Here is a 144179-nt window from a genome sequence, read left to right as displayed (position 1 = left end):
GTTTGAAGGGCAACCATCTATGAGAAGATTTCACCCATCAGGCACGTGCACAGGTAGGAGCTCAACCTGTGCAGAGCATGCACTTTGCCCGCTGCACTCCGAGGGTGCCGCTTTTTTTGGTGGTTTTTTTTTTTTTTTTTAATCAATGCTATTGTGGTCACCCTTTACGTCTGCATGCTGTCTGTTTACAAATATTTAGCGCAAATGAAAGTTCTTAAAACTTGCTTGTGTAAATCTTATTCGATCCTCAAGCTGTCAAGTAAGCTGATACTCCGCCCCTCTATATTCATTGAATCAACTGAAATTCCCACAGCAGCTGCACAGGTGAGAACAACAGCTAGAGCTGAACAAAGGTTTTACCAAAGGAGTAAATAAATATCTTGTTGTTTGAATAGAGTACTACTAAGCACTATGTCTATAAAGGCTCATATTTTATTTATTTGATGTCTGCACGGCTGACTCACTGACTGAAGAGACTTGTGTGGGGATGTCATGCAGAGAGAGAGGGGCTAGCATTTGCCTGCATCTGAAAGTCATAGTAATACATAGCCAACACTTAAATAGCCTGTGTGCATACAGTAGCATTTCATCTTTGCAAAATCGATTTTGGCCAGTACGTTTTTAAAGGGAAAACTCCGTCTGCCCTTGGCTTCTAGTTTGTAACCTGTAGATGATGAAAATGTAATGTGGCCATCGCGTTTAATATGGACAAAAAAACTAGAATTCACATTTGCACATTGGCTGATCAAAGAAAACTATAGTAAGTAATGACAACATATAATTTTTTTTTACCATCCGGGAGAAATCGCCTTAACAGATTAAGCCCCAGCGCTGATACTGGAACTTACACAAGCGGCAGTGATCTTTCGTCACCTCCCAATAGCGTACATATATAAGAAATTTCTTCTTTGATTTATTATGATTGCTGATACATTACATTTAATTTATTAACATTTAGGCTAATCATGTTATGGTATTACTCTCCACTCGTCCCTCACATGTATCAAAATGTAGTAAAGAAACATGGGTTTTACTACAGTAATGTAGTAGTAACTAAAAAAATTACAGAAGATCACTGTGAAATCTTTATATTTATCATGGAGAAATGTAATCTTCATGATTCATTCCAATGCGATTCATTTATTGTGACAACCAAAAATACAAGGCAACAAAACAGTAATATTGTGTTATATTTTTATAAATCTTTAAATAACTGTTTTTCTATTTGAATATATTTAAAAAATGTAATTTATTTTTTGTGTGATCAAAGCTGAATTTTCAGCATCATTACTCCAGTTCAGTACTCTTCAGTGTGTCACATGATCCTTCAGAAATGCTTTTCAATGCAACTGTACTTTTCACACTAATTTTTTTTATTTATTTTTTTTTTTTTCATTGCTAGGCTTATTTTAGGGAAAGTGTAGTGAATAAGAACCCTTCAAGAGACCAACATCCCTGGTCCACCACAGTAGTATCAAATTTTTGTGGGCGCCATTGTAGGGCGGAGATACATGTTGTATATTATATATTAAACGGGATGGGCTATAGTTTTCTATAATCCGGCATCTGAGTTGGTAACATAGTTACTTAAATTGCATTTCAAAAAATTTTTGTCAAAATAATTTTTGACTCCATTGCGCACCTTACCCCCTCTTCTCAATGTCCATTGGGAGTTCATATATCATAGAACTAAATAATACAAATTAGCTTATAAAAACAAACAGAGAAACTAAAGAAAGAGAATATATGGTAGCATTTCCTCAGCATGTGGAACAGCAGTGAAGTCATACTAAACATCGTCTAAGCAGCACATGGCTCACAAAGATGCTGCTGCTGCTGTAATTAGGTTTAAAGGTAGTCCTCGTAAAAAACCCTGTTAATCCAATATTATCTAATTATCCTCACTTTATTGGCCATGGTTGTTTAAAGAATGCATGAATAAATCTGAAGCTTTTGAACACTATTATTTTGTGGTTTCTTTGCCTTTGTCATGAAGATGTGTCTACTACTTCTTCCTTTTCATGCAGTAGGCTACTACATAATCTTTGATAAATAACCACCCAAGGGAGGGTGGTGCCCTGTTTTTTTCAGTTTCAGCACATGCCAGCCCTCAAAGGTCTGGGCACGTGGCCCTTGCCTTATATAAGCAAAAAGTTGCTCCGTGTCGATCTATAGTAAGATACCTGCAAAGGTGTGAAATCCTTTTGAGTTATCTCCTGTCGTCTCATAGCGCCTGCCCTCTTCTTCCCTCTTGTAGTGCCGAACCCATCCCATCCTTCTCTGCGCTTTGCGATTTCGGCGCCGGCTCCCCCGGAAAACCCACGCCATTTCCAACTAAACACCCGGACAAACAGTCGTTCATGTGGTTTTGGCCATACTCCCGTTTTATAAATAACAAACGTCCTCTTTGAGGGCGCTGAAAACCACCTTCTTGCACCAGATGAACCTATTCTCTACCAGCGCACCGTATAGGCATGCTTGCAAATTGCTTGCACCCCGGGACATTCCCGGAGCTACTGGCCACTGGCATGCTCTTATCCCGCATTTGTAGTTCCCGTTAAGTTATCCGTGTGAACGAGCGGTGGGGCAAAACTTTTCAAAAAACGACCAAGAAAAATGGTTTTCCCAGTTTTTGTATTACATGATCCTGGCAAACGTACCCTACAACACATAGACAATTATAGAATTTCTGAAGCAAAGACCCATTCCCGTACTGCTCACCGCGTATCTCCATCTACTAGTCTCCCACTGTTCATCATTTGCAAAGAGATACCAAGCTTACAATCTCAATATTGACCCAATAGAATTCTCAGTAGTGTTTCACAAATCCTAACTGGTCTGATATATGGCTCTACAGGTGTGCCTCATTTATTGTCTAATTTAGTTGTTCCCCCCTACAGGAGGGAGATTTGGGAGAAACATCTGAGAGGGCGAAAGGGGATTAACTGCCACATCAGTGAGAACTCCCTGTAAAATCTCCTGGACTGTTACACAACGTAAAACTGTCCTCAGGGGGCTGTTTCTTATTGTGTGGTGGTCCCCTCTTCCCCCATCCCCCCACCTCTACTTTCTGTTGTGTCCCGTGGTGTGGTTGTGTTGTCATTATGGCTCCCCGCTCTTGACTTATACATGTTCTCCCCACCACCCACTTCAGGGAGGTGTATCTGGGTCTCTTTGTTCCGTCCCATTCTCCACGCTTCTGAATAAGTCCCACAAGCCTCTTCCGTGTCGTTCTTATGCAATTGGTTTATGGAGCACCACCTAACCTGCGGCCCTGTTCCATTTTCACCCCCCCATTCTCCCTGACAAGCTCTGCTGGCGTGTCCGGTCTGGTCGCAGGTCTCTCGCCCCCCGACTTCCGTGTCCCCCTGCGTTTCTCCGGCAGCAAGTCCACCCTCCCACCCCATGCTTCCGCGCGTCACTCCTGGATTCCACCCACCTAAACTTATCTGCGATTTGCACTTTCCTGGAGACAACAAATGCAATGTGTTGAGTTTAAGTTAGCTTAGTATTGCTTTCCATTTTTGTCGTTTAGGATACACTATGCCACGAGATAAAACAATCTAACTACTACTTTTTAATTTTCTTATATTGTTCTAGTCTAGAAAAGCCCAATTCATCAAATAAAGAAAACATATAACATAATAAACTTCTTACAACGAACGATTTTAGAAATTCAGTATGCAAATACTGTAATATGAAATTAAATAAGATGAACTTGCAATTCAAAATGCTGATATTGCAATGATGTAATGCCACTATGGTTCATTCTGAATACTGCAATTAATGCATGTTATTAAGGCCAATGGAGATTTAAAATGTTAATCTAAAATGTTTTTTTTCTCTGTGTCCCAGTTTTAAAGTCCTAGTGAAATTATCAGCACTGTATATATATAATATATATATAATAATATATATAATATATAAAAATTATTAATTATCCCTATCCATTTTAAAAATTTTTACGCATATCCAAATGCACTCCTGAATTACAGTACTTACGGCTCATAAATAAGGTTTTTTTTTTTTTTTTTTTTTTTTATATATTATTGGCATCTATTTAACATCTAATGACACTTCTCATTGCACAAAAGATACTTATAGTGGAAAAAAATATTCTTTAGATATTAAAATCTTCACACCAATAGAAATTGGTTCTTTTAAGAACTGTTCACTAAAAAGGGTTCTTTGGGGAACCCAAAATGATTCTTCTATGGCATTAACTGCGAAAACCCTCTTTTGGAAACTTTTTTTTATAATAGCATACAAATGATTCATTTAATAATATTATTATAAAAGCACAAATCAAATTTCTTCAGTTGCATGCAATTTTTCAACACAGAAGGCATGTAGCAGCTGACATTGCGGGCATCCAGCAGACTCATTCCTGTGCACCGCAAACTGTGCTGGTTTTTCCGAAATAGGCTGGTGTACCTGAGGGGCTGCTCTTTGGCATGAATTAATTTGTATGTTGACTGAATTAATGGGGTAGAAAAACATGCATATATTCTGCTAATACATGAGAAGGACGGTGTATGTGGATGCCACGAATGTGAGCGCGTGTTTGCCTGAAAGCGTTGGTTCTGGAAAAGCCAGCGCGCAGAGCAGAGGGGAGATGCCGCACGCTGCCCTCTGCTTGCACTAAAGGCTTGTGTCTTGACCAATCAAGAGTGAGACCGAGCATTGTGTTACGGAACCTTGCGGCTTGATGTAAGGACTCTGCCAGCTTTCCAGCTCAGGCAATGTGTGCAACCTCGCTGCAGCCCTGTGCAAGTTTAAATGAATAAAGTATTTGATGCGGATTCCCCAAGGGTTGTAGCGCTCACCCCTCCTAAACTAAGCAGTTATTACAGCCATAGATTATTTCCACGCAGCCTACACTGCTGAGGTTCGACTTCACTGACTGGCAGACTTCATTTTATACAGCCCGGGAGCCTCTAAGTCAACATGTGCCCGAACTGTCATTGTTTGGTGTAGTGTGGAAATTCTTACAGAGGCACGTCAATAATTCGAGACCCCATCAGTCTGTGAAAAATGTATCCTGCTTCATTTACAAAGTGTGGTGCTTTTTTTTTTTTCTTTTTTTGTTTTCTGCAGCTGAAACCATTTAACCCCTTACGGGCGGCAAAGAGTCCCACCACCCTCTTCTCTCCTCTGCGGCCTCGTCAAGTTATTCTCTTTCTTCTGCCTCACAGGTGCTTAACTGGCGGTGCTTTGTAACCCAGGGGGTTCAGAGCCAGGAAAATGAATGCTAATCCGCAGAACGTTTCTGTTTTATGATGGAATCATCCCTTGCCGCCGATCTGTTTGTTGAGGAGCGATGCTTGGGCTCCCATAAGATCTTGTTGCAACGTCAAGTGCGTCAAGTTTAAAGAACACAAATCATTCCAGACATCAAACACTGTGTCCAGCAGGTGATATTGGACATTCGAAGAGGCGAAACGTGTTTCAAGACCCTCGGAAACACACACGCTTGTTGCGCAGTCCATTAGGCATCTGTAAAGGAAAAATGTACATTCTGTCAATCATGTCAATTACGACTTCTTCATTTATTTTCTTTCTTCTGGGAAACACAACAAAAATCTGAGCTGCTCAGTTTCACTTGGAAAGTAGTGCTTTATGCTTGACCTGGAACAAAAATGTAGCGTACAACAGTGTTTCCAGACACCTCGGTCCTGTTGAACCCTAACAGTACGTTTCTGGTGTGTCTTTCTTATCTGACACCTTTTTTAGGTGGTATAATCTCTAACAAACCTTAATGAGTTGAATCATCATGAGCTTGATAAAGGGAAATATACAAAAGTGCAGTGTGTGGGGGGTAACACAGGAGCAAGGCCGTAAGCTCAATTGTGCACTATATCACAAGTTTCAGAAGTTATACAATAACCGATCATATGAAACAGATTACAATTAATGGTAATCGCTCAAATCTCATTTGCACTTGAATGTTTTGAATTATGTAGCAAATGGTCATGCGACACCCAAGAAGCATTGGTGTTTGGATGCAAAATATATATTCAAACCTTATACTGTAAAACCTATTACTATACAGTTTTAAAAGTTTGGGGTGGGTAAGACTAATGAGTTTGGAAGAACGTCTTATGTGCATTTTAATTGCATCAAAATAGAGTAAAACTGGTAGTAATACTTGTGAAATATAATTACAATTTAAAATACATTTTCTATTTGACTATATATGTTATGTCCAAAGCCTGGAATTCTTCAGCAGTCTTAAAGTCACAAGAATCATTTGGAAATTATTTATAATGTGGTTTACTGTTCAACATTGTCTTAGATTATCACTATTAAAAACGCTAGCTGTTGCTGCTTGGAAACTATGATGTAAAGAAGTCATTGATGATTTGAAAGTTGAAAAGAACAACATTTATTCAAAATTAAAATCGTTGGTAACAATAGAAATGTCTTTAACTGTCACTTTTGATATAACTAATATATAAATTATTTTGGATAATAATATCATTAAAAAAAACGTTGCCTCAAATACTTATATGGTGTTGTTTTATTTTTTATGTTTTTTTATTTTTTGTTTGGATCTTGTCAGCATAAATCACCATTTTGGACTTGTGGATAGAACATAGACGTTTCTGACATTCTGCTTAACAATCTCTTTGTGTTTCACAGATGGAAGAAAAATAAAATACAGGGTTGTAAACACAGAAGGTTGAGTCAAAGCTCTGTTTTAAAACATCCAAACAATTTAACATTTCAGTGCAAACAGAGTTTGAAACAGAGTAAAACCTCGAAAACCAAAATAAATGAACAAATACAAATTCTCTTCATTACAGCTTTTATGTTAAAAAGCACAATACTTATATACTGGTCAAACCTCCACTGTGCAGGCTATTGATCTAATTCCACACTTGCTAAGTGCTAACTAGGCTAAGATGACTGCTGCTCGCTAGCAAGATGGCTATTTTTCTGGTGTCTGAATAAGTAAACAAAACAGATGTTCTTGTCGTGTTCAGTAAATCTGCATGAAATCCAAAATTGCCACTTTGTAAGGCAGCATCGTGCAATGTACGACTTGTTGACCGACTTCATCGTCAGCCGGGCACTTTAGCTGTCAAGTCACATCAGAGCAGTGAAGAGCATCAGCCGTCAACGTGATATCTGCGGCTCTGTCACTCCCGGCCACTTCCCCCCTCTGATTCCTGACCGTCTGTGTGTCTGCTTAATAAATAACCAGCCTCGGAAAAAGGCAGAGACACTCCGAGTTAACAGAGACCATCTCAATGCGTCCCCCCCCATCACCACCACCACGGCAACACTTAGAGATAACCAAGCAAGATTTGGCACAGCTGGAGAGAGGAAGACTCTTTCGATCCTGTTGGCTGACTTTCTATCATTCCCTCTTGCCATGGCTGACTGCCCTGTCCAGCCTGTTTGTGTCATTTTTCTCTACCCACCCCCCTTCATTCAAGCCTTCATTTTTTTTGCGAATGCTCTTTTCTTTCTCTCGCGTTTTCTCCATGAGCCGTTGACTGTTGTCTACACTGTCCGTACCCCCTCCAGTGCATATAAAAGTGCGGCAGTGGGGCGGTAGAGATGGACGAAGCGATGGACGGGACGAAGAGATGGATGGGGTGGATGGACAGATAGTGAGGGAGGCGGATGCATGTGTCCCCCGTTTGTGATGGTAGAAGCCTTCCCTCCACTCTAACACTCATTACTTACCTCGCCTCCCACAGGCCCACCGCGCGAGACGCCACCATGTTCCTCAAACCAGCCATAATGTGTGTGCGCCAGCGGTTATATACACTCAGCACTATTAAAGTCTTCTTCGGCAGGTACAATAGCTGCCACTTTATTTATATAAAACCACCAAACCACCTTTTTTTTAACACCGCCCACTGTGGTTTCACAAAGATGAGCTCTCACAACACTATCTGAAGACGTTAAATAATACAACTTCATGTTTTGCAATTTTGTTATCTGTCATCTGAATTTTTTTTCTTTTTATTTGTGAACGTAATGCAAACATTATCACTCTTTTTGTTGTGTGGACTTCCCTATTCTCTACTATTATTAAAACTTTAGAGTTATAGTTATTGTCCTTGGATGAATAAAATTAATATATGTGGGGCGGGACTTAACTGTATCCACTGGGATTTGATTGGATTGTTAGGTTAGGCTGTCGTATTATTGGCTGATGTTATTTTTTACTTTGCCTACACAGACTTGGTTGCATCAGCAAAAAAGAAACCTTGTTTCAGAAGTGCAGCATGTTATTACATTAAAAAAGATTATGAAGATATCTTAATATAATATGTGCATGTCACTGGTCGTTTGCCATAATGGCCACTGACACTTGTTGGAAATCACCAACTCTCACCAATTACCATTTTTCAATATACTTTGTATTCAATACTTGAATATAATCTACAAATATTATTGGCATATTGCACTGACAATTCTGATTTAGTTCATTCTTAAATTTAGTTCCACTGTAAGGTAATGCAATGCTGATACATGCAGGCTTCAACTTAGGCTAAAAATGCAACAGCAAAATGGGATACTCATCCAAAAATATGCATGGATGCTCGTGTTTTGATTTAAAAATCAGGAACAAAGCAACTTTTAAACAAAGAAATCAACTCTCTAAGCTATTTGCCGATGCCCTAATTGAATGATACCACTAGAGTATAGGACAGTCATTAGAATGACTTCTTCTGCTGCGTGGAACCTGGAGTTGGTGATGTGTAGTTTTTTTTTTTTTTTCATCTTGAGTTGTAGAACTCCCACAGACTCCAACTGAGCTCAGAGATTCACATAACAAGGTAAGCCTTTAAAAACTGCTGATGCCGAACATAAAACAGGACACGGAGAAAGTGAAAATAAATCCACACAATGAGACTCTCGCACACACATGCACACAGGGCACAGCCAGAGAAAAGCGTTTTTTAAAGCTTCGTTATTATTTGCCCGTCTCTCACTGAATTATAACTTTAAAATATGTCCAGTTACAGAAACGAGGATGTTTTAATGGCAAGCGGGACCTTTGATGTAATGAATGATTTAATCAATATAAATGATGAAGGAAAAAATGATGGAGATCTGTTTTTTGAATGTGCAAACAGGGCGTCACTGAGGAGTTTTGTTAATGCAAATTTCATGCCAGCAATGAAAATGATGATTTAACAAAGGTCTGTCACCACCCTCCGATTTAACATGCCATGCAAAGAAACTTAAACACGAGTAATTTGTCAAAAATATTTTGACAGATGCTGTTATCTGGGTACTAAGGAAAGATAAAAGACAATACATTTTTAATTTAAATAAATATATATTACAATAGAATATAATAAAATAATAATTTATTATATTCAATACAATATTTTTCAGAAAACATTTTTTAAATATATTAAATATACATATTTACTTTGTGCAAATTAATTTATTTTTTTATACATTTATGACTGCTCACTTAAATACTGGATGTAAACTGGATGTACAGTCCAGCTTGTCAAATAATAAACCACAAGTATGAAATATTGCATTTAAGCTTGTCGTCCTGTGAGGCTTTATACAATTCAGGAAAAAAAAGAGCCATGTGGCGGTACCTGATTCCAGCTTAATGCACAAAAACCACTTCCACACAAGTGACAGACCACATTACCCCCATCACTTCCATTAGCTTTGATTTCTGGATGTCTGTCGAGAGCAGTTACACGTTTCCTCGAGCGAGCACCTCAGCAAGAGCAAGTGTGCAAGGGAGAGATAGAGACAGAAAAAAGGAGTCACTAAAAATGCAGGGAATCAGATAGGTCAGTGATTCTGAGTGCCATGTCAAGCCGTTTACTTTGGGGAATTTAATAATGGCTGTTTGGCCTCTATAGCTATTTGTTCTGCTATTACGAGCCACTGAAATGCTTATGAATCCAGAAAATGTGAGGTAAGAGAGTACTCTACATTTCCTAATGCTTAACCAGAGACTTAAATATGCATGAAGCTCCGCAGGGAATTCATACGGATAGGCCACACGCAAACACACACACACACACACACACACACACACACACACACACACACACACACACACACACACACACACACACACACACACACACACACACACACACTACACCTACAATATAAACACTGTACACAAACATACTCTAGGGCTGGGTGGCATGGTATTATATACCATGTGACAGTAGAAATGTGTCAACCAGAAGTTGACATTTTGCTATACTGTTGAGCAACGTCACACCTTGCTTCACAATTACAAAAATTCAATAATGTGCATCACAGCTGTGTATATATATATCCTTTTTTATAATGGGGCTCACCCAATCAGCTTTTAGAGTCAGAAACATCAATTTTATTAAATTAGCAGTACTGATTCAAGAGTTTTGGTGTTAACTCTAATAGTCTAAATCTAATGTCAGACAGACAAAAACGATTATATCCTAGGACTTGCATAAATGTCTCCAGTACACACATATACTGTACATTAAAATATTAATTTAATATTAATAAATATATTTTTTACACATGAGCAAAGCATGCACATTTAAATATGCATGGACTTGTATGCACTCATGCATAGATGAATGAAAAATCATATTGTCTTTTTGCAAACATAAAACACACATCAAGGCATTTTTAAAAACACATTTTCTTTTTTTTTAGGGCGCTGGAACACGGCTACTACTGCGCAGTCAGGAGAAGACAATAGAACAGCTTCAACCTAAAACTGAAAGCTCCATGAGTCTTTAAAGTTTCGGAGAAACGTGTCACACCTCTGGTCCAGGGGGACGGCGAGCACGAAACACTGAGACTGCAGCAGATGCAAACCTTCCAAGCTGAAGGGTTTCAACAAAAACAGCAGGTAGAGTGCTGTCGACCGGCAGCAAGTGACAAAATTCCCTCCCCGTTTCCTCTGAGAGCTACATGCCGCAATTACCCCCTCAGAGAAACGGTAAGAGAGCTAGAAAGCCAGACACGGCAGGCGAGCACCAGAGATTTTATATTCCTCTAATCTTTCTTGCTCTTGTAAAGCTCTTTACAGTAATGGCTTGTTTAGTACATCTATTGATAGATGAAAACACTACAAACTCTGCATAGTCATCATAAATAACAACACACCAGCTTGCATCGGTTCTCCCCCTGGTCTCTGCAGGTCTGGGCTCTGCATACGAGCACGTTGGATGCTCGCGCTTGCCCTCAGGAGCCGGCTGGTTTTTATGTACGATTCTTACAGCATTCGACATGGGAATTTTTGGAGTAAACCTGTTTCAGTCCGAGCCAACATTATCAGTTACATGATTTTTTCCCCCTGATTTTCCACTCAATAGACTGTGCTTTCTACTCAGTGAATCAAGGCAGAGCAAACAGAAAAGGAGCAAAAGAAAGAAAGAAAGAAAGAGGAAATAGCTGCTGTTTATTAGATCAAGATCTACAGGAAGGACGGTTTATTTAAAGCATCCTCTTATTATGGCCCCCCCCAAAAAGTATATTGATACTTAAGCCACACATAAACATGTATGAATGTCAATGCCTTAGACAAGAAAATATCAAACCATGTGGCATATATTTTCAAGTAAGATATATAAATTGGTAACCTGCAATTGTTATATTAATCGGCTATTCCTACCTTATTTTACTTTTTTTTTTATATATATAAAATATATTAATTTAGATGTTACCACATGAAGTACCATTTTTTTCATTGCATGGATAATATATTGCATATTCAAACTATATTACATTAATCAATGTCATGAATATTAATATTATTATAATGAACTTAAAATTTAACCATTAATTTTCTAAAGACTTCGTGCAATAATACAGAGATGTTTTAAATAGCATAAAAGAAACTAGCAATAATGGCATTAGAGCAACATTATAATTCAATATGTTTCAGTGAATAAGTTCAAATTTATTCACTTTATAATTAGATTTATTTACATTATATTTATTTACAACTGTGAGATGTTCACAGAAGTTTCCACAAGGCATTTTCCTATATTAAAATGTCTCATTAAAAATATACAGAAATAATATACATATAGGTGAATGTGAGAAATTGTTAAACTAGATTTATACAAATATATAAAATACAGCATACTGTATTTCACTGCTTGCATTAAAACATTTTGTTTGTAATTGGCATAAGTGTTTCGTTAAAATGAGGAGCAAATATATTTTTTTACAAACAAAGTTTGTGAGCAACAGATAAACAGTTAAAATTTACTACAGTTCAGACTGATGCCATACATTCACTAAAAATCATCAAAACACTAGCTGTTTAAAAGCCAGCAATGATAAAGAAATGTATAGTTAGTTTGTTTGCAGATGCCATATACTTTTATAGTACACAGGCGGTGCCACTGTACATGCAAACCCAGAAGAAAAGCCCTGCATTACGGACTCTAACTACGTGAGAATTAATACTCTTTAAATAATTTAGTACATGCTTCTGTTTGTCGGGGCTTTGGGGATATCGAACAGGCTTAAATCAGGCCTTTGTTTCTGGTTTTTGTTTTAGTGAGAGGTGACACATTGATACAGTGGGTGACAATCCATCTCTCTCACCGTCTCTCTCGCTCTCTTTGTGTCCTCCAGCATGGAATTAAAAGCTCTAATTCACAGTGACACCAAAGGTAGATCAGGTCTAATCTGGTGCTTTAAAACCTAACAACCCTCAAAACTTTATAAATTTTGCATTAGGGGATGTTCAACCCTGTCCATTTCAATCTCACTCACTCTCTTTCCCTTTCCGAGTCGGATGGCATTGTTGTTGTTAAGTGCTGTTTCGGTGACAGCCGGCACACATCAGTCAGAACTTACTAGCGAGCTGGATCCAAAGGCCTGGATGGTGATCAGGTCACAGCAGTGGGACCTGTTCTACTATCCCCTGAGATGACCTGGCCACTGACTCCAACAGAAAACAGCCAAGTTCAGTCACTTGAAGTAATCCTTTAGTGACTAAAATGACTGGAATGACAAAATAGAAGAACGTGATTTACACTTTCCGACATCAATAAAAGCGGATATCGAGGGAAGGAATGGAAAAAAGGCTTGGAAAGTGCCTTGCTGTTGAAGGAGAGACAGAAGAACACCGGATGGATGGAAAGGCAGAGAGCGTGAAAACTGCACTTTTCATTGTTAGACTCTCTAACAGGATATGGTCACATGATCTGTTAATTTAGCATTTTCTGAAGCAACCAGGGACCCATAATGGAGCTTCTGTTTAAACTGTAGTCTATACTACATGAAATATCAATATCAAATTTTGACATACTGTACAATGTGACCTGCTATTCATTTTTATTATTATTATAATTATTATTATTATTATTATGAATGCAGAGTTTATGATTTAAAAGAATAGGACACAACACATATTTTGTTACACCACAGGACCATTTAAAATTAACTTGTAATTTCTAAGTTTCTAAAATGGTTTATTTCAGAAGCTGTTGATAAATTAATATTGCAAATATCAGTGTCTATGCACTCGTTTAAATAAATACTGTGTGCTAAAACTAGTGAACAAAAAGTAATAAAAAAAAATGGTGACTAATCAGCAAAACTAAAATATACCCTTTCACATGTATATATTTATAAAAAATTACTTTTGTCTTTAAAATTTCAAATACACAAACATTTGTTTTCCAGAAGTTGTTTATATTGTACATTAATATTTCACATATTACTTTCTATCCAAATGTAAATAAATGTACAGGTATGTGTGCTAAAACTACACAATCAATTTGCACTTTATTTACAGTCCTCTTCCACATGTACATACTGTGTACTTGTTATAGTAATTACTAGGTACTAACCCTGAACCTAATCCTAACCCATGTTTTTACCTCATATTATCCAGTACTTTCTTAGTTAAGTACACTGTAAATACAGATAAGTGCACATACTGTAAAATAGTGCAACTCTATAAACTATAAAAACTTCCAAAGTCACGTTGAAGTAAAATTGAGTTTCACAGAGGAAAGCTTTTCAAATTTTTTATTTAGTTTGCCAGTGATGTGTGGGTGTATTTATGCATCTTGGAAAATGAGCACCATATGATGAACGTGCACACTATACAGTGACAAACAGTAGATGTCTGCCAATGTCATGACTCACCATGAAACACATCACTTGCATTCCCATGCATTCAGAACAATTATGAATCGGTGAGTGATTCTGAGACAATGACACTATGTGCATGAAACATCTGCTCCAGGCGTGACACATCGTATCACAACAAACAGGAAACAGACGGCTGCAGTCATCTATATAGTGGAGGTTTGGGTTAGTTGTCACATTTTACTCCAGTGAATGTTTCTCAGGGTGGGTTCAATTTTCAAGGTCAATTTTTCTAAAGAAACAAACCTTTAATTCTTCGTTATTACTCAGAAAAAAATGGAAACAGTTAATTTAATGTAATTTTGCTTTTCTGTGTGACAACTTGCCCCGATCTCTCTTAAGCTTACAAATGAAAAATAACTTATTTTTTATTTCTCTCTTCATTTTATTTACTTATTAATCACTCTCTGAAAAAATCATGTTAAACACGCATACTGGAAATAAAACCTCATACGGCAGTAGAAGAAAATGTTGTTTATCCTGCGAAAGAATGAATTTTCATAATGTTCCAAATGATGCTTATCACTTTCATTGCGAGAATCTGAAGCAACAATTTAACTGAAAGCCTGAAATTACTTTCACCATAAAAGACTGAAACACAAAGTCCTTAAATTGAATTATAGGTTCATTTCAAAAGGCCTACCTGGAGTATCAGACAACGGCAAAAATTACTAGCCATAATTTGAAAATATTTAGACGCTTTAAATGAATTGTTTTTTATGCATGACTTTACCGGCAGCGAAAGAAAAATTGTACTTCCTTACACAGTATGTTCATTTAAGTGAAAATATTGAGGTCAAAATCTCTGCAGACTGCAGTTTGCAGAGCAAGATGAAACAGCGGTCCCCTGACGATAAAAGGTGGAAACTATGATAAATAAAATATTATGGAGATGGCTGTCTAATATTGCATTGTCACAATCAATTTCCTATTACCCTTCTCAATTTTGATATGGAGAGTATTATTTGCTGCTGAAATTCACTTTATAAAGCCAGAGACTCCAGTTTACATATAAACTGCTCCTGTTCCTTCTCGGGGCCCAGAGAATGAAAAGCCCATGGCTATGAGGAATGAATTGCGCATTTGAGATGCAATTAGGTTAGCATGTATACGGCAAAGCACAATCCTTCTCGCTGCCGCTCTTTCTGCCGCCGCAGCGCTTGTCACAGGAAGTGAACTACAGCCGGAACCAAATTGAATCAAATCAGCTATAGCGGCCCCCCGATTAAACGAGCGAAAGCCAACAAAATGATTGTCATATTTTTCCAGAGCGGCTCGCGGATCTAAAAAGAGATCATTTTTAATAACGGCAAATCGTGGGGTGTGTATTAGTATGTTAAACAGCGAAACGTGTTGGCATTGAGATGAACTGTTTCCACTTACAAGACGTGACACGCTGTAAACTCTTAGCGGGTTTATCTCACACTCTTCCCTTCCTGAATGACATCATTAGCGTGAGGAGAGAGACCCTGTTAGGACGAACGCTGACAGGAAGTGTGCGCACACCGATGTGACGGCAGTTAATTACTCTGTTGGCACCTCTTTCTCGGAGCGAAAAATGAGGGAAATGGGGGTCACGTTTTTCACAAACGGAGAAGAGCGGTGTTTAATGACGTGACACCTGGTTTAATGTAGTATGCAAGAAGGTGACAGAGAGAGAGAGTCAGAGGTAAAGTGAGGTTGCAGATGGATTCAGAAATGTACAGCACGTGCAAATGAAGTCGCGGAAAAGACCGGAAAAGAGGGTGTCGTGGAGAAACTGGGAATCGACACTAAAGGTGCAAAAAAGAAAGAGATATGAGGATACGAACCACACACACACACACACACACACACACACACACACACACACACACACACACACACACACACACACACACACAAGTTCACTCGATGCTTTGGTTTGGTAAAGTACAAATTAAGTGACAAACATCAGACGGGTCAGATACATGGTGTAAAAAAAGCTAAATCTACATCTGATAGTCTTAAGGTGACAAAGAAGAGTAGAACAGAATTGAAATCTTTAAAAGTACCGCTCTGTGATTTGACAGTAACTTGCATTATATAAATTCACAATTAATTCTATGTGCAATATGAAAAATTATAAATAGATTAGTAGTTGGACGCGTAACCTGCCCATGAACTTTTTCTACGAATTAGTATTATATTTTAACCTTCACTGCAAGTATTATAAGGACAGAAAATCTGCATGCATAATAAAAAGAATAATCAAAATGCATTTGAGATGTGAATCATGTCTGATTTGCAGGATGTCAACTTTCCAAAAGTATTTAACGACCCAGATAAAGAAAAACAAGACAGATACCTTTAAATGCAGAGCATTTGTTAGAATAAAGAATGCCTTAAACGTAATTTAAGATCAGATAGTGTTCAATTGACACACCAAGTCACTAAAATATATGAAAGTTTTTATATCACTGTGAAACAACTTGGAACATTTGCTGAAGCATATTCATTATCTATATATGTTCAGACGAGTATTTTATTTTTCTGCATCTGTCAGTACAAGCCGCCTTATCAGTGCCGTAGATCTAACATATATCCTTTACCCACAATTCCTCCTCGCTGTGGGTCATTTGACTTCAGGGCTGGAAAAGAAAACAAAATGTGAGTCATTGCAAAAAAAAAGAAACAAAGAGCAGGGCGGTTTATATTTTGTGACAGGCCCTTTCCACATGAAGTGCTGGGGTTGTGCGGAGGAATTATGACAGACTGGTTTTCACAGCTCCACCAAAGCCCAAAGAGTCCTGCAAAGTGCTAAGAGCTGCCAGCAACGGTGACCTTTTAATTCGACACAAAGACCACGGCACACAGGGTCAGCTTTCCACGGATATAGCAAGGGGAAGGATAGAGGACGAGAAGGGGGGGGGGGAGGGAGAGAGAGAGAGAGAGATTGGGATTTAGTGGGCTTTTTTTATGTTCTTTTTATATGACGTTTATAAAAAGGCCTTTATTTTATGCTAAAGGAAAAACTAATAGGAAATGAATTTTAAAATGTCATGTTTCACTAGGATTTGTGTTTAAAATGGTGGCTGGCCAGTGGCTTGATCAGTTGGTAGCGAATGTAGTCAGTTAACTTCCTCTTCAAGAGGAAACTAGATATATCTGAACTCATTCAGGGATTTGGGGAGGTTTTGTTTGTGTGTTTGTGTGTGTGTTTTAACGGTTACCGGTGTGTGTGTGTGTGTGTGTGTACTGCATGTGTAAGAAACAGCTAGTAGGGGGTTGTCACAATTCTTCTACTTCTGACTGTATGTGTAACCACTCGCTGTGACCAACCTCTTTCTTGCTCTTTCTGTCTGTCTCCCTCTGTATCCAATTAGAATGCTGTCATACACTCATTTTACAAAGAATGCCAAAATCCACCATGCGAAAGCCAAGTCACCAGGCCAGTTTTCATATTATAGGCGACTCAGTGCTGCTAAAACATCAGCCTTAATCAAGGCTCTGACAAACTAAAGGTAAGAGCTCAGACCCAACACATTCACGCATACTATCCAAATGGGGTTTTCCAGTTGAATTGCATTGTATGTAGAACTTCACATTGCAGATCATCCATTTATAAAATTAACACACACACAGAGTAAAACAATCACAATAGAATTAAATGGGGGACTTCAAGGGGTTAAAACACACAAAACTCTACCACTAGGAACGTAAATTAAATGAGATGCAAAGTTACCCAAATCACCATTTTTGCTACTAAATTGATTGAACAAAGGTATTTCTCACCTGTCTAGATTTCTCAATGTAAAATTCAATTTCTTGTATTCTTGTGAAAGTTTATCATGAAAAACTTGAATATTGTATATAACCAATTCAATGTCTTGCAACTATATAGTTTCAAAACACTTTGGTGTTTATTTTTCCAGACTTAACAATTAGCATCAATTAAAAAATGAATATTAATAAAACTAAATTATATATATATATACATATATATATATATATATATATATATATATATATATATATATAACTGTGTGTACGTGTGTGTCTGTGTGTGTGTGTGTGTGTGTGTGTTTATTTATGTTAATTATTATTATTATTGATGTTATTAATGTCATTATTATTAATGTTGCAATTTTATTAGATACTAATATACTATCCCTACCCATAGCTGCCCAAAAATACAGCTTTTGGCTGTTTAAGAAGTGTACAAATTCATTATTTAGTTGATATTGTTTCGTTTATAAGCCACTTTTCCTTGTTAATATATGAACAGACATTTCAGAAATATCCACACATGTATTGCTAAACCTGAATCAAATACACACACAATCTGAAAACCTTTTTAGTTGGTTTTGTTTAGATTTAATGAATGTTTTCTATGATTTTCCGATTTGCATCATCTATTGTGAAGGTGCTGAGATTGTAAAATGAATGTGTGATGTGGGACACACAGTTGGACTGTTACGTCAGAGGAGAGCAGGTGGCTTGTGTCTGTTTAGCATAAGCACCCAGCTAGCATACACACACACACACACACACACACATGATTCTCTGTCAGTGTGGGCCCCTGAGGCACGTGTGGCCCCACATGCAGACGCCTTAAAAAAAAAATGGCCCCAAAATCAAATGTTGCTGCTCCACGGCTGTCACTCCTGACATCGCTTGTCAGAAGTTCTCCTTCACTGGTCATGGACAACATGGGGGTCAAAAGAGCAAGTACAATGGGCCAAACCATCCTTCTTTTTTCCTTCTCCTCTCAGCAGACACTGAACTCAGAAATGACAGGAGAGGCTGGGTTAAAACTAGCTGCCAGAAAAACAAACGCTGCAGAACGAGTGAAGGGAAGGAGAAAAAGTACCTCACGTCCATTCTATCTCATTTCTTTAGCGGGGGATGTCAGGGACACTGGGATTGTACTCTGACAGCCAGGGAAGCAAAAGGCCAAAAGTGTCCCCAACACCACACCGAGGTGGGAACGAATGCTAAACTTTGGCTTTGTAAGCAAAAGTCACATTTATCCTGAATAAATTAAAACAGTCGTTCTTCAGGATATTTTACATTGGACATCAAGTCCAGGCAACCCAACACAGCACCAGAATTGTTTTTTGTGTGAAATTGAATTTCAAGGTTTTCATGCCCTCAGCACCCAGTAATTCACCGCACAAAACTCATTGTGGTCAATACAATGTAATTTCAATGTAGTTTTTAACGTAGTCTGTTTTCTTTTTACCTTGCATGGTTTTCTACATGTTTTTTTTCGAGGATGAGGGCACATCTCCCCATGCTGTCACCTGTCTGATTTGACTAATTTGCTTCTACCAAGTGCCGGATCGAAATAAAGTTTAATTGGATGCACAACCTTTGACAACAAAATATATGACAAGCAGATTCATCAGCTGAGAACAACCACAATATATAAATGCCTTTAAAAGCACAAAGAGCTATGCATTTTAAAGTGAAAAGCCATAAACCTGCCCATGTTTTATTTTAAATCTGTGATGTCGATGTTTTCACATTTGTGCACAGAGTGACTGATTCAATGATTAAAGAAAGAAAGAAAGGAGGAAGGAAGGAAAGAAAGAAACACTCATCTCCATCTGCTGGCACAACTATGTACACTGCAGAAAGAGTCACTGAATGAATAAATGAATATAGACTCAAATGATTCCAATCACTGGAATGAATCAAAATCCCCAATCTGTGCTCTTCTTCGCTGGTCATGACAGCTCAAGAGCGGCCTCTGGGTATGTGTATGAATGATCATAAGAGAGTTTCAAACAAGGAAGGACCTCTAAAATACACCAAACACTAACATCGGCTAACACTAACAGTGACACTAACTATATATATATATATATATATATATATATATATATATATATATATATATATATATATATATATATATATATATATATATATATATATATATATATATAATTATTTTATTATTTTTTTCTCGGATGAAAAGCATTTTTTTTTTTTTTTTTTTTTAAAGAGTGGCTTGCATGATTGCCTGATTGAAGAGGTATGTGCATAAATGTTTCGATATAAAACCCTTTTTGATTTTGCGCACTTGAAGTACATATGTTACAAATTAATATATTAGCCTACTATTTTTTTGCCATAAAAGTGATTTAGAAGCTGAAGCCTTATACTCAGTCAGTGATGTATAGTTTGTAAGGATTCATTATTTTTGACTGTAAAATAGGCAGTAAACAGAAAGAATCAGAACTCATTACTGGTGACGTCACAGATAATGCAAGCTTTTGGTTAATGTTAACATAGGAATTGTAAGCAAACACAATCCAATCAATTTCTAGTGGATAAGTCTTGACATACATTTTATTAACATCTTTCGTTTCACTCTAAAATTTGATGTATTTGAGAATAAAATGATTTGCAAATGCTAATTAATGTTGAATTGAAAAACAACATGGATTACAAACACATATAACTTCTGTAAAATGTGTGATAAAAACATATTAGGCATTTTGAGAGTTTATTAGATATTAATTTGCCAGTGTGTGTGGCCTTGGTTGGCAGAAAAAAAAATAATAAAATAAAAAATCAAAGATGGATAAAGTTATATGAAAGACTGTGAGTGATAAATTTGATTTGATGAATCATGGCTAATATCATGTTGATCATACCAAGTTTGATTTCATGTTATCTGTAAACATTCTTTGAGTTATGCTGTCAGTGTGACACTTTCACATTTAGAGTCCCTATTCTATTTGCTTTTTACAATCATATTTAGGATTTTCCTCTTTCTCTCGTATGTCAAGATTGATTAGCTTGCACTTTTTGCTGCTTATGTGGGATAAAGTCACACCCCGAGCAGTTGACCCCAGATCTCAACGTGTTGACACCTCTGTTCTATTCATGAGCTTCAATTAGATTCAAGCACTCCACAGGCCTGGCAAACAAGGGGCCGGTCGGAGGAGACGGGCCCCATATCAAACATGCTCCTCAGGCTGAAGAGTGGGTAAATGTCAGAGGGGAAAGTGTTCCCGGATAACCTGCACGCACATTCGCCAGTCTAATTAACCCAGAGCCGTAGAATGAGGGGGAGGTGGAAGGATATGACAAAAGAGCCGTGATGACTTACATCAGCGGTACATCTGCTACTCTACACATTTGCCTTCTAGGGACGCTGGTAATGTCAAACTCAAATAGCAAAAAAGATAGAGGGGTGTTCCAGAAAGAGACCCAACAGGATTCAAACATAACCATGTATTTGTATATTTTCATTAAAACTGGCAAATAAATTGCTGATCAATTTCCATGAATAATATAACTTAAATTAATTCTGACTTTTGGACAAAAAAATCCCTTTTTTTCGTGTTGTTGAGCTAAATTATATAATTATTGTCAGATTTTATTGCTGATTTGGAATATAATACAGATCTTGTAAAATCATGTAGGCTCATTTTCCAGTCTTTATCTGGAAATTATCTAAACTTTATGTGCAGTTGTCACAAATGTTTTATTGGACATCAACTCTATTGCATGTCTGCAAATATAATAACTCATCCAACATATTTAATTTGTGCTGCAAAACTTGTCAGTTAATTGTCTAGTGCCACCAAAATGAAATGTTTTATGATCATGTGAGTCACACTGGACCTTTTTGTTGCCGCTGACTGTCAGTTTGTCTAGCTGGATGTTGTTTTATATCACTCTGGGCTTCTTAGATACAGATTTCAACAGCAGGTAAAGGTTTACAGGAAAAAAGTCAGTACTAGTACACAGAAAAACAATTGATTTTGTAGCATGCAAACAGTATGTCTGACAGAGTTTGATAATTTGCATGTGATAAAGTTGTGAAGAATCAACTCATCAGTTTTGATCAGTTAGCCATGTGCATTTAGTAAATGTGCAAATTGTGGACAGCTGTTCTTACTCTTTTGCAAACATGTGCCAAAACGTGCAGTTTGCTTAAATTAATAAGAAATTGTGAACAAGAAAGAGATCTCAACTTACTTTTAAGAACTTAATCTCATTCAAGAATTGAGCCAAAGTGATCTGAGTGCATTTCCGAGATGGCCACCTTAAAAGGAATTTGGCTCATTCAAATAGCTTGTTTTGAAAACATGCTATTGTAAAAACATGTTCATCACTAGTTTAAAGGTATGCATGAAAGTTTCTCCTGTTGTAGCTTTGGAGAGAATCCGTTCTAGTTCCTGTTAGAGGCTGAATAAACTGTCCAGAGCAACTGCATGACTCACAGATTAATAAACATCCAGTAGTTTCTTAAGCGGCCACTGTATGCATTTCTCTGAGGTGCTGAGGGATTCGACGGGGCAGCACTGACACTCCGTCGTTCATTCTCTCTTTCCATCATAGCTGTGAACTCCACCTCTCGCTCGCACATCTAGTTTTTTATATTAGATTCATGATAGTTGTCAGGCCTATTCTGAGTGTAGCTTTTTTTCTTTGTAATATATATATATATATATATATATAAGGTTATGTGACATCACCACTCTTGATATATTAGATTTTCTTTTGATCGTTTCGGGTGGAGGTGTGTCAGGTTTTTTTGCCGCCCGCCGCTTGACACACTTTGTGCAGGGGGCAGAAGGATCGGCACTCGCTCTCCTTTTGCACTTGTCCATCGGAAAAAAAGAAGAGGGGGCAAATTAAACTGTCAAAAATGGAATTGTTCTGTCATCAGCATACCTTCAGCCTCATTCCTGTTGCAGCATCAAGCATGTTTCTAATTCTGCATCTTCTGCACTTGCAATTTCAGAGGAAGGTGAGCAATGTATGTGTGATGGACTGTATCATGTTTGTTTCCTGGCATCAGTGATGGACTGATGCCAAGAAAGAGTCAGACATGAAGATCGCTGAATGACAGCCACGGGTCACGACCCTTGGCACCAGGTCAACACAATGATTCTTTTCAAGACTCTTCCTGTGGGAAGAATCCGGTTTGGTTAATCATTTAAAGACGTTAAAAAGGTTTGCCAGGCCTTTGAGCTAAAACGTATGAAATGTAGTTCTGTTGATCAAAGAAAAATCGCATTCTCATTTACTTTCTTTAGTGGCTCAAATTCTCTGGTCAGGTCAGACAAATATGAAATATTTTATTATTATTATAAAAAAATGGGAAAAAATATAAAAGATTTGTCTTGACAATTATTATAAAAAATATTAAATTATATTATAAATATATATTTCTTTCTCTTTCTCTATTGTGTTATTTCTTGGGAAAACAAAGACTATCTATCCTTTCATAACATAACATTCCATAACATTTTTTTATATTGTAATATTGAAACATTAAAACTTGTTTGTTTGTAACCTGACAGTTTTTCAAATGAATTTAGAAAAAAAAAAAAAATGTCATTGTGTGTATTTTGTTTAAACACATCATTCTGTTTTAAAAATGAATGAGTAATGTGAGGAAAATATTAATTGTTATTTTTGTGAGAATGTTAATTTTATTTTTGTGATAATGAACATGTTATAATATTATAATATGACAAATGTAATAAAGACACGTCCTTCCCTTGTACCTCAGCAGCTGACCTGGACAGTGAGCGTGTCCTCTCAGGGCCTCCCGTCCATGTGCTAACAGACAGCGTTAATGACACTAGATTTGTGGGGTGCAATAAAGAACATTGTGAATAAGGAGGAAGCCAGGCATGGTGCTTTAAGTCTTGCCAGTGTCAGCAGCACAATTGCTTTACAAATCCCACCATGAAGACCTCCGTATTACACTCTCCATACAGCCCACCCCACAGACTCACACCTTGATTACTCTTAAGGGAAGGTGATCTTCAACATACACAAATACCAGCAGTCGAACCCAAAGCTAAGACCCGCAATCACGAACACACTCACAGTTGACGGGAAATTACTGTAATGCCCCCCCTGAGTTTTGGGTGCAAAGATAGTTCCCCCTCCTTTCCTAAAGCTGCTCTCCAAATCCATGTTTAGTGGCTGCTGCAGATAAGCACTAAGCGCAGACTGACACTATAATAGACGCGTATCCTTCTTCAGTTGAAGGATATCGGAGAAAAGCATTATCCAGCTCTATTAGTGTTTTGTTTTAGTGGAAACTGTTATCCTGCCTCACCGCAGTAAACACAGCACCCATCATCCTGGGAAAGAAAACTTTCAAATGTGTTTTCATTGATTATGTAATGCTTGATTTGTAAAAAAAAAAAAAAAAAATATTAGAAGCAAAACTAAAAAAGAAGTAAAATGAGTATAAGCTAAAGTACTAAAATTACTAAAAGAAAAACATTTTAACAAAAATCGTAAACTGAAATAAAGGTGAGGTAAAATAAAAGATAAATATTAGATGAAAATCAAAGCTGGAATTAAAAACAAATTGATGAAAAACTTAAACTTATAATGAAAATTTTAAATTAAATAAGTGTAAGTTAAAGTACCAAGATTACTAAAAAGTACTTAAATAAAAAAAATATAAATATTAGATGAAAAACGTATCAAATGAAATAAAAAAATGTAATTTTATTTCATTTCTAATTTTCATTATACATTTATACAAACTAAAATTACAAAACCAAAATAATTCTGAATAGCAATATTAAAAAATAATAAAATGAAAAACACACATAACAAAATTACTAAAACTTTAGATTAATTTATTGAGTTAATACTAAAAACATATAATTTATTAATTTAATAATTAATAAAATTAAAATTAAAACTGGAAACAAAAATAAAAGCTAATTCAAAATATTTATTGAATGAAAAATATAGTAAGTATATTTATAGACAACACATATCTGCAAAAAAAAAAAAAAAAAAAACAATGCACTCTGGGATTACCTTACATACAATGCTGCCTTAGAATGTGTCCAAAATCTTAGTAGATAGCAAAATATTGCTTATTATAAGGCTTCCCACACTCACTGAAAACCTGAAAATATGATTTTCAATCATGGAAAAGCTGAAAGGCATGTACTTTTCTAGTGTAGTGTGACTACAAGATTTTTATTTATTTATTTATTATTATTATTATTATTATTATTATTATTATTATTATTATTATTATTATAGTTGCTAAAAATTATCCTTAAGTAATCATTTAACAAAATATGTGGGAACTCTGCCTACCTTTTACAAAAGCCTTTGAGTGCCTTAAAAAAATGCTTTGTAGGTGGGCAGTATGCTAGGTTTTGGTGCCGAGCTAATGAGTGTGATGACAGTCATGTGGAAAAAGTCGAGCGCAGACTCAGAATTAAAATACATCTTGGCAGTCAGAAAAATGGTGTTTCTTTAAGGCCTCTGCATTGCATCATAGGTCAGGCCCACACTGCAGGCAATATCATCCCTGAGAGTGGCTGCATTTCAGGCTTCCCTCTGGATGATTGTGAGGTCCTGTAAAATCCGTGCAAGTCTCAAGCGGCCAGAGAAAAAGAGAGAGAGAAAGAGGAGGACGGTGGCGGTTTATTCAGCATACGGGCAAATGAAATCTCCAGCACGCATAGGTGAGCTCCCGCAAGACTGCGCTTGAAATTCATAGACACTGTGCATATGAGAACTCTGAAACAGAGAGGAGAGCCGGGTCGCCCGAGTCAAGAGTGTTTGGAGCCGCGGAGAGTGCTTTATTAAAGATGAATCGAAGACAAATAAAATGAATGGCAGCACACATGTTCAATTACAGGCATTTGCCACGGTGCATTGAAGTCGAGTGGGTGCTAATCACACTAATCGATATGCAAATTTAAAGTACACCAAACGGCACGGCCTCCTGTGACCATACGCCTATGTTTAAGCTACATTAAAGTCATTAAACACAGGTTTCTCTCACATGCTGGAATGCAAGTTGTGACATTTATTTGAACTTACCAGAATAGAAAGACATGAGGAGAGGAGAATAAATAAAAGTGACATTTTCACCTGGCTTGCAATATACTGAAGTTTTAATGAATCAGGAGGGTTTGTAGGTTTTGTAGACAGGCAGAAGGTCTTTGGGAGCTCGCATTAATATTATGGGATGTTGTTTCCTGACTGATGCATCGTCATGTCTCAGGAATAAACAGGAGAGGAAGAGTTTCCTTTAGAGGCCAACCAATTGGCTGCTGTTTATGATTTATTTTATATTTTTTAATTGTCCAATAACTGATACATGGAAACATTTCATATATTATTATTATTATTATCAATGCCACCATCTTTTTCAGAAGGAGACATTGTATCTTAAGTATGTTGTTCACAAGTAAGATTTATCCTGGAGAATTAAGTGCCATGCTTGGTAGATCTTTGGTGCTCTGGGACATGTAACCCCCCCCCCCCCCCCTCTTTTTTATTCAAAATTGAGAATGGTGACTTGTGAGTTGCATGTTCGTCCCTTTAACATGACAAGCGTCTTACTGTGAGCTTTGGTAAATCATGCAAACAAGAGCGGATAGGGACATGGGCCTCCCCTCTGCCTTCCACTGTGTTCCAAAAATTGATTTACAAACCGCAAAGGTCCCCAAAATGAACCTGCGATACGTCAGAGAAAACATGAGGAAGCTGCCTTATGAATGTGAAGTCACATTGAGCGCTTGAGTCTTTATGACCAAACTAACGAGAATTCTACCCGCAATTAACCTGTCTAATTCAGAGAAAAGATCCAAATTCTGTAGAACTTAAGCTTTTTATACATCATACTGTATGTGACATGCTGTTACATGGCATTACCACAGAAAATAGTTTGTTCATTTGTCAAAATATATGGGGCAAACATAGTATATGGTTTAAAAATAAGTATGCTTGTATTGTTGTTAAAGTTTGTATTAATTCTGTCTTATTTGAGTTGTAATTTTATTTAGTTTTTTAGGTATGACTACTTTTTTAGGTGGATGAACCAGTCTGTTTTGTCCTAGGAATTACATGGTTCTGACGGGAATTGAAAACACAGACACAGACAAGGTCCCTAGAGATTTTATCACGATAGTCTCATGTACAGTGTTTAATTCTTGTGGTTATTCCTTTGCATTGCCTTGCCTGATACACTTCCATTGTATGTAGTGATGACTGAACTTGCTAATTAAAGGGTTAGTTCACCCAAAAATGAAAATTAGGTTGCATTTTACTCACCCCCCAGGCATCCTAGGCGTATATGACTTTCTTCTTTCAGATGATTTCAGTCCGAGTTATTTTAATAAATGTCTTTGATCTTTCAAGCTCTATCATTGCAGTCAGCAGGTGTTGCATTCATTCAGTCCAAAAGAAGTCAAATAAAAAAAAAGTGTCTCACACAGCTCCGGGGGGTGAACAAAGGCCTCCTGTAGCGGCTCAATGCGTTTTTGTAAGAAAAATATCCATATTCAAAATGTAATAAACACGTTAATCTAGCTTGCGCTCACTGTTGTAAACTAAGCATGATGTATGGGTGCATGCACAAAGCTGACCTCATACGGAATTCCCCCGGAACTGCTTTCGCTTACAACAGTGAGCGCAAGCTTGATTCAAGTGATTATTACGTTTTGAATATGGATATTTTTCTTACAAAAACACATCGAGTCACTAAAGGAGGCCTTTGTTCAACAACCACCCCCACCCCCGCCCTTCTCGCAGTCGTGTGAGACACTTTTTTTTGTGGAAGGGTGCTTTTTATTTCACATCTTTTGGACTGAATAAATGCAACACCTGCTGACTTCAATGAAAGATTCAAGACAATTTTTAATATAACTCGTCTGAAAGAAGAAATTCATATACACCTCGGGGGTGAGTAAAACGCAGCCTAATTTTCATTTTTGAGTGAACTAACCCTTTAAACAATATAGTTTCCATTAATAATTTTGTTCTTCAATTTTTTTTTTGACCTAATATTTTTGGTTGCCAAAATTTCAACACATCACTTATTGTAAGTGCATTACTGTAGGTTATATACATGTACATTGTTATTCTACAAGCGTGTCCTAAATGCTGTCAATAGAGCTTAACATGCTTTGAACTTGTAAATAAGCAGTCTTTTTTTGTAAGAGCAGAAAGTTAGAAGGAAAGAAACTTGACATGATAACGAAGCCAATCCCAGCTATGTGACACTAACAAAGGTTCACATCATTGATATGCTTGAACATATTTACATTGGTAAAACACATTTGATATGCGCTGCTCCTATGTTAGTTGCATTTTAAGACATCTTTTGTACGTGTCTTCCTTACAAAGCTGCCAGAGCGCCTCTCTCCACCAACAAAAGCAGTTAAAATCAGTGATTGCTTTCAGAAACTTTAATTATGACTGGAAAATGGCATTCTTCCATATAATAGATTCCGATTATTTCAGCATTATCTACCATGCAAATAAAATCTACTGTATTCCACAAAATTCCCAGGATTAATCACTCTCCAAATTCTAATATGCTCTTGAAATGGTGAATAAAAAGCTGTCGCTGTTGTTGATGTGATGGAAGCTGTGTGTTTTTCTTTCTTTCGCTCCCGTCTCTCTCGCACACGCACACACTTTGAGCTATTATTATGCATATCCAGGTAGAAAGTTAATTAACCCAAAGCTTAAGCTAATTATGATAGCAGAATGCTATCAACCAAACACTTTCAGTCAGACAGCTGTCCAGAATTTCATTTGCTAATCATTTGTCTTTTGGCGGAGCATATGGTAGGTTTTCATGCTATCAGAGGCACAACAAGCAGCTGAGAATCATTAACTAAAAACAATGTGAATAAAATCAGGGGTAGCTTTAGCCAGACAAAAAGCCGAATCCTTAGCCTATAAAGAAAATAATCATTGTTTGTCAGCCCTTGCCACTTAGAAATTTAAGCTGATAGCACAGTGTATGTGTGACTGGAATCCTGATACGCCAATGAATTGTTTATATTTATATGCAAATGAGGGGGCATGTTTATTGTTTATGCGTGCTATGTTAATAAGACAAGGGCCTATGCTGGAATATTTAAGCCTGGTTGTATCAAAACACATTTTTCTATTAATCAATTAAATGCATTTTTTTTTTCTTCTTCACAGAACATTTTCATATTTGATGGTTGTAAGGTCATGTTTGTTTTAAAAGAAACACTTGAAAGTCTAATTAGTTTTTCACATGTGTTACAGGAGATGACACAGATGGACTGAATTAATTTGGTTCCCTCCATTTCCCGGAGACAGGAAAGCACAAACAGGCGCACACAGGGAACAACACCACATCACGGCTGTCCTCCTGCAACCGCGCGCTTGTGTTTTCTGTCCTGAGGACAAATGATGCAAGGTCATGTTTGCCTTTAATCTTGTCGGCTTATGTGTGATGACATCTGAATTCAGTTCCTTAATGTGTGTATATCCATAAAGTTATGGCAATTAGTGAAACTGTAGATTTTAACCTCTTAAATAAGTCTGGTTTGTGCCAAACTAGCCACATTACCATAAGATTTAAAGGGATAGTTCGGTTTTTGATGAATTTGTTTTTTTTTTTTTCTTATTTAAGTGATAGTTCACCCAAAAATTAACATTTGTGTGTGTGTGGGTGGGTGGGTGGGTGTGTGTGTTTGTGTGTGTGTGTGTGTGTGTGTGTGTGTGTGTGTGTGTGTATTGGCTATTTGGATTCAAACTTGGCTTGTCAAGTTTTATATCTGGACCCCCTTAGTGTAAATCATGACTAAAAGGGGATTTTTGAAATTGTAACTGCAAACGTGACAATTTCAATTAAGAAAATTTTAGGTATAATCTCATATTTTTAGGTATAGTTTAATATAAAATTTTTTTATAGTTGTATCAGTGTTTTTTTTAAAACCGTCTCAGTGTTTTTTTTGGTCCGTATAAGGGCTGTTTGGACTCTAACATTCTCCAAAATGGCTTGTTTTGTGTTTTGAAGAAGGAAAGTCATATGTTTGGAATGACATGAGGGTAAATACTCTCTCTCTATTTTTGCGTGGACTAACCTTTTGAGGCATGTGTCATGTAATCTGATGATGCCAGGCACTTCTGTCAAAGAAGTTCTTGTATACATACAGTATGAATTTGTTATGTGTTTTCATCTGATTTCTTTTTAAAGCTGCATGTAACCGGAAACTATCTCTTGTTTTTGTGCAGTGCCGTAGGACAGGTGGGTAGGTGGTTGTAGGAAGGTTGATAGAAAGAAGTAGGCAAAGTAGAAAGCAGGAAGCCAGAATTACCAGAAGTCCACATAATAAACATACAGAAAATTGACATGTTCATGCGTGTTATAAAATGCACATATGCATAATTTAACCCCTCTGCGCTTCACCGAACCCTTTAAAAATTCTATCCAAATTAGAAAATGTGCTGGAAATAAGTGACTTTAGCTGGTAGTGAGCCTTAGTGATTGATTTCAGGATCTCTTCCCAACACTCCTTTAGCATGTGACATGGAGCTCTAAAAAACATCTCCGCCTTGGGACCCTCACCGGCGAAATTGCCTCTGTTGGCGCCTTCACTCGCCAGCATTGGATGACAGATAAATTGATCGAAATATTGGAAAATAATATCCTGCCCAAACTCGTTGAACTCTGATTTCCAGTGAATTTTTCATACGGGAACAAAATGAAAAACGGTTTTGATGTGTTTTTCCTTTTTCCCTTTCCTACACAATTATGTAGTGCTCATTTGCAATAAGGTCGGCCCATACATCAAACGCTGTGTGCGCTGTAAACAAAATGTGGTGTTTTTTTATTTTATTTTATTTTTTCAATGGTCCCAAATCATTGTAAGCACAGGAAGTCAAGTAGGGAGTCTATTGGCCTGAAAATAATGTTGCCGAGCTTCAATAAATCTATAAATCTGACACTGCCCTTCAGGGCCTCATTAGACACAGAAATCTTTATTATAGTTAGTGTTGCTGGTATCAGTTAAAAGAAATCATCTTTTGAAGCTTGTCAGAGGCATTGAATTAGAAGCAGATGTCAGATGAAGAAGGCAGAATAATTTTGAAGATCCTCTTTAAGCTGATAAAGAATTGGACACTTTTCAGGCTGCTTGTGAAATTTGGCCCTTATTTAACTAGACAGATTAAATTGGACAATGCTGTTACTTTTTTTTTTTTTTCAATATTTGAAGTGAATCTGATGGTAAGGTAGCAAGATATTGTCAGCCTCCCTCAATAATGTGCTCTTTAATTTGGGCTTGACTAATTTCAATCTGAAATGCAGCCTTGTTGTCTACAGCCTACATAGGCAGCATCTTAACCGAAATGGATCCTCACAAGTGACTGATTAGGAGCGCGCTATATAGGCATTAGGGAATTAGGAAAACTCAAATAATTGAATTCAATAGCGTTTGACTGTTAACTAAGCTCGCACAATACACACTCTTTATTATGCAAAATATTAAATTTTTACTTAAGCTGAGCTCTTTTTTTTTTTTTTTGGTCAGTAATTTGCTATAATATAAATTCCAATGTGATTTGTTTTATGTGTTCTGTACTGAAAAACAATGACAGATATAAGATAATATATTATATTATATTATATAAAGCACAGATATTAATTAAATATTAATGACAATAAAAAATCTAAAATAATATTATTGTACAGCTTAATTAAAAATTGACGTGTCTGTAAGTGTACACACACACACACACACACACACACACACACGTGCACATTAATAATTGATACATTTATCAACATTTTTACACTGTGCTTGATGCAGTGCATTCTGGGATTCCTTCTGTATTTAGGATACATGTGATGCTACATTCAAATTAGTGGGGAAAAATAATAAAATAAATAAAAACTTAGACATGAGTGGTCTGTAACCCTTTTAAAATTTTGTTTACTGTATGTAGTCTGCTCACTAGGTTTTGTAACAGAGCCTCTGCACGTCTCTCTCTCTCATCTCCATCTGCGAAGTGAAGTTTCAGTGACGGATGTTTTGTGGCAGGAAAGACCTCTGTCACAGGAAAATGAGGTGATCTATCATTTTAAGATATGGTCTTCATATACTGTTTACTCGGAGATATCACTTGCCTCAAGCCAATTTTGACTGGGGACATTTTGTGATATAGCGGTGATTTGTATGGTATCACAGCAACAATAAAAGCAACCCCTGAACTGAAAACAACAACATACACACTAATACACCCTTTAGATTCTGGTCTCCCGCCGTGTTCGTACAATTTCAAGAAGTCCTGCTTATATGCCGAAACAAATCGCATCCTGGCTGCATTTTTTCTGTTGCTTCTAGGTGAATTTCCAACACATCCAAACTGATTTCCCTTATAAGGACCCTTCCTATTCAGTGAGCAATATAAATGGTCTGTGCTAGAAGCCACCAAGCAGTCTTGATAAAGGCAGAGATCCTAGTGACAATGTAAAGTGCAGGGTTTCTCTTTTTGCTTTTTTGCTACAGCGGCCAGATATGTGTAATGACTGTGATAGTGTTGAACCATGCACATTCCCACCCCCCATCTATCACACAAACACACACACACACACACTTGTGTGCCTGTATATCCTCAGCCCCAACATCATCTTCTCTCAGCAGTTTTATTTGTCCCTGGACGCTGGGAATAGTGAGAGGCCTCTAATATACTGTAGGTGTGCTGGTGATACTACAAACTTATTGTAGTCGCTGTACAGCTTTATGATTGGTGTGGCATCAGACTAGACAGATGCATCTGGTGTAAATCTAATTCAGCCTCCTGCTTTGTTCTTTTTGATGATTAGGAGTTCTTCTGGCTGCACGTTTGACCTGTGGGTGGACTTACATGGGATCTGTGTAGAAAACCACAGAAAACTCATTTCTGCATACCATTCAGAGGGTTCTTTACATCTCCCTGCATGTGTATTATGTATTTCATCTAATTTGACAATGCTTTCATCTAAAAAAAAAATAAAAAAATAATAATTGAAGAACACGGCCAGGTCTTAACTCGCACCAGAATAAAAAAGAAAAACACATGAGAAAATTATATCTTGCATTATATGAAAATATAGAACAATGAATTTAAGCTGGTCTGGATTTAATTTAATTTAATTTAATTTGTTTACCTCTTACATTATATATATATAAATTATGAGTTATTATTATTATGTAAATCATTTATTATGTAAATAATTTATTTTTGAATCTTTTGCCTGTTACGGGTATACGTCACTGGGTAACACATTTGCAGAATCCTAACAGAATCTGACCTGCCCGCAAACACTTCTGCTAGTTAGTGTGTTTACATGATGTTTAAGAAGACTGTGTTCAGGGATAACACAGAAATACAATTCCAACCTTTTGTTGTGTGCATGTCATTGTATCAAGGACTGATTCTCTAATCTTGGCTTTTATCTTTGTTGGCTTCTAATCTTCTTAATTTGGACTAACAAGCTCTCCGAACCACAACCTGTATGTACAATTGATACATTGTGTACATTTTCAATTGAGTGCTCAAAAAAAGTTTTTGTGCTAATATGTGATTTAGGCTACACCTAGTGCAGCTTTAGCTTTCCAGTTAAAGCACAATATTACTGTCTTACTGAAGTAGTTCTGATAATTCGCTGCGAACCCGCTATTTCCTAAGAATGTGTTGATTATTGTAGACTGATGTTGATCTAATGACTTTGTTTAATAGTTAAAGAATGTAGTGTAGCACACAGACTTTATAACCATTATGAAATGTCTGTTTATTGTGCTGTACTGGCAGTTATAGGGTTAATGCGGGAGATATGAGCGAGTTATCAGGCAGCTGCGCCTGTGATACAGCTGTTCTGCATTCTGATTAAAAGTTAAGACAGAGCGTCTTTTGTCTGTCAGTCTTCAAACATTACAGTAGACTTATTTTGGTTTACAAACTGTATTGCTTCATCAGTTAGTCACGTTAGCACTCGGCTAACATATCCACCAAGTGTTCACAGTTTAGCAGCTAAACTTTAGCTGTGGGCATGATTCGCTTGCATAAGTGTTTTTGTATTTTATTTCATTATTATAAGAACAGATTGGAGCACTATATTACTGTTTTTATGTAATATATATATATATATATATATATATATATATATATATATATATATGTATAAACAGCAATCCCATTCCGAGGTGGTACATACTGTGAGTTCTTATAGTGTCAGACGTGTGTTTGCTTTCATAAGTTACGTATGGCTTACTGGTGCCATGTGGCATTTCATATGTCCGCCAGAACTACGTACCATCTGTGGAAGTGTTTCCAGAATCAACTGTTTTTCTTCCATATTTCAGCTATAACGCTTCATGGCTCTGGGGTCGGAAGCAGGCCTTTCCATTACCGCCTTCCTGATGTCTGTCAACATAAGCTTTTCCAGAGTTAATGATCCAAACTAATGTAACAAACTCAAGAAGGGTGTTGCATTGCATTTTAATCAGTATTATTTCAGTTTAATTATAAAAGGGCAGTATGATGTTTGTTAAGCAATCCATACCCTAAGTCAATGTAGCAAAAAACAGACATTAAGTATGCATTACGCTGTGGTTAATAAAAATTACATGGCTGATGTATCATGCTTACTTGGCATATTTCCTATAATATTTGATTTGCTAATGGAGCCATGTCACAATGAACAGTAAATACATTACAAAATAGTGCTTAAAATGAAATCTTCATATCTGGATGTTTGCAGACCCTTTGTGATTTTGAGTGCCAAAAAGGTCATTAGCAGATTTTGTGCTGTCAGTCTGTAGACTTGGTCCAAATGATTTCTCCAGATTCATTTCAGTAGGGAGCCCCGGGTTGGGCCTCAGTAGCTCGTTAACTCGCTGCACTGTGACAGTTTCACAATGATTAATTAAAACACCTTTAGCCACATAATGTCACATGGAGTCTATTTTAACAACTGACCTTTCTGCACCCAAAACAGAGTGCTTTACCATACATTGAATGACTCTAGATATATTTGAAAAAAAAAAAAAAGTAAGCCAAATATATCCTGACCTTGCTTTTTGTGATATTTAATTATAAAATAATTTAATGATAATTTTAAATATTTATAAAGAAGTATCTCATGCTCACCAAGGTTGCATTTATTGGATCAAAAATGCAGTTAATACAGTAATATTGTGAAATATTATTAAAATTTTAAATAACTGTAATATTTTATAAAATGTAATTTATTCCTGTTATGTAAATCTGAATTTTTGGCATCATAACTCCAGTCTTTAGTGTCACACGATCCTTCAGAAATCATTCTAATATTGAAAACAGTTTTGCTGCTTAATATTTTGTGGTAACCATGATTTTTATTTATTTATTTATTTATTTAATTTTTTTTTTGGATTCTTTGAGTAATAGGTAAGAACAGCATTTATTTGAAATATACATAGTGTACTATGTTCTGTTTGTAGCTCAACAGCTTCTGTTATGTGAAAGAACTGTATGAATGTTCAACCAAACTTCTCTTTTTGTGTTCCAAGGAATAGAGTCACATGGATTTGGAAAAACATAAATGATGAAAGAATTATTGGGTGGTATTTTTTTAAGCAAACTGCAATTGTGAGCACACTCCCAGTAACAATATCTCATAAAAAGTGTAGATGGAGTGGATTTTTACAATTTAGCTCTAAGCTGAAGAAAATTGCATTAAACGGTGGTGGATGCTTTATAAGCTGTGGTAGCATGGAGTAACCTACGTGTGGAATGATTGGATCATTGGGGACCTATTGTGTAATTTCTTCCTCATTTTAGTCCGTGCTAATATGGCATATGCGATTAGGTCTGTCTTTGGGAGCTAGCAAAGGCCTCCAAATCAAATTTGGGTTCTTGACCAGAATACCAAAGCATATTAAACCCAGAAATGATCTAGTGATGCAAAATCATTAAACACATTTGCATTTGCTTACTGAAGCCTATCGCAGAAATTAAACTCCTGAACAGAGAGCGAAAGAGTGTGGGGGAGAGAGAAAGAAAAAAGTGTAAGGTGAGAATAAGGTAGATCAGAAAATGTGTCTTTGTTCTTCAACATTTCTGTTCATTTTAAAGAAAATGACAGGCCTATATCATTGCACTCATTCTGAGACATCATGAGTCATGAACAAATTAAGATATGAATTAATTTATTTCACAGGGAATACTTTTTGTTCTTTTACTGATCTTAAGTTAATAATTCACGAGTGATCTTGCAACCCCTTTGACAGACATTGAGAGTCTATTCCAAATCCTAGTGAGATGCCTTGCTGTCTACACCCTACAAAAGGCAACTACCTTCTAAGGCTGCATCCAAACTGGAATGGAATTACATAAGGGCCTGTTTTGTATCATTCTACATAGACATCAACTTTCCATGCACACTAATAGATCCATGCACAATGGATTCCAATAGAGTTGGGTGTTAGCATGCTGTTACAAATACAGTTCTCTAGTATGCATATAAATACTTGAACACACATACATATACTGTCTGTGTAAAGCATGTAAGAGAATTACTAAATTTATATACAGTATAGCCATAACCAACCAACACCAGTAGGTATTTGGCGAAAAACAAATGATAAAGACAAACCGAACACTTTTGAAAACATATCACGTAACAGTTGGCTAATAATCATCCTGTGGCCTCTTAAAGTTTTATCAATTATGTAGTGATTTAAATTAGTCACAAATTGTAATTCGGCCACAACCGTTATGAGCAGAAAGTTCCATCAGTTCCCCATATTGAGCGAATCTGGCTAATAAACTGTTACGATTCACCACGCTTGAGTATCTGCCCTCCAGCCATTGTCCGCAAGGCTTACAGGAGGCTGACATTGAAGAGAAGGGTGATCTGGAATGATTAGCTTTTCAGCATCTCAACGTGTTGTCAATTACAGCAATAGATTTCCGACATCACAAAATCTGACAACGCTGGGCACACTTGTCAGATCTGCGTAATCCAGCTACTAGGTGGCTGCAGGGTGGCTGGGGTATCTGAGAGTTAAGGGTCCCGACTGCTGCTGCTCCCTCTTCCAAATATAAATAAATATACCTGCCTGAACAATTTGGAATTACAATAAGGATCCTCAAGGTCTTTTATGGAGACTGAGCTTGCATACAAACTAATGATCATTTGGAGATTTGTGTGCAAGTGTGGGCACATTGATTTCTCTGACAGTTTCTCATCTCATGTGTGTGTTTTCTCTCTCTCTCTCTTTCTCCCTAGACTAATCTATATCTACTCTATAGGCCATGCCATGTCTAGACTACTAGTTTTAGGGGATTAAGCTTTGGGTGTTGAATAGTTCAACAAACATTTATTCAACAGGTTGTGGATTTGGTGCTTTCGATATGATTCTTTGATTAAAAGAAATTTCAAAAGAACCGCATTTATTTAAAATATTATTATTATTATATTATTATAAATGCAAAAAAAAAAAAAAAAAAAAACCTACTTTGACTAAGGTCTATAACCTCAAGATGGCCTCCAGATTCATCTGATTGTGCCACTGCTTTATAACTGACATTGATCTTACGTTTTATGTCAAAAATCAATGATTATGGCATGAAATGCTGAAAAAAAAAAATGCAGAATACCTCCATTATAAGGATTTTACTGTAACTGAGTAAAGTGGTGTTCTTAGGCAGAAGTATCTTCAAATGCTGAAAATATAAGCTTAAACAAATAACATATTTGCTTAAAGGCAAAATGTGAAGTATTTCTGGCACCAAACTGAATGTAAATCTATGTTAGCCTCTTGACCAGGCCAGACGTTAACAATTGCCTCAGCCAGTGGTGTGAGTTGGGAGGTGAATTTCTTCTACTGGTGGTGCAGAAATTACACTCTTAACCTTTACCTTAATACCTTCAACTAACTGTGGTTTTCACCCTTTAAAGGATGAAAAACTAAAGTAAAATGACTATGAAATGGCAGTATGTTTGAAATTATTGGGGGAAAAAGAGTTTAAACCAGAACAGAGTGGTGTGAAAATGGGTTAATGTTGCTGCTGCGTTTAATTGTTTTAGATTCTTCATCAATTTATGAGAGTGCTGCACAGGGGAGTAGTTGGCACTGTGAAAAGAAAAAAAGTCAGTCTGAAGCATTTTAAATTATCCAAAAATGAATGGAGGTATTCAATCTACTCTCAGATGTTAAAATTAGGTTTGTGACGCTCACCGCGCGTGCCATCAAATTTCTCATTTTGAGCTCAAGTCTGTGTTCCTCAGAGCTCGTATTTGCGCAGATGGAACTTTGCCGAGCCACGGTTCTTCTGGGATCTGAGAATTTTCACAGTTTGATGAGAAATGTTCCACTCCATCACATCTATAGATTATTTTCTGCCTGTAAATTTCTGACTTTATTAATCAAATCATTGCTGTACCCCTCCCCACCCCCCCGCCAGCCGAGCGGTGGAGGTGTGCTGGAGTGTCCTGGTTTGAATTGGGTGTTGTGCTCACAGCATCTTCACCCATGGGAGAGAGTCAGAAAGGTGAGAGCTTTAAAGAGCTGGCCAGTGTTTGTGCCACAGTCTTTCTCTCTGAAGATATCCAGTGGGATCTCCTTCATACTGTATGTAAAGTATGGTTCCGTGATTGAATGTTACAATAGAAATGACTTGAACCCATATAATGTGTTGATTATTTTAACTGTATTTAATGAAATATGGTTGTATGCACATTCAATTCTTTACTTTTCAGATGTTTTCATAATGAATGACTGCCAGTGCTGGTAGATTACTTACAAATTGTAGTCTGTTACTGATTCCAAATTACATGACAAAAATTGTAGTTAGCAACATAATCCATTACATTACATTTTAGGTAATATAATCAGACTACTTTTAGATTACTTTCAATCTAACTTGTTTATTACATTGATTTAAATAAGATAACCTTGAACCATATTGATATAAAAATACAAAGAGAGAGAACATGTTCCTTTCGTAGTTAGTAACAACATGAAGTGCTTTAAACATTTCATTACATTAAGGTTTCCGTACTGAGGTTTGCGAAGGAAATGCAGGGTATATAACAATCAATGTGTTCATCAGTAGTTGATGGAATGTTGAAATGTTTCTAAACGTATATAAGCGGTAGCCTATTTTAGAAGGGAACATTTAAAAGATGAAAAATAATATTTAGGGAGAACCAATAAAATATGAATAACATGTAATCATGTAATCAATAGAAAGTAACTGTTGTCTGGTTACAAGTATTTTATATTGTAATGTAATCTAATTACAAGTACTTCCTAATTACAAGTAATCCAGATTACATATAACCGGTTAATACCCAGCAATAACAACTGCATACTCTGTGATATCTAATTACCAACTTCAATCAGAGGTGCTTACAATATGTTTTTAATACCACAGCTAAAGTAAACACTCAAGAATGAATTTACGCAACCAAAAGATGTTGAAGAATTTCCCGCCACAGACAAATTGCTGACTTAAGTAGTTATTTCGCTGAATTCGCTCAGTCTAGCCAAATCCTTGGTGTACAAAATTGGGAGCACATCGCATTTTTTTTAAAATTCCTTTCTTTGTATGCGGCTCAAGTGCAGGAAAGAGACACAAACACAGAGGGAGGGAGGAGGAAGTGCGTATTGGTCGTGCTTATGTGCTAACTGAAGTCCCACTTGGGATGGGATTATATTCAATACGTCATTCAGAGAGAATGCATGAACTGTTTTCTTCGCGCTGAATGCTTTCCTAGGGGTGTAAATCTTAAGGGAGTGGGATTCGGTTCTTAACAACTACAATTATTTACTTTCTTTGATGACCAAAATAGATGTTGAAAATAATCTGACTACACACATTGTGTGCTGTTTACACACAGGAGACTTTCACATAGTAAAATTTAAGTAAACTTTTCTCTTCAATATAAATATCCTCTAGAAGTTATCATATTTATCTTTTGAGGATATGCTTGTACTTTTTGCCTCAGGAAAATAGTAGTTGTTTCAGTTGACAGGTAATACAGCCTGCAGTAGACGCAAGTTGATGTTTTTACATCTTGGAGATGGTTGGTTTGGTGGAAGGCTTAGAACTCTACTACACATCCCTATGTTGTAAATGATGGGAAAAACAGTTCTTGAACCATGTTTCTGGAATAAAGTTGGCAGTCGCTGTTCCAAATCGCTTAAAATATTACATTTACAACAGTCAATAAATGCCCAAGTAGAGAAACTTTAGCAGAGCCAGTTTCAGGTACATGCACCTCAGGAAGTAAAACATGGTGCAGTGGCCTTTTTTTAACCACCCGTTCTTGGCAGGACAACGGAGCGGTAAAGTGAGTAGATGCCAACACAAGATTATCCACTGCACTTTGCTCTGAGCCAAACTATGACATTTTCCCAATCTGAAGTGCTTGAACCATGGACGACAGCGGCAGAGCCCTGTCACACTTCCACGCGCCGTCATTGTCGAGGAAAGCCCGGTTCTGTCTCTCACATCAAGAGGGCGCCTTAAAAACAATACGACTCCAGTGCAGCATAGCGATTACATGGGTCAGCTCTCTGTGAAGGCATCGAGTAGCAGGCCTGATTTAATGCTCTGGAAATTTCAGCCTGTCTATCTGAGGTCAACAGACTTTCTTTCAGAGAAAAGGAAAGAATGAGCAGAGGAGGCTTTACAGCGTGATGGCATGATGCCTGGGCTGCTAAACAGAATCACAGCGAGCAGTGGAGAACGGCTGGCAGAACCCCATGCCGCTTTCCCATGAAGCCGCTGGCAGAGTCAAAGCGACAGCATGTAAACCACTCTGCACCCAACACAATCGCTCTTTGTATGAAGTCGAACACCGTTGAGTGGAGGGTACTTCAATGGAGCGCCGATACGCCTGAGTGAACTTGACTGTCAAGTGACAAGGTGCTTTGAACGACAATTACTGTTGCTTATAGCTTAACTGGATGATTCTAATCTGAACATGCTCAGTGGATGTACTGGGGTGAGCCGTCATTTTGGCATATTTGCAAATGGAGCCTTAAATAAGATGTAAATTAATTTGTGCATGTTTAGATAAGCTCCCATGGATGGTTTTATTACTGGAAATATCATGCAGCATGTGTCAAAACAAACCTAGTGTCGAATGCTTTCAAGGCATGATAGATGCATTTACATTCACTGTGCTCTAATACAGTTACTTTTAACTGGATTTTGCAATCGGAGAACAGATCTTAATGAAGCGTAGTTGACCCTAGTTGTCGATTTAGCTCATAAGTTATGTACACGGGGTAAAGATTTGGCTAGTTTTTTTTCTAGTGTAGCAGTTACTGGGGCAAAAAGCATCTTGCTCCACTGATGGTCATTCAAAAGTATATCCTGACTAGGGCTGCCAAAAAAAATGTAAACGATCAATTAATGATGTAATGATCAATTAAACAAATGTCATTTATTAATAGTTTTGCAATTAAAACAGTGTTTTGGCAGACAATTAAATCATAGAATAGACATTACAAAAAAGTTGCTTTAGAAGGCAATACATTGTTTATAACTACATAATTCAATATAATCTTTTTTTGTTTGTTTGTTTTGTATATATTTAATATACAATTAACAAAAACATGTTTATCGGATAAAATACATACACCACATGTGTAAGTATAAATTTAAGATTTATGTATTTGAATTGCATATAAAATTTGAATCCATGTGGATTTTACAGTTTTAACAAACTAATAAAATATGATGCCTATTTGTCAGTCAAAGCAATGGAACGGGTCAGATTTTTATAATAGTGCTAAACTGAATGTGTTTTAAAAACACAATAACAATTGTCAATATTTTAACCTTAAGAAATTTGAATACATTTATTTTGAAAATATGTTATTTAAATCTAAATAGATTCACATCGTTAATAATAAACTATGGCATGATTTACAATTCATGAGTGACTGACATATGCATTACGTTACATTTATTAGGTTTTTATGTTAAAAATGTTGAATGCAATTGCATGGCAATTTTATATACAATTCAAATACATAAATCTTACATTTATGCATATTTTTAAGTATATAAACCTCAAAATGTCTTATATATAATTCACAAATATTTTGTTATATTACAATTGCTACAAAGTGGATTTTTGCAGGGCTCTTACCAGCGTGTAATAGGCTGTCTGCTGGTACAGCTTGATCACCAACAGTTGGTTTTCTCCCTCAATATATTAAAACTTGATTATTTAAACAACAAAACTACCCAAACAATACGACTCACTTCTAAGTATCATGTATCACTAACATCCTCCAGTCGATTTTTAGGACAACAAACACAGTTATTGCTTTTGAGGTGGTGTGTTGTGGGTTTTAAATAAATTATGTTGTTTTACTGATGGCCGTTATGGCATTGTTATCAGCTACGTTGTCCGGTATTATTAACATTTGCAGTTTTAATAGTTAATTTCATCATGTGCCTTGCATATGTTTGTATTTTCTCAGAGAGAAGACGAGCGAGCTGCCCAACACCGCAGACCACCTCTGAGGCGTCCTCGTCCTAATGAAATCATTAAAAGTAATAAACAAAATTGCTTATCAGGAGAAAATATTATTTTCTGGAGGTAAACAGGTCCGCAATAATAAACCTTTATAATAAACCTATAACAACCTCCTCAAAGGTGACATCCAGGTGCACTCGGCCGCGAGTAATGTAATTGGCAAAAATACAATAAAACATATTGCATTGGATTATTACACAATAATACCGGATTCATTGCGGCCTAATTTTAAAAACAGAAGTGCGCTATACAAGTAAACCCTTAAATATCAAATAACATTACATTACAGCACAATTTCACCTCACAGCGATAACAGGGCTATTCGTAGATTATTACCACAGTTTATATGGAAGAGCTGTGTATTTGCAGCATAATGCCTGACAATTAATGGGACAAATTAAGTTTATAATGATGGCGGTAATGTGGAGGGTGGTGTTATTGTATTAGTTTTATTGTTTTTATTATTGTTGTTTCTATTAGTAGCAGTAATAAAGGACGCTGCAGCAGGAGATGTGTCATTATCACAGAAGCCTTTGAACGAGGGAAATAGTGAATCATTCACCCCCACCCTCTCCTGCCCAGAAGTCCCCCTTTTCACTCCCTGATCATCCATCACTCCGTTCTTGCCTAAGCACTTCACCTCGACAGCAATCCAAAGCAGAAGCCAGTGCTAGAAGTCTAACGGCATTAATGAAGGGTGAGAACATTGGCTGGAACTGCTCTCTGTCATGTTTGCCGCTGACGTTGGCTTTGAGCAGTTGGGTCAGTCCTTATATGCAGGGACATTTAGCTGGACAAAATATTAAACTGACAATTTTTGAAGGATAAAAATCATATTAGTTTATTTTTAGCACAATATAACAGTTAAATGAACAGTATTGAGAGGATGTTGCCGTATCTGCCATGTCCTCAAATGTTGCTTCTGATATAAAAAATAAATAAATAAATAAATAAATCTGGAATTAATTTTTAAATAAATTTTTTAACTATTTTCAAAGTTTTTAAATTCCTTGTTTTTTATTGTTGTGATTATTTTTATATCATTATTATATTTTATTTTATGTAAAGCACTTTGTATTAACATTGTGTGTGAGATATTCTATATAAATAAACTTGCCTTGCTTTGGAAAGTTATTAAGAATTAAAAATAATAATAGTAATAATTTTATTATAATGTTATTTTAATAATAATAATAATAATAATAATAATAATAATAATAATAATTATTATTATTATTATTATTATTATTATTATTATTATTATTATTTATTTTCTCAAAAAAAAACATTGCATGTTTTATTTTTTCTTTTGTTATTATTTTGTTATTGAATCTAGCAGTCTATTTCTGTTGGTTTACAGCACTTTCCTCTGGATTTGCATTGTCTAAAAAAATGTTTCATGTTGATTTTTTTTTTCTTTGTCAAATTTTCCATTGTTAATGAATGTCTTTCTAAGTTTTAAAGCATAAACCTCGAGTTTTGTGGAGTGATAATGAAAAGCATTAAAAATCTCTATGAAGCAAGAAAACATGGCACATATAGGCACATTGCAACTCAGTTATAGGCCCCTGGGCCCTGAGTCTTTGATAATTTTTTGTTGGGATGCACTTCTCTCTGTAGCAGCAGCAATGGCACAGATATTCTAATACCTTTTAAAAAGGCATCCATGAAACTTGTATTCTCTTATTAATTGCTGGAAGAATGAAACCTTATAACCAATTAGAATTCCTTTTTTTTATGCAGATTTCAGCTTACACGCAGTGCTATGAGGCATTCCCTCCCAAAAACAAAACAAAAGCAAACAACAAAACAAACAAATAAAAACTGCTTGCACAGAGTTTAATGAACATGTTGTGGAGCTAAAAAGGATGCATGTTTAACAAGCTTTGTGATTGTTCTCTTTTGTTTCAAGATCATGCCGCATCTCTTCAAACTGTTCTTACCAGCTTTCTCAGGATTTTCTCTCCAGACATTGATAATTATATCTGCAGAAAGCATACAACAAACATTGCCAGACTTTTTTATTTATTTATTTATTTATTTAAGCCATGGCAAATAAGATTTATTTTATTTTATTTACAAAAAAGAGAGATTTAAAAATATTATATTAAAAATCTACATATTTGGATTTAAAATCTGTAGTGAACAGATGTAATTTATTATTTTATTTATGCATAAATGCATACAAATATACAACATAACTTTGTGCATATGCAGGTATGTTTGCATATATATAAACCCACAAAAGAGCCAAACTACATCGCCTTTTCTTGTCTGGTGTAGACTAGACCATTTGCACATGAATTCAGCCCACAGGCCATTAGAGTCCGTCTGTGGGCCATGTCTGTCCATCGCCACGGTGCACTGGGTCTCAAAGATATCTAATTATTTACCAGAGGTCAGGGAGCAAGTGCCCTCAACAAATCCAAGAATAGGATTCTCTCCTATTAATCTCCATTCTGCCGATGATAGATACGAGAAAGGGAAGGAGTCACTCATGCCCGCTCCTGATTTACAGAGAAGCATCAATCTTGTCATCCATTCGGCAAACAATAACTGTCAGAGGCGAGGAGGAGTGCGAAGGGGGGTTCAGCCTGACTACTGTATGTGTGAACTCATCTGTAATGTTGCCTTTCCTCATTTCTTCATGATGGAATTGTTGGGGACACATCGCTTTTCCCACAATCCATTTGCGCACCGGGTGACAGAAATAGGGTGAAGGTGGATAAAAGTGAACCAAATTGCCCGCATTTAGCCGAAGTCGACTTCCAGTCGCCGGACGAGTGAGGGAAATAAAGCGGATGGTGATAGAGTTACAAAATATTTGTCTGGGGTTGACTTTGGAAAATGAGCCGTTGGATATCTGATATGTTTATCAGACGTAAACAGGACATTTTAAGTGCCGGTTGTCCTCGAAATGATCTGCATAGGATGCGTTTGGTTTGTTATGAGGTGGATGGTTTCCATACTCTCAAACAAGAGGCCATGTAACCTTTCTGAATGGGGCAGGATATACAAATGTCTTTCCTTCCTCACTATGTTGAAAGAGTTGTCTTTGTGTACTTGGAACATTTATTTGTGGGCACTGTAAGCCATAAAATAGTCCAATCCGGTCTTTATGTTGTGGAAGGAGCTGCTTTGAAGACTAGTGACAGGCATTTCCACCTCCGAGTTTCTATTAAATTCGGGAATTTTCTTTAGTGCATTGAGCGTTGGCCGTAAATGAACAAACTACCGAGAACCCCCTGACCTCCTGAAAAGAATTCATCATTTGATTCTATTGTTTGGAGACCGACTTGGTTGGGAAGTAGAAAGAAAGTGAGCAGATTTGTTTGGTTGCGCCAAAAACATTGTATATCTCTGTCTCTATAAGTATACCCGAGACATTTGGGAAGACTGAATTATCGGACATAGTCATTGTATTTTACCCAGTTATTTTAATGCAATTCTATCATTGTCAAGTCTCAGAAGGGGTTACATCTGAGACACTATACAGTGAGTTTGTATGACATGATCTGTGTAAACTCTGTCAACAATAACCTCAGAGTTACAGTATCAATCTTTTTCTCGTTTCAATAAGAACATTACCAAGGCCTTGATGTCTGCTCCTCAGGATGAAATATAACTCCAGCTTGGCATGTCATGTGCACAGGCATATGTTATTGTAAATTGACATATTTATAAAATAAGCGCTCAACTTTTATTTTATTTCTCATCATGTTTTTACAGAGGCAGACGAGGTGTTGAGTGTCATACATGTAGCCTCACATTTTCCAAATTAGACGTGTTTGTTAAACCTCATACAGGGTTGGGGATTTAAACAAACTCCTAAAAGAAACTCCTAAAAGCTCAAACTCCTGAGCTTCTGTTCATGACTCATCCTGTGAATGATACCTCAAATTGTGTGGCTCTTTGAGCAACTGGATTTAGGTTTTAGTCCTTGCAAACAATAAAACTGTCAAAAAATCCCTTACATTGAAGGCTGGACTTGAGTCATATGTAGAGTCTGTAGTATCATAGAGACTTTGGGTTGGATTACACTGCAAAAAAAAAAAAAAAAAACCCTGTCACCCGCATAGCAACTCCCTAGCAATGCAAAGTGTCAGAATACATTGCAAAATGTAAACACACACACACACACACACACACACACACACACAAAACCCACTTTATTTAGCTGTGCATGTGGCAAATGTGTACAATTGCAATTTAAATCACACCCATCTTCATAATCAATGCGGTGCCTAATGACTGTCTAAGCAGGGTTACATTGCCCTCATCTACATCACTAAGAGAGGATCAAAGAGTCCCAATCTTGTTTTCTATATAAATAAGGAGCTGGATTTGAGCACAAACACCCCTGTTTTCCAAGATATTGATGGTGGGTTGAATTAATGTGTCCTATAAGACAACACACCAAATCCCTGCAAAGCCTGGAACAGTCCACCCTCTTAGGCACTTGACATTTGTTTTTCATCATGAACTTAAAGGTCACTAGCTGCCGGAGTGCCTGCCATCCTGTTTTGGTTTGCATTTGCATGAATTTTATTACCATCGCACTCTCTGGAAACTCCAATTGTTTGACTTTTTTATTAATCTGATGTTGCACATTTCCAAACAAACAAGATATTTAAAGAAGAATGAAAAGCATACTTCCTGAAAAAAAGCAGAAATTGCTGCTTAATTGTAAAACCTCCTAATTTGAATTAGTATATGCAATAGTTGTGTGTATAGTTGTTGACATGTTATATATATAAATAAAAAGTAATATTAAGAAAATAACTTGTTTGTGCTGTAGGTATCTGTTATACAAAGGTAGGCCAAATTACTTTCTCTTCAAGCTGCAAAATGTGAGTAATTTCCCATGAACCCCTGTGGCCAAATTCATTAACCCGCCTTTTGACTGGGCCAGTCAGATCTGGGTTCCAGTCATTAATATTCGTGACTCTTTTAATGAGGCTTAACAACCCTCCACGCCTCTCCTTTGAGCGACTCAGTGATCTTCAGAGGCCGTGTGTCTGTGCTCAGGATATTCCCCATCTCCTCACTCAGAGCCTGCTCTTAAATTCAGGTAGAATAATGACCTAAATACCAGGTTAAACTCTGCTAGATTGACATAATTACATGGTTTCTAATCCAGATTAATATTTAAAGATATTCTGAGGCTTTTCAGAAGGGCCTGTGAGATATGTATTAAACTAGTGAGAGTAAAAAGGAGTGGGAAGGATGAATTAATCATTCAGAGTGGATTTCTCTTTCTCGCAGCATTTGTGTACATTTGTTGTTGTAAAGATAATTTTAGTGTATTAATTCCCCCGGTATGACCACAAATAGACTAGTTGGCCTAATTTGTTTGCATTACAGCATTCATGTTACACATAATATATGTAGATAGTAAGAACGTGGTTAGTTGTCACATCTTTTACTCAAGGGCCAGTAAGATTATTATTATTATTATTTAGTTTTTTTGGAAAACAAGGTATATTTGTATTTAGCAAGGAAACATTTGTTCTTTTGAACTTTATATTCATCAAAGAATCCTGCAAAATAAATAAATAAATAAGTACATACATACATACATAAAATATGTAATAATAATAATAATTTTAAGCAGCAAAACAGCATATTAGAATTTCTGAAGGCTAATGCGATTTATTTCTTTGCCATCAATACATTCAAACATATATACAAATATTGGTTTTGATGTTTTCTTGTGTTCACTTTTGACTAAAACCTCATTGTTCCAGAGATGTATCCCTTCAACAAGTCCTCGACTGTGAGGGAACGTTGATAGCCAGTGAGTTTGGAATAGTGGCCACGGAGAGGATGCACAAACGGAATGACCACCTGCATTGATTTCCTCTCAGCGGAGGGAACGTGACATAAATAATTCAGTTCCGAAATTGTAAATGATGGCAGGTAGTGCCTCGGAGGTCAGCAGGTACTGGAGAAATGAGCTGGGCCGATTCGAAGGACTCGCTAGCTGTCAGTTCATCCACCCCCACAGTGATTTTGTTATTAATTCCCACTTGTGACCGTGCATGGCGCTGTGACCGCCGAACACACAAACTGTTTATACAGGTTAAGGAGATCAATTAGATACCGGCCCACCAACTATGCCCTGCCATCCGAAGAGTCCATGCTTGAAGTGCAGAAGATGAAGAAAAAGACGTATTCTTCCACGAACAAATCTTTCTGTGCTGTATATTTACGAGTGATGGTGTTAAGACCCAAAGGGATCCGAGCTGCAAAGGTCAACAAGTCAAAAGCAGTGGGGTCATATATTCACAAAAAGTTTGATCAAACAATTCGGAAAAAAAGTAGCCAAGCTTAATATTTGCTTTCTTATCTCTCAAGCAACTTCCTGCAAGCTGTGGAGACGTCGACTAAAGTTTGCTGACTTTTAGAGTCAATATCCAGAACTCCGAGCATGACAGATAAGCCCACACTTTTGAGGGTTTTGGGTTATGTTGTGTCAGGCCATCTGTTATAACTGTGTTTTCCGCCTTATTGCTGAAGTGGTCAAGTCCAGCAGTGAATCATGCCGGTCTGCTGGGACATAAACTCACGTAATTTGTCATGTTTTATGTTCCTTGAGCATTCTTGGTCAATCTGACTCTGCTATATGAGCATTTAATTTGACAAATCCATATTATGATTGATACACATAATGAGAACAAATATGTTTATAATGTTTAGCCCAAAATTTCAGAAGATTGCTGTCATTATGGGGAAAGCTGTGGTTTTCGTCACAGTTCTGAAAGACTTTCCACGTTCTGAAAGTTAATTTAATATATATATATATATATATATATATGAAGTCTAATTTATATTGTTGTAATTACAGTGGATAGCTGTGCACATTCATTTGTTGATGCTATAAAGCAATCCGCCCTTTTCGCAGAGTTTTCCAAACTGACCAAACTTGCATACTCTCAAAGCTGAAGTTTAAGTATATAACTTTATTTTCAGAATGGCATTTGTCCCTACAAAAGATGCTGTGCTGTAGATGGTTGCTAACCTGTTTATATTTTATATTTAACCAAGTGTTCTGTGCGGTTGCAAAAGAATTCTGGGTAGTTGTTAGTTGTTTACTTATTATAGCACAAGAAAAAAATAAAATCTGATATTCTGGTCTCTAGATATGAATCAGGTCTGATATGTGTAAGTCTGTGGGATTTTTTTGTGCATTCAAAAATAGCAGTACATTTCTTATCAAGCCAGATAATCTGAGGACTTCTTCATGTACTGTACATTGCACAAATGGTATGGGATGAGTTTATTTTACTCTATCAATATAGTAGTAATGCCTGCCTTAGCAAAGACTACTAATAAATAAAACATGTAAAATCTATCTGGTTTGTTGTGTGTGCTGTGTTTTTGCTAGTTTTTCTCTGTTTTTATCCCTGACCCTAGAACTCACCTGAATAAATGCAGCCTTCCAGCACTGTGGAGTCCAGGAGCCTCAGGAGCCCTGCAGAAGAGCGAGAAAGAAACCTTCTGGAAATCAGACCTTCATACATTTAAAATGATTCTCAAAACTTCAAAATCATGTACCTTTAGCTAATATTTTGCTCACAATCTCCAAGTAATAAAAGATTTGGGAAAGTTACATAGAAAATGGAGTTTGCCAAATTGCAAGTTACAAATCATTTGAAGTAGTTAAACATCAGTCGATCTACTCTTTACAATATAGTTGTGTACATTAAACTAAATTATTATTACTGAAGAAATTTAAGATATATATATTATACACACACACTCACATTTATGTATACGCACAGTATTTTGTAAGTATAATGAAAATATATAGCCACTTTATAATAGATTCAAAATAATTCATATATAGGTACATGCATTATACTAAATTATTATTAGTATTGAAAATATTTCTGGTGTGTGTGTATATAATGCTGTATTTATTTAATTAGATATGATACTTTGTTACTATATATATATATATATATATATATATATATATATATATATATATAGATATATATATATATATATATATATATATATATATATATATATATATATTGTTTTGCTTTGTGTTTGAACCATGTAATTCATATAAACTGTGAACAACAAATGAACACAAATATTTTTTTTCTTCTTTTTAATGCTACTAATAAGAGTGAACAGAACTGATTAGCTTTAGTTTCCTGATCAACAAAAGCTATAATGCTTAGTCATTCTTTAGTGGATAAGATATGCTTTTTTGAAGACAGCCAAGCTTCTTTCACACTACTGAAAAAAATGTAGTTAGCAGCATCGCTATTCTTATTTAGTTTCTTCCCAACACTGGGATGCAAAACTCTTCTTACTGCATTACGATAAACAACGGCTGTTGATGTGGCACATTTAGTTAAATAGCAGTTGGCAGTGCTGATTGAATGTGGACTTCCTCCAGTGATACAGTGATATTTGCCTTCCTAGCAGAGACAATGTCTGTACTAATCGTCTTCAGCACTGATCTCCATACCAACTAGCAGAATACATTTCAGTGCTCATAAATCAGCATTTCCAACAGCTCTTTAGTATGAGCATATTCCCACTCAGACGGTGACACTTTGCAGAGAGAGCGAGAGAGAGAGAAACTCTGGGCTCTGGCAAACCGCACCATGTCAGTGACGGGCAGGGAAGCACGCTGCCACCCTCTCTAAGATCTTTTTAAACTCCGCACGGATTCTCTTGCCATCTGGACGGGCTGTGAGTGGCCCAGATCGGGGAGGTTGCCAGCAGGCCTCCATAGCGCAATATGGCCCTCCCTTTAATGAACTGCTAACTGTCCTCTCTTTAAATCGAAGTGACACTTTACCCTTTATCGCTGGCATTTCTGAAGGCCTACGCACTGTCCCCTCATTTGCATTCCTTTACCTAGGAGAAATGTATACTGGTTTTAACAGTCGTCAGTTTGCATCTTTATGGTGTGTATGATGCTTTTTCATGTTTAATGCATGTCTGTTTTGACAAGCACATTGATTCACTTGGTTTGTGATGCACATGTTATTCAGGATGCATTGACCTTGTGTATGTAGCCATATCACACAGTTCAGCCTAAATCACTATATATCTTCTTTTCCTGTGTTCCACAGGAAAAAAAAAAGAAGTAGTTACCAGTTTGGGATGAAACAATGGTGAGTAATTGATGACAGAATTGACTTAGGTGAGGTATCCTTACTAGGGAAGTGAGTACTGTATGATATAGTCTGTGCATGTGTGAATTGTGTTTTTGCAGCTGATGCCAATTCAGACAGGGTGTATGTAATGAAGGATCATGCTGAGTATAAAGGAGCAGCTCAGGTCAAAATTCCCATGTCTCGACTTTGACATATCTGAGGATCACATGGCCATATGGACACACAAACCGTCTCCTTTACATGCAAATCGCCCAAAACCAAGACAAAGTGAGATTGATAGAGTAGTTGTTTTAGTGTCAAATCTTTGTAAACTTTAAATATGCTATTGTAAGATTTAAGATTGTCAATTGAAGTGACCTTAAAAATTAGAAATATGATATAACAAAATATCAAACCAGCTGCCATTTCAAATTAAAATATGAAAATACTTTTCAAGCACAACAAAACAAACAAACAAAAAAGATGGTTAAAATCTTTGTATATTTAACCCGAACAAACAAAAAAATACACTTTGTTTACCTTAAATTCCACTTGAAATACTAAAAAAAATTTAGTATTTTATACAAATATAAATTATTAATGTATGAATAATTTATGTATTGTATGAATATGAATTGTAGAAAATTGTTTATTAAGTATTGTAGTATGGAAATATTTAATACTTATTTTTATTGTTATTATTAATAATTTACAGATAGAAAAATAAAATAAGGAAATATGTTTTTATATTAATATATTATATATTAATATTAATTTAAATAATTATAATAATATTAATAGAATACATTTTATAACATATATTTATGACATAAATACAATTTATGATATTTTCTAGTTGTCAAACCATAGACATTTAACATCAAACATGCACATTAGAAAATACCATGGGACCACCTTTTGTTTTGATCTGCTTTGGAATTAAGATTTTTGCATAAATCTCTTAAATTCCGTCCTGAAGCCATTAAAATATAAAACATGAAAATTAAAGCTGTGTAAATGATATTTAATCTCTCGCACAATATAATATTTGCACGTTCTGTCCGACATTAGGACTCAAGAGGACAATTGAAGATAAATTCCATTGTGATATTCATCTCATAACACGGCTCTCTGTGAGGATTCACCCTTGGGCTACCGTCCTATTTACAGGCCATGGTAAAGAGGGATTATATAAATATCATTAAAGCATACCGTAATAAAACTAGCTCGGATTTATTCATGAGAAACAGCATGGAAATGTATAAAATTCTTTGACCGCAACAAAAGCCACTTGCTTAAACGCTTGAACATAAGGGTTTTAGACTGAAAGGGTGAGGAAAAAATATGAAGGAAGAGAGAAAAAAAAAATAATAATAATAATAAAAAAAGGAGAATTGATGCTCCGTAAAGCCGTGTGATAATTGGTGGAAGTGTATTTTTTATTTTTTATTTTTTTTGGAAAGCTGATTCTGAATACTTCATAAAAGAGATGAAAAGAGAAAGTGTGTTTTCATAGCCTAATAAGTGTGTGAGTTTGTTTGTGGGCATTTATGAGTGTCTGTTGGAGGGTGTAAGATGAAGCTGGTGTCCCTGTTGAATTGACAAGCCGTTGCAAGAGGATTTGGTGGTTTAGCACTTTGGAGGATCTGATCGGAGTTTGAATCTTCCATAGGGGATGGAGACAGACTTCCACAGGCTGAGAATCTCCCTTCATTAATCACCATCATTATTATTGATTTAGAGCGAGGAGCCCCCTCTACTGGGGTAATAAGAGCACGTTCTCACACACCCTGCTCTTCTGCAGTCACAAATTGAGATTTTTTTCTTCTCTATACTATCTCACCTTAGAGGGAAGCGTTTGTTTGTGGATTGGCGTGAAATCGGAGTGAAATTTTCCATCGTGGACTAGCTCGCCGCTCTTCCCATGATTCCGGGTGTCTGACAGACCGCAAAGCATCAGAAACAACAGGAAATGTCCTTTAGGACACTGAGGTGTAAAATTAGTGGTGTTCTTGGACTTTATGTGCAAAGCTTCCAGATCCTATTGTTTTTTTTTTTTTTATGCTCAGTGGATGATTCCATCTCATTGTGTATTCCAGCGGCCCTTCCGTTTATTGTGCGATTGGTATTTTATTGTGTGCGGTGTGGTCCTCTGTCTGGTTTGTTATTCTCATTGTGTTTTCCTCTTGTGTGTTTGGTTAAAGCGCTGACAGACTTACCGAACTCGACTTCCTCCTCGGCTCCAGATGTTTAGGATGCCCTCCTGTGATATGACCTAGCCAGGTTTCAATATAAAGAACCGACTGACAATGAATGTTTACTGCTAGTTTTACTCCCAAAATAAGGTTTTCTATAGCATTTTTCACTGATAATGAATTTGAATCCTTTGTATTAACACTTTACTTTAAGCTTTTAAATATAATGCATTCTAAAAGGATTATTAATGCATTCATTTTGCATTAATTATGATTTTGTGAATAATTGTAACCAGTTATAATGCTTATCTATTAATCGTTGCACCATTAGAAACAGTATAACCATTGAAACATGGCAAACAAACAATTTTGGACATGGAACCTGCAAATATTATAATGCATTTCAATTTTAGTTACAATTATTTATGAAAATAAATAATGCATTGCATCATTGCTTCAAGTAAAGTGTTACCAAATTTTCTCAAATAATAATGCAGTGTTACAGTGACTGCAAATAACATTGTTGGCAAAGGCAACAATTTTCATTTACTCCGCCCACTGCTCAGATATTTTACATTTACTGTAGTACAAATAATACATTGTTTCAATTTACATTTGCATTATGTGTAAATAAGATGTGATGCTATCTTTACTTGCTGCTAACAGTATCTAAGACTAAGCATCATTTTACATCACTGCCTATAACAAAACCTTTCAGAAATGATATATATGCTTTTATATATATATATATATATATATATATATATATATATATATATATATATATATATATATATATATATATATATATATATATATATATAGAAGCATTTTATGTCCTAAACAGCAACAAGCATTATAAGATGTTCTGTGCTGTTCTATGTAATACAAAATAAATAAAATAAATAAAAAATAAAACATTTAATTAAAATAAATGTAATTTCTAAAATCTTATGGCTCATAATGTATATGTATAATATTTATCTTTATTATTTTTTATTCATACAATTTTATTTTATTTTTATTAATTTATTTATTTATTTTTTGCATTCAGCATACTAATTATTTGATACTCAAAATTAAAGGCTTTTTTTATGTTTTAAATGTCTTTCTAACTTAACAGGCTGGATGGATGTCATTGCGTTTCGCTGTTTTTTTTTTCAGCACCTTGTGCCATGAGTGTTGCGTTTATACTATAAAAAGCTCATGGATTCAGTTTTATTGAGCATCTTGTGTAAATGGCCCCTTTTTTGTGATTTATTTAAAATGTATGCATTCATGTGAAATTAATGTTTTGTTTTGTTTTTTATTTGTGAGACTGTCTGGTTTTTAAAGTAAACAAAACATTTGATTTAAAAGAACGTTAGAAGATGATAAATGGGCACGTTATTGTATATAGATGTGTGATTGCATTAATTCTAAAGGGAGTTAAAGGGAAAATGTGATGCTGCTCTTTTCATCAACGCTTTTGACTAGTGCCTTATTGTATCTGTGACATGCGACTACACTCTTCGAAACACAGTTTATCCCTCCAACAGCAGCAAAACAAATGTAATATCCTGAAATTTGAGAGAATGAGAGACAGGGCGAGCGCGTGCATGTGTGCAAGTGAGAGAGAATAAATAAACACAGTGTTTTATAGGAAAGGATATATGAGATTTCTGACAGGAATATTACGGAGGACTAGACGGAAACTCCCCGACATGCCAGCCGTAATTTGTGTCGATCAAATTACATTTACCATCGCTTTGCGTTCCTGGAGCCGCCATAATTTCTCATATTCTTTCATTTCTCTCGCTTCAGATGCACAAAATCCATCATATCTGGGAAAATGGATAAGTGCTGTGTAACAATCATATTGCCTGCGCTCTCCATTATGCCGTGTGTCATCTGATCTGTAGGTGGAAAAGTTTGAAAAAACATGTCAGCCTCCTTATGGAGTCTTTATGGGTTTCAGGGGCTTTTGATATGACAAGAAGACAAAACGCTGCTTTTGAGGTTTGTTTATTTGTTTTGTGTCAATGAAAATTGTCATCCATTGTTTGTTCTGTTGTTCTGAGCAGATTTGGTGAATCTCACTGTTAAATATTGATATGTCCCTCCCTCCTTTCAGATTCTAATCGGCTGTCTGTATTTATTTTGCAGCATCTGATTGGCTGCAATCCAAGTGGCCACTGATTGGTTTGGAATATTTATTCGTTCATCAGTCACTTTTATTGAATGACTTATAAATTGTTTGTTGCTTCTCAGTCCTTATATCATCAAAAGGGCTGGAAATAGGCCCCTCCCTCTTCTTCATTTTCCTAGCTTCTGATTGGCTGCAGTCAGAGCAGCCTTCAAATGTTTGTATGTTTGTTACATTTATTCGTTCAGCAGATGTTGTTTGTTTGTTTCTTATTCTTTAGTTCTTTCTTATACTTTATTCTTTGATTTTTATTATTTAGTATATCATCAAAAGCACTTTTTTTCTTTCTTTGACACTTTTGTTTGTTTTTGTTTTGATTTCTTTTTTTCATCTTTCTTTTTTATCTATCACTTTAGTCCTTATATCTTCAAAATAACTGTAAATTGCCCCCACCCTCTTAATGTTTAAATTAATTTTCTCTGAATATTAATTTTTCTGTTTTTTTTTTTTTTTTTTTTTTTTTTTTTAGGTAACATCTGATTGGCTGCAACCCCAGTGACCTCCAGTTTGTTTGTTCTACACATTATCCAAAGTCACATACAACTTTCTTTCTTTTTTTCTTTCTTTCTTTCTTTCTTTCTTTCTTTCTTTCTTTCTTTCTTTCTTTCTTTCACTTTAATTTTAACCCATCAAAAGCACTGTAAACACCCTCCTCCCTCCTCTCAGCTTTTAACTGGCTCTTAATATCAATTGTTCCTCCCTTTCTGCAGCATCTGATTGGCTGTAACCTCAGCGGCCTTCAGTTTGTATTTAACATTTCCTACATCCTCCTCCGTTCTCTCTCTCTTGGCCTTCGAGATCCAGTCCTCTGATATGCCTTTTTATTCATCTTTCTTTCCTGTTGACTCAATTTGTCCCAGGCGTCGGAGAGCGGAGGCAAATTAAGAGGCGTGAACTACTGTATGACAGTCCGTGACACCGCCTCAGTCCACGCTCTCCACGCCGCATAATGATTACATTACAATCCTGTGATATTATTCAAAACGACTGCTGATAAATGAATGATAAACTGGGGGGTTAGGTCTCCTTTATTACCGAGGTTGATAAGGCAGCTAATCAGTGGGCAAGCAAATGTCATTTCATAAATTATGAGTCTGACTTTGATATATATTTCCCGGGTGTTCGCTGCAGACGTCTGTCATCCGCAGCGGCCCTCTCTCTGTGCTCCGCTTACACGGGTGGCTGAAGAAGAAAGAGAAAATATTTATTCTGTCTCATTACTTTCCTGCCTACGCTGGGGTCCGTAATTGCTCTTGTGAATGCAAAGGGCATGTGGCAACCAATATATTAATGTCTCTTGGAGTGACTGAAATATTAGTTTTTCAACAACTGCTTCAATTTGTGGGAATATTTAAAATTCAGTGACTGGGGATTTAATAAGCATTGACAGTGGCATGTAGGCAGTTTACAACGTTTGTTCGGGTTGATTAAAAAGGCTTGAAATTTTGCTGACTCAACGCATGGGCCATTACCACTGCAGAGGCCTTAATTATTCTATTACACACCCCGTCTCATGTGTCTACAGATGATTCGCTTGCCTCGCTTGTCTCTCCTCTAACTTTTTAATATTAAAGTCAACATGAAGTCTGAACTGACCCATTTTGCTTCCTTAAACTTGTCTTATTGTGAGTGATTCATTAGTGCACGTTATTTGAAAGAAATCACTTTTCTCTTCATAATCATTTGCCAAAGTGTATTAACTTTCTCCTCCCCTCTCTATTTTCAGTTGTGTCACAAATCCCTTTTATTTTTATCTTTTCTTCTTCATCTTTTCTCCGTCATATAGGTACATTTTCTAGGGCTTTAAATTACTAAAATGTTAAATAAATTATAAATAACTGAATTAATTACATAATCTGATCATTTTGTGTACACATGCAGATGGGTGTCTGTGGCTGTTTTTCAGCATCTTCCTGCACAACTGCTACATTTTAAAAAAAAACTTGTCAAGTTTAAAAGTAGATCAACTGAAGGTAAGTGGACATGATTAATCACATACACTTCCTGTATAAAAAAAGTATAATAATCTCTCTCTCTCTCTCTCTCTCTATGTGTGTTAATATCTCTCTCTCTCTCTCTCTATATATATATATATATATATATATATATATATAGTATATATATATATATATATAATTTATGTAATCAATTATTTATATAAATTAAATTAATAAGCTCACCATATTAACATTATAAATTAAAGGAATAGCTCATCCAAAAAAAATATTTATTTATTTATTTATTTATTTATTTAAATTTTTTCCCCACATCATCCCCTATTTGAATGACTGACCTTTTTCTATGGAACACAATATAATATTTGTTTATTTACTTGTTTGTTTGTTGTCCATGCAGTGAAATTCACTGGAAGAGAGAAAGTCAAACAGTTTTGGAGTCACATGAGGGTGAGCAAATAATGACAGAATTTTCTCTCTCTCTTTTTTTTTTTTTTTTTTTTTCGTGAACTAACACAGCCAATTTAGTTTTTTGTTGCAAATCTCCTGTGAAAATGTGTGCTTTCAGAATGTTGACTTTTAAAATCCCTTCTTTTTGTTCATCTTTGCCTTTGGAATTCTAGCGCACACTGATGACATCACTTGTTTTGGAATCTCTGTGTCAACTTGTGTGACATCACAAAGCTGGTCTCTGTAGTAAGACCTTGACCGTAAGGTGAGTGTGTGTGTGTGTGTGTGTGTGTGTGTGTGTGTGTGTGTGTGTGTGTGTGTGTGTGTGTGTGTGTGTGTGTGTATTTGTGTGTCCGTGTGTGTGTGTGTGTGTGTGTGTGTGTGTGTGTGTGTGTGTGTGTGTGTGTGTGTGTCCATGTGTGTGTGAGTGTGTGTGTTGGTGCTGTAGTGTTTTTGGCCCCGGGCGAACCTGAGGGTGCTGAGAGTGACTGCATTTGATGACATTACAGCATGAGAAACTCACACACTTCATGGTACATTTTGCAAAATACAACTCAAATATGTTTATCTTGCCTTTGTTTATTAAAAATTAAATAATGTACAAACATTGATGCAATATCGGTAGTTCAAATAGTTAAAATAAAAACAACAAAAACTTTCTCTCTCAAAAAAAGCAAAAGTTTCAATGCAATTATCGTTTTACTTACAAGCATCCATGAAGCATATTTTCATGCCTTGAGGAGGAAGCGAGTGCCAGCTCTCTCTTCTGCCTCCTCTCATTATGTAAGAGCATCAGAGCACATCTGTAGAAATGGAAGAGAGAAACGCTGTCACGCTCTCCTCTCCTCTTTCACCACAAACAAACCCAGTGCCCTGCAGGCGTGGCTGGGACTCGGGCCCCCCGGGCTGGACTGAAACACGGCCCCCGAGGCCTCTCTGAAGGACCTGAGCAGCAGGGGTTCAGATGCCCCTGGCTCTCTCTCTCTCACACTCTCTCGGTGGAGACTGAAAGTGAGTGGCTTTCATTGCTCACACAGAATAGCGCTGTTTAAATGAGCATGTTGCAGTTAGATGGACCACAAATGCATTTACAGATGCATACAGGGTGCATACAGGGTGTCAAATGCATGTCAGAGGAAATTGTAATTGTAATTTTTTTTTTTTTTTTTTTTTTTTTTTTTTTTACAAAAGACATGAAATTACAATGAACCCTTTCTTAGAAAACATCTCTGGTTGGATTTTGCACAATTCAGTGTACTTTATTAATGAAATATTGTTTTACTTTTTTGCTTTTACTAGTACATTTAGATAGTTCTGTGGCGTGGCAAGTAATTTATCTATTTTATTATTACTATTATTATTGATTAAACTGCATCCATAATAATTAAAAGGAATTAGCAAAATGTTGTTTAAAACTTAACTAGATTAAGTTTGAGTTGAAATATAGCTGCATTATATATGTGTGTATGTATGAATATATATATATATATATATATATATATATTAAATATTGCTTCTAGATAATAGTATTACTTTAAAATTGTTGATTTTTTATTTATTTTTTATTTTTTATTTTGATGAGTTAAAGAGAAAACATATATTGCCATGACTTATTGATCTTTTATTTTTGTTAAGTGTGCTCAACAGGCATAAATATCCATGTAACTTTAACAATCTGCTATATGCAATTCGCAGTAATATTGCGTAACAAGTATTGCATAGACAAGGCATGTCTCATTTCTCTATGGTTGATGTCTTATTTGTGCTGCTTACTGATGTCAGCTAATCAATGCAAAGATAATCAGTTTCCAATGAGAGCTCACTTGTGGATCTGTGGATGAAATTCAACTCTGCAACAACACTGCAGCATTTCTCCATTCATTGTTTTCAAATGCGATTGAGGAGCTCAGTTTGTGGGTTATGTGTAGAACGCGATGAGGGAAAACGAGAAAGAGAGAAAGAGAGATTTGCTTTCCTTCAGTTTTTCTCCATTCATCAAGGAGGGAATCAATAGAGGGGAGTTTTCAACTGCATTTCAATAGGGAGAAGTTTTGTCAGTCAAAGGTTTAGTATGATTCAAACTTGCCTGAGAGACATGCGATCGATTCACCTGAAAAGCTGCACGGGGACTTTCGGTCAATAACAGTCTGCCTGTGTATTTCTGCCTCTCACACATTTAATAATGCTGCCCAAATACAGAGGATTAAGTCAATTAGACTATTTAAACATTCAGAAATGATTAAGTTATTCCTTTTTTATTTATTTTTTTAGTGTTGGAAAGCATGGGGGAGTGGGGGGACACATTATCTCAATGTGTTTATGTGAGAAAGTGTGCTGTATAATGAGTGGAGTTTGCATCACTACTATCACTTATCAAGGTTATATCATAAGAAGTTATTATCATGTTAAGGAGAGCTGTTACCTTTCTAAAAATCTGATTTACAGTTTTTGCCAGTCAGACAATAAATCAGGAGAAAAAAAAACAAACAAACAAACAAAAAAAAAAACTATTGCATTGAATGAGGGACCTGAGCCATATATCAATGGACCAGAATAAAAGGGTTATTGTATTAGTTCATCTATTAAAATGTCCAGTTTCTATTTTCTTCTGAATACTTACTCTGATTAATTAGGCAACATGTTGTACATTGCAAAAAAGACTGTGTATGGTCTTCTTTGAATTGTTTTCTGATAAAAAAACAAGAGGCAGCCTAAAATGTACACTGCAAAAAATAACGACTTATGTACGTTATCGCGCAACTCTTTTACCGGGTGTTTTGAAGGCAGATCAAAGTTTGCGACGAAAAAAAGTATGTGCGAACTGTAATGAAGCAGACATTAGTTAGCTCCTCACTATCCGTGTTGAGGATGAGATCGTTCGTCAGCTTAAGTGAAAGTTAACTTTCCTAGCGTTTTCGACTCATACGTTACACATCACATCTTGTGTCATTACGGTACCTTTACGGGTTGTGTGTGAACGCACACACAGATTGCGGGAAATCAATGGCAGTGTGAAAGGGGCAAAATCTAGCGACCCGGGAACAATTTCCGGGACACATTAACCTGTGTATTTTCCCGAATAGCAGTGTGAAAGGGGCTCAAGTATATAATCATACAGTACCTCACTGTTTTTGCACATCTCTTTTCACATCGCATGACATTTACTTTTAAGCACTGAGCATTAAGTGAGCCTTGTGACATTCATCATGCAACTTTTCCGTCGCCTGTCAAAGTAAATCAACATGTTGAGCTGAAGCATTGTTTCAGAGGTAATTGTGATTCTTTTATAAATGCATATATTAATGCTCAATTATCCATATATTGCATCATGTAAAAATTGCAATTGCTAATTAATGATTTTTGTTATAGAGACTTGGGATAGTAAGCAACTACCTAGCAACTATTCAGTACGCCATAGTAACACCCTGGCATCATTTTGGCCACTTATTGATGGGTAAGAACCACTCAATTCTTTTTTTAAAATGTAACAACCTACTTATGAATCAGTTTTGATTGTGAGTTTCTCTGCATCTGTGTCATCCTCACCACAGGAACGTCTCCTCCACACCACCATCGCTGCCAGACAGCAGACTGACAGCGGGTAGTTAGAAAGTGAGAAAGAAAGAGAAAGAGGAGTGTTTCGCTGCTCCATCATCTTAACTCCACAACATCCATCCAGATGGCACATGAGAGACGGCTACAGCAGGATGGTGACAGGAACGCGGGAAGCTGTTGTTCTCTCTCGCTCTCACAAACACACGACCCCACCGCAGAGGCCTGTTTGATTCAAGCAGGCGTGCTACACATGAAAGCACGTGGCGGGACGTCCCGCAGCATAGGCGGGGAGCGTAAAAAGCTGAGACATGTCGCCCGTGTTGTGAAATCACACACCTTTCAAGCATCAGAGGCAGGCGATATGTAAAATATTTGCCACGGTTGTTGTCTTTAGGACGAAGGTATCAGGTAGACAGCAGGTGAAGAGAGAAGTTGATGACAAACCGCAAGGTTGCACGGCAGAGGGGCTTTGGTGCCAAAATGGCTTTTGGTGCTGCGGGTTTTATATTTGTATTTGTGTGCACTGCAACAAGCAGGTGTTTAGAGTACCAGTCTAGGCAAAAAACGTGTGCAGACAGACCAGTGAGATGATATTATGATAAAAAATAAAATAAAATAAAAAAAAAAAAATAAAATAAAATAAAATAAAATAAAATAAAATAAAATAAAATAAAATAAAATAAAATAAAATAAATAAAATAAAAATTAACAAAATCAATAGTAAAATAATATAACTTAATATATAGCCAATTAGTCTGGATTGGAACTAATATTTATTATTAAACAGCTTTTATTTATTGATAGATTAATTAATTTATTTACTATTAATTACTAATTTATAACTGAATTAGTGTAAATAACATAGAACAATTAATAGTAATAATAGTATAATAATAAAAAGTAAATATTAACAATTAATGTAGAAAGTTCCAAAAAAAAATAGGATATGAAATTATATAAAAAAATAAATAAAAAAAAATTAACTTTCACCTCAGTTTGATTCAGTCATTTCGGGTCCTTATTAAAGGTTCTGTTCATCCAACCAATGACAGAAAAGTGGAGTGTTTAGGAAACCTGTTTGCAGACCATCAATATTTTTGCAGTTCTGTTTGGTGACGGCAGCGGCGCAGAAACTTCACCTGTAAATAACAGTCCGTCAAACGCGAGGTAAAATGAAGCGTTCCATCACAATATTTGAGGTCAATCACCACTTACCGTGCCAACCTGCATGAAAGGAAACAATTAAAATGCTATTTCCCGCTAAAATGCTGTAATGTCAGGTTATTGATGACATATGAACATTAATAACGGAGGCCCCTGACAGGTTGGAGGCAAATAAGAATAACTCTCAGTTTGCAGATGATTGTGGAAGCCTCCTGGGCGTTTCAGAGGAGGATAATGCTTTTTCATTGCCAGCGTGGGCTGAAATGGAAGCTGCCAAACATCAGACTCATGAAGCAGATTTCCAAAATGAGACCGGTCCTCTCCGAGAGTAATTTCACCCTCTGAGACGCCACTTCGCATCCAGAACGTTCTGCACTCTAATGACTGACAGGTGTACATCTCCGGTTTCATTAAATGTAATAACTACAAAACGGCACTTGATATTATGAATATATTATATGGAAATGTGCAATCAAATTCAGCTGCTCCGCAGCGCGTCCTGGGAATTCCTGATGATAAAATGTATTTCATGTGACAATTCGGAGTAAACACCCGGAATTTGATCAAACGGAGATGGAAAAGTCTGCCCGTGCCCTCGCAAAACATCTCACTCGACTTTTGAGTCATATGTTCGCAGCATTGGTCTTGATCAGTTTGCTTTATTCCACACATAATCAAGACAGTAAGTCACATCTGACAGCTACAGTTCGGTGGGACGTCAGCCCCGGAAAGGCAAGATGAATCGCGTTCGCACACCTCCCCGCTTTAATATCTCACGTTTAAGGTCTTGAAGCAATTTTTGGGCTAATATCTGAGCTGTCAGATTGTGCGAACTGTACGGGCGCATGCATACAGAGGGTGTTTGTAATGATGAACTGTGCGGCGGTTGACACTTTGTTGGGCCACAAATTACCTCAGTTCTAGACATCATTACCCTTCGCCGACCGCCTGGATGTTTTTATACGTCCTTGCTCTGGCGGTTAGCGAGTGGCGTGTACCCCGCGAATCCGAAAACATCAATTCAAAGCAAATATGTGTCTTTGTGTTGCTTGTGCAGTTTGACATAATGAGCGAGGTGGGGGGAAAATGATCGCACATTACGCAGGCCCTGCTTTGGCAGGAAACGCTCTATGCCTTTAAGCAACTCATGAAAAATGAAAGAGATTTGTCTGTCATCAGCATGCGCGCATTCTGACCTTGACTCCAGACGGGACTAAAGGGGCTTCTGAATTTTTTACGGCAGAAGGTGGAATTCCGTGAGGTATTGAAGGGAAAACAACAGTCATGTTGAGACAGCGAGAGAAATAGTTGAGAAACTGCTGTAATTAATTTGGAGTAACACGCATTTCGCGGGTCTCTGAAATGCGTGCAGCTACCCTCATGTTTTTTTCTTTCTCTTTACTGCAGCTATGTTCTCTCGTTCTTTCTCACCCCGCTTTCATCCTTTTGTTGTTTGTATTGTGGAATCACTAATATCGAGAAACACAAAGCCTGTGAGGAAGACTCGAGCAGAAGAAAAAAAAAAACTGTTTCAAAACAAAGTCACAAGATCACAGATCCTGAAATTCTGACTATGGGGACACCAGGGAAACAAAATCAGGTCAGCAATCAGCACTAATGGGGACAGGCCTTCTGTCGGGCGGCGCGGGGTGGGGCAGGGTCATTTAGGCGGGAGTGGGCGTAAATGGCGGAGGGAGATCCGAGGAAAGCTGGATGCTGGGAGAGCCCGCGGGGTATTGTAAGAAGCGGGGGGCCTGAAGTGGTGAGGTAGGGGCCCGTTCTGCCTCCTTTCTTTCTCTAACCCCCCTCTGACGAGGTCACGGCGAGAGAAGGGGAGAGTAATTCAATCCCCAGGCTTTTTCGGTGCAAGGCCAGCGCTCTCTCTGACAACACCCTGAAATTAGAAGCAAACCAGCCCGCTGGAGTGTGTGAGACTTCAGGGGCTGAAAAAGCAGCTCTGCTTTTCCCATGCTGCTCGGCTGTCTGTCCAAAACATCATCGCACAATCATCGCAATGATAAGCAGATGATAAGCTCAGTGATCTCACATGCCATCAATGTGAATGACGAGAACCCGACGCGTCTGATATGATTTTAATGTGTGCCATGTGTGACCAAATCCATAAGAAAACACATTGCTCATGTAATCAGTGTGATTCATTATATTCAGGATATTTTGTACATGGTTGAATCTCATGAAATCATGCTCAGGTCACATTTCACCTGCAAATTCTATGATACACCGTATAAATACAACTTATATATTTTAGGATTTTAATTAAATTATTAATGTGTCTATATATCGAAATATATATATATATATATATATATATATATATATATATATATATATATATATATATATATATATATATATAGATAGAGATCGATCCGAGAGAGAGAGAGAGAGAGAGAGAGAGAGAGAGAGAGAGATACATATTCACTATGTATTTATTTATTTATTCATAATGAAAATCAGGATTATTTTAGAAGCATTATTGTTTATTTATTTATTTCCACAGCAGTTAAATTAAGAACAATTAAATATTAAATTAACCTTTAGTTGTTGAAGTTGTTGTTTTAACCATTCATCTTGATGATGGTGATTTTCATATAAGTTTTTTTATTTTTATTTTTTTATTTGGGGGGTGAAATATGACCCAGGCTTATACTTATTGTGGTTTTGTGTGGCATTAACATTTACCGAAGATCTATAGATAAAATTAAATCTGTTAGCACATTTAGTTGCACTGGTGTGCTACTCTCTTTTGCTGTGTTAGAGTAATAGTATAGATTTGAGTCAGTTCATAGACCTAAACAAGCTAAAAATGAAAGTAAAACTTTATAAAATCCAGATTTTATGCACTTGAGACTCTTTCACATATGTAGTGGGACTGTGTGTGTTTTAAACTGCTCCTTTGTTGTTTTGTTGTCGTACACACACACAGGGTCGAGACCCAATGGCCTCTGTGTTTCCATATTTACATCTATAAAATTTTATATAGCAGAAATAACTCGAGTCGTGGCAGTTATAACCCAACATAACTCAGCTTTTGTGAGGGGTTCTCAGACATCCCACCCTAATGGTTAATATATCATTAATATGGTGTTGTATGTTCAGTGTTTCATTGTCTGTGGAGTCATACACAAACCACAGCCTTCATAAGACTGATGAGACGTTTCTGTTCAGCAACAGAGTTGTTCATTTCCGAATCAAGATAGATAAATATAACCCAGCATAAATGAACATCGTCAAAAGATGATTAAGCAACCGCCTTTCCTGGCTTTCTTACTTATGAATGTGATCAGAATTCATTTTTCCGAACAGAAGATCACGCTGCTACATCGTACATCTTGCTCAAATTAATACTATCCAGTCTTGTAATCACTGGGTGGGAAATCATGTTAAATGAAGAGTAAAATTAAACATTATTAGATGAATTGTAAATCGAATTGATTATTATTTTTGGTGTCACATCATATTAGTTGAGACTTCGGGAAGCCCTGCGATAAATAAGCACATGTAGACGCTCAACCATTTGGACTTTATTTGCATGTAAATTCCAGCTAGCGGCTCTGGTGTGTCTGCGTGGCTGTCGGCTGTTGCTGTGGTTGGTGTTGGTGAGGATTGGAGTGAATTGGTTTCAGGCGTGTGTTACACACGATGAGCTTGACTGACTAAGCAAAAGATGCTCTTCCCCTCCTCCCTACAGTTCACAGGCATTACCATCTTAATAAGGAGGTTGATTTTGCCCCCAGGCTGAGCAAAGAGGGGCAGTAAGGCAGGTGTGCTTATGTGGGCAAAGCAGAATTGACCCCGTCCCATTAAAGAACATGGGATATAAAGGGCCAGTACGGATCCTGAAGTCCTGAGGCACATGCATGTGTATTTCTACTACACTGACAACTTAGAGCCAGCTGACTCACCATTTTACTTTTGTTTCTTAATAAAAAATTGCATTTATGCATGTGGCTGACACAAAGTGACTTGCATTGCTTTCAATGCTATACAATCTTTTTTTCAGTTCATGCATTCCCTGGGAATCGAACCCACAGCCTTTGCTGGTGCCATGCTCTTTTGTTTAAAATACAGGAATGAAGCATAGGCCTTTTATTTATTTATTTATTATTATGTATATATTTTTTTTCATTAGTAATTTATTAGCTCATTTCATACGAGAATGGAGCTGGACAAATTCAGTACATTATAACATTATACAATAGCTTATGTGGCCAACTGATGTCAGCAGAAAAGTAAAATTGCTTCACAGGTGGAGCATATAAATGGGTCATACTTTTTGTTTTTAATTGAGTAATATTGATTGATTGATTGATTGATTGTGTGGCACAACACAAAATGCCATAGTGTATAGAAGCTAAATAAATGTTTGTGTATTACTGAATTTATGTATTTATTTTTTTTCATTTATTCATTCTTTATGTTGTGTGCTACAAAAAAGTATATAAATATATTTCCAATTTTTTTTCCATCCATTTATTATTTATTTATGCAGCAAAAGGAAATGCATGAAAATGCATACATTTTGTAGCTTGTTTTAACATCTTAGGAAAAAATACTGGCCATTAATTGCTGACCTTGTTTAGTAAAATCAGAACCACTATTTTAATGAATATTACAAAGACATATGGTTATGAAGTACAGTAGCTTCGATAACAGTGACACAAACAAAAAATGTTTAACAGTATTTACATGTAATTTCAGTTTCTATTCTTTAAAGACCTTCCAAGCCCAGTGAGGGGTCTCACTTTCCACAGAGAAGGGGAGACAGCTAATTTCCCACCCTCTCCTAAAGTGATCCAGGTTTGAGAAGGACGCATTGTCATTCCTCTCTTAAGTGAATAATAGCCCTTCTCTCCTGGCATTAGAAATTTGGGGAGTGATCGTCTAATCGCTCTGTACTGCCGGCTGACGGATCAGCGCGCTGAGCTGAGAGCTTGTCAATAGTAGCTCTGTAATTAACAGAGTGGCATGGAGCAGGAGGGAGATCAGACAGCCGGATTAGTTCTGCCAGGTTCTCCTCAGCAGTCGATACACATAGAGACAGAAACCCAAGTGCCCCAAGACTCATTAACATACCTACACCAGATAGCACCTTCAAATTGGCCCGACGATATCTCTCTTTTCTGCTGTACATTGCAGGAATGTACACACAGGTGAGGGAGTTCAATAAGCCTGAAATACTTAAGGTTACTGTTTTGAACTGACTGCTAAGTCCAAGTATAAATTTTGACATGCATTGTTGAAGAGTAGATTATTTTTTGAACCAATTTTTAGCTAGGAATTTTTTTAGGAGTGAATTTAGTGTTGAAATATGGTTGTCACTCCTGTAAACTGTGAACAGAATTGGATTAACGTAGTTTGTAGTTCACCCAGAAATGAAAATTATGGTTGTCACTCCTGCCTGCAGGATGATTACTACAAGTATAACCATAAAGTTGTAATAATCATTTTAATTCTATGAGAACAGGGAAGTCACAATGTCACAGCTACAATGATAACGACAGTGTTTTCTATATTACAGTTTTCTATGGTGAAGAAAACACTTAATGTTGTGTTCATATCTAGGTCAATCCACATGCCTGTAGAAAGTGTATATATTTGGATTATATTTGTTTGTATTTAAACTGTATATGAGAATTATATATATATAATATTCTATAATTTATATAAACTGTATACCAGATTTGATCTTTTTTTTGTCTTTGTATATAACATTAATTGTGCAAATTAACGCATTGTGTTTATGTTCTGTGCTATTCTGCTTGTCTGTATATGGTTTGCTTTATTAATAAAGTGTGTGCAGAATTTGGCTCTCTGGTGCTACTGTTTTAAGCCACGTTAAGCATTTTTCACATTTAAAATAATCTTTGTGTTCACAATTCATTAAGTCTTGTCATGTCAGATCAATGAGCTTGCAAGTCAGCAAGTCATGAATTTGAATTTTAAAGTCATAATTTCAACTTTTTAATCTCATATTTTCGATTTAGTATGTCATTTATTTATTTATTTATTTATTTATTTATTTTCAGTTTATGTATTCCCTGGGAATCGAACCCACAACCTTGGAGTTACTAGTGACATGCTCTATTCTTTGAGATACAGGAATGTAGCATAGGGCTTTTTTTTTCTTTCTTTCTTTCTTTTTTTTTCCCATTGGTAATTTATTAGCTCATTTCATACAAGAATGGAGCTGGAATTGATTGTGAGTTTGCTGAAATCCAGTGCATTTTAACATTATACAATAGCTTGACTTGGTATGTAAAATTTTAGACTTTATGAATCATAATTTCAATTTAATAAGTCATAATTTCGACTTTTTAATGTTTTTTTTTTTTTTTTTTTTTTTTTTTATGTGGCGGAAATGGGCTTCCATACAAACAGTGTGCTAGCAATGACAATATAATGGGTTCAAATCTCAAGGAATGCATGAATTTAAAAATGCATAGTTTGGATGCAATGTTACTTACTTTTTGATAAATGCGTATGTGTAAATCATACTGAAAAGAGCAGCCAGGATATTGTTTAACACATCTCTTTGTGTGTTCCACAGAAGAAAGAAAGCCATGTGGGTTTGGAATGACATGCTGGTGAGTAAATGATTTTTATTTAATTTTTTCACAACCATTTATTCAAGAACAGACTTTACATTTTCATTGTGTTGCATTATTTTCAGAAGCAAGAAATATCATGCATCTAAATAATATAACAATATACATAGCTGGCAAGCTGGCACTAGACTTTTTGGACTTTGGTAATGGTAAACACAATATGCAAAATGTAAACCTTCAACCAACTGTGAATACCCCATAAACCCATTTCACACAATTTTGTACTGACAACAAATCACTTACATACATAACACAACCATCAGGCCAAGAAGTCATACATTTCTCCATCAAAACAAATACAGAGAGGAAAGGTCTGTTTCAGTTTTATATATCACATTTCTGTAGTGCTTTCAATGAGGTGAGCATAAAAAAAATGGCACTCTTAACAGCACAGAGTTTAATGAAACTTCCCCAATATCCGTTTGGCTCAAATATCGCATTTGTTGCCAAATGATCAAACGTCATAGTGGAACTTTTGACAGTCGGGCCTCAGAGCTTCATAAATATGAGAGAATGAGAGTGAAATGGCTCTGGCCCGGGAACGGTCTTTGACAGTCAGCTCATTAGAGCAGAACTAGACGCTGGACAGTCTGAACGGTGCTTAAAACACACTGAAACAGCCATTCACCATTCAGCCTGCCGTTCTCACAGCTAACAGCTCGACCCAGCAGGCGTCTGCACTTTTACAACATCGCCATTATGAAGTGGAACAGGTCAGTACGTGAACGGGTGAGAAGCCGCTTTCAGAGCCGCTGCATATTACATGCTTAACCTATCGTACACAATTACTGTTTAAAAAAGGGCTGCTTGACCTTTAACAAGAGAAAGAGAGCTTACGCGCTCACTCGTACTAGCCCTGACTACTTTAACAGAGTACAGCGCAGGACGTTGTGGGTCAGGTTCAGCAGAAAACAACCCGGCGGAGGGAATCACGACGCCACTGCTGTAAATAATGGGGCTTTCCTGTTTCTGACCGTATGGCGTGTGAGGAAGTCTGAACAGACGTGAATGTTAAACGTATACACTATGCATCAGTATGAAGCTTAAACTTGAAGGGAAATTTATAAATTGAGAGCCACAAAACTTGTTTTTAACAGGCAGGGATGTTAAAGAGACATTGGTAATGTTTATATGGATGCCGTTACAGACCCAAATGAAATTATAATTGAACTTTTGTGGATTTATGTTCATGTATGCTAGATTTAATGTAAATGTAGGCTGGTATACTTCTTAAAGTTGACATAAGTATTTATATGCAAATCATAAAGTTATAATACAGTCTATAGTGTAACATTCAACTAGTTGTACAAGAATAGACTATAAATTTGCATTGTATTGCATTATTGCGAAACCAGCAGTGCCACAGTACTGTATAATGTCTGAGACATGAAAGTAATATATATATATATATAAGAATAGACTATAAATTTGCATTGTATTGCATTATTGCGAAACCAATATATATATATCGAAACCAGCAGTGCCACAGTACTGTATAATGTCTGAGACATGAAAGTATGTGTTTTTTTTATTTTTTTTATTTATATTGTATGTATTTTTTTATTTATTTGTTTTGTTTGTTTTATTTTATTTTTTACAGCCAAATGGTGTAGTTACAGCATCCACCAGCAGGGGCTAATGGGCAGTGCTAACCAGCTAAACCTTGACCTTTGACCTGCCTCTGACTAGCTAAAGCAAGTAGCAAATCATGGTTCATGGCTGAGATGCAAAGACGGAAAGGCTTTTTAACCAAAAGGGACAAAGTCTTCCATATGCTCTGCCACAACTTCCTGTTTCAGTAGGAAATGTGTAAACACAGAAGAGAAAACGTCTCATCAAGTCATTTCATGTGGCCTATCTTAATATGTGAAACATTGAAAAGAATAGATAACACCTGTGAGGTGAGAAATTATTCATTCTTTTAATTCTGTCTGAACCTCATTAACTGATAATGAACGCACATACAAAGCAGGACAATATCACAGCAATGGCTTACAGTTGTCTGAACTTATCCAGAACAAGTGCATTAGTGCTCCTTTTTCCTTTAATGATACAAACATGTACTTTAGATTGATTTGACCCCACAAAAGAGTGAAAAAAAAAATAAAATTCAGGCAGAATTTTGATTGCTTCACTTGAAACAATGAGTGAACATGCAAACACTCAGTGGAGCTCAACGCTTAGCGTCTGCATGTTTAACAGTCTGGGACGACTTTGTAATTGGCTCATTTTAGATATCAGACCCCCATGTAATAAAAGGTCCTGAGATTCATAGATGAATAGTAACATTTGTCCTGAGGGCAGTTGGTTTTAATTCCCATTTGGGAATTTCAGTGGGCCACAATAACAATGCATACATATGTAAACATGATAAAAAATAAATAAATAATAAAAAAAAGGAATATCAGTAAATATCGGCAATGTGATATGTTTTTATCTTCATTTAGATTATTAATTTTTAAGTTTTAAATTTCTACTAATTTCTAGGATGAATTGTGTTCTAATGTTTTCTTGGTTTCTGTAGTAAATGACAATATATTGGATAACATATTTATTTAGTTAGTTTCATCATGCTATCCCAATAAAGTGAATATAGAGAATTTTAAATTATTTGGTTTGAGTGGATGGTTTTACTTTTATTTAATTTTTATTTATTCTTCAGTATTACAAAATATTTATTTTTCTTACATTTTCCACATGTGCTTAACTTATATATTTAAATTAAAACATGTTTCCTTTGAAATATTGTTTATATAACAATATTTTTTCAAGCAGTAATTCATAGAACGTAAGTGCCTGAGTTTAATCAGAAAATATTTCTTTTAAAATTCTACTATAGCGAATCCATTACCCGTTGCTTCAGACATACAATATTCAGGAATACTTAATATCTGTCAAGAGCCAGTAATAATATTATTATTGCTCTTAAAACATTAGTCCACAGTGAATTTGCTAGTTCGACTGAGCTGAAAATGTGGAATCGTCCCGGTTTCAGAGGCTGGATGGTTTCACCCAAATCTGAATAAATAAATGATGTCTCTTTCCTAATGGACATGCCTACTTAAACATCGCATCCATTATTAATTCAACACAATCTCTGACAGATGAGCTACAATAAAGTCCCTGCCTGTTCCCGTTTCCCGTTCGGCCCGTTATCGACTTCAGCACGCAGATAAACGAGCTTTACCTATCCAAACCTGAATGAAAGCCCTTTAGATGAGGGCACGGCTAAGCCTGATTTAATGGGCCGTTTTTTAAGGGAAGAACCGCTGACCAGAAATGTTCAATATTCCACCCTCCGCTCCTGTATACACACCTTACCCCGAGCCCGGCTGAAATGTGGCTTTAATTAGCGAGAAAAAGTCCTATGAAAGCTAGTTTGGCATTAAATATTCAGCTTTCTTTTCCGAGTAGATCAAGAGGGCTTAAACAGAAGCTATTCTTGACTTTAAATAGCCTTAAAAAATACGTGCAAGATCTGTGGGGATAAAATTGCACCTTGTTAGGTTATAACCTAACTCTCTATTTGCCTTCGCCGAGCTTTTTAATGCGCCTATCCGCGGCGGAGGAGGGCTTCCGCACACAGATACGCTATTAGCCTTGTCACTCGTTTAATAATGACGGTTTATGAGCCATCTCCTTTACATATTTACTGTCCTTAGCCACACAGACTAGCATATGGCCATTTACAATGTCCTGCATTGCTCCGTTGGGGATTCCTGGCCGTGGCTCCATTTGGTTATATACAAAACTCCTCCCTCAAGGGACGGCATTAGGCGTGACCTTTCACCTCTGCAAATACCCTGTGGTTTACGTGCTCTAATAACATGTGGCTAATATTTACCAACCCGTGTTTTGATATATTGGAGCACCGCTGTGAATATTAGAAGATATTTTCTGCTCAATCGGATTCTGATGTCAAGGTAGACGCGCACCCTGGAGAAAATACAGTGCAGTGCACAATACGCTGCCTGTTCTTTCTCCCTCTTTTCAGAGCCTGGCTGGCTTACGTAATCAGAGTGAATGGAGGCAGATTGGTGAGCGTGCATATACATTAGAAAAGTTGCATGTCCCCAGCGCATGTTGGCAGTGCAGGCCGCTGTTATTGGCTTCTCACAAGAGGCTGCAGCTCTTTAGGAGGACAAGAGAGTGTGTGAACACTTCAGGCGGTAGATTTAAAGCTGTAAATGGATTATTTCTTGGATATTAGCCACCGCGAACAGCCAGATGGCTTCTGGGAGCCTTTCAAAGCCAAAAAAAAAAAACACGCACACACAAACACATAGGCGCCCACCAAAATACCTGAGTCTTTTAATCCTCTGCAAAATAGATGCATAATGGCAGACGCAGTCTACAGCAGTGCTTCTCAACAGATGGGTCGCAGGTCACGGACAATGGTGCATATAATACATCTAACTGTGGTTAGGATAGCAATAAATAAATATAGTTGTATATATACATATAATATTAATGGCCAAGCTTTTTTTAAGGTTTCTTTTAAGGACCAGTTCTCGCTGTTAACAAACCATTAACTACAACTTTTGCCTCAATAAACTCTTAATTTGCTGCTTAATCGTTAGTAAGGTAGTTGTTAAGTTTAGATTTGGATAGGATTAGGGATGTAGAGTATGGTCATGCAGAATAGGTGCTTTATATGTACTAATAAACAGCCAATATGTTAATAATAGGCATGCCAATAAGCAACTAGTTAATAGTGAGAATTGGTCCCTTTACTAAAGTGTTATTTGTTTATGATTGGAATTTTTTGAAATTTGTTAATTGTTTGATTTTGTTTTTTTTATTAAGTGTTATATAGTTAATGAGTAATGTTTGACATGCACCACCATTTAAAGGTTTGAGTGGGACCGCTATTTTTTTTTTAAAGAAATCTCTTATTCTCACCAAGGCTGCATTTATTTGATCAAAATACAGTAAAAACAAAAATGTTATTTATTTTTAAAATATATTTTACTATTTAAAATAACTAATTTATTATAATATTCTTCAGAAATCATTTAGATATTCAGACTTGTTGCTTGGAAATCTAGTTTTTATTTTATTAGTTATTATTATTATTATTATTATTATTATTATTATTATTATTATTATTATTATCATTATCATTATTATTATTATTATTATTATTATTATTATTATTATTATTTATTTATTTATTTATTTTTTATTTTTTTATTTATTGATGAGTATCAAGTTTAAAAGAACAGCATTTATCTTTAATATAAATTTCTTGCAACAATGAAGTCTTTACTTTTAACTGTGAATCTATCTATAGTGCATTTTTGATGAATAAAATATACTGGCCACTGTTCCTGGTACCAGTATCTTGAAATCAAGTGCGGTTATGCTATCAAACAGACTTACTTCTGCTTAGATGTTCGAGAAGGAAAATAATCATTAAATTATCATTATAATTTCCTAGATGTCTCTATCACCTCAGCTCTGTGATAAAGTGTTCAGAAACTAGAAGTCAGTCCCAACAAAGACGGCTGCGATATTCCGTATTTCATATGCAGATGTGCAAAACCTTCAAATTAGACCTTCACGGGAAAGTACATACATTATAACTGTTAATTGCACTGCTGTTAAATTATAGAAACGCCAGCGTATGCCATATGTAAGCCTAACTAAACTCGCCAAGTATATTCCGACTTTCACACTTCTAATTGGCTGCTTCCTTGAAATCTTCCCAGACATGTGGAGCACGGGCCTTTTTAAAATGATTAAAAGACTTTCCTCTGTATATTTTACATATTCCTTTTTTGATGAGGACTAATTGAGTAGAGTGAACGGGGAATGTAATTCCATTTTTATGTGTTGGCACTTCCTAAAGTGAAGCAAGACACTACACGGATGTCTCACCTGATAGATTTAAATGCCTGATGTTTTATCCTACAGAAATCAAGGTTGTAATGCGATAGGGTCAAATCTTTTGTTTAGTTGCTTGCACTTCTAATCTAAAGCAAATTACAGTAGGCTAATTCCACAGACAGTCCCTCTGGAGCATCCTGGGGTTAAGTGTCTTCCTCAAGAGTGCAGGGGTAATAGAGCTGGTTAGTGACTCTCCATTCAGGGTCACTACTCGCGATTGAACCTATAACCTTTGTGTGTGGGCAGTGCAGTTCCTCACCATGTTGTTTAGCACCTTTGGGTCTTTAATGTGGTTTAGTAATGATAAAAGCCTTAAATTAGATAAATGATGCACAGTGGCCACAAAACGCACTTGGACACTTAGAGTAAGGCATGTCTCAATGTCATTGCATTAGAGAAAATGGCAAACCGAGTGGCATTTATTTCAAATAAACACTACACAAAATGATTTCCTTGTTATTTCATCTTGTTTTTGAATACAGATATCTAAACATTCTTAAATTGAAATGCATTTACATTAGATGTGAAATAACACAAGAAAAGTGTATCAAAATGGCTGAAAAAAAAAAAATGATTCAAAGGGAAAACAAATGTATTTTTCCTACCTATTTGCGGATATATTTCTTGCTTTCTGCAAAAACCCACTTAATTTTGATACATTTTTCAGAAAACAAGACAACATTTGTCATTTCACATGCCATTTAGCATCAGATATTTGTACTGGAAAACAAGACAAGAATACTGGGGAAGAAAAGATTGCACAAGCACACTTTCCAAGCAAACACATTTAATAATAATAATAATAATAATAATAATAATAATAATAATAATAATAATAATAATAAATAGTTTATTAGGTTTAAATTATGATAAGAAAAGTATTGGTCATATTGGTTTATTGATTATGAGCAAAAGTGCATAATTAATCATAATGTGCAAAAAAAAAAAAAAAAAAAAATGTCACTTGGTTTGATGATTATTTTATGCAATTTCACGCATTCATTTTTAAGTGTGTCATACATATCCACATGCTTATGATCAAAGTATAGTTTTAGTTTTTTTTCTTTTTTTTGTCATTTTTACTTTTTTTCAGTTTTAGTTATATTAGTATGTCAAATTAAACAAATTTAAAAATGTGGTTGTTTTTAATTTTAATTAAAAAAAGTCTAGCTTTTTTATATCTTATTTCATTTGACTTAATGTATTTATAGTTTCATTTTCAGTTAATTATAATAACCCTGTTTCAGTGTCACATGATCCTTCGAAAATCATTGTAATATGTTGATTTGATTCTTAAAAAAACATTTCTTATCAATGTTCCCAGTGCTTTTCAGGGGCAGTGTAGGCTATTCTATTTACTGCATACTAATGTCATTTCAATTAAATTTAATTTCACTTGTATTATCTTGGGTCTTCTAGTGTTTTGTGCTAATGATATGAATATGGTATCCTACAGTATATATGCAGCTGTAATATTGTGCTTTGTGATTGTATAATGTACATAAACCTCTGTAACAGGAGTTAAAATCCCTCTAGATGGCTTCACCGCCGCAGTTAAGTCTCCCCGGTTCTTCCAATGGGGAGGCCCGATAAGTAAATGTTCTCCATGCGTTTGTCACATGATTAACCTACACGCGAAGCTAACAACGGCATGATGTGGCTTCCCGTTCATCTGCATGTCTTCCCCACTCACTGCCTACTTAACTTGCAAATTCTTTTGAACTGTAACCTACTGTCTTATGGCCGTTGATTCTACATGTCCCTGTAGATGGGCTGTCATCAGAGGAGTGTGTGCGTGTAAGCAGCGGCTCCACACGCCACGTAATTGTGCGAGGAACTGTGAGGAATTTGGAGGGAGTTGTGACTCTGACTGGTGATGCGTTTCCTGTCCTCCCACTTTCTCATTTTTCACCACATGCAGAAGCAAAGCGTCATGAACAAGATTCGCACATGATCTGATCAGGGAGATGGGAAACACTGCTGTGAAGGATTTTGCATAGTGTTGCACCAACTACTGCAGCACAAAATCCTGTTTTATTAACTAACCAACAGGTTAACCAGAGACTACACTGAAAAAAAAAAAGAAAAAAAAAAAAAAAAAACAATATATATATATATATATATATATATATATATATATATATATATATATATATATATATATATTGTTTTAATAATCCACTCCAGTCCATCAGTTAACATTTTGTGAATCAAAACAATATATATATATATATATATATATATATATATATATATATATATATATATATATATATATATATATATATATATATGATTTTGATTCACAAAATGTTAACTGATGGACTGGAGTGGATTAATTATGGATTATTGTGATCTCATTTTGACGGCACCCATTCACTACAGAGGATCCATTGCTGAGCAAGTGACGTAATGCTAAATTTATTCAAATTTGTTCATTTACTTTTTGCAGATCATGGCAGCAGTTATTCACTAAATAATGATCAACTGTTATCAAGTGTCTTTTCAAATGTATTTTAATTAACATTCAGATGCCTTAATTGCTATCACAATCTAACATCAAAACTGGCCTGAAAGGAAAGATTCTTGGTGAATTTACTCCACTTTTTTCAACTTGCAGTTCATCGCCACACACTGTATGAAATCTCTTTATAAATAGTACATGGATGGAAATTCTGAAAATCACACAAGTGTGCTGCTTAATCACGTTTATTAAGGCTACTGAATTCTGACAGGCACAATGCTTTTTTCATGTTTAACACTTGCACCGTTCACATTAAGTGCAAGTGTAAAAGAGTTTCAACTATTTTCAAATATAATTGCAATTATGGGGTGTTCACAGCAGAACCTTGCGGTATTTAACCTTGAAAAGACTTCCTCCACAATAATAAGCTTTTTAACAGCTAATGACTCCACTGTAAGTTCAAACTGTGCAGGCAGGGCTGTGAACAGTCCTGTTCATTAGAGATGTTAACCACTTGGGTTCCGTCCATAAGGGCTTAATAAGACCAGTGTTCAGGCTATAGACCTTTAGGTGACAGATTACGTGCTGCTCTTGTTATCACGTTTGATCTACATGGCAAACCTGTTACAATTAGTCTGTGTTTGCATGTAGAGTCCTTTAATGAAACTGTAGTTTTACCACTTAAAGTCAACATGACGTAGATATCGACCCTCTTTGCTTTGTCAGTGCATGTTTCAGGTCTTATCATGTGTACAAGTTATACATTCTTTTAACTTAGAGAATACTTTTAATAATCCATTCACTTTCAGGTGGACAGAATCAATAGTTTTCTCTCTTTCTCTCTCTCTCATTGATATTCTGTTTCATTCTGAAATCACATTCTGGAAGAAAAAAATAATTTCAAACATGATATATTTTTGAGAGTTTAACAGTGAATAACAAAGATATGCAAGTGCTACAACAAGTCTAAGTTAGCTTAACTCAGTACATGTAGCAAGTTTTTTTTTTTTTTTTTTTTTTTTTATTATATATATATAATAAATAAAAATAAAACAGATTTTTTGCTTTTGATAATTGTATAATACCTTAAAAGGAAGGAAATATATAGAATACAAAAATATTAGATAAGCTAGGGTTTTTTAAGAAAACAAGCAGTTAGTAAATGAATAGAGTGCAAGTCTAAAAGGGACATTTTTTGAAGAATACAGTAGATTTAGAATAGAAAGTGCTAGAGTTAGAGGGTCAAATAAAGATGGAAGAGTTGTGTTTTTAGCCGTTTCTTGAAGATGGCTAAGGACTCAGCTGCTCGGCTTGATTTGGGCAGGTCATTCCACCAGGAGGGAACAGTTAATTTAAAAGTCAGTGAAAGTGATTTTGTGCCTCTTTGGGATGGCACAATTAAGTGATGTTCACTTGCAGAATGCAAGCTTATAGAGGGCTGTTATGCTCTGAAATCACATTATGGAAATAAAATGGGTTGTGAATGTTTTTTTTTGTTTGTTTGTTTTTGACTTTAGCATAATATTTTAGCAATAAATAAATAAATAAAATTCAGTTATTATTTGCTCACATTCAAAAACAACATGATGTGACTTATTAATCACATTTTTAAGAACTTTTTTTTATTCCAAATATAAATAATATTTGAGAGATTTAACAGAAGGGAAGATTAACAGTGAATTTTACCTTACATTTCAGTTTGTTGCTCAAAGTAAGTATTTCTTGACTTCAGAAGACTTCCAATATAGTGTAAACTACTTTTATATTGCTTTCATGTTGTTGTTGGTCGTTTTGTTTTTATTCTTTTAGAAGGTGAAGATATGTATCCAGTATAGTTGACACAAACTAAACAAAAGCCCTCATTATATCATGACCCCAAAAGGAACCCCCTTCAGAACAACACAATGCTCAGATTTACACATACATATAAAGTGATTTTACATGAATTCAAGTTAAGATGTGCATAGCGAGTCTTAAGCAATTACGGGCTAATTGTTCCTCCTAATTGCCTTCGGAAGACCGCAGACTTCCATAGAACGTTCCAGACACAATGTTATGACAGCTCTGAACGTACAAGCCGAGAGTTTGGAGTGTTCTTGTGTGCTGCTTTTTAATCTGAGCCCGGCAGATGAGAGGCTCAGTAATTGCTATATATTGCTCTTTGTTTCAAGGACCTTTGATGATCCCAAAGCCATGCCTTTATCAGAAGACAAAGTAATTAGAAGGGAAAATGAAGGGAGGGAGGTGGTGGGGGAGGACAGGGGTCTCGTCTTCTGATTAGCAGACTTCTCACCCTCCACATACACTCTGATTATTTTTATAGACTCTTCGCCTGTCGGTGTTGGTTCATGGTGAAAATTAAGATTCAAATGTGCAGTCAGCATGTTGTTGTGTTAGCGCTGGTTAATAATGATAATAAAACAAGGTGATAATGGGTCAGGTTTGATGGGAAAACCACTTGTTTCTTGCTGACAGTTGAGCCATATTTATTTTGTGACCATAAAATGTACTATTTTCCTTGATAACAGCCATGCATTTCAAATTATTTTCTTAAATTAATTATAGTTTTGTAAAGAAGTTAATACATAGTCAAATTTATATTTTCAAGCATTTATGCATAAACCTATAAAATAATAATAATAGTAATAATCATTCAGTCAACCTTTTTTATCCTAACATATTTTAGGTTTATGCTTCAATGTATTCAGCCATTGCCATGTTAACAGTATTACTTATTTTTGGACCTATGTCGTTATTTTTAATATTCATGCATTTCATTGTTTAATTTTAAGTAGATGTGATGCATATGCGACATATGCATGTATGTGCAATATTGTATTTACATAAACATGCTAATGTCTTTTTACCCAATTGTTGTTGAATATCTTCAATCTCCTTTTCCTTTTTCCTGTGCAGTGGAGTGCGGGGTTATGAACACACATGGTGGGAGAGTTTGCACAAGTTCAGTATCAGGTTCGGATGAGGATGAAACTGATCCAGGATATCCCAGCCAAAAGGATGTGTCTCATTTTCCAGGGAATTTCCTCCTCTGTTTGGTGCATGGAAGAGTGATTTGATATGTGGGATGTATAGGGATAAAGAAGGTCAGAGGGGGTCATTTGGACAAAGCTTACTTTACCAGGTTTAGTTTATTTAAGCACATTTCTTACAGACTGTTTGTAGCTTGAATGATTGGGAACATGCAGTACAATAATGCAGACATTATTTCAAATGTTTGTCTTTTAACTCATTTAACAATGTTTCCAGGAAATGGACATGGATGGATCTGTCTCTGTTAGTCGCATCCTGTGAGGCCTCGACTGAGTGACTCAAACATTAGTAAGTGCAAGCACACTTTTACACTTCTCTTTGGTACAATGACAAATTTATTTATGGATCTATATGTTAAGTCCTATCTGTGTGTTATTCTGTAACATCCACCAGGGAACACTGCTCTTTTCTTCTACACATAATGGATTGAAGTATTGAGTTTATGGCTTTGGTAATTAATTTTTATTATTTAATTTATTTATTTATTTATTTATTTATTTATTTATTTTTTGTTTTTTTGTTTTGGGTTTGTGGCTTTGTTTATTGATTTTTATTATTTTGAAAATAGTTTGAATCAGGCAGTATGACCTTTTTTATATGATATATGAGTAATAATAATAGATATTATAATTTTGTTCCTTTTCTTGATTTTTTAGTGGTGCAAAATTGAAATGTTAAATATATATATTAAATAAATATAATTGGTTGTATATTGGTTTTATATTAATTTGATATTCATGTTATTTATATATTAAATATATTATTAAATGTATTTATTATAATGTTATTTTATTCTATTATTTTCTGATTATTTAATTGCACAAACCAAAAGATTAGATTATTAATAGAATTGATTAGATTATTCATAGCAAGCAAAGTCTGATATAATTAATAGCATTCATTCATTCATGTATGTATGTATTTAAAATGCTGCTATGTTAATATTTGTCATGTCTTATTTGAGATGCATTTCCCACTCTTTAATTTAGCTTTTCTTTGTGCTTCCTCGTCACTCTCATAAGTGAATCACAGATGGTGTTATCCTGTTCAGTGTTAGCTGGATAAATTTACCACAAAATATCAAAATCATACCAATATATCACTCTATCTCTGCTCATCTAAATGATGTACAATAAGGGTGTGAGTGTGTTTTGTTTAGCTGTGCGAGTGTGAAAGTGGCCCCAAATTAAAATAATTTCAAGGTAGGTTGTGAACAATTATGAGAACCATACTGTTGGGACTCCATTGCTGCACCCATGGGAGAAAAAAAAAACACATACAGTATGTGTGTGTGGGAGAGCACAAAACACAGCCGCACATCACTCAGTCACCACAAATGGGACATATAGGAGTTTCGCTCTTTCTTTGCGCACATTTTGGTTTTAACCAACACATAGCGGTTTCAATATGTTTTCACTGGAATAAATTGCAGAGCTTTTGGAGTATTACATCTATCAGGCATGAAAAGTCTATGAGGTTCAGGGGGTTTGTTCCTCTCAAGAGCAATAAAGTATTAAGATTTTCAAACATGCCAAAATATCCCTGCATTCAATAGACCGATAGCTAATTCGATCAGCCCAGAGCGACTCCCCGCAAATCTAAGGTCACAAACCCCTCCGATTTGTGAATTTGATTGACGGTCGTGCGCCTCGCTGATGAGATTTCCAGAAGTTTCTCTGGTTCGTGCTGATTTTACTGAGCTATGTGATTTGCTGGAGGCCTCGTGGGACACATTGGAACACTGAACCTCTGAAAAAAAAAAAAAAAAAAAAAAAAAAAAAAGTTTTGTTACGCATGGTTTGCTCTACATAATGTTGTACTTAATGCAGAGGGTAAAAACTGGTCACTTCTGTTTCTTTAAGATTAATCAGCCGGGAGGTCGCAGATAACTGTGTGAAACACGTGGACGATGAATGTAGAAGATTGTTCATTTCTAATGGCGCAGAAACATTGTGACACTGTAAAAATGCAATGTTCGGACAATTACACAGGGGCGAGTCAGAGTCAACTTCGGTTTACGTTGAAAAATGTGGATTATTTCAAACTGGCATTCCTACTGAGTGAGGCACTAACTGATGAGGTTTTTTTTTTTTAATAGTCTCATTCATTACATGCAGCTGCTTCCAATCTATTGACATAAGGAGGAAATAAAAGCTAAAAGCTCCATAGTTTCACTTGTATAAACCTGATGTATTAGCGCAATGACCACCTGCATATTTTCCCCAACCTCATTAGCGTGTTCCTCTCAGACCTTCGGTCTATCAGTACCTTAGTGTGTGTAGCGTGTAATTTGAGTGAGCATGGGATAATAAAATTATATGAAATTAAATTACATACATGAGCAAGAAAAAACAACATAGACTGAACTCTACGTGACCGTTACCTCTTCCTGACTGTAGATTTACGAGTCTGCTTTTGGTGGGCGTAGAGCGAGAGAAGGCCCCCGTTTTGAGCAAGACGAAAGGTTAGCGCACGACTCCTGTTGAGACTCTCTGAGCTTGCCATCTTCAAAGCGGTTTGAATTTGGACTTTCATAATTAGCAGACACTTCTTACAGCTTGTCAGCTGCGGCGGTTCCCCGGGGAGCTCTCGTCTAATGGAGAGCGGCTCCTCCATCTGACGCCGTGTCGCTCCGAGTGCCACGCCACACCCCCACGCACGGGCCACTGCTGTCGTATGCCGCCATGCCTTGGCACGTGCTTAGCTGTTACCCTTAACCACACAGGAACGCTAACTGGCATGCCCAACCTTCATATCCTCAGGCATTATGGGACCGTAATTCTCTTCAAACCAGAAGTGTGCTTTAACTTTGCTAGCGTGATTGAAGGTTATTCGTGTTCTAGTCTCGCCCATTGATCGTAAACATTGTCTCAGCCACAGATGGCACACACACAAACCTGGCAAGTGCTTGCAAAAATCGCAAAATCGCCTGGATTTGAACACAAGTCACAGTGTAAGCTTTTGCAATCCGCTGCTACAAATACGTGTTTGACGTCTTGAGAGCTTTTAAATAGAAATATTCAATGAATTTACCAAAGTTTAGCAGGTCACATGTGATAGTTAAAAGATAAACAGAGTTTAATTTGAGTCACTACATGAAGATTGCAAACCCAAAATTACACATTTTACCTCATTTTTCTATTCTTGATATCCTGGATCCATTTCATTCTCATCCGAACCAGATACTGAACTTGTGCCTCCCCCACCATGTGTGTCCATAACCCCACGCTCCACAGCACAGGAAAAAGGAAAAGGAGACTGATGATATTCAACAACAATTGCATAAAAAGACATTAAGCATGTTTAAGTAAATGCAATTTTGCACATGCATGCATATGTTCCATTTTTATTAAAGCAATGGAATTTGCCTAAACTCCACATTAAAATGAAACAAACTGGTTTGTTGGTCACTTTACATGTCAATCAAGCATTTTCTTGTTCATTTTCTACTGCAGTTCTCTGCTGGAAAAACAGCTAAAAACTGTACACTGAGAAATATTGGTGTAAAAACAAAGTTCACTTGGAAATTGATAGTAAATTTTATTACAAAGTAACAATGTGAAATAAACGTGAAATTTTGAAGTGGAAATAGTAATATAAATGGTATTTGCTTTTAAAACATGCTCCAGTAGTCTATATATTTTTACAGTTCTTTTTTTTTGCATGCTGGTTAGCTGGTCTCAGCTGGCATATTGTACGAAGGACTTAAGCTGGTCTTCAGCTGGTTTTAGCTGGTTGATCATCTGGTCTCCCAGCTTGACCAGCTAAACAAGTGGTAAAAACCATGTAAAACCAGCCTGCTAAACCAGCTATGGCCAAGCTAAAAACCAGCCAACCAGCATCAGATAACCTTTATTTTACATAATGTTGTGTTCAAAAGTGCATTCAAAACCAACTTTTGAAAGTCACTCTGTCGCCCCCTTAAGTTCTTGTTACTGCCACATCAATGCAAAAGAGCAGGTCAAGTGTGTTCAATGAGACCACATGTTTGCAATGTATTGGTAGAGCATTCAAATCAGTGTTAGCATATTTGTGTATTTTTCTGTTCTAAGTGTTTCAGGACAAGGATTTGTGCCTCTCTATATTAGCATGACACAACACTATGTACGATATTTCTATAGATACACTTGAAACACAGTGTTGCACAGTAGCCAAACCTAGTGTAGAAACGTGCTTTGACTCAATAACACAACATGACAGACAGAGATTTGTGTTCAAACTCTCTGTGATGGGTTTGTTTAATTCAGAACCTGGCAGAGGGGTGTGAACAGGATATATATAGGTGTCGGGAAGATATTGCCATATTTTTTTATGGTCTCGACTATCACGGTGACAAAAAAGCATACTTCATACCCTCTCACAGATGATGTGCGTGACATCTGGTTTTCACTTAGGCCTGCAGGAAAAATACCTTGGGAAATATGATGTCCAATATGGGGACTGGAGCTAATCTAAGCCAGCGGTACACAAATCATCTCTCACTCACAGAGAGTACTTCTCTCCAGACCTGCAATGCATCTGTAAACAAATCATAGTATTAATGGGGATGGAAATGAATCATCCATCTCTACTGGCCTGTCGCCCTGCTCATGACAACAACATGATTTCTCTTCAGGCCTTTAAGTGGGATCTGCTCAGGCAGAGAAAGAAAAAACGTGGCACACTTTAGATCTGCACACCATAAAATATGACTGTGCAAAACTACCGTGGGTACAGCTGCCGAGCCAAACACATAGACATGCTATAGCATTGAATAGAGGGTATCATGTAGTTTTGAGGCCAAAACATAAAGAGAGAAATCTATCTATCTATCTATCTATCTATCTATCTATCTATCTATCTATCTATCTATCTATCTATCTATCTATCTATCTATCTATCTATCTATCTATCTATCTATTTTTGTATTAATGTTTTAATGCACTCATGTTCTCCATTGAAGAATGAGGGCTGGAAATTATGGCTAGAGCATGGGAGAACAGGATCAGGAAATGAACTCATGTTGATCATGATACCATGGTGATATCATGATTGTAATACCATGGTATTCTTTAAAGAACTTTAGTATAAAATTTAATAACCCCATTTAAAGATTGTGTTGACGTAGTTCCTATTGAAATTTGAAGCTGAGACATATTGATGCACACCACAGTCATTTTTTTTTTTTTTTTTTTTTTTTGTAATGGTAACCACCATTACACTAAAATGAAGTTTTCATTATATTACACCTGAAACGGTTATGAATATGTCAAAGCCAGTAGCCGATAAATTCCTTGATGTTACATTAATTATAGCAGGGCACATTAGAGACATTTCCTGCAAAAAGAAAGTTGTTAGAAGTAAATGACCTTCTAAACTTTACCCATTTCAAAGAAAGTGTTAAAGCTGGGTTAAACGTATAATTCAATTAAGATGTAACAGCAGGACGTGTGCTTGATAAGCTAAGCTTTGTTGATTAGCGGCGACGATGAACTTTAGCCAATCTCCGTACATCATTAAGAACTGACTGACATAATGAACGCCTGGCCATACGTCTCTCACAATTTTGTTCCAGTTTTGAAGTTAAAGTCTTGCAGTAGCTGGGGGCCTACTGTTGTTTTTTCCTAGTAATTCTGATCTGTTTATCTTGGTGAGAAACAAACACGCTCAGTCGTTTTTTCCCTCTTTTTTGTTGTGCTGGTGTATGTTGGGGGTGGAGGGAATTCCCCGGGGGTTTTCACCTCCTCTGTCTCTGCTTATTGGATATTCAAATTTCAGTCAGACGCTCACAATAATACACATTTAACATTGTGTGACTGACACTTGGGAAGGTCTTTGTTTTCATAAAAACAAACACATATGCAATGACACAAACAGACAAGAACAAAACAGCGTCGGGAAGGAACGCTGACAGGCTAACATGACAAGTTAAACTAAAGCAAGTTCATGTGATGCAAACAAAATAAGAAAATGTATGATATTCACGAGGAAGCAAACAGCTCTGTGATCCACTCACAATGACCCTTTTAAAGGAATAGTTCATCCGAAATGAAGGTTCTGTCTTTATTTACACATTCTCACGTCTGTTCTTTTCTTTCAGTTTAACCCAGAATGAGAATTTATGATTTTTTTTTTTCCCCATGCAATGACAGCATGAAGCAATCATAGATGTCAAGCTCCAAAATTAACAAAAAGCACCATAAAATTACTTTAATGACTTTACTCATAATGACTTTTTTATAATGACTTTGTTCAAAGCTTTTTTTAATATATCTGTGTTTGTTTATTTGTTTATTAACTTATTTTTGCTTACTTGCTTATTTATTTATTTATTTTAATTTTTTTCTTCTTCATTTATACTTTGTCCTTCTTTTCAGCTTGAGAGCCTGTGGTGAATGAACTGAACTGTATGGAAGATTCTTCCAAAATAATTTTCTGCTCCATGGAAACAAATAACAGCATTTATTTTGAATGGGTTTGGACCGACATGAGGGTGAGTAAATAATGCCAGAATTTTCATTTCTTTGATGAGAGCTAAACCTTTAAGGAAAATAATACAAAATAAACAGCAGTGAAAAATATTGTGCTTCACATCTGTGCAGATATAATGGAAAGACACAGCTATATCATTAAAATTCAGATCAGATGCCTCAACATATTTAGGCAGGCCAAGGAGGAAGCTGCCCATAGCTGTTTCATTGATTGGTTGCAGGGGCGAATGCTCAATTTCGTACCTTGAGTTATTTCACATTACCGTCCAGATGGTATTTATCAGGCTATGTAAATTAACACAGTCAAGCTGATTGCATGTCAAAAATAAGTAGTTAAACCTTGAAGGCATTTATTTTCCATGTGCACTAATGGGCGCTTCTTGTGTTTCTTCAGACGAGGTTCCTTGTTGAAATTCATGTTTGATAAATTCGAAGGATTTCGGGGTAATTTGACCATCGAAAGTGCTGTTGATCCTTCGAGTGTATATTTTAACCTCGGGGAGTTGAACATCACATCTGCATATCCAAGCTCAAATATATACTTAGAGTGATTGGTTTAAACATTAAATTGTTGATCTTGTCCCAGATAGATTTGTCAAAACGTCAGACACCCCCCCATCCTGGTTTCATTTCCGAATGGTACGAATAATCCTTAAATACTGCTCTGAAATACATCTTTACTAAATTCATTGATTGACTTAGTCAAACTTACATTCCACCCTAATTTAGCAGTCAGGGCATGGAATAAATATTCCTCAATCCATTTATTTTCCATAAGGGGGGATAACCGGCTAGGCGAGTCCTTACATTTCAATTAGATGGAGAACGAGAGAGGAGAAGCGGTGGTCAGTGGACTGGCTGTCAGGATAATCACAGCAGACAAGCCGCCGCTGGCCCTTAATCCAAGCAGATAACAACGACCACAAATTCACACTCCACACCGAGAAACCGGAGCAGACAAATACACGTGTCATGCTAAACCAAACACATTTAGCCCAGGGATCCCACCATTACCGGCAGATCGACACGATAACCCGACCGCCCTTTAAAGGAGTATTTATTTGCCAGATAAGATTGACATGGGACTTGGCCTGCAAGAAAACAACAACTTATCCATTTAAGGACAAATGGCTCTGTTCAAAATGGAAAGCTAGTGTGCGGTGTTCACTTACATAGTAGTGAAAGTAAGCATTGATCATGCAACCATAAACACACACAACCCCATCAATTTGTATGTGAGTAGCATTCAAACGTCTTGGACTTTGGGATACAGTCAATGCATTGTGCTTTGCACATTTTGGCAAATGCAGTAAATCTGCATATTCCATGCATACAAAAACTTGCTTATTTGCATTTACACAATGCCAGTATGCTGTTTTAACAGAGCTAAATACCATATATAAACACTGGTGTAATGCTTCATTTCAGCAGCTTAGCTTTGACATGCTGCATGCCCTGCTTTATGCATTTGTGTTCCAGGAACATGACGTTTAGGGTTTGCTAAGTAGTGGGGACAGATTTCTCCGGCGCACCATATGTAGACAATGACGCTAACAAGTTAATATGGCAAGCATAAATACGTGCTTCGTATTATTATACCCTCTTAGCAACATGCTCAAGAGCCTAAAAATTAATTGCTAGACTAAGCAGAGACAGCACAAATGATTTATAATGTGGCTGAATCGCTGGTAGTTATTTATTTTTGCATGGTATTACACTAACCGCAATGTTTTGCTGAAATTGTTAGTCAGCATCAATGAATGCAATTAGAGTTTAATGGGCTTTAAAGAGAGCATGAAAAAAACAAGCAGAAGAGAGATGTGGGGAGGGAAAAGTTGCAACATGCATTCTCTTCCAATCAGGAACTGTCTCCTAGTGGGAAGTCAGACAGGTCGCTGCTTTTTAGGCTTGGCTAGTTAGAATGGGTCAGTTAGCCACTGTTTGGAGATGTCGTAACTATACCATCGTGCTATTGAAAATCCTTTTTCTCCATTTAAACTGCACTTGGGATAGTCGTGGCCTAATGGTTAGAGAGTTTAACTCTTAACCCTAAGGTTGTGGGTTTGAGTCTCGGGCCGGCAATACCACGACTGAGGTGCCCTTGAGCAAGGCACCGAACCCCCAACTGCTCTCCGGGCTCCGCAGCATAAATGGCTGCCCACTGCTCCGGGTGTGTGTTGACGGTGTGTGTGTACTTTGGATGTGTTAAATTCTGAGTATAGGTCACCATACTTGGCTGTATGTTACATCACTTTCAAATGTCACTGTGTATTGCATAGCAACATATTAAGCACAAATATACAGTATAGTGTTATTTTAGTATTATTTCTAGTAGTTTTAAAATATATATATTTCAATTTTAGTTTTAATCATTTTGCCTTGGCAACTAACTGAAATATTTTTTGTTGTTGTTGAGTTTAGGTTTCATATCTAATATTTATATTTTATTCAAGCTTTATTTCAAATAATGAAAATTATTTATAATAGTTTTAATTTTAGTATTCTAAAAGCGTAACATTAAATGTTAGTGACATCTTTGGGACTTTTGCACTTGTTTGTGGTGCCATTAACCAACAAATTTACTGGTGTTCCAGAGTGTCATGTGGTCACATGGCATTTTTGACTTAGGTGATTGCCTCAGAATCGTCTATGCCCAGAAATGAGTGTCCATGTGAAGGCAGGATGCATAATCCTAAAAAAGGTCACACACCACATGAGCAGCTGTCATTGAGATGAATGGGGCTGCTAACAGATAGCTTTTTCAGGTATTATAAGACTGACCGACTGCTGTGTACATTTGCATTAACGATAAAAGTGTTGCATAACTTAAAAACTGTGAAATACCTCCATCTCCTTGGCAGTGCTATTTGCTAATTTTCCAGCCAGGATCTGTTCAAATCAAGCCAAATCAAATCCATACCTGCAGTGCGTAATGTCATATAAATAATTGCACCTTGTGTAAACATATCAATTTCCCTCCACAGCAGTGAGCTTGAAAAACCATTTGTGGGACCCCGTACAAGGTCATCTGAAGCTGGAAGCCTGGAGTCATTGAGCACACATACTTACACACAATGGCAGACCGAGTCCAAACACAAGCTCCTTCTGAGTGCACTGGCCCTTAGGGCAACAGCAAGCCATTGCACCGTCATTAAGACCAACACATAGCAGCTATTTATACACCGCACTGCATCGCATCATGCATACTATACATACTTGCGCACACATGCATGTGCGAGCACCCTGAGGCGCATACGCTTATTCTGTATTCTCACAAACATTACACACACAACCACCGGAATAACAAAACCAAATTAGAATTCACAAAAACGGGAGTGCGTGAAAAGCAAATAGGGTCAAAACTGCCAGTTTGTGTGTTTGTATGTATTCCGTTTTAAATCGCCATGTGTTTTTCCAGATGAATGCAAATCAAGTAGTCTTGGAAGAAATCAAAACTAGTGCTCATTTCTTTCCACTGGTGCAAATGACTCCGGGACACTTGAGAAAGTTGAAAGTGTCAATTATATTCTAACAACCTTTGAAGATGCTGCGTTGCTCTTGAGGTATTACGCTTTATATTCTAATGATTTTTGCTTTTGTGTTTCATCAAGAATGCATCTCTCCACCAACCCAGATTTGCAGCTTTGAACGATATTCATATTGTATGTTTCTTTGTGAATATCTTCACCAGACAGTTGTTAACCTCACCGTGTCACGTTCATTATAAATGGTTTGAATCGCACCAGCGCCTGAAGCCAACGCGGAGGCAAGAGTGTATTCTCAAAACAGAGATGCTAGATTGCACTGATCAGCGGTTGCGCCGTGATATACCGCCGCGCATTAGATCAAGGCGACACGTTCGCAGGCCCCATGAATGTAAAACGCAGGGCCACTCTTGTAGGCAATTACTCAAGCGGTGGAGAGGATATTATTCAGAGTAAGTTGTTAATAAGGGAGTTTATTTTTTCTGACAGAGTGAAAATGGCTTCCTAACACAGGATTGATAGCCCCGCTAGCCTGCCCCAACAGTTGCGTGCAATTAGGAATAAATAAATATTAACGTCTTCACTTACACATCTGACGCTAACGTGCTAAATTGGATTAGCCCTCTGATGACCTAATTGCATTGTCACAGTGCACGTATCTAAAGAGAAGCACTTTGCAGAAAGGTAACATCAAATTAATCTAACAATCAGTAATTGAGACAAATGACACACCGCGGCCGGCTGTCTGGGTGAAAAACTAGATGAGCTGAGAAATGTGTTGTAGGGTTAAAAGCCAGTGTGGAAAGGCAGTGACTTAATCTAAAGACTATTAGCATTAGTTAACCGTGTACTTTTCAATTAGAGTGATCATTTTGCATTTCGGACTTGCTGATAAATATCTTTTGTCACTGCACACCGCGGAGCACACAGTGGGAGGACGGTGCAGGAAGAAGATGCACAGCGTTGTAGGATTTAAATGCATCGCACTTAAAACGGAAGGCCAAGTAGAGAGTACAGTCAGCGCGAGGTGCTGTGTGGCATTTCACAAAGGGGGTGGGTGGCAGGGGGCTCCTATATTGGAAAAATAAAATAAAACTGCAAATCAAAAGGCCCTTTGTATTAAATTACAGTGGGGGCTTTGCAGAAAAGAAGCCTGTGCACACAGACTCTGTGTGAATCTAATAATGAACTTGCATCCAACCTTAATTAAACAGTCTACATCCCCTTGCATAGCCATATAATGATGTCAAGCCGGGAGGCAATTAGCTCCCCTTCTCTGAAAGCAAACAGTGTTTGTAAGTCACACAAAGTACTGCGGCAGGCGTGCTTATTGAAACCCTCCTGAAAAATAAAATTAATTAGTATGTTATGATTTTGGAGATGCCTTAACATTGGACCCAAAGGACAAGGGCCTGAGATTAAAGATGAGCCCCTCTTTCTGCCAGCGCTGATAACGATAACAGCAGGAGAACCATCTCACCATCTCATTAGAGGCAGGCCAGGCCAGACTACGCGCTTTGCCCCGCAACATCATAACATCCATTAAAATAAGCTGTCATGCAGTTGTAAGAATAACAACCCACAGTAGGCCGAGTCATTTGAAAGGGAAAAAAGCTAAGTTTTCCAACAAAAGGCCCCTCTCCAATGGTTCTTAGGTATACGCCGTTTATTTGTGTTTAGAGATCACCCCTTTTGTCTGCCTCGGCTAATTAAAGTGATGCTGCGCTGCCTGGCTTTGCAAGCAGCCGGGGAAAGCACCAGCCAGCTGAGACACCCAATTACACAATTAAGCCTCCTACAAGATCTTGAAATTGTCAGGGAAAGAGAAAGCATGCAGTTCTTCTCTTTGTCTTCTTATCAGAACGGTGGTGAAAGTATTATTTTCACCTTCTGAAAGGAAGGCACACGTTTGCGATGATGTAAGACGTAATTTCGCCCGGCGCAGTTCGCCACTGGCCCCCCTTTGTTCTCTCCGGAGCTGGGCTGTATATTTGTGTCTATTTACTCACGTTGAGTTTCTTTTGTCTCTCGACAAAGTTGTTGCACAGGCGGTCATTAGCCGAGCCAGAACGCTAACTTAGTTGAGCGAGAGCATTTGGAGACACAGCTCTAATTGGCGATGTTTTACAAGGGAAGCACTTATCACTTTGCTTATTAAAAATGCTTATTGGATGCAATAAAACACACATTATGGTGGTGAAATTAATATAGTGCATTGCCCAGAACATAATACCGTTCTAATGTGTGTCTTGTTCACTCTAATGAGTGCTGCTGAGTTTATTAGCTCTGATGACAGAGGGGCCGAGCTGGGGCTGTTATTGTTTGGTACAGGTTGATGGATTTCGGATGCCTTGCAATCGTGCACACGCTCGCACACCCACACTCTCTTTATTACTGAGCGCCGGTGTCGTCTAGCCCGGTGGCTTGACTTTAATGTGTTATAAACATATAAATCTGTAGTGACTCTCTCTTAGCCTGCAGTGGAGAGTCTCAGTTCGGTCTGGAGTCCATACTTTCTAGCTTATTTTCACTGCTGGAGAGGAATCCATTGATAACTCCATGACAAGGGCGGTCCCGGGAGGGCCGGACGGGGGGAACAGCACAGGATAGGGTTAGTAGGTCATTACTGGCTCAGCACAGATCCTTTAATTGTGTACTGAGCAGCTTTGGATCTGTGTCAGGTGAACGCTTCGGCCAGAAAGAAAAGTGCAACCTAATAGTTTGGCTTTCGGATGAGGAGATCGGTTAGACTTGGTAATGGATGTTTGTGCATGTGAAACCCCTTTGTTTATGGAGAAGGCTCTTTGTTTTCCAATCCTCCCCTTTTTTCCACAAGTTTGAGGCAATTTATTTGCGATCCAATTTCAGGGAGTCTTGCAATCAGGCAATGCAATCCAATTATCTCTTTGATTGGGCAAACTGATTAAAATGTGTAGCCAGACGTGATTATCCGTCTCTCTCACTCTCTCTGAACATATGAGGGAGAGAGACACACAAGGCAGTCAGAATTATAAACACACTGTATGATAAAGTGTGCATTGCACATCATGGATAACATCGATGATGCTGTGAACTGTGAAGGTTCACAGCCAGTAGAGACTTACCGTTTATACTGTGGCCAGAACAACTTTACATTATTTACAAGTCAACAAGTCAAGATGAGTCCAGTGTCACTGCTGGCAACATTGCAACATGCCATACTAATACAGTTGTATGACCATTTTTATGTGTATATCACCTTTTACAATGGTATGTGTATATCACCTTCATTTGTGTATAAGTTCTGTGTGTTTTACAACACACACACACACACACACACACACACACACAACACAAACACACACACACACACACACACACACACACTCACAAATACAGTACACACACGTTGGTATTGGTGGTTTACGGGGACTCTCCATAGGCGTAATGGTTTTTATTCTGTAAAAACTGTATTTTCTATTGCCCTACACCAACCATATACCTAAGTTTTATGGGGTCTCTCCATAGGCGTCATGGTTTTTATACAGTGCATGCTGTATTTTTCTATCGATTTTTAAGCCTTTTGAAGTACCTAGGTAGTGTCCTCATAAACCACCTTCATATTGTAATAACTGTGTCATACCCATGTCATTATACAGATCTGTGTCCTCATAACCCACCCAAACCAGTGCACACACACACACACACACACATATATATATATATATATATATATATATATATATATATATATATATATATATATATATATATATATATATGACTTGCAAGTTTTTTTTTTTTATTATATTTTTTTTTATTATTATATATATTTTTTTTTTTTTTTTTGCTTTTGGACACAAGCTCACTGTGTATTCTAGCAGGCTTTCATCACATACTGTACGGTTTGACATGCCATTTTCTCTCTAATCAGAAACAGCTCTCGTTCAGGTGGAGTTTTTGTGAGCCAACTCTAACAGCACTAAACATTTCCTGGGCCACTTTGGGTTGAAGGTCTTCCCAGTGTTTTGAAATACAATAACCGGCTTGTTTGATTGTTAAAGTGATAACCATGAGAGCGGGGCTGCCCCATTTATCAAATTACCAACTTAGTGAAGGCTCGCAGAAATCTGCCGGTAATGAATGACAAGAAAGAATGCAAGAGTGAGAGAGAGACAGCAGGCCAGCATGTGGATGGTGGGCCTTGTCTGTTATCTTTCTTTTTTTCCCACTCCAAATCATGTGTCTAGGGCTTATGAAATTTAAAGTGGTGTCTGGCTTTTGCCTCCAACAGAACGGCCTTGACGTGGCTGAGCATGTGTAAGGAGAATGTGTGATAAGGCAGGCCAGACCTCCTGCTGAAAACGTCACCGACGACCTGGGCAAGGGTCAAGAGTCAACTGGCAAATATATCTCCAGCTCTCACCATCATTCACTTTAAAATTGATAAAGACAGACGAGAAGGCAGATGGCAGGAGAAGTGATCAGGAAAAAGGAGGGAGAAGTGTCAGGGTTCTCTATAAACGGCACTTTGTGACGCATCATTGGAAATGCCCTCCCATAATGCTGTGCTGTCTGACCTCACACTTCAAAGGGTAGGTGAGAACTCAGCGGTGACCTTGCTAGGGATTCAACCCTTGTTACTGTGGTCACATGAAGCTTCACCATAACCTGCACTGTTCCATTTATGTGCCATTTTTCTGGCCATGCTTTCCAATTGGGCAGAAATAACATTTATGTAATTTTACATTAAATTTGATTTAGTTTTATATACAAATAAATAAACAAAGTAAAGTAAATAAATGAATAAATACATTATGTAGACAATTCATGTAGCTTAAACTTGCTTTGTAGTTAGTAAAGCATATTGCTTTGGATTAAAGCATCTGCCTGATGAATAGGCATGTAAAATTTATGTTTACAATAATATTGTATGCTATAAAAAGTGCAATTATATTATATTTATTTAAATTATATTCATTATAATTATCTAGAAATTTTTATTATTTTTTTTTTTATGTTGTTTCTTTAATGATATGGAATGAATACAATTGGTAAAATAATTCATAATAATGAATGCATTCATAATAACTGATAATAATCTTTATGTACATACACATTTTTATGAATTCTAATTATGCATGGAATAAATTGTGTGTACACATTTTTATTCAAAAATGTATTAATCAGAAATTATAAATAAATGTAAATAAAGTTTTTACATTTTTTTGTATTGTTTGTTTTTTTAGAATACGCAATGAAGTATGTATAAGTATGTGTATAAGTGCACACACACACACACACACACACACACATTTTTAAAAAAAAAAAAAAAAAACATAAGAAAAAAAAATAATAATGATAAACAAAATGTTATATATATATATATATATATATATATATATATATATATATATATATATATATATATATATATATATAACATTTTGTTTATCATTATTTATTTTTTTTTCTTATGTTTATTTTTTTTTTTTTTTTTTTTTTTTTTTACTAGTCCTGGAACTGTGAAGATGTATCACTAGTGCATAACTTTACAACACCCTGCCCATTCCTTCATATAGAATTATTATTTTATATTATTATTTGTAATCATGCATTCTCATTGAACATCATATACAGTATGTCTGTCCCATTATGTATTGTGTTAGTATTGCACAACTGAAACAGCCCAGCCTTCTTTGCTGTGATTAGCTGCTTTTCTCTCAGGGAAACACATTACCCACTCACTACAAACGCTGATCGATTTCTCTAAGACTGCCTATCTGATTGCTTTTATACCTTATTGATTCTTCAGGATTAATGTTTATGGCTGTCAATTATTCTCATGTATGATTGTTCACATCTGTTTATTGCACGCTGCATAATTGTAGAAAATGATGATTCTGTTCAAGTTGATCTTCCAATTTCAATACGAGAAACAAGCCCTCCATTTTAAAGAGATCACCGCTCTTATGTCAACTACTGTGAGCGTGGTTAATCAACTAAAGCTACCATCACAAATGCCTGATGTCTTGACAGAAGCATTCTGTGTGAAATGCGATGATCATAGGCTTCATTACAAGAGCAGTTACCAATCATAAGAGGTGTTTTTCCTGAATCTGCCTCCATGTCATTCAGAGGATTTGGAACGATAGTAAAACAATTACATGTGAAATTCAGCAATTAAAGGAAATGTTTCTGGATAAAATCATTCATCATTCTGAAAGAAACTCACATTTCAACGTCACTAGCTCCAGTTGGTATACCCCCCCCACCCCCATGCACGACCAGGTTTAGTAGATAACTAGAGTCTAACCACAGGAAATGATGCAGATGCTTTTGAAGGAATTACATACGTGTCTATCAAAGCTGTCTGTGAAGGGCTCGGGCAATTTAAGACCGGCATTGTTCATGGCTATCCGCTGAAATTGTTATGAATATAAGTCAGAAGTGGGCACATACAAATAGGACTATCTTCGAGTGCTGTACGCTTGAATGTAAAGGCTTATTTCCATTTCATATCTGTTATTGTTGTTCAGACAAGAGGATATCCCACTTGATCTATAGTTATTACCTCAAGAGTGATGCCTTTGACAGATATTACAGTCTGTAAGTAGAATCTACTTTTATATAATGTAAATTTTTCCATTTGGGTCCAGTAACTACAGTTACTGCTTGCAATCTAATAATCTGTCAGTATTGTCACTTATGGTTTAATCATAAACAAAAGACGTCATGTAAACAGTCTGATAAAATGATCTGATTGAGCTTGATCTGAGCGAAATGTCTACCCAACTGAAGCAGATTGAATGGTGATCCATTTAAAAGTTTAGTTATTCAGTATTTTTTCAAAAGTTTAGTTATTTAGTATTTATTACAGCCAATATGTATTTATAGTCATATTTATTTATTTAGTCAAATGAGTGATTTTATTTAACAAGGATGCATAAAATCGATCTAAAGTGATAGTAGATACATTTTTAATGTTGTTAAAATATATATTTCAAATAAATGCTGTTCTTTTGAACTTTCTAAGCAGTACAAGATTCATAATTATAAGAATTGTTTCTTGAGCAGCAAATCACAATATTAGAATGATTTCTAAAGGATCATGTGACACTGACGACTGGAGTAATGATGCTGAAAATTCAGCTTTACATCACAATAATATATTACATTTGAAAATATATTCAAATAGTAAAGAGTTAGTTTAAATTATAATAATATTTGACAATATTACTGTTTTCACAGTTATCAGTTTTTTTTTTTTTTTTTTTTTTTTTCCAATAAATATAAAAATGAATCTTTTGAACAGTTTTGTAATGTTATTTTATTTTTATTTTGTTTCTTTAAGTAAAGTTAGCAACGTGAAGAAATATTTCCTGGCATATTTTTGTTAGAAAGTGCCGCTTTTTGCATGCACAAACATTTTATTTAAAATGCATTTTTTTCTTTTTCAGAATCTGTATACAGATCAAATCTAAATAATATTGATGGAATTCTGTGCATGTAAACATAGTCAGTCAGAGACTTGGATGTAAATACAGCATAAAAAAGGACAACAGCAGAGGGAGATGCATGAGTTCTCCAAAGGAGAGGTAATTAACCACTTTTTTATCGGTTTTGTTTTCACAGGAACACGAGAGATGCCGCCCAGCTCTAAATGAATAGGTACCCCGGTTCACTCTCTTTCTTTTCAAATACAAATCACACACATATGCACACACAATGCGCACCTCGGCCCACACTTGGCACCGTCAGGCCTCATTGTTGCCAGTCCCGTGGAGGTGGTGCGGTTAGTGGGTGTGGAAGCTAAATTAGCCTCTACCCCAGGCTGTAGGCCCTCCCGAGGGGGGTCCGCACTGCCCTGTGAGTAAGCTTGTACTGTGCCTGCCCTTGACATGCCTTCTCCATGGACGGTGGGTCGGAGGGGTGCGGTGCCAGCAAGCTGAATGGCATGAGCCCATGCCAGATGGTACCAGCTGCGCCGAAACGCTCTCTGCGGTGGACACCTGTCCACTCCGCGCACCTCCAGGAGCCATCAGCAACTGCCCTAAAGAGCCGTCAGCGGGAAATGAGGCGCTAACCCGGGAGTGAAAAGCCTTCAGGCCCATGCCGGGTTCACACCGGGTCCTCGCTGAGCCACTCTAATGAGGACGGAAGCCCGAGCCAAGACACGTTTAGCAGCCATGCTGTTTACTTTATCATCATTACTCAACGTGACCCTTGCCTCCATGAGTCTGTGACGATGCCGCGGCCAGGACGTGTCGCAGGGTTGGACAGACAGTCGGCACATCTGACTCTGGGCCGAGAGACAGAGGGCATGCTGGGATTGGGCACAGAGCGTTTGTGTGTTTGTGGAGGCCATCACTCAATGAACGATGCATGATGTTTGTGAAAAATGTGGACGTTAAATCATAGATTTTGTCATTATTTACTCAATCTGACCTGCATTTTGAAGAGTATTCTGGCTGCTCTTCATAAAAAAAATAAAGTCAAGGAGAACCAAGGTTATAAATCTCCACAGTTACAAAAAAAAAAAAAAAAAAAATATATATATATATATATATATATATATATAACACACAGTTTCTGTCAATATCATGTTAATCTTCAGTACCTATTGAGTACCTATTGCATCCTTCATATCTCTGAAGAGTTTTTAGTTTTATCAAATTTATACAGCTGTACCACTTCTCTTTAAAAGTAACAGTCGAGCTCCTGGAGGTATGCCGTGGGTGGAGATAAAGAGTCACGCACACACAAAGCTTTTGTGTAGCGATCATCTGCAAGCTGTGACATCGAAATAAATATTTCCCTTAACACTGTTTTTTTTTTTTTTTTGGGAAGCTGGACAAGGTTATCTTTCCCCTCACACCCAAAAACACACTTCTTTGGTGTCATTGTTGATTTTGTGGTGAAAAACTAAATGACAAATCCTTCATGTCGATGTGTGTGTGCACGCTCTTGCGGGAGAAATGCCCATAGAAGGAATCCCACCCTTTATGATGTCATTCAGGACCATACTCGAGAGAGAGAGAGAGAGAGAGAGAGAGAGAGAGAGAGAGAGAAAGAAAAAAAAAACTTTCAGAAACTTATATGAACACTGAAGGAGTGCATGCATCCAACTTGTTTTTTGAGACTTTAGTCATTTTTAGCATGAGAATCCAACGCTTTAGCAGAGTAAAGAAGTCAGAATGCGTGAAATAGCATTAGATATCACCTTTAAGTCATAATGATACTCTCACCTCGAGTCAAATCTGTTCAATGAATTAGTTGATCCAGTTCACTAAAACAGTGAAGGATTAATTTGCATATCAGACTGATCCAGTTCTGGAGCTCAGATAAAAGGATTGTTCTGTCATCATTTATCATCCTCGTGTTGATCCATACCTGTATGAACTTTTTAGGAACATCCTGACCAATTATTTCAATATCATAAAATTCAAGGAGAACTGAGGCTGCCAAGCTCCATGATGACAAAAAATTACAACAAAAACAAAAAGAGTCAATATGGCTCGTGCACTTGTGTTCAAATGTGTCTCTCTTTGTGTGAGGAGTATTCTTGAGAAAATGAGTGAGGTCTGATTTGTAAATGAATTGATCTTTTGAGTCAAATCTGTTCAGTGAATCAATTAATTCATGAATGGGACTGATTCTGTTGTCAGGTTCAGTTAATTGTGAATTAATGTGGATCTGTTATTCACACAAATCTGTCTTGTGACTTGGAATATATTGCATGACTTGTAAGGATTGCATTTATGATGCTTTTATGCTAAATGTGCTGAAACCTTGATTCGTTTATTGTGGCAAAGTGCAAGCAAAGTGACTAATGCATTATCTAAAATGGTTCCATTTATTTTCCGCAAAAGAAAAGACAAATCGTACTAGTTTTGTGACACCAGAGGGTGAGTAAATGATGACAGAATTTTTTGTTTAGGTATCCCTTTAACTTCAGATCTTTAATTGGTAAATATTTATTTTTTCTCTCTTTTTGTAAAAAAAAAAAAAAGTAAAGAGTGTGGCTAAAGTAGACAGTGTGGCTCTTAAAATATCAGTTACTCCAAAATTTCGTAGCAATTTTGTAAGAATTTTTGTCGAAGTGATATGCAACTGTAACACTAATTCAAAGTAGTTATTTGCTATTGTGAAAATAATTCATTTGTTAATAGATTTGCATCAAAAATTCAATGTTTTTGAATAATTTACCATCAAAAATTCAATGCTGTATATTTAAATTTTAAGATTAACTTCTTTCCTCCTTTCAAAAAAAAAAAAAAAAAAAAAAAAACAGTAAAAAAATCGTCTCAGAGGGCCCATATCTTGGCAATGTGTGAGTCTCCTCTCTGTAGCCTACAGCTCGTTCAGGGATATTAAAGAGTCATTAGATGGAGGGTTTCCTCTGGGAATACTTCAATATGAAGCTCTGTGGTGTCACAGCGCATGTTATTTGTGTGTAAGTGACACTTACCTGCAAGACATGACATGAATTAAACACCGTTCTGTACCTTACAGTCCTTTAGCAAGCTGCCTTCTTACATAGAATAACCTTTTACATATTCCAGCCTGATTTGTCTTTTTATTTTTAGTGAGTAAATTGCCCTCAACTGAAGAGGGAAGCAGAAGTAATAACTGGAATTGCAAGGCCGGAATTGAGTTGTCTGGTGGCAAGTGTTGTTGGCATGGATGGATATAAATTGAAATGTATATTGGGATGTTTGTGGACTGGACCGTGAATGAAAACCTCACTCTTTTAGGTCCAGGTCAGCGGCGGCATGTTATAATGTGCATATCCGGAGTTGATTAGAGAAGTTGCACTAGCATTCACCAAAGGGAATGAGGTAGAAAGAGAAAGGCGGCAAAAATGATTTGTTTTCACAGCAGGATGGATTTTCATAGGGAGATAAAAGACAAAACATGGAGTGTGGAGTCAGGTTGGGTGGCTGTCTCTCTATAGCCATGGCTCTTTAGATGTTCACCGACTGAATCCCCACTCTTTGCACCACGGCCTCCTTCCCGCCTTCACCCAACGGGCGTAAACACAGTGAGATCAGTAGCGTGTTAAAACGGCACCCCGTCCTGTTCGCGATCTGCCTGTGCTCTCTTCTGTTTGGTTTTCATGTCGTACTGTAGATGAAATAAGCCTCACGCGGTGAAACCCCTTTATATCCCCGCAATAATTGGTTTGCATTTAATTGTTTCTTGATGGCTAGAGACTGCTGAAAGCGGGATGACGCACACATGAGTCTGAATTTTGAATGCGCGTCTTTCCGGGTGGCTATTTGTGTTGGCAGTCAATTTTTTCCTATTACATTGGAATGAGGATTTTGATAAAACATAAAGGTACTTTCTGTAATACTTTTTTGGTTGTCGTTTTATCGATCAGCCGATCCCGGGGGAGGCCCTTACTGCAGGAGGCAATTATGAAATCAGAACAAAGACTTGGATAAAACAAGATATTACACTCACACAGTTGGCTGCTTGTTCCATTCCCTTACAAGACTGAAGAGATCTTTTTCTCTTTTCCAATATTGAATGCAGTTGGAGCGAGTGAGGGTGGGAAAAAGAAGAAAAATGCATCAATGTGTTTCATGGAAAATGCCAGACATCTATAGTGTGTGGCAATTTCAAAATGGTATCCTAAATTATAAAACTGATAGTTCCTTGATGATGATTGTAGCACTAGCTGTGCTGAAATACACAATGCAGTAACATTTATGATGTGAATCACCTGTTCGCTATATCACAGCCCATAGAGCTTGACTATATACCTTAGTTTACATTTCAAAGATCATGTTAAACACTAAAGTAGGTGTTTAACCTACTAGGTGTTTAACCTTCGAAAAATGTTGAACTACTGTTCAATGTTCTACTGTCATATGATCATATGATGTGATTTGAAGTTTTCTTTCTCTTTGGAGTGTTACAAGCTGTTTGTGAATCCCTAAAGTTGTAAAGACTAAAGTCTCAAACCCAAAGAGATATTCTTAATAAAAGTTTAGATTTGTCCACGCCCTCCTAAAATGCCTCATTTAAACACGCCCCCACATATCTACGTCACGATGTGGGAAGATTTGCATAATGCCGCCCAAATTCTTGCTGTTGCCACCGGCGCCATGTTGTGGAGATGCTCTTTCGTTGTGAACGTGAAAATACTTTGTTTGGCCTTCCAAAAGAGGAGATGACTAGAAATCAGTGGACAAGTTGTATTTACAACACTGTTCCAGAACAGTTTAAACCAAATATTCAGATGTGTGCAGCACATTTAATGGAGGACTGTTTTCTGATCCTTGGAGAGAAGACTACAATGCCGGTGCTTCTGACTCACAGTCTGTAAGTACGTTTACATATGTAAAGGATTTGCCACTGATGATCCAAATGCGAGTTTTGAGCAGTGTAGAGTAGCGCTTGTTGTTTGTCGTTTCTCCGATCACAAATGCAAACATGGTTTTGTTTACGCGGTGTGATGGAACGCAGTGCGTAAAAACACAGTATAAGTCATTATAATCGGTACTTATGTTCCCACTGGATGCAACAAACAGCTCATTTGTATTGGGTTTTTATTGTTTTTGTCTTGTCGAGCCGGTGTTCTGACCAGGATACGGATCACAGTATGGCAAGGGCTGTAACATTTTGGTCACACGCTTGAGGTATTCGGCCAATCACAATGCACCGGATAGCTGGCCAATCAGAGCACACCTCGATTTTCAGAACGATGAGCTTTGTAAAAAACGACGCGTTTCAGAAGGCAGGGTATAGTATAGGCGGGGTATAATGGTGCATTTATTATTATGATCAATGTTGAAAACAGTTGTCCTGCAACTAATAATAAGTTCTATTATTTATTTATTTATTTATTTATTTATTTATTTATTTATTTATTTATGTATTTTGTGGAAACCATACTGCTTTTTTTGGAGTATTTGACGAATAGTACCAAAGAACAAAATTTATTAGAAATAGGATTTACCATTTTAAATTTCACTTTCAATAAGTTTAATGTGTCATTGATAAATAAAAGAATAAAACATATTTTTATATGAATAAATAAAAAAATCCCCCCGCAAGGTTGGATAACAGGGTTGAATAATTGAGTGTGACGAATGCAGTCAACACTACAATTTATGTAAAGATTGAAACAAATTAAAAGACCTTTTAGATGGGTTAAGCCACAATCTCCATTTTCAGAGTGGGATACAGAAATTGTATCTGCTTAAATCTACTTTTATAGATTTAAAAAGCTGTGATTTATACTATGCTAGATAATATTTTACTTAAGATGTCTAATAGCTATTTCTGATAGCATTTATGATTGGTGTCTCTAATTTTTTAATTACGAAGACAATCAAGGAAGTGCTGTATTGTGACTCTTCTCTGTCTTAAATAACAAAGTCATGACCTAGCACAGCCTAGTCTGTTTATCTGGCGCAGTTTCTTTGTGCTTGCAGGTATGAGGCAGAGAAAGGGCCTGCTTCACATGCATGATATGAAATTCACCTGCAGTATATTTATATATCGCATTATTATCAGGCCCTCTCTGACATGAAGCAGATGGCGCTGATGCAGGTGGTAGCCAGTGTTTAAAAGGTGTGTGCATATGCACCTTGTTCGTCCCTTTTGTTCCAGTTAGATGTGTGTGGCCCGGGCTCTAATGGTGCTAAAATCACCTTTTGGAAGGCGACACCTTGCCAAATCAGATCTGTGAGTGTTGAGGTAATAGCGCGGGATTGATCGGTGGACAGACGGCCATGCCGGTGTTGTGCAACCCCTACGGTGACGTAGTCTGCATGTCACGTGCAGAATTGTTAATAGATTTTCCTCATTTGTGTGAGACACCGCAAACACACGGCCGAGACCTTTCCATTACCGGCCCGAGCGAAATCCAGACGGCGACATACGACACTAAAGCTAATATAACGTTAAAACGAAGCTGAAATAGCATCAAGAATGACTGCAAGTTCCACCTCTTGACAGCATCGCAGCTGTAGACTAGCGGTAGTAATCCTCCAGTGGCAGTTTTAATTATCGGCACAGCTCTACTATCAGCAAGTGTGTAATTATGTGTCAGCTCGGTGGCTGCTGGGTATGAAGGGTGAAAGTGAGAGATATGATGATTGTTGAAACTGGCGAGTCGTATTTAAACAATCCGGAGCATGTGAGGGGTTCTGTCATTAAGCAGACAGTGGCTGACCCATCCTGTCGCTCCCCATCTCACTTATGCAGATTTTTTTTCTTTTTTTTTCACTCTATCTGTTTGTGTGTCTTCGCAGGACGTAATGCTTACAGGAGGAGGTCGGGGCAGGAAGTGGCTGAAGGTGTGGTGTGAATGTGACACTCTGAAGGTTTCTCTTCTTAAGTCAAACACACACTCACACACACATACATGTGCACTGTGTACCATTTTTCAGTCATAGTTTTAACACGCTTGCATGTTTAAATCAGCATGCTGCAGGCGTTATCTGCTTAATATTTATTTCTGTATTTTTTATTTCATCCATGCTTTTTTTTTTGACGCAATGATACTTTGACTTCAGGAATGGCAACATAAAAGCAAAAGCAGTGTGATGCAAAATGAAGCAAGCGTCTGGGGAATTGAAGCTGGATGTCATAGCAAGTTTAAAGGCTTCACAAACAATTATTAAAAAAGTAAAACAACATACTTTTAATTAGGAATCCAAATCATGAGAAATTTAATGATTCTGATTTTTAAATAATTCCATTAATTATTTTTTTTTTTAAGTAATAAAGTAATTTTTAGGAATAAATCATTGGAAATTAGAAATTACATTTGAAAGATTTTAAGTTCACATGTTTATGAATGTGTAAGATAAAGTTTTCATATGTATAACTGGTCACAAGATAATATTTATAAAAGAAATAGCTTTTAGTTTTAGATGCCTTTAGTCACATAATGCTTTAAAAAAGTGTTTGATGTCAACTGTCTGAATATAAATGTATGAAATTCAACTTATTTGTCCTATCATGCAGTTATTCATTCATTTATTCATTCATACACTCATCCATACACTCATTCATACATTCATACATGCACAAATTCTGATTGATCAATTTACTATTTGTCATACAGTAATGTATTTTTATTTTCCAGATGCTTAATGACCACTAATCTTTTTGTCTCAGTGGAAGCTATAATCTAATAGTTTTAATCCAGTAGTTCATAAACTATGTTTTATGTCCATCTTTACACTACTGGTCAAAAGTTTTGAAGAATTATCATTAATTAAAAAAAAAATAAAAAATCTCTAATGCTCATCAAGGCTGCATGTAAAACAGTAATATTGTGAAATATTTTTCGAATTTTTAATAACTGATTTCAATTTGAATATATTTTAAAATGTAATTTATTACTGTGATTAAAAAACATGTATTTTCAGCATCATTACTCCAGTCTTTAGTGTCACATGATCCTTCAGAAATCATTCTAATATGCTGATTTGCTGCTCAAGAAACAATATTATAAAAGATTTTTTAAAAGTTGTGCTTCTTAATATTTTGTGTGATACACTACCATTCAAGTTTGTGGAAAAAAAAAAGAAAAAAAAGTTAAAGTAGCCTAAATATGCTGGGTTTTACTGGGCATTGAGAGACAGGTCACATGACTTGTTCTCCTGTTGTGAGGTTCTCTTCTCCTGAATGAGTCTCCATTAGACAGCAAAACGCACCTTTGATATGATGACCTATGATAAATTATCCTCCTTTTCTTTCCCGCATTCACACCAAGATGTTTTGCTTTGGTGATTCAGTCTTAGGCTTGGGTGGCACGTTGTCCAAACACCCAAGACATAATTGGTAATGTTTGCAGACTTTATGATCAAATACTGATTATTTCACAGATGGTTACGATTAAAATTTGGGTGGTTTCAGTTGAGTTTTTGCAGAAAATAACACGGTGTTTCCCAAAGACGAGAAGGAACTATCCATGCATACCATAGTGAAAGGCATTATTACCTGCAGTCCCACCTCTGCACTCCAGAATAATGAAAATCTGCAACATCGAGGCCTCTGAGGATTAATTAGTTGAACTCTTCAGAGACGGGATGATTTATTTTGATTTACATAACAGAACAAGTGCACCAGGCATCGGTCCATTCGTAAAATAAAGTCCACACGTCTTTTATTATGGCAAACATGCATCGGTCGTTTAACTAGGGTGAGTTTTAGATGATGAAAATAGCCCTGACTCTGGCCTCTGCGGGCTCCTGATGCAAAAAGGTGACAGAAGTACAGGCTTAATTTAAAGAGCACTTTTCGCCCCCTGTGGTTTCTATGATAAAGACATCTGACAATAGTGCTCCCCTAATTTATGGCCAGACCAAGTGCATTAATTGATTTTTACATTTCACACCGTCCTGTTCCCTTATTAGAGGGAAGTGTGAGGCAATTTATCTGCCTTGATATGCCATATTCATGGCCCTGATTGTAATTTTTGGACAAAGTGGCACATTTCTCTGGAATGAACTGTATGGCGTGTATGGATATACGTTTAATCATTTTCTAATAAGCTCTTTTAGAAGGATTCATAAAAATCCTCTCAGAATACGAAGTGAATTACTGTAATGCGGTTAATGCCATTTCAAGCATCTGTCTTAGGAGTTTAAATAAATAAATAATAATATAGAATAAAAATGTCACAGAATAATCAAATAACCCGTTCTGCCATATTCACCATTATGTCTGTGAATGGATCAATTCTACAGTTATTAATTATAAATGTCGTCCTAATTGACATGGATGAGCTTTTCATTTTCCACTGTTCTGTGCTTTGTGTTTTTCACATGATTAGGCAAAGAATGATTCATTCTGAATAATGGAGCGTTCACACATGCAGCAAATTTATGAGTTCATTCAGTTAAAAGTGTCTCAGCATTATTACAATGTTGTACATGCCAACATTGCATATTAAATGGTCACTCATGAAAACAAATTACTAACTGGATTTTTTTTTTTTTTTTTTGGAATAATTACGATTTTAACAATAAATTGTTGTTGCATTTATTTAATCAAAACACTAACAACAACAACAGTAAAAACAGTAATATTCAGAAATATTATTACAATGTAAAATAACTTTTCTATTTTAATATATTTGCAATAATATTTTACAAAATACAGTTTTTACAGTTTTTTGATCAAATAAATCCAGCTTTGGTAAACATAAGAGACTTCAAAACAAACAAAAATAAATAAATAAATGCTGGTACTTTATTTTTATTTATTTATTTATTTTATTTTTTTAAGAGAAGAATATAAATTATTTTCTGTGGTGTGTATATGTATACACACACTTTATGTGTTTGTTATATTTTGACTTATTTTAACTTATTGACCTTTTTGCCTCCATTTTTTATAAAGATAACTAATTATTTTTTCTTTCCTTATGACAACAGCTGTGGATAATAACAAACTGACAGAATAGCTGAATGCTCCTTTAACCTTTCTAAAAAAAAAAAAAAATAAAAAAAAAGCCTTTTATGTGCAGAAACCTCTTATATTTGTCCAGAGCTCGGCAGATGTTTCTCTGCAGCACCAGGACCAGAGGAATCGGTGCAATGGAGAAGTGTTATTCCATCAGACAACGAGCCCCAAAATCTCTGATGTGGATTTAAATTTTGGCTGGATGCAAACCAAAGCATGTCCCTGTGTCTCTCAGCAGCTCTCGCTTACTTCACAGGCAGGAACGTCTCTGTCAGTGCCATGGGCAGTTTGAGAGGATGTACCTCATTCCCATGCATTCTGACTGTTCCATGAGCCACAGTTATTTTGATTTGCTGTAAAATGTCAATATTATTTCTGCATTAGCTCACCTCCGATAAAATGACACGTTTCTCTCCAGCTGGATGACATCGCCTTATTAAAGCTCTATGCTTGTATCAACATTTGAGCAGCAGAAGAAAAGCGTTTACGTTCCAGAGGGTCAATGCACCAGAGCGCTAATTTGTTGACCCTGAACGTGGAGGGGTCAGAAGTTTAAAGCCCAGCTGCTGGCGAGATAACTGAGCACGTGTGAGTGTACGTGTGTGCGCGCTTGTGTAGGGGTCATTTCCTTGAGAGCCCTTTCAAATACAGAGGATATGGCCCTCTCACTAAATCATCTTTTAAATGGTGAGGGGTTACAGGAGCAAAGAAGGAAAACGTCCCAGGTTACGTATGTAACCATGGTTCCCCGAAGGGAACGAGACGCTGCGTCCGAGAACGCTATTAGAAGATGAACACTATTAGAAGATGGACCCCGTCCCGGCGTACTCTCAGCAGAACTCCTGGGAGCAGAGCGATCGGGGAATAAGCATACAGACAAAGCCTCGGCCAAGTCTGCACCATGGTATCTAGCCCCAGTGGAGCCGGATGAGTCAGAGAGAACCAAAGGGGACAGTGCAATATCATCTTTGCAAACAGCTGCAAACAGATCCACCTGACCAAATATTCTCCATATCTGCTTCACCACCTCGGGGTGAAGCCTTCATTCCCCGGGCCTCGGCCCCTGCCTCAACAGGAGGTCTGCTCCCATATTCAGATGCCCAGAAATGTGAACTGCTCTCAGCAAGAGGAGTTTGCCCTGGGACCACACAAGGATCTGGTACGCTAGTTTGTACAAACAGCATGAGCACAGACCGCTTGGTGGTTGATATAAGAGACCACCGTCGTGTTGTCGGTGCGCACCAACACATGGTGACTTCTTAGGTCTGGGAGAAAAAGTGTTTTAATGCTTGAAGTATGGCCAGCATCTCCAGGCAGTTTATATGCCTCCATAAACCGCAGGCAGGGTGGCCACTCATGACCGCACCCCAGCCGGTGAGGGACGCATCCGTCGCTAGCATCATGCGGCAACAAGGAGCTCCAAGCACCCGGGCCCTGAGACAAGAACCAAGATTTCCTCCACATGTCTAAGGCACGTAGGACCCCTGCGTGACCTTGAGTATGCGAAGCGGGGTTTCCCCTCGGGGAGAACCCCTTGGTCTTGAGCCACCACTGTAGGGGTCTCATGTACAGCAGGCCAAGAGTTATCACGTTGGACACAGCTGCCATCAGACCCAGCAGTCTAGAACTGCTTGACAGTGAGTGACCGGCCTTCTCTAACTCTCGCGACGGTGGTGAAGATCGACTCGATCCGAACAGGAGACATCTGTGCCTGCACCGTGGTCGAATCCCACACCATGCCCAGATAAGTGGTTCTCTGTACTGGAGAAGCACACCTTTCTTGGCATTAAGTCTTAACCCCAGGTCTTTCGTGTGAGTGAGAACGACATCTCGATGCCGAACCGCCATCCAGTCTGATTGAGCTAATATCAACCAATCATCTTTCTTGGCATTAAGTCTTAACCCGTGTGGGGTGAGAATGCAAGGCCAAAGGATGAACCGGTATTAGTAGGCTTTTGCCCCCAAAAACCAACTTCCTACGATGGGGAAGGATGGAGTATGCATCTTTCTAGATCGTTTGTTGGGGAAGTTCTCAGACTTGATCTGAGATACAGCCTGTTTGAGTGAGAGCGTGCTGAACTTCAGTCCCCTGACTGAGCGGTTCAAAGACGCAGATCTAAAATAGGACGCAAACCCTTCATCCTTCCTCGGAACGGTGAAGTACTGGCTGTAGGACCCGGACAACCACTACGCGAGGAGGGACCACCTCGATGGCCTCCGTCCTCTGAGAGTGTCTACTTTTGTTCCATTACCGGAGCCTGCTCGGGGCCCACCCAGGGTGAAAAAAGCCCCATTGAATTGAGGCAGAGGAGAACCGAACTGGATTCTGTAGCCTCTCACTACAGTGTGCAGGACCCACTGAGACATGTTTGGCAGTAGTTTTCACGCTGCGAAATAGTCTACTAAGGGAACCAGTCTCTCGAGACTGACCTCTGGTGTAATCACAGCTGCTGGCTCAGTGCCTTGATGCAGCGAACCAGCAGGGGGCAGCTGAACTAGCTGCTCAAGAGACCTCCGTGGAGGTCACGAGCCTCTAAGCACCGCTACGTTTCCGGGCAGTAACTGAGAGAAGCGCTCGCCGGAGACCGCTGCGCCCTGGAACACCGGCAGGGTTGGCAGATCGATCTCCTGAGGGCACTGAGGAGAGACGGGCACCGTGTAATGCGGTGTACACCGCTCTTCCCCAGAGGGGCCTGCCCTCCGAGGTCCTGAGCCACAGCATCAGGACTCTCATAGCTGAAGTCTCCTATTAAAAATGACGGTCCTCAGACCCACGTCATCTGCTAGGAAGACTCGACCACAGCCTGCTCGGGGCAGGACCCAATGAAGCACACTTGGCAGGATGCAGGATAGACACCATGTAATGCGGAGTACACCGCTCTTAGTCCTAGGCCTTAGGCATCAGGATGTTACGACGAAGGCTATCCAATGAAAATGACGTTCCGCAGAACCGTTTTTCGCTAGAAGCCTTTGGCCTGGGAGCGCCACTCTGAATCTAGACTCTACGGAGTACGAGAAGTGACACCCCTAGAATGAGGAGCTTGAACACGATAGGTTGGGGACTGCTCCGCCCAGCAGCCCCTGCTGACCGTCTCAACCTCCTCGGAGGAAGAGAGGTAAATGTGTTCTTACTCAAATATTTTATCCCGAGAGCTCCTGTATATCTAACTTCTCAAAGTGAGGTAAATGTCATTATATTCCTCAGAATCAAATGCAATCAAACAATCAGACGAGTAAAGACGGTCTGGTGTGATACAATTCATATCGAAAACCGAAAGTGACATATCTAACTTCTCATAGTCAGATAAATACTGAATTTAATTCCTCAGAATTAAATGCAGCTAAACACCCAGACGAGTATACATGGTCTGGTGTGGTAAGAGTCATTTCAAGAATCAAAAATTCTATATCTAACTTCTCATAGTCAGATAAATGCCTCATGTAATTCCTCATTATTAAATGGAGCCAATCAACCAAATGAGTAAACATGGTTTGGTGTGGTAAGATTCACATCTAAAACTGAAAATGATGTAATACACGCGTTGCCTCGGCAGCACGCAAGCCGCTTAGTCACACAAACAATATTAATCTCCTCGGAGATAAATAGCTGCAGCGCCTCGGCAGCACGCAGAGGAGGGGGAAGAAACCGCTTTTTTTCTTTTAGCGCGGGCTTCCGAGCCTCGAAAAACGAGCTCTAGATTTTCTTAGGACCGGAATCGCAAGATTACAAGCAAGGACACACTCCTCGGAGCGTGCCCGGCAAGAGCGGAGAAACACAATCAGCCCCCTTATTTTTTACGAGAGCCGACCACGCCAGCAACGTTCCTCATTAATGCTGCTCGTTATAATATTAGGCATAATATGCTTGTGTAACTGATGTTTTGTGCAACTGATGTCTATGCAACTGCGAGCTCATCGACGCCCTCCGTGTCAATCTCCTCGGAGAAAAAAGACAGGCGGAGTGTCGCGCCCTCTTTAAGCGGGGGGAAGGACCGCAACACGGGCTTCTGAAAACCCCAAGAGCGGGGCGCTGCGAAAGCGAACCCCGCGAGCACAGCCACTCCTCCGCCTCGGCGAAAGCAGGACCGGCACCGCGAGAAACGCTAGTGAAGACTCCCTCCTCGAAGAGAGAGCCTTCTGAGAGTGAAACAAATCAGTAACAGACGGTCGCATCGCGGGCCGTCATCTCCCTTTTTTCCGAGAGCTGATTCTGCGTGCTTCGCTCTCAAGCAGACAACACACTGCGTGTGTCCCTACCCCAATATATTTTTCTCTCTAGGGCAGGGAAAAACACACAGCCTGAACGCTGCCTGCTTTAGCCCAAAAAAAACTTCCTTGACTGAAGTTTGAAATAATGGAGCTTATCAGTGAACAAACAACACTAAATAAGACTCACAAACAAATAGCGACTGACACACACACAGAGCTTCGCTGAATGACAAAAAGCTGATGCTCGCTACAACTCAACGTGCTTTTATAGCTTCCTGGTCGCTACGTCACCCGCCTATGACGTCTCGCCCATTCATGGGACTGATTACACATGTTATTCAGAGCCGGTCACGCTGAAGGGCGTTCCCATAGCGTTCTCGGACGCAGCTCGAGTTCCTGAAGGGGCCTGTACAGTAGAAAATGTTACGGTGAGGGGTTACAGGAGCAAAGAAGGACTATTGACATTATTTATAGCATAATGTCTGTTGGAAATAATTTCCACTCATCCTTCAAAAATAGTAGTCAAAGGAAGGCATTTACAGTGGAAGTGCATGAGGCCAACACACACTATTTATAAAGTATAGACTTAAAGTAAGACTTAAACGTGTTAACATGAGACCGTAAGAGAGAATGACTTATGTTCAGACTTTCTATTTGTGACATAAGTGACATAAGCAGACTTTATTCAAGTAAATCGAACCAATTCAATGATTTTAATTTAAGTTTAATTTAACATTTATATTTAATACATTGTTTTATTTTATTGTTTCATTACTTTATGATTTTATTTATTTTATTTTTGTATTATTTCATTTTATTTTATTTTACTTACCATATCACTGACTTATGGGAGACTTAATTGAAAATTAACTTTCTACACTGGACTTTTAGTATTTTTTGACACTTAAGATACACTTAAAATGTCATTGAATTTCATTGCATTATATATATATTACTGTATCATTCATTCATTCATTCATTTATTCATTTATATATAATTTTATTTCTTCTTGTTAGGTAGAATGTCATTAAATTGCTTACTTATACAATGAATGTGTGATGGTGATGTTAAATGTCAATCAGTTGTCTTTTTTATGTTTTTTTTTTGTTTGTTTCTTTTTTTCAGATATATTTATATTTTCATATTTAAATGTTTAGCTAACTTGTTTGTTTAAAACCCCTCTTTTTAAAAGTACACAACATTCTTTCATTTGATGTTTCTGTTCCTTTACTGTCAGTTCTATTTTCTAATTTTCAGAAGTTTCATTTTGAATTTCAGAGTCAAAAAAGTGTCCCCTGTGCAGGCCTGGCAGAACGGTGTCCATATTTAAAGTCGATTGGAGACTTCTTAGTTAGCTTCTTAGCTCTAGTCCACAGTCCAGTGTCCTATGCTGACTGACAGGAGCTATCAAACATTACTAGTGATGCTGCTTCCACTGTAATTAAGTGTTAATCACTTCCTTATGCTAATGGAGTTTTTTGGAGAGGAGTTTTTCCGTGCCAGGCCATTGTTACTGCGCCTGAAATAATTTCTGTGTGATCACTCCCCTAGAAATCAAAATGTGAATAATTATTCCCTAATTAAGAGAGTGGGGCCTGCTCCTGGAGTTAAGGCTGCATTAATTTGAATGTTTTTACAGTTCTCTAATTGGGATAAGGGCAGTTACTGATGAGGGGCCCTCGCGCAGGCAGAGAGAAGGCCTGGCTCCTATACGCCGCCACTCAAGGTCAGCGCACGAGTCCTGTAGCTCCCGCAGAGCCCTGCATTGTTGGCGGAGCATGCATCTATCATCTTGACAAGCATGTGCTCTCACGTCTTCAATTATTAATTGCATTAAATACATTTTTTGAATCCAGGATGGAGGTGTGTTTCCAGGAGAGTGGCCTTTAACATCGGCACATTGTTGCTGCGTGGTCGCATGGTCTATTTTCCGCCTCCGCGTGTTTGGGAACTGTAAACAGCGAGAAAGCGAACAAGGCCAAGGTGGGGAGTGCATTTCAAAAAGGAGTTTGTCTGCGGTCCTGCCTCGTTCTTACGCCGTGCATGTTATGTAACGGAGGTGCTGAGGTTGAGGTCGTTGGATGAGAGAAGCAAGGCAGACGGAGAGAGAAGAACTGCCTTGAGGCGCTACAGGAAGGACAGAGAAAAATGTAACCATTACTTGCCTTTAAAGGAGCCTCTTTCAGAAATAAATTAGTACTCAAATGCTTGGCAAAGTAGATACAATTTTGGAGGAGTTCTGGGAGACTCGACAATTGAAAAATAACCTTCCACATTGGCCCTAAAATATATTGGGACACTTAAGACACACTTAAAAATGTCTGAATGTCATTGAATTATATACTAAAATATAAAAGCGTGTGGCATCTACAAACAAACAATGCTAAAGCTTATATTCTGAAAATACTTTATTGCAGGTTAACCTTTAACCAGCTGGTCCCATGTGATTTTTAATGGATGTATGAAGAACACAAATATATACTGGAAAAAAAGTTTAGAATGTACTTTTAAACAATTTTTGCTTAGAACTTGCTATTAATTTTCACTAGTAATTAAAAAGTAACATTCAATTAAACATAACTTTTTGAACTAGAAAGACTCAGAAGTTGCTAGTAAATTTCACAAATAATTACAAAGAATTGGTTTGTAACATAATGTTATACCTAACATTCTGAAATAGAAAGACTGAAATAGTGTTTTTTTGTAAAATGTACTCCAAAACAAAGAACTATTGCATTTTTATTAACTAGCATTAACAAAGGAGAATTAATGCTGTGCAGATATCATGCTCATTTATATAGTGCATGTTAACAAATGAGTAAAGCATTTTCAGGAATATTAATATAAACCTTGAATACTTTGGCGTGTTTAAATACTGTTTGTAGATACTTTTGGTGTGGAAAATCAGAGTCACTTTTCAGGTTTATGATTTTACCACCAGTTTAGGCAACTAAATGCAACGAGAGGCAGAAATCAGTTTGGTTTGATCCCAACAGGCACTTGTCTCTCGGCACAATCGGTGTATGCCAGTGAAGGTATGATGCTATTACCACTGGGTAGAGTGGCATGATATATTGGAGGCCTTCATCCTGTGGAGAAACACTGCCTGCCACTTACCCTGATTAAAGCTCCCGCTGCTTAGGATAAAGCCACCGTCACCTCGCGCTCCAGACAAATGGAGCACAAGGGGAGCAGGACATTTTTCAGACGCCATCTTTCCCCACCAAACGCTCCTCTACAGCCTCGCCTCTGTGTAATACTTTTGAATTAATTAGGAATTTTGGTAAATGACGTAAAGTGGCTCTAATTTTTTATGTCTGCCAAGAGAACAATTAGACCATTAGGAATAACAGATGACCCGAACGAGTCCATGCGCCTATTGCCGATTTTCGAAGCACATTATTTCTGACGTGCCAAAACAAATAGCCAGATTTTACTGGCGGAAGCATCTCGCTTGCAAATGATACGACTTTATGAGTGTTTTCCCCTCCTTGTGTTTGAAACAGAGGCCCGATCCCTGGTTGCGAGACCTCATTAGAGCCGGGACGCTCTCTCTGTTCACTTTCCCATTCTTCAGGTGTACATTAATTTACATGGAAGTGTGCTACGATCTTCCCGACGAGGAGTCGCCCACTACTGAGGAAAGCAAGAGAGATGAAGCACTCGAAGGGACTGCTCGGCACTTGAGATGAAATTTTTGCCTCTTGAAACCTGTCAAATCTCCCAGTGAGAAGGCGAGAGGCAGAGGAGGGGGTGAGCGAGTGGAGAGGAGGGACCTGAGGTGCAAAAAATAGTATTTCCACCCTGATAAATGAGTTCTATCCTGACTGCATATGGTATATGTTTTAAAGTGCCTCCCCCCGGCCTGTGCGCACAGGAGCCATCCTTCATAATGAGCTCGGCCCCTCTCCCTCATGTGGGGGCCCCAGTGGTTGCCAGGCAGCTGCCAGTACAGTCGCACCCCGGGCCGCCACGGATACATCTGTGCGCTGTAGCCCACAGTCATTACGTACGCAGTTGTTTAACTGCTCTGACGCGTAGTCAGTGCCAAGAGTGTTTGCGCTGTCATTTATAGGACCTGTCATTTCACTTTGTTCATATATCGCATCTTTGGAATCAGATAGGAGCTTTTGGATGTTTTGTCAGGTCATTTATAAAAATGTTACATGTAACATCTAAAAACATTATCAGAAAAATATAATTAGATGCAACACATATAACAAACACATAACATACATCTGCGCTAACTATATATATACATATATACATACATATATATATATATACATATATATACACATACATATATATATATGTGTGTGTGTGTGTGTGTGTGTGTGGAATCAGTGTTTATATTTACATTTAATTTGCATTTATTAATTCTAAAGCTTTACTAATAAGCTGATAGCTTAGAATAATATCAAGTAGAAAAAGCTATTTTAGATAAGAGCTACATTTTTACACTTTTTACAGTGTATTTGCTGCAGTAAAGACACTCAAATCAAGGCACGTGCTTCTCATCACGTGACTCTTTTGTTGTGGGTGGCAAAAATTTGTGTTTCATCCCGTCATGGTAGAAATTACATGCGTTATTGATGCCCGAGAGCTACACTTAGTTAGCCTATGCGTGCTCGAGTGTGTATGTGCGTTTGCACATGTATGTGTGGACCGTGTGACCCAGAAAGAAGACGAGGTGTCGGCCGAGCCGGCAGAAAGCAGTGTTTCCTGTCACCAAATGATGTTATGTGGGTCAGCATTTATTATAGAGTTATTTGTCATTCTCGTCTTGAACAGACTGGAGTGTGAAGTCGTTACTGCCGCACTGCTGTCTCCAGCTAGACCCATTATTTCCTTCACAGGAACTCACAAACCTCTTTGTTACATCTCATGACCTGCAGGATATCTCTGCTCTCCAACTTTCCCCGTCTGCTTTTTTCTGCTCACAAGATGATTTTCTTCTCCAGTAATGCTAGATGCTTTAGTGGATTGCATAAGGCTGAGTGTAAAAGATTAAAATACGATAAATATCAGTCCAAATACTTATGCAAATAGTTTATAGTGGTGTAAGTGGTCTAAGCATCACTATTACTGTTTCTCATAAATAAGCACTTTTATTTATTTTATTTAAGCCAGCAAGAAACCACACTGAACACCCTAATAGCACCCAAACATCAAAGCTTGTCCAGGTAATATAAAAGTATAGTTATCAGAATGTGTTTGAGTTGTTATTTTTTGTAATATTAGTTTATTGATAGTTGACCAACTGTTATTTTAGACATCCTGTACTGAGAGTTTTATGATATTGTTAAATGTATGTGCATATGTATTTGTATACTACAGTTCAAAAGTTTGGGGTTGGTAAGAGTTATTCATCTATTTATTTATTTACTGTATTTATTAATTTATTCATTCATCCGTGCACTCATTTATTCATTAATTATTATTTTATTTTATTTTTTTAAGAAATTAATACTTTTATTCAGCAAGGATGCATTTAAATTGATTAAAAGTGACGGTAAAGACATTCTATCTTTTACTTCAAATCAGTGTTGTTTTCTCAATGCTGTTTTATAAGTATAGTACAGTACAGTACAGTACAGTATGGTATAGCATAGTGTTAAAAGGAACAAATAGAAAGAATAAGGATTTTGGGATTGTTAAGTGACCCGAGCCAGATTCAAATGTAATTAAAACAACCTCATACTCCTTTTTTCTCTGTTTTTTCCCTGTCACTTTAAAGTACATTAGGAGAATATTAACATACGAAACAAAACCCGAATTCATCATATTTCTTCATGTAACAAATTACATGGCATTTGTAGTGACAAACAGGAGGTCTTAAAATAGAGCTCGGGTCCAAATGAATCCAGGCCAGGCATTGGTGATGGCAGAATAATCAGCTATCCCATACTCCCCTGTGCTTAATAGAGACAGCTGCTCAGAATTTAAAGGACAACAGCGAGAAAAGTCTTAATTACTGGACAGAAGTTAGCCAATAATGAATATTTTATTTTAGGCTGTCCATTGGCTGCCGGTGAATTATGCCAAAGAAGGGACGCGGCCGTGAATCATCACGTCCAGGTAAATGCCAGGATGATGATATAATTGGTTGCTCTGGAGAGAAGCGCAACCTATGTAAAATGTTAGGCGGGTTAGGGTGTGAGCTCTGTAATTCATTACACACAAATATGAGTGTCTCCGATTATTCATCATTCCGTCTCTCTCTCTCTCTCTCTCTCTCTCTCTCTCTCTCTCTCTCTCTCTTTCTCTTTCTCTCTCTCTCTCTCTCTTTCTGCATTTACATCTATTTCTGTCACTAATGGGCAGGTCCAGATGGAATTTTTTTTTTGTTGCATATTTTGCAACAGACCACTGCAGAATGGATATAAACATAGTAAAAAGCATTATTGTTACTTATAATATACTGTAATACTAGCCCTGGTCTCCTCTATACGGTACAATGAAAGAATTGCACTGGATTCATTACTCTACACAAAAGACAATCTGTGGAAGAGAGAAAGAAAAACAGGGAGAGAGAAAGAGAGAGAGAGACTTGCCGTGCTCACTAAAACAGACATCATTAAGCAGGGTGGCCTGACTATTTCATGCACTGAAAAATTTATGAATGTGGACACAGAGGTCATGGGGACACAGCTACCATTAAACCAGCCCAGCACCCCCTTTACACAGCCCCCTGCTAGCAGCTGAACTCATCTTCACCACCGCATAACCCCGACATTTCATTCTTATTCTGCTCGAGTACTCCACGTTGTGTTGAGATGTGTTTTATTTGTAAACACTAATGTTAAATTGGCATTTTGCAAAGTAATTGGCAGTGGCAAAAGAATAGCGTTTAAGTTTTAGGTAAGCTTTGTTTTTGTGTAATTTGCTTTGCATTAGCTTTGCATGAAATTCAGTGTACATATTGTTTTCTGTTGCCCATACGGTAGAATAATCAACACATGTCCTGAGACTGGCTTAAAAGTGTTAAGGTGGCTAGAGAGGGTTAAACAGATGTGAAAAAAAAAACAAAAAAAAAAAAACAATATAATATAAATACGCATGTTAATGGAAGAAAGAAGACCAATCACAATTCAGTATGCTAATAGCACTGTGATGTCATTACACTTGGTTATATCTGTAAATCAATAGGAAATGTGTACATTTTTAACATATATAAAGATATGAATCATTTGTTTGTACTATTATTCAAAGTTTAGGGTCCATACGATTTATTAGGATATTACATTGATCAAAACTGATTAAACAGTTAGAAATTAAACAAAGAAAAAAAAAAAAAAAAAAAATATATATATATATATATATATATATATATATATATATTAGCTTACTGCTTACTATTAATGATTTTATTGGTTTATGTGGTTGCTAGGGTGTCCTTTGTGTGTTGCAATGCGGTTGCTAGGGTGGATGCTTACTGATCCAAATCCACCCTATACTTCTTTAGGATGTTCTGATCCCAAGATAAATGTGTATAACTCTTTTCACCAACTTTATCTTCATTTCCAGTGTATTCATTTTAATTTCAGCATCATGATCAACCTAACAAATGATTTATTATTATTGCCGGGAGAACATATAAAAGTCTCCAAAATCTATTTTCTGCTGAACGATAAAATCAAAACCTCAGGCATGTAGTGGTTATTAGGAAACGGCTCCGTTCAGTGTCACACGTCTGCTTCTGCTCCAGAGTTCATTCAAAATTCAGCGCAACTGTGTCGAGCTCTAATGGAAGTTGAACGCAGACAGAATTATTTGGTAATATACAGATTGAGTCAATTTGAGAATGTATTAAATGAGCTTTAGCCCATGTTTGAGACATCTTAAACATCAGAAAAAAAAAGAGCATTAAAGTTAATATGACAGTGAGCAAGCACGGCTAACGTGAAGAGATCCACTCTCACGCTTCAGCAGATTCAGCCCGGCGACATATTTTAGGTCAATTATTTGACAGCTCAGACTCCCCTGCATTATTTAAGCGTGTCATCTTTACAGCAGTCGGATGCTTTATCCCCATCCTCTGCTGCAAATACCACTGATCTATTAACAATTACTTTACCCTGCCACTCTAGAAGCCTATAATTTATCAACCATTAAAAATTGATCAATATTAAAATTTAGCATTTCACTTTTAGACTGGTGTGAGCATCCGAGTGGAATAAAAGGCAAAGTCTCTGAAATATTTACATGAGGAAACTTGATCAGGTTTAATGCTCCTCTCCATCTCTCTCCCGTGGGACGTGCCGCCCGTGGTGGCATTGAGCCGAGACTTTGGTTGGGTCTTCTGACTGCTTGTACTGTCCTTCCTGTGAGTGTACGATAACATCATGTTTCGGGCTTTGAACGTAAAGCGTACAGTAGGTCTGCATGACATCCTTGTGACCATGAAAAATGCATATCACTGCATCTGATTTGCTCAAAAAGAACTATAGGTGTTTGCACCGAGGTTCTTATCCTTGTGAAATGTATTTATCTGCCTTAACCCCTTCAGAAAGAACGATTAAAGGTCGAATCTCACGAAACCTGTCAATAACATGCCTAGGTCATAAAAAAGAGATATATCAATTGAGTTGTGATGTATTTAGAAAAGATGCATCCATAGTGATGCAGTAAAAGTGCTTAGATATACTTAAAGTAATGCCACAATGCAATAAATAAATAAAAACTAAAAATAAAGAAATTAATAAAAAAGGGCTTTATTTTTATTCCTTAATGAATAATAATTCACTATATTATAATATAACTCAATTTATTATATGTATAATATAATTCTCTTTATTATAATATAATGTTTTACTTTTGATTTTTGTGAGATTTGTCCTAAAAATATTATATATAAAAAAGTATTATAGTATAAATGTAAGTAGTTTTTATTTTTTACTTGTATTTAAAAAAATAATGTTGTATTTATAAAGAAATACATTTTTATAAAATTGTAAGGATTTTCATAAAATACTTTACTTAACACATGTATTTAATTAAGTATATTATATCCATAATTGTAAGTTTTGTAAGCACTTGTAAATAAAAAGTCTGAACTTTTTTTATCTGCTAATATACTTTTCTGTATTCATGACACAGATTATTGTTTGGGAACATTTAATAGTCCTACTGTACTGAAATCTACAGGTAAGGCTAAAAACCACAATATCGTCATCATGCAGCTGGTTCCATTTGTGAACAACATCATGTATAAGTTCAGCATCTTTCTTATTTATATTAAAAACAGTAATTTCTCATTCCCATAAAGCAACATCTGAAGTGTTCAACAGCATGAAACACTGGCTAATTCTCACAGACTTTCAAGAGAAAGTGTGTGAATATCCTTAGTTAATCTGTTAAACAGATAAAGGGAAGACGGCTTTTTCTCCCTCTCAAAATCTCATTATAGGGCTCATCTTCACCTTGCATACATCTCATTTCAGAAGAGTTTTTCAACACAACAATGTCAGAGAGGAAAGGAAACTGCTGCCGTGTGTTCGATTTTAATCTCGATCTTCTGGGACTTGAAGCGAGATTTCTATGTTCTTCTGCAATTTACATGTTAAATTCTGTAAGCCCTAGGTAGTTCAGGCGTTTGTGCGGGAACAGTGGGCGGTGTAATTTTCAAACGTTCAATGAATAATTTCATCTCAATTAGAAAATCAGGGCAACACAAATCTGCCCTTTAGCCCAAAACTACTGTTTCCACTTTCTGTTTGCGTCAAACCCGTCTGACGCCAACATGTGCAATACAGGAAGTACATTTGCAGTTAATTAAATGGTGGCAATGCACAAGGAAAAAAACAAAGTGCTTATTAGAGCCAACACATTGCATAATGTCCATGTTCAATGTTGTTTTTAATAAATAAATGACAATTTTGTCATTATTAATTCATTCACATGTTGTTTACAACCTGCATGCTGCTATTTTATTTATTTATATATTTTTTTCAGAGAAAAACAAAAGGAGAATTTTGAAGAATCTCAGTGCAGTTCATACAGCTCCAAAAGCACTATAAAACAAGTCAAAATATATATTTATGTGAAAAACAGACCACAACTGAAGCCATTTTCTCCTCTTTCTTTTCAATATAGTGCATGCTGTGTAAGTTTGATATCATTTGGTGATGGGATATGAGAGAATCAATAACATCAGATACTACTGACATCCAACATACTGGACGCTGGAAGGAAAGTGTTGTTTTTTTTGTGTATATATATATAGATATGTAGATAGATAGTTGGATATGGAAGGAAAGTGATAGATAGATAGATAGATAGATAGATAGATAGATAGATAGATAGATAGATGTAAAATAAAAGCATGAAAGAGATCTGAGTAATTTTTCTATTTTTTATTTTAGAATTGTGATGAAAAGTCACAAGTACCTTTTTAAATGTTTTACCCTGAACAGCTTCCATAGATGTGTGCACTTCAGATACTGTATGTCACAAACATACACTTTCAGTCCATGAACTGGTTTAAAGTGTAATTAATAAGCAATTAAATGTTAAACATTACATTTGGTTGTCTCATTGTAAGCACTTCTAAATGTATTCGGTTTGGCAGGGTGTTTGTTTGCTGTATTAAAGTAGATGAAGAATAAAAACAAGAAGAAAGAAATGCAATCAATTTAATTGCATCAGAGCCTCATGTTTTTATTGATTGTAGGAAAATGGCTTGCAAGTGAGGAGTGACTACAGCTTGATAAGTGGCAAACCATTATTTTCCAGGCCGCCTGAAACCCCTTTGAGGCAACGATGCTTCATCTTATCATGGGCCTGGTGCAGGGCTGCCGAAATGTGACACAACGCTCATTCTGAGGTCAGTGCTAATGTTTTCTTCATTGGATGATCATCTGCCCCCCTAAAAAAGCATTAGGAAATTATATTTTTGTTTAAAGGAAATGAAACTTATTTTGAAACTATAATGTTTAATGCATGTCATGAGAGCTGCATTTACCCTCTAATTTTCTCATTACTGTACATTTGTTTTTATATTCATATACTGCTTTTTTTTTTCCTCATTAAATTAGCATCACTATAATTAATGTATTTTTTTTAAAAACTTAGTTTAAAAAGTAATTTAGTATGATTGTGGGTATGGTGGTATTTTATTTGTATTTTAATAATTTTAATAAGCACTTTACTATAATTTTAAGTATTTTAAATATTTTAGTAAAATAGTTTTAATAAAATATGCATTTATTTTAGTTTCATTTTAACTGTTTTACTCAACTTAAAAACAAATACTTTTCTGTATTTTCTGTATTCTGTTTTCTGTGACACAATTAATTGGTTGTGAAAATGTAATGGTCCTACACTTATAATGTAATGCATAATGCATCTATATTTCATCTCTATTAAACATGTTATTATATATATATATATATATATATATATATATATATATATATATATATATATATATATATATATATATATATATATATATATTAAATTCATTAAAGGCACAATGTAAAAATAATAAAATAAAATAAAATCCTAAAATATATTTTTAAAGCAAACATATAATTTCTTATTTACTTTGTTTGATTGTGGAGTGAAATATGACTCAGGCTCATTGTTGACAGGTTTTGTGAAATTCACTCAGGAACGTGGTCGTCCTCTTTGCCATACAAATGATCCCTCATTGGCAAACATCAGCTATGAAAAACTGTTAACAACGGCCCAGACACATCAGCATTCCTAAATTTTCCTCCCAACACTGTGAATCCATCCAAACGAAGCAGAAGATCAGGCTAATCTATGTGCTGGGATATTTTTGCCTCCTTCTCCAGAAAATGTGCAATTTGGTCAGGCAAGAAAAAGAGAGGCGGGGGGTGGGGGGGGGTGAATTGAACAGACCCTTCCAAGCAATAAATCATTGGATTGCTCGTGACACTCATACAATACGGATATAGTGTTAACTGCAAGAGTGAGACAGGGCTCATTGGCCCTCTGGGGTGACCTTGCCTGGCTGCCGTAATCTATCATTCTGACACCCGGACACACTGGTTTTTGTTTAATATTACACTATTGGCATATACAGTAAACACAATGCAAAGACAATTTAGACACAGACATGAGGTGAGACAAGAGGAGGTACATGTGTACACAGAAGGATAGAACCATTGTGTTGTCAAGCCCGTGCTAACTTTATTTCACAGGGTTTCAAGGTGCACTTTTATGCAGCCGCCATTGTTTTATTGGCTTAAATTGCATTTGACGGCTTATTCTATTGCAGTAAGAGGCCAGTAATGTAAATCAAATGCATAATGTGTGTCTTTTGTGAATGTTTGGGGGGGGAAACGTGTCACATTTGCAGTGTCCTAAATGAAATCTCACCAATTTAAGAGGAGGAAGAAACAGGGCGGTTCAAGTTCACCAGTCTGGTCTGACACCCAGGGTCCATAAATAATGCATTTTGGGGTGACCATTCATTCTTCTTTATGTCACATACACATACAAATAAATTATTGTTATTCACAATTTGACAGACACACACAATCCACCCAATCACTGGATGAGGCTGTTTGAAACAGCAATGTGGGTGTGAATAAACTCAAAATCAAATAAATTTATGGTAAAAAGCAGCAGCTGTGGTTTCCAGAAATTTACTGTAAAATATACTGTAGAAACATTAAATATTTTATAGACATAAATTACATTTACAGTAAAAAAATGCATTTCATTATCTGAAATAATGTTATAACAAATTTAAACCTGTTTTTCCTTTATAATATACTTAGCACGTTGAATCAAAATTCATAACAAGTAACTTCTCCACAAACTAAAGTAAATGCTTGTTTGTGTGTGTGTGTGTGTGTTTGTGTGTTTGTGTGTACACATATGCGTGTGCATGTACACACACACACACACACACACACACACGCATATATATAAGATATACACACAAATACAAAGACACTAAAATAATGCAATAAACGTTAATTTAAACAATATATGATGTAACATAAAACCCTAATGTACATAACTGATAACAAAAAAAGAAGAAACAGTGATAAACCATCAAATGTGAAGTATCGCGAATGCCAATTCACAGTTTTTCCATAGGAAAATAAATATAACTTATTTTTCACTTGATTAGTAAGGGACCTTACTGTTTACCTTTTTTTTTTTTTTTTTTTTTACCAAATATGTTCATGGTTTTTTTTTTTTTTTTTTAGTTTGTAACATTTGTAGTCATTCAGATGAAATAATGTTGGTTTTTAAAAAGAGTGAGTCATTACTTTTGCTTAAATTGACTTAATTATACATCTTTATCCAGTTTTCATAGAGGGAGCTTATTGTTACTCAAGCCACCTTTCTTTTCTGTTTACCTACTTTCAGCAAGCTCATAACACAAGCACGTGCATCTATATGTGTGTGTGCAGGTGTGTGTACGAGATGATAAAGTGAGCGCGCTCTTCTCTCAGCGAAGGGCTCAGGTACGGTCCTCAGAGAACAAGGCGGATAAAGACGGCGTTCACGCTAGCGAGCCGCTCCGCCACTGTGACACAAACGCATCCGAGCAACAATTCGAGGTGTGACTCAACACCCAAAACAGCCTCTTTTATCCAAACGAGAGCAGGCGGCTCCGGCACTAGCCACACAGAGGCTGAGGTGTGATTTTCCCATGTAAATGGAGGTCAGCGGCATCTTTAGAATCCGTGGCCGGTGTGTCTTGGCTGTTTTTGTTTTGTGTGATTATGTACTACCCGCTGGAAAGTTGCTTATTTCTGTGTGTAAATTGGATGTAGTATTTTGCAGAATGGCGCCCCAGGCATAGTGTGAGGTATTGATTGAGTTGGATGCAAGAAGAGACACAAGAGGATTCTGGGAAGTGAAAAGTCTGAAAGAAAAAGAAAAAAAAACAGAAAACAGAGCAACTATAGTGTTAGGAAGAAGAAAAAAAAATCCTCATGGAGTTGTGAAGAAAGCAACTAAACAAACAGAATCTGTGCATGGTGACAGGTGATGTGTCGTGTCAGAAAGATGCAGAGAAGGAAAGAGGGAAGTAAAACAAAAGCAAAAAACACCTTATGATTTCTTTTCAAGATCATAGGTCTTTTTGAGATACTTATATGTGCACACTAGAGAACTGGTTTACTTTTATTATTATTTATTTATTTATTTTTTTATTTTTTTATTTTTTTATTTTTTAATACCATTTAACCAACATTTTTGTAATTACAGTTCTGGTAATGGTTCATCTGCATTCTTCCTGTACTATATAGTCCTAAAATACTATAAAAGTGTTTCCTTAGTCTACACCTCAGATGTCACGGACACATAAACCAGCTGCCTGATGCATATTGCACGTGAAACTGGAATCACTTTGTTGATCTGGTAAGCTCTAATCTGATTGGCAGACTTCATGCAACTTCCATGAATAAGGACATTTTTTTTTTTTTTTTTTTTGTATCAGTACACATTGAAAAAAGTTTACAAGTTGACTTTAAGGCATTTCGTTTCTAGATATTAACTAGGTATCCACAAGCAGAAAGTATTTTTATGTATCATTCAACAGTTTCTTCTTGTGAATGATTTACTGGAATAATGTTTGTTTAGGTCTGAGTTGTGAGCATGCAATCTGAATTTAATTTGTAGAGAGCAATGCTGGGTGCCTCAAAATAATTCAAAGACAATAAATAGACATAGCTTTTAATTGTGTGGTTATATGCTGGTTTGCATTCAAGAACAAACATAGTGTTGTTTGACTCGTGATTGCATGACTCTTATTAGCAAATCCTTTTAATGAGTCAGAACTTATTAAGTTTGAATCATTCTACTCTACCAAATACTTTTCTCATGTCTGACTTCAAATTTGCAGGGAACTCTTACTGTGCTGTGCATACTTCATGTTTGTGAGACTTGCATCAGTTTAAACAGTTTCACTAGATATTCAAATGCTGACTTAGTTAAAGATTCAGATACAGAATAGAGGTTTTAATGTAATAAATAGTACTTAAATAATAAAAAAAAAAAGATGAAAAAAAATAGTGTTTTTGGAGGGATGCTTCCTTCTTAAAATAATTTTTAATGTAACTGTCAAAGAATCAGAACTAGAATCGAAACATTCATTATGATTCCCATCCCTGATGCGCATACAATGCATAAAGAACAGACCGATTCATATTTTATTGGTTCTTAACCTATTTAAGATAAAACTGTTAGAAGTCTGTGTTGTGCTGACCAAACATGCTAAAAAAAAGTCCTATGCTGAGTTGCTCCATATGACATCTGGTTCTTGAGAGGGCATCACTTTGCATTGGCCTAAGTGCTGTTGACAACCCAATTGAATAAAAATCTTGCATGCATGTGCACATTTTCAAACATAAATGTTTATTTTGTCTCAATTGTTCCTGCTCGTACTCTCTCTCTCTCTGTTGTTCAAAGGCGTATTGATTCGCCCGTGAATCTATAACACCAATGAACTTGATGGAGTTCCTGACAAGCACAAGTGCAGCTCGGCACAGAGATGCATTTGTGGCTGTGTTATTTCTCTCATGAGGAAATGAGCAAGTCACAAAATCCAATATATATACTGACGGTCTTCACCGTGTTCGCCGTAAGACTGTAAGTCTTCAGCCCGCTAGAGCTGGTGAGGAACATGATGAAATATGCATGAAACTGATGTTGTAGAAGTGACACCTAAATGACTTTGAGAAAAAGAAAAAAAAAAACTTTACCAAGTTTACCCTTTACCTCTCTCTACTTTTTTTGGGGGGATGGGAAGCAGACTTTGTTATCTGTCAAGGTATTTGAAAGAAAGAGATGGTTTTGAAAAAGAAGACCTCCTCTGGAGAGAAGACATTACTCTACCCTACCTTCATAGTGTCCTTAATACGGCAGGTTTGCCTCTCAAAGACGGCACTACAAACGGACGCTGCTCACTTCACAGGCCACTCATAATTGTGAGAATTCAAACAAATCTGTGTGTCAGGCAAGCAGATGGAACTTCAATAGATGTGCTCAATCGCATGTCTGTTACCTTGAGTCAAGCGCCTTTTTTACTCCGAAAAATATGGAAAAGACTATTGATCCGGGCTGCTCACCCAACCACCTGGGGTATAACCGGTGTGTGCTTGTGTGAGACGGTTCAGGATAATCTGCATCACTGATGTCTGGATTTCACACCATGCAGTGCAGATACATCACTGTAGTTCAACCACAGAGGTTAATGATGGTTTGGTCAGATAGTTCTTCCCTTTTTTTGTATTTTTAGGCTCATTTTCTACCTCATTTTCCATATATTTTCCTATATACACAGTGCCCTCCATAAGTATTGGAACAGTAAAGACAAAATTGTTCTGTTTGCCATGGAGTCAAGAAATCTGTAAATATGATTAAAAGATGAATATGAGACAAAACTACAGAATGTCACAGTTTAAGATGTTTTACCAGCTATGAAGATCAGCACTTTTAGAGTTTCATCTCCCTATCTGATGTGAGCATAAGTATTGGAACAGTTGCGTCACAGGTCTTTCTAAGTGTTCAGCTGTGTCCTGTTGCATTATTTCTTCAGATATTAAAAGCAGGGAATGTGTCTTATCAGTTATATCCAATACTTCTGCATTCTAAGTCTTGTGTTAGATGATTGCATTCGATGACCAGGATTAAGACGAGGAATGAGGATGTGGAAGGAGAGCAAGCAATTTGGATGCTAAAAGAAAAGAGGAAGTCAATTAGAACTATAGGAAAAACAAAAGGCATGGAGAAATCAAGAGTTTGGAAACTACCGACGACATCAGCAACCAGCGACGACCTGATCGGCTGAGAAAAAACAACAGTAGTTGATGACAGACAAATCATAAAAGCTGTGAAAATGAACCCTAAAATACATGTCTGTAAAATCACCAACAACCTCCAGAAAGCTGGGGTGATGTTCTGTCAATCTACAGTCCGCAGGAGAATTTGACACAGAATTACAGAAGCTACACAGCAAGATGCAAACCTCTGATCAGCACCAAAAATAGAAAGGCAAGATTCTTCACAAATGTGAACCACTAGAGTTTTGGAACTGAGTTGATGGATCAATGAGACAAAGATTAACCTTTATCTAAGTGATTGGAAAGCACAAGTGTGGAGAAAAAAGAGAACTGCAAATGATCCTAAGCATACAACCTCATCTGTAAAGCTTGGTGGATGTGGTGTCATGGCATGGGCATGCATGGCTGTCTCTAGAACAGGACCTCTTCATTTTAATGATGTCTTAATGTATGATGGCAGTAGCAGAATGAATTTGGAAGGGTACAAAATCATCTTGGCTACCAATATTCAAGAAAATGCCACCAAACTCATTAGAAAGCACTTCTTATTGGATCAGGACAATGACCCAAAACACCCTGCCAGTTCAGTCAAGGACTTTATCAGGGAAGCGAAATGTAAAGTCTTAGATTGCCCAAATCAATCTCCAGATTTACATCTGATTGAACATTAATTTCACCAGCTGAAGAGCAGACTGAAGACAGAAACTTCCTAAAACAAGCAACAGTTGGAATTGGCTGCATTAAATGCTGGGGGAAAGCATTTCAAAGCATAAGACCAAGAGTCTGGTGATCTCTATGGGTTGCAGACTCACTGCTCTGATTGCATGCAAGGGATCTGTAACTAAATATTAGCTTTTAACCTTTTACATCTGCCTTAAATTCAACTGTTCCAATACTAATGCCCACATCAAAAAGTGGGATGAACTCTAAAAGTGCTGTCCTTTTTATGTGGTAAAACATGTTTGTGTCGAAAGACCTAATAATAAAATGTGACATTCTGTAGTTTTGTCGCATATTCATCTTTTAATCATATTTGCAAATGTCTTGACTACACAGCAGAGAAAGCAGTTTTGTCTTTACTGTTCAAAGGCACTGTATAAAAAAGGGTAAAGTAGTTTACTTAAAAATTTATATTTGCTATTAATTTACTCACCCTCGGGCCATCCAAGATATTTTAATCAGAACAGTAAAGAAGATTTTTAGTTGAAATCATAGTCCTTTCGTGATTCGTAAAATGCTAGTCAGCGGTTACCGACACTTTAAGAGTCAAAAAAGCATATCAGGCAACACAAAATTAATACCTGTGGCTGCTGACGATATATTGAGGTCTTATGAAGTGAAACGATCGGCCTTTGCAGGAAACTGAATGTTACTTACAACATGATTACCTGTAACCCAGAGCCTCAGGCAAATGGGGAAATCTGATTTGTTTCTGTGAATTGTTTTTTGTTTTTGTTTTTTGGACAGTTTGTTTCAATGAACTGGTTCAAATAACCGATTAACCTGTTCATTATGTAATCACACAGTGATGTGACGTACAGGTAATTCTATTATTAAAGCACCCAATAATGATGTGAAATGCAAGTATTTTACAAAGCATATAAAGTGAAATCAACTCACCTTTTATAATACAGTAAACCACCATAAAACATAATTTCATTCCATTTTGTTGGTTCCCCAGGCAAATCCAGTTAGTAACAGCACACTTTTAATCATCAATTTAAGGTATCATTCATATCTGTAGCACCATTTTGAGCCGTGCCACCATCCGCAACAGGTGCCATTCTGAGAAAAACTAATATGATATGAAGTGATAATGAGATTTATCTATATGCTTATATGTTAATGAGAGTAATAGCAGTTTGTTGGTCTACACAGAGCTTCCCCTCACCTTTCAGCATTTACCCACGTACAGTATCTCCATCCGCACATCCTCAGGAAAAGCTTTCTGTTGTATTCCTAGGTCACCACATCAGAACTCCAGACACTCTTTCAATTACTACTAAGCTGACATTTGCCTACCCTTTATCTGGAGATCTTTAATCAATGCTGACTTGAGAGGAACAGGGAAAGTCTGCTTTGATTTAATATCTCCACCACGGTAAAGGTGAATGTGAAACATTTATGATAATCTGTAATAGAGGTAGAGTAGGCTTGATGAGACTTTCTTTCGCTGTCAGACAAACATCTTGTGGCCTTTGCTTTCCGTGTTTCACTCATGTTCCATAATATGAATAGTTAAACTCTGCATATATGACATAACTCATCGTCAATAAGGGTAAAGATGAATAATTTCACTGCTACTTCTGACCTTAATTCTCTTATCTGCAACATTTAAGCTTCAAAAAGGTCACATGAGATTTTTTTTAAAGGCCAATTTAAGCAGAATTCAGAGTACATAATAATTCACCTGAAAATGAATTATGATTATTATTGTTATTTTGTCATTTGATCATCCTCATGTATATCTATCTATTATATACTACTACTACTACTACTACTACTACTACTACTAAAAACAACAACAACTATAATAATACATAATATATAACATTTATAATTAAAACATTTGTATAATTATAATTAGAATGATTTATTTATTTATTTATTTATTTATTTATTTATTTATTTATTTATTTATGTGGGATCTCACTGCATTATTTGTGTGCAATTTGCTCCATAAATAAAATTTTATTTGTAATATTATTTCACTATTAATCATTATTAATTTGATTATTTTATGCAATTTGCTTCATTTTATTTTATTATTTATAATATAATTTATTTTATCATTAATTAATATTAATTAATTTTAAATACTTTTATCATAATTGTATCATTTCTAATTATTAAAATATATATTAACACAATAATGTTTCAAATGTATTAATTTATTGACTGTCATCCTTAATAATTTTGCATTCTGATATTCTATATTCCTTACCTTTGTGTTCAGATTTAAAAAAAAAAATAATAATAATAATGTTGAGATTAACAATCCCCATCCCTATTTTTTTCTGGGAATAAATCTGGGAAAAAGAAAGTCTGTTTAAATGTTTAAGCAAACTTCAAAGTGCTAGTTAACTTATTAAAATATTCTGACTGCAGTGTTAACACCAACAGTCCTTTCTCTCCCGTACAGGTCTCCCTTTGGTTTGCCCATCAGCGCTTTTTTTTTTTTTTTTTAAGAGTGGTTTTTAACACTGTCATCTCCTCTCAAAGGTTATCCACAACTCTCTCTCCGTCTCTCTCTGAAGTCGATTACACAAACGCAAATGCTGAATAACAGGTAATAGGCCACAAATAGAGATTCATGTGTCATGCCACTCTACTGCATTTGATCTGTGTGCGGTTTATTACCCAGCAGAGGAGGTTTTATCCACAGTGAGACTGAGGAGTGGGTCATCCTCTGGTCACTTATTATTTTTCACACTTGACTGGATTTACAAGAAGTAAAGGGGTTACGTTACCAGGAGTGTTATGGCTTAATTCCGTTTATCACTCCGCAGGCCTGACACAAGGTAGACATGTTTATTGTTGGCCTGGCATGGCTGCATTTGTCCGACATAATAAATAACCGCACATATTTCATGGCTTCGTTTCGGTGTCATGGAGCTTGATGCTTGTATTTTTATTCATTTTTGGAGGAAAAGCTTGGCCTTCAAAACCAGTGTGCTTTATTTTCTTAAAGTCAACATAAATTAAAATGTATTTTATTTTAATGGGATAGTTTACTCTAAAATAAAAATGTATGTTATTTGCTCAACCTCAAGACTTAGATTTATTTTTATGCAATTTGCTTCATATTGCGGAGACAACTAAAGCAAGGCCTTCAAAACCAGTGCACTTTTTTTTTTAACTTTTTGTCTTATAATCAACTTGAAATCAAAATTTGTTTTATTTTAAAGGAAAATTCTGATCCATTAGTGCTTTTGTATAATAAAAAGTGAGTGCAGATTCTGCTTTGTTTTTGAAGAATAATCTTAAAATTAAAATTGGCATTATTTGCTCACCATTATAACAATTTATTTGTATGCAATTAGTTTCATATATATATATATATATATATATATATATATATATATATATATATATATATCTATATATATATATATATATATATATATATATATATATACACACACACACACATAGTATTTTCTAAGTGTATTTATTTGGGTATTCTAAGTGTATTTTTTTATTATTGTTTATATATATATATATATATATATATATATATATATATATATATATATATATATATATATATATATATATATATATATATATATATTATCAGAAATTATTCATATTATTATTTTCATAACCAGTGACTCTTATTTTTCCACTAGTCACCTGCTGCTTTTCACTTACATATTTTTTTGCTGGTGAAATAAGTCTGAATACTGTTTGATGGTGACAAATGTGACGTCAGACTTCTCAGGAAAAATAGCTTTTTTATAATTTTATAGTCCCTGCACATCACGCTCAGATAGGAGAGAGTATTTTAAAGTACACACTTCACCTTTAAGGTTAAATGAACATCTTAAATTAATTTCTCATCAATTTTCCTCAAATTAACATTGGTCTCAAAGGGTTGCAAGATACAGCTGTTCAAATCATTCTCTGCGTTTGTAATGAAATATGTTTTAGATACAGCTGAATTTTTGAAATATATTAGTCAACGGACACACACCAAATTCCTCTCAGGTGGCTCTAATCCATCTTTGGAATTCAGAAAATATCTTGACAGAGTTTTTTTTTTTCCTCTGAGCTGCTGGGATGAAATATGGACCCGCTGATGTTGTTTTTGGACCTTGTTTTGGAAAGGATTGCACAAGACAGGTTACTCCTCCTTAAATAAGGTATAAAAGTGTCACTTTATGAGAAATTTACACCGCTGGAGTTAACCACGGCCCATTACAGACTATTTAATGCTATGTAGAGCTGTAGTCTTACTTCATAACTGTAAAGGAATACTTAAGAAAAAAAAATAAAAATAAGGGGAAGTTTAATATTTGCAACCAAATTATAATGTGCTTCAGGCACTGTACAAGAGATTGAATGAAGAATCAATGTGAGTGTTTCCTGTGTGGCCTCTTGCATCGTGAACTAATGACACTTTCTTTCAGTTGTTGATGAGACTTCGTTTATACATTTTGTCAGCAATGCGTTAATGATTTTGATTTAATTTGACCTTAAATATGAGTATATTATACATCTTTTTTCCCTCTACTATCACAAGTCAGAGCTAAAACAGAAGTGCAAAATCAGAGTCAATCAGCTATGAAAGTTTCATTTTTAGTCAATGTGTTTAATTGTTAAAAAAAGTACCTTTTAGGAAGTGACTGAACAAATGTGCCAACCCCGAAACCCCAAGACTGTTTGTTTACACAAAGTTGCATGTTTAAGCAATCAAGTGTATTATCAAAGTGTGACAAAACAGGGGGGTTGCACATATTTTCAGTGAAATTGCCTCATTATTATGTTTTGCCAATATTGAAGTTATGTATCGTTGACTGTTCATTAAATATAGCAGAGATGATCAACAGTCGGGCCCGGTCTCTCCTTGGGGCTCTGCTGACATCCTAATGATGTTGTTTTAATGACTGATCCCATTCTCTCAGGAATTTACCCTAATTTAAGAACCATCTTTGGGATGATTAATATTTTATAGCTTTCAGAGAATCCAGGTAAAGATATTCAGAGTTTTTTACAAGTTTGTTATTCAGTGGAAAAAAAAAAAAAGCAAAATAAAACATGTTAAATCATGTAAACCGCTGAATTTAACTTCCATTAAATTATTAGTGTTATGTAAAAATAATAATAATAAATAAATAAATAATAATAATAGTTTTAAATAATAATAAATTAATTAAATTAAAATAATATAAAAGATCAAATTAAAATCATACATAGAATAATAATGTACAAAACAGTCCTGGGCTGTTCTAATTTGCAAATGTCTGAAATCTAATTTGCATACAGTGATATTTAATTAAATTCAGTTAATTTCATTAATACCTTGACTTGGCAAAGGATAAACACACATGCCAACCGTATTATGAATCCTCATGTTTATTCATTCATGATTTTTGCATGTGAAAGTCAGCAGGTCGAGTGTTAAACAAGTGACATGACAGGATCTTATAATAAAAGACCTTTCCTGTATATTTGCGTAACTTTGAACATAGGGCTTTGTGTTTTATTTTGAACACAGCTCATAATACAAATATTGTAATTGCAACAGCAGTTATAATAAAAACACTGTCTAATTATAAGCTATCACACAACATGATTATATATTTAATATACAAATTATTATTATTATTATTATTATTATTATTATTATTATTATTATTATTTTATTATTATTATTATTATTATTAGTTTAAGACCATGAATGTGCATGTTAATAGGTTTAATTTGGATTTTCTTGCTTTAGAGAAAGAGGCCAGCATGCTAAAATAGAAAAAGTTTTACATTAAAATTAATGCAAAATATTTTTGACTTGTGTAAGGTGAGGTGTGTAAAAGCAGCTCCACAATTACAAATCAAGTCGGTTATGTATCATTTCCACTGTAAGTGCATTTATATCAATTTTTAGTTACTTTTTACAAACTGAGGCACCTAGTTGAAAGTATGTTCTGTAAAAGTGAAGTTTTTTAAAAATTTCATTTTTACGTTTTTCATCATTTTAATAATTTTAGTCAAATTGAGCAGGAATACAACAGTCATTAAAGTAAATGAAAAAAAAAATCCTTGGCATAACCTGTTTTTTTAATCACCTCTTATTTTAACTGCAAAATTAAATATATTTGTACTTTTTAAAAAAATTGTCACACTTCAGAACTAATAAAATAAACTCATGACATTAAAAAGCTGACTAAAAGGGCTGGAAAACTAGATATATATATATATATATATATATATATATATATATATATATATATATATATATATATATATATATATATATATATATATATATTACTTTTTTTCTGTCAAAAATGGCAAATATTACAAAATTGCAAACATATTGCAAAATTATACAGGCCTGTATATACTGTGCAGACAGAAATCAGTGTGTTCAATGTTGTACCAGTGCCCAGTGCATAAACATTCCCGTCAGCTTGCTGATGAACCAGTCTAATTAAAAATAAGAGACAATGCTTGCGTCCAAAGGGGCTCCTGGAGATAAAGGCGCCAATGTATGCCAGCAGCGGTTTGGAACTGCGCGGTTAATGAGCTCAGAGTTACAGGAGCAGTGAGGTGAAGAGGAGCAGAGCGCGACAGAGACCGCCAAGATGCTCTTCAGGGGGGAACAGAGCCGGGTAAGAGGGGACGGGGCATTTTGGAGAGACAGGGGTCAGTTGTGGTAATAGAATCCTGCCCCATGCAGCCCCCCTTGAGCAAAGATGAGGAGAGCACTGAGGTGAACACCGCTCTTCAGAAGCAATCCTCATACCGGTCAAGGCCGCAAACCAGCAGGTTATGCATTTATTATTGCCATTAATGCACGCTAATACGCCACTGTTTATATTCATGAATACTCTGTATTAATCCAGACAGGGTCAGCGTGAAATTGAACACACGTCACCTTTTCAATTTGAGTCTGTATCTGAAAGTGAGTTTGTGTATGTAGGAGGAAATTAAATTAAAGGAAGTTCATGCAGTCAAGATTTTCGGTTGTTGGCGGAGTCTGATTCCTTGTTTTTTCATCTATTCAAAAGCACTCTTCAGACGGGATTAATGTACTAGATGATGTTTGATTTATGATTATTGACAGGTCATTTCATCCGCTGGTTTGGATGGGATTGTTATAGTTATTGCAGAAGTTGGAGTATCTGTTGTCTTGTTGTGGGCGTTGTCATGTGCTACCAATGTTTGCATTTATTTTATTGTTATTATATTTTATGTAATTTTTTTTTATTTTCAATTCAATAATTTTTAGACTTGATATGATGCCAGCCATAATAAATCCATAATGAAGATGCACCAACCAGTTTGCAGGCAACAGAACATTGGTTTTATCTCTGAGATACAAACACACAAATTAGCTTTTGCTTATTTTATGCTTATTATTGCTGAAAATCTCTTTTATATGTAGGGGCGTCACACCGCAGAACAAAATGAATGAACTTGGACATAGTTTCTCATAAACATTACAAATGTAATTGATAGTAGGAGTTAAAACTCTTCCACTTGCAAACATATGCGCTTGAAAATGTCTTATTTACTTCATTTTGGGGTCCTAATTAGCAACATTGTAAAGGATAAGAAATTAATAACAAAAAATAATAATAAATAAATAAATAAATATTTAAGGTAATATGATGACCAGTCTGTTTTGAAAGCAGATAAAGAAATATATTTATATATTTAATTCTGATGCATTTTAGTATTTCATAGTTGATGAGGACTATTTACATATTTTTCTTGAAATTGCTTAAAAAATATATGTGTGAAAATGTGTTTATGGGCAAATATAATATATTCATATAAATAATATAGTAATATAATATATTACGGACATTAAAATGACCTCTCATGTGAACTGCCCAAACACAAAAATAAAACTTTTCAGATTTTCTAGAAGACATTGAATGTGACGGTAAATGCTTTGTGCAGTGGTTGATTATGGTTCAGAATTTACTTTTTGTTTATGATATATTGTGCTGCTTTCCTTTAGATGTGAAACGGAGAGAGAAATTGCATCCATATGTGAGTTTATGCAGGTATATGTGAGAATACAGTGAGATGCAGGGGTCTGTAATTGTCTCTCTCTTCCTCATTACATTCTGCATATGTTCCTGGACGTCAGGCTGAAATTGATCTGTTTCCTCCTTTGGAGACGCGTGTGCCAACATCTCGGGTGATGAGACATAAACTACAATCTCGCCAAACAATAATGATACTTATCACTCACCGTCACCCTGTCAAGCTTATGAGGAAATAAATATATATATATATCTCTGTCCTGAGCCATTATTGGAACTCAGAAAACATAGATCTTTTTTTGTGGCTCTGATAATTCACTCCTGGCCCAGAGATGGATGACATGAAGAAGTCCATAAAAGATGTTACCTCTGGATTTCAGCCCCTGTGATTTATTTCATCGCCTCATCAAGATATTTTTCGGAGGGAAAAAAAACAAAGCAAATCAGTGCGGATGGTGCGCTTTCTCTCTCTGCCACACTCCATAAGTTTCCAGGGCTTCTGTATGTTAACAATACTCTTTATCTCTGTTTGGTCTAAAGGACTTAATGAGTCTCAGTAAGCACTGGGAGAGGGGAAAAATCTGTCTTACACTAACTGACCTATGTGACCATACATGTCAGTTACTCGCTTTAGCGGGATAATTACCCCAGCCATCAGATCGGCTCTCACCACGAAAATGACCAGGCCTTTTTCACTAATTTCCCATCCAATTTAAATAAGACTGCTCCGCCAGTATAGGCCGTCTTTGAATGCGCGTATTTTCCTTTTACTGCACACACGGTTATTTAATTTATCTGGTTGTTTGTGAAGTGTGACAAAGAAATGCTCATTCCAGGATCAAAACTAAGGGCCAGGGCTTTGTGTTTTATTTTCAAGAGCTGCAATTATCCTGGCACAAAAAAAAAAAAAAAAAAATTTTTTTTTGTTTTTTATTTGTAATTTAATTGAGGTTTAATATAGTGGTTATATATATAGTTTTATTTTTATTTATTTTTTTCCCTTGAGGTCCACTTATAATGTTAGTGTTTTTTGCACCAAAGCAGTTATGATTATTTTTTAATGACTATTTTCCACTATATCTTTGACATTTAAACTAGACATTAAGTAGACATTTATGTTCTGCTGTGTCTTTTTAAAGTCAACATGAAACTGTATGCTACACAATTATGTTGCTGTAATGATATATTTCTTACTTTCTAACTTTGGTTATTGGTTAACAACTAGTTATATGTTTACTAAATATTACATTATGTATATTAAGAATATTATGCATGGATTATTTGATGATTCCAAACATGCATTATAATACTAAAGAGTAAACTTTGATTTCATGTTGATTTCGCATGTGGAATTAGTAACAATGTTTTTTTTTTTTTTTTTTTTTTTAGTCTAGTATTGTTTGCACTGTTCTGTCTTTCAAAAAGAGCTCTTTTGCAAGATTGCAATTTACTGTGACTATTTCACAAAACCAATCTGCTTGGTAATATAGTTCATAAGCCAAATTGTAAACCATTCACAATTGCACCCAATGAGATTAGAGTTGGAGCAATTCAAGAGCATAAACTGCATCTGACAGAGAAATAAGAACTGGTTGAAAAAAAAAATGTTGTGAAGTTGCATTATGCTGGGACACATTCACAGATCTGTCTGCTTAGTAATGTAATTTATGAGCCGAATTGTAGACTGCTCATGATTACCAGGCCGTCTTGCAACTAATCAGAAATTACTATAGGTATACATTTTTTTATAATGCTATTTTTTAAACTGTTTCCATATATTTACATATTGCAATGAACTCTTTTATCCCAAAGGATGAATGAGAAAGTACATCTGACCCCCTTAAAAGTTAAATGTTCTGCATTTAAATGGATACTAAATTTCAAGAGCATTAACTGTATAAGACAGAAAAGTAGAGCCAATTTACTAAAAACAGCTCATATGCAAAGTTGCATTATGCTATGACAGATTAACAATACAGTCCATTTACAGTTTATGAGTCGTAGGCTGTTTTTGGTTGTCAAGAAATGTTGCAACCAACCAGAATTTAGAGTTGGACGATCCTTTTTTATAGTTCTGTATTAAACTGAAATTGTCCGTATATTTTCATATCGCAATGAACCCTTTTGTGGCAAAAGATTAAGGAATAAGTAGTTTTCATGTGATTTGACCCCTTTAAAGGTGAAATGTTCTGCAGCCACGCTTTATGGTGTTTTAAGATCTCAAAACATTAAGGAAAAATATTTTTTTATGTTCAACTTTGGTTGAAATGTTCTGCAATTAAACGGATACTAAAGTTCAAACGCATGAATTGCATGTGACTAAGAAGTAAAAAACTGTTATTGCGACAAAACAATATGCTTATAAAATAGATTAAATGTTCTGCACTGAAAACTGCAACTAAAGTTTAAGCACACAAGCTGAATATGACAGAGAAGTACAAAGCCCATTAATCTAAAAAATAAATAAATAAATAAAAATACAAAATAAAAAAATAAAAAACTAATAAATCAATGGTCTTAACTGTTTTGTGCCACCGGCTGCAGGCCTGACTGATTTTGGCAGTACAGATGTACTCTACCAAATAAGGTACAATATGGCCCACAATAAGAACTGTAAAAAAGACTTGACCTCTCAGGTCTGACCCCGTCCTCTCTGTTTCCACAGGCCATTCCACAACTCTCCTGCCAACATTTAAATACTTCCTGTAAGACAGGCGGGTGGCAGGAAGTTGCACCGTTGACCGGAGGCGCTTTAGTCGAGAGCATGAAAGAACTGCAAGTGTGCGATCATAAGTAATAAACAACGGCTTTCATCACGCCATGTTTTCCTTTCTGCTCATCTCTCTCTGTGTTCAAACGCTTTGCAGTTGACGAGTTTTATGTGTGTGTGTTATTGGAATGTGTGTGTGCTGGTGCGGATGGGGTGGCTGATGAATGAGGCAGTGTGGCAGATTCACAGCGCGGGTCTTACTGCAGCTGTAGGGGAAACTAATGGCTAGCAGGGACCACCGAGGTCTCTGAGCTAATACCTGCTTCCTCCATCACAAAAACTCAAGCCCTGACACACACACACACAAACAGACATTTTTACAGCCTGCCAAATGAAAGCTTCTCCTCACCCCCAATACACTCAATACAAGCGATAAACCTCATTCACCGAATACATGCAACACTCTTAGAAAGAAATGTGCAAAACTTGCACCCTTAGCAGTATCCTCACTTTTGTACCTTATCTAACGTAAAAGGTTGCATATTAGTGTATATTACACTGTAAAAATACATTTTGTTGTAACTGTATATTAAACAAAATTTATTGTACAAGGAATAGATAGATAGATTGATAGATTGATAGATAGATAGATAGATAGATAGATAGATAGATAGATAGATAGATAGATAGATAGATAGATAGATAGATAGATAGATAGATAGATAGATAGATAGATAGATAGCATTTTTTTTTTCTTAGTGTGGGAATATTCTGGGCTAATATTCAGGGTTGTAAAGTTTATCGTTTTATAAACGCGCTTACATTATTTTTCCTATTGAAACTTGCATAATGTTGTCTGTAAAGCTGATGAAATAGTCATTTTTACTAAATGTCTTGTAGGTTTTTTGGGTTTCAATGGGCTTCCAAATCTGATTATTATATGTATATATATATATATATATATATATATTCAAAGACATGCACACAAAATGTAATTAATTTATTAATTTATTTATTTATTTCAAGGAATACAATTATCTTAATTTAATATTTATTTATTACATAATTTATATATTTATTTGTATAATGTTTTATTTTATATTTATTTATTTATTTATTTATTTATTTATTTATTTATTTATTTATTTATTTATTTATTTATTTATTTATTTATTTTTCAAGAAAAGGAGGGACAGGTCAAATTAAGCTTTTGTGGTTTAATTACCATTATGCTGCAAGTGCTGCGGATGGATTTTAATATCCAGTTCAGTTCCTAAAATTAAGCAGAATTTAAACAGAATTAGAAAGAAAAAATTAATTTGAAATTCATTTTTAACCAGAAAAAGTTTGTTAAGACACGACAAATGTTTGAAGTTTGAAGGTTTATTGATCTCTTTGAGATCAATAAATCATGACAGTTGATACAAACTAATACAAACTCATTGTTTTCTTCTCGCATTCTCACTTGCTCCTCTGAAAGGTTGTGCGCTCTTAGGAAAGTCCAAAAATAATATACATGTGATAAGTCATTAGTCATTTCTTAGTCTGCATATGTTCACTTGACCTGCCGTATGTTAATGCATGCAACAATGGCCCCACATATGGCTGCATGTGCAATCCCAACTGCAAGAGCTCCTGCATGGGGCCTCATTACAGAAAACTTCCCAGCCGCGTCATTAGTGCAGAGGTGGAGTTCATGAGGAACGCTGGTGCGCTAGAGCTCCAATCACACCATCAGCAGGGAGATTAAACAAATATAATCATGTCAGACAGACTTATTCAATTCAAGTTTATTTGTATAGAGCTTTTCACGATACAAATCGTTGCAAAGCAACTTTACAGAAAATTAAGTTTCTACAATATTTAGTAGTAGCTTATCAGTGGTGACTGTCAGTTTATGGACATATGGCAGAAATGAACGGAAAAATCAATTAAAGATGTAATCAAACAAACGATGAACACTATTAACAGCAATTATTATATGATGCAAAACAAACTTATAGCAAAATTTTAGTATTCTGTATGTTGTTTCAGGGGTGGCACCATCTGAGGTCCTCTGAGGGGTTGGCATCATCTCTTCTCAGGTGTTCTGGATCCAGACTGGAGCTTGTGTAATTCCTAGTTACCACGGGATGTCAAAAACAGAGAAACAAATAGAGACATAATTAGCATAGCTGCTGTTCCAACCAAGTAAAATTTATTTGTTTAACCCAAGCTAAAGTATAATAATGCGCATTTGTTCAGATATAACTGCAGTCCAAAATTATGAGATGCATTATTTGAATGATTGGCCAAAAAGATGAGTCTTTAATCTAGATTTAAACAGAGAAAATGTGTCTGAACCCCGAGTATTATCAGGAAGGCTATTCCAGAGTTTGGGAGCCAAATGCGTAAAAGCTCTCCCTCCTTTAGTGGACTTTGCTATCCTAGGTACTACCACAAGTCCAGAGACAGTATCACACTAGAGACAGTTCACCAGTATGGAACAATAACTTGAGGACTTGCTTTCAGCACAGTTCTGGGCTCTCTATATTTTGCTGTATTTAAATTCATTCCAAAAATTTCCAAGATTTTCTCTATCAGTGCAGAAAATGTAAAAAATAAATAAATAAATAAATAAATAAAAAGTGCAAAGATAGATAAAAAAGTTGATAAATTCAGACAAAAACTTACAGCTAAGCTCTTACTGCTCAAATGTATGTTTTATAAGTGCATGTTGCAAGTTTAGCTGCAGTCTGCAGTCTGTCCAGAGTTCCAGGCTCATGTCTCCAGTTTTACCCGCTGGGCACTGCCTGGCGATGGGCATCATCCGTTCAGATTCTGGGCTCTGGACCAGCAGTGGCTGCCAGGGCAGTTTACCCCCAACTGGACTCTTATACACTACAGTGCTTCATGGGGCAAGTAACTGTCTGTATACAAGGATGTAGATTTCATCCTGATTTTTATTTGTACTTTTAACACTTTTTAATATATATATATATATATATATATATATATATATATATATATATATATATATATATATATATATATATATATATATATATATATACACACACACACACACCATGGTATATGCATGTGATATAATAATACCATAATAGTAATTATAATAATAATAATAGTAAACTAACACTCCATCATCATCATCATACATTTTAGGTTCCAGTTAATTATTATAATTATTTATAATAATTATTATACAGTATTATTGCTATTAAGTAAATAGTTATACCACTGTTAAATAAATAAATAAAAGTATGCATGCATGCACAGAATATATATATATATGTATGAGCTGTGGTAACACCACAGTTCTTTGTTCT

Source organism: Cyprinus carpio, chromosome A12 (genome assembly GCF_018340385.1).
Source record: "Cyprinus carpio isolate SPL01 chromosome A12, ASM1834038v1, whole genome shotgun sequence".
Lineage (NCBI taxonomy): Eukaryota > Metazoa > Chordata > Actinopteri > Cypriniformes > Cyprinidae > Cyprinus > Cyprinus carpio.
This window is presented reverse-complemented; position numbering follows the sequence as displayed.